General features: G+C 55.2%; 2 protein-coding genes across 10 annotated transcripts; one reads left to right on the top strand and one right to left on the bottom strand.

Moving 5' to 3' along the window:
• The first annotated feature begins 749 nt into the window (after nt 1-749).
• On the top strand, nt 750-81,324 carry Pald1 (phosphatase domain containing paladin 1). Of its 7 annotated transcripts, none has more exons than XM_071611193.1 (20): nt 750-867; nt 44,457-44,670; nt 46,961-47,063; nt 48,066-48,245; nt 49,617-49,781; nt 50,610-50,770; nt 50,898-50,973; nt 51,727-51,878; nt 52,215-52,314; nt 52,450-52,548; nt 54,298-54,393; nt 54,684-54,812; nt 55,382-55,498; nt 55,581-55,736; nt 56,038-56,220; nt 57,174-57,314; nt 57,502-57,573; nt 60,537-60,677; nt 77,933-78,088; nt 79,636-81,324. In XM_071611193.1, the coding sequence occupies exons 2-20, from the start codon at nt 44,486-44,488 to the stop codon at nt 79,786-79,788; spliced, it is 2,565 nt and encodes an 854-aa protein (XP_071467294.1). In that variant the 5' UTR covers nt 750-867; nt 44,457-44,485; the 3' UTR covers nt 79,789-81,324. The 7 variants fall into 7 exon arrangements, with proteins under 7 accessions (XP_071467294.1, XP_071467293.1, XP_071467299.1 ...); XM_071611192.1 differs by lacking the exon at nt 750-867 and adding an exon at nt 874-1,007; XM_071611195.1 differs by lacking the exon at nt 750-867 and adding an exon at nt 16,588-16,733.
• Nucleotides 81,325-98,003: 16,679 nt separating this feature from the next.
• Nucleotides 98,004-103,490, bottom strand: Prf1 (perforin 1). 3 transcript variants are annotated; one of them, XM_027931374.2, is made up of 4 exons: nt 103,400-103,490; nt 102,020-102,250; nt 101,257-101,802; nt 98,004-100,108 (listed from the first exon to the last, which is right to left on the bottom strand). In XM_027931374.2, the coding sequence occupies exons 3-4, from the start codon at nt 101,796-101,798 to the stop codon at nt 98,980-98,982; spliced, it is 1,671 nt and encodes a 556-aa protein (XP_027787175.2). In that variant the 5' UTR covers nt 101,799-101,802; nt 102,020-102,250; nt 103,400-103,490; the 3' UTR covers nt 98,004-98,979. The 3 variants fall into 3 exon arrangements, with proteins under 3 accessions (XP_027787175.2, XP_027787176.2, XP_027787177.2); XM_027931375.2 differs by having other exon boundaries at nt 102,136-102,250; XM_027931376.2 differs by lacking the exon at nt 102,020-102,250 and having other exon boundaries at nt 103,400-103,466.
• Between the last annotated feature and the right edge of the window lie 6,157 nt (nt 103,491-109,647).

Here is a 109,647-nt window from a genome sequence, read left to right as displayed (position 1 = left end):
TGTCACTAAATGGCTGAGTCCGGCCTTGAATTTGCAGTCCTCCTGCTTCAGCTCCCAAATTGCTGGGATTACAGGCATGTGACACCATGCCTGGTGACTTTGTTGAGTCTGTTTCCACATCTGGCATGATTCCAACTCTGTCCCTGTACTTGTCGGTCCTGTATAGTGATTTTCTGAATACAAAATTAATGCATTAATACACAGTAGGAAATGTGCAGACTATAAAACAGTACATAGAGAAAGAGAAAAATGCCTTGTAGCCTCATGATCTAGCTGTGACCATGGTCAACATTTTGGGGTATATCCTGTTTCCCAGCCTTAGGCATTCTTGTTCACATGTATCTTTTCATTTAGAAGACTCACACTGTTCTGCAAACTGCTTCCTTCATGGAACCAGAACGTATTTCCAGGCTAATTAGCTTTTTTTTCCACCACCATCTACAAATAAATAATGCTATTCTTCAGGACGCCTCCTTCAGGAAGCCAGCCAGCCCATTCAGCCATCTCTCTCCCTTTACACCAAACACCTCCCCCGCTAGCCTAGCACCTCTTACACTGTAAGCTTCCAAGCACAGACAACGCCTAGGGATCCCAGCCCTCCGTGCCCTATGTATACAATAGGTGCTCAATCAATAAGGGATGGGGGGAGGTGGCCGAGGCAAAGCAAAGGAGGATGGACTTGGAGTCGTGTCCCTCAGCTTGCATGCCCGCCCATGGCTTTGCTTCTTGTTGGCAGCCAAAGGCTTAAAGGTATGAGCGGGCGGTGCCCCGAGCTGCCAGCTGTGCTCTGGCGGGACGCCTGGCACTGTAGGCCGAGGTGCCAGAGGAGGCTGAAGCCCTGGCAAGACCTACGACGCAGCTGGGGAGGTGAGCACGTCCGGCCTCCCCACGGGGTTGCGGGAGGCTCTGGCGCCCGGGCGGTGGGAGAGCGCGCCCAGGACGCACGGACCAGTCTGCAGCTAGCAGAGCGGCTGCGGAGCTAGAGGCCCTGGCCACGGGGGCGGCCGGTGAGTGTCCTCTACAGAGCACCGCGCAGATGTGAGGAGAGGCGGCTGGGGTGGGTCCCTGGCTTGCGCTCGCTGTGGGTCCTGCTCACGGTGGCGGCTCCCCCGTCCTCCGGGCCCGCCGAGGGCTCCTGAGAAGCTGGGCTACTGTGTATTGAGCTTCCCTCTGGGCCAGTCCCGCGGGTGAAGGTTACCCCTGGGTTTGCCATCAGCGGAAAGTGTCCCATCCCATCCTTCCAGTGGCCTCATTTTGCTGCTGGTGCGGAGGGGTGGGATGTGCCTGCTTGGGAAATTGTGAAGCGTCATCACGTATGGGGGTCTGGGGAAGAAGAGACTGTTCAGGACCTTCCCAGGGACCCGGCTTGGCTGTTCGTGTGACTCTCAGCTCCAGCGGTGGGCTCAGGGAGAGGCAGAAGCGCCTCTGGGCACTGCCACAGCCCCCAGGAGCCCGATTTATCATAGTCACTGCACACAGGCACCCGGACTCCTGATACAGACATTTTGGACTGTGACCTCATTTGATGCTCAAATGACTCCACTTTGCTCTGATTACTGCTGCCCCTTCATGGAGGAGAAACTTGGGCTCAGAAAGGTGATGTCCTTTGCTGGAGGTCATAATGGTCCCAGGCACAGTTACCCTGAGGCTAATGAAGCCCTACCCTCCACTTGGAGTTGAAGCCAGGGTTCTTGACCATCCACTTACATCCTCAGACCTTTTGATCTCTCTCTCTCTCTCTCTCTCTTGTTGTTGTTGGTGGTGCTGGGGATTGAACTCAGGGGCACCTGCCCACTGAACCACATCCCCAGCCCTATTTTTTGTATTTTATTTAGAGACGGGGTCTCACTGAGTAACTTAGGGCCTCACTAAAAATTGCTGAGGCTGGCTTTGAACTCATGATCCTCCTGTCTCAGCCTCCCAAGCAGCTGGGATTACAGAACCTGTGCCACCTGCTTAAATTTCTCATTTTGAGAGGAGGTCTTGCTAAACTGCTGAGGATGACCTTGAACTGGCAATCCTCCTCTCTCACCCTCCCTAGTAGTTGGAATTAGAGGTGTGTGCCATGGAAGCCAGGCTGAAACATGACCGAATTTTGTCTTTGTGTTTTGTGTTCTTTTTCTTTAAAAGCCCCTTCTCCAACTGTATGAGACTCCAGCTTCATCAAAAGTGATCTCTTTGGCAGTACAGTGGTCCTCCCCTTTTCTGTGGAGGATACATTGCAAGACCCCCAAGTATCAGATGCCTGGAACTGAGGATAGTACCAACCCTGTATATATTGTGTTTTTTCCTATAAATATATACCTATGATAAAATCTATGAAATAGCCACAGTAAGAGATTAATAACAATGACTACTAATAAGAGAACAATTGCCATGTTAAGTAAAACTAGGGCTACTTGAACACAAGAACTGTGGTACCATGGTACCACCAGAGTTGATCTCATGATCTAGACAGTCACTGAGTAACGAAGGGGAGGGTAGTATAGACAGTGTGGACATGCTGGACAGAAGGTTGACCCCACGTCCTGTCCTGAGCAGAGAAGGATGGCTGGAGATCTCATCACATTACACAGAATGGCATGTGATTTAAAACTGAGAAATCGATCATTTCTGGAATTTCCTTTCTTTTTTTTATAAGTATTTTATTTTTCATACTTTAATTTTGTTTATTTGTTTTTATGTGGTGCTGAGGCTCGAACCCAGGGCCTCACACATGCTAGACGAGCGATCTTCCACTGAGCCACAATCCCAGCCCCCAGGAATTTTCTATTTAATATTTTTGGACCACAGTTGACCATGGAAAGCAACACCTCAGATCAGGGGTCTACTATACCTAGTCTGTCTGCTGTCCTCTGGACATTTCTGGGGCTGGCCTGTGCAGGCCTGGCAGGGAGAGAAGGTCATCCAGACCCTGTCAATGTGCTCACAAGACCTTGGCAAGATTCTTGGCTTCCAATGAGTCCAAATAGGTCAGACTTCTAATGTCCTGCTGTGCCAAGAGCAAACTCAAGCAGAGCCTCTGTGACCTTGGGCCTGTCTCTGGGGCTCAGTGTCCCTTATTGAGGAAAGGGTAGTGATTATAGGAGTGACTTCAGGAACCAGGGTGAAAGTTGAAGGAACAGAAGAAAGAGGCATTGGAAAGCTGTGGCAATTCTGCCCAAGTCCCCTGTTCCCCTCCCTTGAGCCCCCACCCCAAGAGCTGTTTCCATCCATGCACCCCACCAAGCCCTGGCGCCCCTCTTTACAGCCAGCTCTTCTCTTCTCTGTGGTCTTCTCTTCCACGGCCAAGCTGTCCACGGCCAGGCCCCACACTCCCCGCCCCTCCCCCACCCCCGTGGTCACTCCTCACCCCGTTCCTTTCTGTGTACTCCTGGCCCCGCCCACCATGGGCCCCGCTCGGACTTGGGCCGTGGGAGACTCTGCGTTGCCAGCCTGATTCCAGCTCTGCTGGGCCTCGCAGCCGCCTTGGCACAGCTGAGATCTCCCCTCCCCTTGGCTTTTGTGCCAGGCTCTTCTTTCATCGTCCGACTGCGCCAGCTCCCGTCCCCTCCCCTCTGCGCTCTGCTCTGGCTCCTCCCGCCCCTCCCACTACTTGTTTCCCCTGGGTCTCCGCCACCCTAAGGCTCCCCCACCCCCAGCCTGATGCCTGTGGCGCCCTCCCTTTCTCCGCCTCAGGCCACCCCTCGGCCCTCTGGACCCAGCTACCTGCCTCCCTGCGCACCTTCTTGGGCTTTCTCGAAGGTGTGTCAACTGCGCTCATCCAAGTACTCTCCTCCTCCCCTGCGCCTGCTCCCTCAGCCAGACCCTCTGGGTCCTGCCTCCCCAGCCCCACACCCGCGCATCCCGCACCAGCCCTGTGGACACTGATCTCCAGAATCCATCCACTCCTCTTTGTCTTCCTCCACCCTGCTGCCAGCCACACTGTCCCTCTCCTGGACAACTGTAGTGACCTCTCTGCTTGCCCCCTGCCTCCCGGAAGGTTCTGAGGCACTGGAACAGGGTTGCTTTACTCCCTTTCATGTGCTTCCATACCTCCTGTACCTCCAGGGTAACACAGAACCCTGGCCGCCTGTCTCTCCCACCCCAGCTCCCTGCTCTCCAGTTGTTGCAGACTTCTCTCAGTCCCTGGACCCCCACATGTTGTTTCCACCTCAGGGCCTTTGCCTTGGCCGTTCCCTCTGCCTGGAAGCCCCCTTTCGCCCACCCTGCTTGGCAAGTCTTAGTTTAAATCTGACTTCCTGGGAGAGTCCTTCCCTTGCTAGGCTGTCTGAAGAAGACCCACCTCACACTCCCTAACTGCACCCTGTATTTTCTGTTCTGGGCCTTTATTGATAGATGTAGCTGAGGCTTCATTTGGGGGGCTGTTGATTACTCTTTGCTTCCCTGCAGATGGAAAGCCCCCTGAGGGGACCGAGGTTGCTCTGCATCCCTGTTCCAGGCCCAGGGTGCGCACCCAGGAACACCTGTCGTGAGGGAGAGGATGAGAGAGGCTGTGCTTGGTCTCACTGCCATCTGTCCAGCAGGTGGCCTCCGAGGCCTGGGCTTCTTTTACAAGTCAGTCCTCAGACTGGAGAGCAGCTCCTAGGGTCCCTGCTGAAGTCTAAATGGCAGGTGCTGGCGACAGGCTGCCTTTTTGCCTTCCTGCCTCAGAGAGCCCTCTGCACTTCCCTGGCTTCTGTGAGACTTGGCATCATGGTTGTGGACCTGCCTCTCCTGTAGGGCCTGGGGGGACTTGACGCTGAAGGTCTGATGCAAACTGCTTGTTCCTCGGCTGGGCAGAGCTCAGACGGTAGCGTGGGAGGAAGTTGCCTTGGCCCAGGGAGAGACCACTCCTCCAGGCTGCCCTCAAGTCTTTGGAACCGATCTCTTGGTTCTAATCCTGGTTCAAAGGCTGGCTAGTTGTTAGACTTCATGCAAGTTTTTTAGCCAGTCTGTGCTTTAGGTTCCACCTCTTTGAGAATAGCTCCTGCCTCTGTTGGGAGGCCAGAGTGAGGAAAAACATCAAAAGTATTCAGCAGCCCGGCGCAGTGGCACACACCTCTAATCCTAGTAGCTGTGCAGGCTGAGGCGGGAGGATCTCAAGTTCAAAGGCCCTGAGCAACTCAGCAAGACCTTTTCTCTAAATAAAATATGAAAAAGGGAGGGGGAATGTGGCTCAGTGGTTAAGTGTCCTTGGTTCAATCCCTGGTACAAAAAAAAAGGATTTAGAATGGTGTTTTGCATGTAATAAATGCTCAGGAAATGACAGCTTTTATTATTGAACAATTCTTTCCCTCCTGTTGGAATCCCCTATCCCAGCTGGATGAGAGGCTGCCCGCTGTGGCACGGGGCTCTTGCACACACATACACATGTGGAAAAAAAAGTCCAAGAATAACTCGCAAACTGCACCTTGACCCAGCTAGAATGCCTCCCCCCAGGACAGGAGGGCCTGGCCGATGCGCTGTCGCCCCCCTGGCCTTGTGCCTGCTGCATCCAGCACTGTTGGCTTGGCAGGACAGTTGTTATGGTAACAGATGACCAGGCTTACAAGTGGGCCAGCGGCTGGCCTTGGTGGAGCTCTCTGGCTTTTTAGGAGGGGGTGGCTTCCTGCCAAAGCACAGGCCCTCCTGCTGCTCAGCTGCAGCTGCCACCACACCCTGGCTCCTGGGCCTGGGAACTCACAAACCGAGCCAACCCTGAGTCTGCCTCTCACTTCTGGGTGTCCCCGGAGCCCTGGGCACGTGCCCTCTTGCCTGTTTCTCACACTCCACTTAGAACGGTCCCATGTGGGCCTTTCTCCTCGGCACCACCACGATGCCCAGAGAGTTCAAATTGCACCTGGCACCTAGTAGGCCTCTCTCAGATGATTGTGGGGTGAACCAAAAAAGCAGAAAATGAATCCCCTCTCACCAGCTTAAGGGGAGTGCAGTCCTGAGACATGGCCTCACCTGCTGCAGTGACGGGCCCCTTTGTCCCACAAACATGTCTTTAGCACCTACTGTGCGCCAGGAACAGCTGCACCTGGAAACAAGATGAACCCAGGCGAACATGTCCTGGTGGAGGAGATGACAAGAAGCAAGAAGCAAACCAGCAAGGAAAACAGCCAGTAATGAGTGGCCATGCTGGGGACCCAGGGGCCCCGTAGGTGGGGACAGGGAACCCTCTCCAAGGAAGCAGCCTTTCCCGCCTGGAAAGAAGGAAGGCCTGGAGGAGGGGCTTCCAGGAAGAGGGACCAGCAAGTTCAAAGGCCATGAGAAGGACCACACTTGTAGAATTTTAATTAATTTGTGTATGTGGGGGCAGGTGTGCTGGGGATTGAACCCAGGGACCCTCTGCACTGAGCGACATCCAGCTCTTTTATTTTAATTGGAGAGTTTCTCTAAATTGCTGAGGCTGGCCTTGAACTTGTGATCCTCCTGCCTCTGCCTCCCAAGTCGATTCCCAGTGACAGGCGTGGGCTACTGTCTACAGCTGAATCTTATATGACCCTTGAATCTGGCTTCTTTCACTCATCATTAATTCTGTGACTTTGACCGATGATGTTTTGCTGATATTGGCAGTTCATTCATTATAATTGCTAGGTAGTGTTCCATGATAAGACACCATCACAATTTATTTATCCATTCTTTTCCCTTTGTCTCTCTTTTATCTTTTTATCTTTTTGATACTGGGGCTTGAACTTAGGGGCACTTAACCACTGAGTCACATCCCCAGCCCTTTTTTGTATTTTATTTAGAGACAGGGTCTCACTGAGTTGATGAGGCTGGCTTTGAACTCACAATCTTCCTGCCTCAGCCTCTGAGCACTAAGATTACAGGCATGCGCCACCATGCCCAGCTTCCATTCTTTTCTAGATGAACATCTGCTTCCAAGTTTCTGTCTGCTCTGAACAAAGCCATGGGAGGCATTCTTATGCCAATCAGGCCCTACAAAGTATGCATTGAGTTTTAATAGATTATAAGTGCCAGTGGAGGAGCCTCTCGTTCTACTCTTTCATTTTATAGGTGGGGAAACTGAGGCTCAGAGAAGGAATGAATTTAACTCAGTTACCTGGGAATGGCTGAGGGGGCACTGCTGACTCTATTTTAGGCAGAAGGTCCTGGGTCCGAGGGAGGGAAGAGAGAGAGTATTTATTAAGCACCTACTATGTGGCAGGTCCTCCATAGGTATTATGCCATTTGCTGCAATCCTGAAGATAACGCACAATTCCACCTCCTTGTACCCATCTTACAGAGGAGGGGCCTGAGTCTGAGGAACATACTTACGAGGTGCAGCCAGGACACACACAAGCCTGTCTGACTCTGAAGCTTGACCCCCTCCATGATATCATGCTGCAGTCTGGGGAGTGGGGAAGGCTTGATGGCCAGGCTGCAAAGGTGCAATGAAGGACTTCAGGGGACCTCCGAGGCTTGAGGTGCGGAAGGAGGAGCCCTACAGCCTTCCTTTCCCCCCAGGGTGGCTCAGAGCTGGATCAACTCAGGCTTCAGCCCAGCTCTGTGACCTCCTTTCTATGTGTCCTGGGGCCAGCCAGCTCTGCCCTGGTGGCACCCTGGAGCTGAGGCTGGGGGTCTCTTGACTTCCCTTGGCCTGGCCATGCCCCTTTCCCCGGGCTGTCTCAGTTCCAGGCTCCCCTGTGCACGCCTTGTGGGGTCCCCATCTCAGCACACTGATCTTCCAGAATCAGGCCTGACTTCAGGACCCCTGGGGACTCTTCTTCTTGGGGAGGTCTTTTTGGTTTTGTCTTGTTTTGTTTCTCATTCCGGGGACTTTTTTTTTTTTTTAAATTGTGGTAAAACATACAGAACATAAAATTTACCACTTGAACCACTTTTAATGGTTCAATGCTACAGTGGCTTTAAGTACATTCAGATTGGGCAACCGTCACCACCATCAGTTTCCAGAACTTTTTCAGTCCCCAAACTGAAACTTCATACCCATCATACACGAATTATTATTATTTTACATTAATTACTTAATAGTGGATTTTTACCCCTGGGGGATGGTGGTGGAGATCTTGTAAGAGGAAGTGAGAGAACCTGGACTAATTTGAAGAGAAAAGACAGGAATTTGAGAGAAGACACCCAGGGCTCCATCTCCCAGCCAGACCCGTGGGGCTTTCCTGCCCCCCTTCCTTCCCGCCTGGCTCTGGCTGCCCACCCCCGCCCTGGCGGCCTCCCCTCCCCACACAGCAGCAAGCAGTCCAGCCATTTCACTGCCTCCTTCCCCCTCTTCAAAGATGTGGAGTGCAGAGTGACAGGGGGCAGGCTGGGAGGGGAGGGGGGTCTCTCAGTGTAAAGTGCCACTAGGTGTGAAGTCAGAGCCGGACAAGCTTCTGGGCAGTATCAGAGTGGCTGGGTCGTGAGACAAAGAAGCGCTTCATTCTTCTGCTGACCCCCATGGAAGAGACCCCCCTCAGGGGCACCTGGGGGTAGAAGGACCATTGCGGCTCTTTTGGTCCTGCAGGTTCCCACCCGTCCTGGAGAGCCCCGGGGTGTTGAGCTGCAGGTCTGGGCCCATCAGGAGATGGCATTTCTCAAATATTTGAGAGGCAAACCCCTGGGAGGAGGTATGTGTGTTCTGGTGGTCCCAGTGTGTGTGTGTGTGTGTGTGTGTGTGTGTGTGTGAAGTGACTGGGAAGTGGGTGTCAAATTCATGTGAGAAGAAGGATGTAGGCTGTCCTAACTCCCCTCCCCGCTGCAGGATTCTGCAGAAAGCAGGCTGCCTCCAAGGGGATGAGCTGCGGCCAGAGGGCGATGCAAGTCCGTCAGCAGGCTGGTGGCGGGACATAAGGGCTCTGGGCTTCGGGACGGTTGGGCAGATTCCTCAAGTGCTCTGGGCCTCAGTTTCTTCGTTTATAAATTGAGAATAGTAATGGAAAATGCTTTGGGGTTTGGGGAGGAATGAGATGGTGACTATGAAGTCCAACATGGTACCCAGCACTTGGGAAGCACCCAGGAAAGGCTAGGAGCCCAGTGGGGGGACTGTGGAGTGAAGTGGTGTTATTAGTCAGCTTTTGGCTGCTAACAAAATACCCGACAAAGTCAATTTAAAGGAGCAAAGATTCGTTTTGGCTCCTGGTTTCAGTCCATGGTCGGCTGGCTCCGTTGCTCTGGGCTGTGGTGAGGCAGAGCATCATGGCAGAAGGTCACGGTGGAACAGAGCCAAGATATGTCAGGCAGCAGGCTAGTGGTGGGACATTGGCTTGCCCCAGTGACCTACCCCCCAGTAAGGCTCCTCCTCCTACAGTTTCCTCCAACTCCCATGAGTCCATTCCATCATGACTCCGTCTCTGGATTAATCCATCAAAGAAATCAGAGCCCTCGAGATCCAAGATCCAATCACTTCCCAAAGCCCAACTCGTGGACACTGCTGCACCCGGAGCCCCAGGGGACATTCCCGATCCAACCATAACAGGTGGGGAGTTAGCTTAAATCCTCACAAGAGCCCCGAGGCCCTGACCTAAGGCACTCCTTCCAACAGTGTCTCCATGTTGTCTGAAGTTTGTCACCTTCCATCAGGTGGACAGTTTGTCTACCCACCTGCTACAGATAGGTTTTGAAAAGAGTATCTTGTGTTTATGTGCAAGGTAGATGACAGATGAGGAGACTGAGGCCCAGGGAGGTCCCTGGACTTGCCTGGTACAGGCATGGGGAGACAGGAATTAGGTTTGGATTCGGGTCTCTAGAAGCCTGGTCAGGGACCCTATCTGGTCACAGCGCTATCAGGTCTGCCCCTATTTCCCTCTTGGTGAGAGGGGTTGCCTGGCCCCAGAAGAGGGCAGGGATGGGCATCAGGATGGCTTGGAAGGAAGCTGTGTTTCTTTAGAGACCCTCCCCTGCCTGGCTCCGAGAGCAGCCCTGCCCACGCTTTCTCGTGGACATCATATAGAGACAGAGCACAGTGGACTGGTGTGAGGAGAGCCAGGGAAGGAGGCAGCCAGGGGCGAGGGAGAGACCCTGAGAGCTCACTCTGCCGTGGTTTACACCCAGTGAGGCAGGACTGGGCACCACCCTCTAGAGGATGAGGAAACGGGCTCAGGGCTTGGTGGGGCGTATCTGCCACACTCAGCGCACACCTGGTGCACACCCAGCAGCTGGAGAGGCTGAGGCCCGAGGACCACAAGTTCAAAGCCAGCCTCAGCAACTTAGTGAGACCTTTGTCAAAATAAAAAATAAGGGGCTGGGGTTGTGCCTCAGTGGTGGAGCGCTTGCCTAGCATACGTGAGGCACTGGATTCAAACCTCAGCACCACATAAAAATGAAATAAAGATATTATGTCCACCTACAACTAAAAAATAAATATTTATAAAAATAAAAATTAAAAAGGGCTCAGGGAGACTCACTTGCCACAGGGCACGTGGTTGGGAGGGTCAGAGCTGGCATTCAGGCCTGGCTACCTGACTGCAGAGCCCACCTTGAAGGTGAGCTTTGAATCACTGCCTCCAGCCCTGGAGAGCCCCCTGGGGTTGGCTGGCTGTGTGTGCTCCTGCTGAACCTCAGCCAGACATCCTTTAGTTAAGAGGAGTTGGCATCGCCCAGGCCCCTGCCGGTGTATTGGGAATATTTTAGCCTGGGACAGACGGCTAAGGGTCTGTTATCCTGGTGCAGCCAGAAGACGCCTCGGAGCTGAACATCAGACACTTGCTACTCAGGCCCACCCAGGGCTCAGGTGTGACTCACATGCACTGCCCTGTCCTGGCTCAAGGTTTATTCCTAACTGCAGGACAGTGAATGCTCATCTCTGTTGGCCTGGGGGTGCCTGGAGGGGACTTCCAGCAGAGCTTTGGTGACCCTTTAAATTACATTCCCAGCCCCATTAATTTTCAAGACAGCATCTCTTTAAGTTGCTGAGGCTGACCTTGAACTTGTGATCCTCCTGCATGCGGCATAGGGCACAGCCTGTTTGTTCTCAAGATGAACAGAGATGAACTGGGCCATTCCCTGTGACCTCCAGTAGCCCTTGTCTCTGCTGGGTGCCTGCAGAGGAAGGTAGGATAGTATAGGTCCCCTCTGAGAAGACTAGCTCTCAGTCCTGAGGACAAAGAAAGAGACTGGGCTGGGTAATGAATTTTTTGTCACTGGGAACAGTCAAGCAGAGGCAGGTGACCACTAGCCTTAGGGGACTTAGTCCAGGGATTCCTCCAGGTGGGGCAGGGTACACTGGCTGGCCTCTGAGGCTTTGTTTCTGTGCACTGCGTTCATCAGGTCCCACATTCTGACACAGGGAGGGGTGACATGCCGTGAGATCTGGTTGCTTTAGAAGAAAACCAATGAAGGAAAGGGCAGGGGAGTCCCAGGGGCAAATCTTGACAGCGACATATCTGGACGATGGGTTCACAGAATTGATTATGCTATTCTCCACATTACTGCATACACAAAAGTGCTCCAAATCTAAATTAAAAATGGCTTAATAATTAGAATATATCATAAACGCATGAGATAAAAAATTCCATCTGTACAAAAGGATAGTAGAAGGGAAGTCACCTTCTTGTTCCCAGGCCCAGATTCTCCTTCTAGGGATAAGTCCTCTTGGGAACCTTCCAGAGGTTGATCCGGAATATAACTTCATGAGCCTATGAATATAAATATGATTTAATTTTTTATTATTTAAAAATAGAGTCAAGCCTGGTGGACCACGCCTGTAATCCCAGCAACTCTGGAGGCTGAGGCAAGAGGATCACAAGTTCAAGTCCAGCCTCAGTAATTTAGTGAAGCCTTAAGCAACTTAGTGAAACTCTGTCTCAAAATAAAAATTAAAAAGGGCTGATGGGGCTGGGGAAATAGCTCAGTTGGTAGAGTGCTTGCCTGGCATGCACCAGGCCCTGGGTTCCATCCCCAGCAGCACACACACACACACACACACACACACACACCAAAAAAAAAAGCAATTGTGAAGCCAGTTGTGGTGGTGGCTGCCTGTCATCCCAGTGGCTCCGAAGGCTGAGGCAGGAGGATTCAAGTTCAAAGCCAGCCTTAGAAACTTAGCAAGGCCCTAAGCAATTCAGTGAGGCGCTGTCTCTAAATACAATACAAACTAGGGCTGGGGATGGGGCTCAGTGGTAAAGAGTTCAATCCCCAGTACCAAAAAAAAAAAAAAAAAAAAAGTGACGGTGGCATTCTGCCCGTAGCGGCGAGGCTGACCTGCTGCAGGTGCTGCTCTTCTCCCCGGGGTGTTTCCACGGCGGCTCCACCTTCTGTGTGTGCGCCTGGCTGGGTGGTTAGGCCTGTCATCCACTCTCCTCGACACAGGCACCTTGGTGGCCTCCAGCACTCCACTATCCTGGACACCACCACCCTGACCGTCCCCCCATGACCACCTCCAGACCCTGACACCATGCTAGAGATAGCTTTCCCCAGCCCACATACATCTGCCTTCTGTTTTAAAATAGCCATGTGGTATTTCTAGTTTCTGGGGGCTCCATACTATGGCCAGTCCTCTCTCCATGGACAGACCTTTCGGTTTTCCAATCGCTCACCACAGAAAACACGGAAGAGCCTTGTCCGGCTGTCATTTTGCACACATGCGTGTGCCTCCCCAGGCTCCTCCTCCTCCTCCTCCTCCTCTTCTTCCTCTATAATGATACTGGGTACTTAACCCCGGAGCTACACCCCCAGCCCTTTTTATTTTTTATTTTGAGACAGGGCCTTGCTAAGTTGCTCATGGTCTCACTAAGTTGCTGAACTTAGTCTTGAACTTGCGAGCCTCCTGTTTCAGCCTCCTGAGTTGCTGAGACTACAGGCCCAGGCCGCAAGGCCCAGCCAGGCTCCACCTCTTAAAATGGACACATGCTACCAAAAAGGGGTGGGGGTGTTTCCTTCTCACCCTCCTCAAAGCCATCTTCTAGCACTAAGGTTTTTTGAGGCTCAGAGAGGGAGGTGGCCTGGCTGGGATAACACAGCCAGCGAGACCGGGCCCAGGCCAGTGACCTTCCCAAGGCACTGTGTGGGCTCCTGTGTGTCTCAAGTCTCACAGTCCAAGATCTTCCCTGTAAGTTTGGGGGGCCTAACCCCCCTGGAATCTTCTTGGCAAGCAAACACTCACCCCTGCCCATGGCTCAGGGGGGTGTCATCCCAGGAGCTCCGTTTCTGGGGACTGGAAGCTTGTCACATGAAGGCCCCTTGGAGGCTCCCTCGACCCCCTCCCCGCCCCACCTCCCTGCAGCATCTTCATAAATGGCACTGGCAGAGCGAGGCGTCCTTGGGAGCTGCGGTGGGGTTGCCTGGAGACAACTGGGCAACAGATCTGGGTTATTTAAAGGAGAGGAAGGGTGGGAGGGCTGCAGCCTGTTCACTCGGGGATGGATGGGCCCCCCTGCAGGGTTTGGCAGCCCCCTCCCACCTCCTCATTATCCTCAGTGTCCAGGGCCTGGGATTCCCAGGGAGACCATGCAGAAGGCCACTGGGAGCTCCTTCCTGACAGCAATGGGGGTGGGACATTGTCTGCATGTTCCCAGGGGGCACCGAGCAAGGGCTGGCTAGGGAGGGAGGAAGTAAGGGGGATGAATGGCACCTCAGAGAGGAGTCTTCCCGTGCTCATAATAAGCACGGATACTGCTCTGCATTGCTTCCTTGAAGGCAGCTGTTTGTAAAGGGCTTTGCATTTGTTAGTTCATTTAATCTCCAAATCCAGTCAAGATAGGTATAACCATCCCCATTTTGTAGATGTAAAAACTGAGACTCAGAGAGGTTGAATGACTTGCCTGAGGTCACACAGCTAAATGGCAGAAACTGAACTGAAACTCAAGTCTGCTGGATGCGGAAACCTGAACAAACCCCCTCATGTTGTGGAGTTGGCAGGGCCCTTGCGTGGCACCTACTCCATCTCTCGAGCTGACCTGCTTCATCTCAGGCCTCCCAGGGGTCCTCATATAACAAACTCCCAGGCCCCAGGAGCTCTCCTCCCTGAATCCTAGGAATGGGTAAGCGCTTGCTTGCCAGGGAGATTCTGCTCTGAAGTGGTCCATTTACTTGTCTTTGAGCACCTCCAGGGCTGGCCTGGCCTGGGCTGAGCAGGGCAGGGCAGGGCAGGGCAGGGCCCGGCTCCCTCTGTGACCCCCATCCAGGATCAGGCACAGGTCCTTAAAGAACAGTGTTCCATGGGGCTTGGATGCTGCTGTCCCTCAGACAGGGCAGTGGGCTGACCACGGCCCTCACCCTCGGCCAACAGTCCTGTGGGGAGGGAAGAAATGACCCTTCTTCTGTCCTCTCTCCTCCACCCAAGGAAAACGGAAACTTCAAGCCAGGTGCAGTGACGCACACCTGAAATCCCAGCTACTCAATGCCCAGAACTGCCAAAAGTGGAAAAAAAAAAATTGGGGGCGGGGAGAGTTTGAACCTTATGGGTGAATTTGGTAGGTGGGAGATGTGATCCCACCTCCCCAAATTCTGAAGGAGGGAATGGACAGGCACTTACTGATCCTGCTGATAACGGTGATGCCGGTCATCCACACATCCTGCGCTGGGCAGGGGCATTCAGGTTCTAGGGCCTGTCCGGGAAGGGAGGGGAGGAGATCTGAGCCCAATATCAAGTAACCCCTCTGGGAGCCGGGCGCAGTGGCACACGCCTGTTATCCCAGTCATTTGGGAGGCTGAGGCAGGAGGATCTCAAGTTCCAGGCCAGCCTGGGTAAATCAGGGAGACGCTCTCTCAAAATAAAACCCCCAAATGGCTGGGGAGTACCCCTGGGTTCAACCCCCAATACCAAAAAGAGGAGGGGGAGCGGGGGGGGGAGGAGGAGGGGGAAGGGGAGGAGAAGAAGAGGAGGAGGGGGAAGAAGAAACCCCTTTGCCCTGCCAGGTCTGGGGCTGGGCTGGTGAGCTCTGGAAATAATAGCAATAATAACAGCTGGTACCAGTAAGCACTGGCAGAGTGCCAGGCACCCCCGCATCCTATAGACATTCCCAGGAAGCAAGATCTGGGCACAGTGGCGCACGCCTGTAATCCCAGCAACTCTGGAGGCTGAGGCAGGAGGATGGTAAGTTTCGATGTCAGCCTCAGCAACTTAGTGAGGCTGTAAGCAACTTAGTGAGAGCCTGTCTCTAAATAAAAAAAAATTTAAAAAGGGGCTGGGGGGCTGGGGGGGCTGGGGTTGTGGCTCAGCGGTAGAGCGTTTGCCTAGCACGTGCGAGGTCCTGGGTTCGATCCTCAGCACCCCATAAAAATAAATAAAATAAGGGTATTGTGTTCAACTACAACTAACACACACACACACACACACGTGTGTGTGTGTGTGTGTGTGTATATATATATATATATATATATATATTTTTTTTTTTTTTAAAGGACTGGGGATGTGGCTTGTGGTTGAGTTCCCCTGGGCTCAATCTTAGTATCAGAAAACAAATAAGTAAATAAATAAAAAGGTGCCCACCTGGAGGGCCCATGTGGTCTCGGTCCTTGGCAGTACTGTATCTCAGGGAGCAAGGTGCGGCCAGCTCTGGCCCTGCGTCCCCCAGCTTTGGCAGGTGTGGCGAGGAGCAGGAGCAGGGGCTGAGCAGAGCGGAGGGCCTGTCCCTGGTCTTTCCCAGGTCCCTTCTCTGCTGGTTGGAGCCCAGCTCCTGCCTTCCTGCGCATCGTCTGCACCGGTCAGGAGACAGCTCTCAGCTTGAGAGTTCCCACGAGGGGATCTGCAGTTCCATGCTCGTGTTTCTGCCAAAGGACCAAACTGGAGAGCTCTCCCCAAGAGCACCAGCACCTTGCTTGGGCTGAGGGGACTCCTGGAAGCCGGAGGATTAGAATCGCCCATCTTTCCCCCTTGCCGGAGCCCAGGCCTGGTGCATGCCGGGCAGTGCTCTGTCACTGTGGTGATGAGGTGCCCTATCACCTCATTCTTGGCAGCCGCAGTTGGACTGGGTTTGGACTGTGGGCTACTTTGTGTGTGCTACACACACACACACACACACACACACACGCCTGCTCCATATCCACACCACTCTCACTGAATCCTTGCACAAACGTGCAGTCCCTATTCACATCCCTGCACCGAGTCTGCACATGAGCCCAAGCACAGGCGTGTTCAACACAGCACAGCACTGCACAGAGCTACCCATGGTCCGCGGCCTTCTGTAGGTGGTAAGGGAGGTCTCAGTGCTGTGCTTGGGGGCTGGGGGTACTGGTCAGGTGAGTGGGTCCTGAGCCCTCTGCTTTCTGTGTCCTGTTCTGGAACCCCCAGCCCTTTCTTGGGATTTGGGGCTTTGTTCTGAGCTCTTCTCAGGGGTGGTGGCTACAGTTTGAGAGGCTCCAGTTGGCTTGACTTATCTCCCCTTTGGCCTGGTACCAGGAGAAAGGACAGAGTTCATATTATCTCAACAACCTGCCCCAGTTCCTAGGACTCTCCCGTCCCGGGCAGCTCTGTGTGCTTCTCTCCCCGATATTCAGGCCCGGGTGGGAATCTGGTCCCCAAGGCTTTCTTGCCCTTCTGCCCCACTCTGCTCCAGCCCCACAGCCAGGGCTGCGGAACTTTCTGCTCTGAGTAGTGACTTGGCAGACTCTGGGGACCTGGGGGTGGAGGTGCTGGGAAGGCTGGGCAGTGTGGTTTGGATGCAATCTGTGACCTGTCCCTGCTCCCGGTCCTATCAGCCGAGCCCTGAGGCTTCTGTTGGAACCAGAAGGCCTGAGGTTGCTGGCTTTCCTGAGGAGATCTCTGCCCTCCACCTTTCTGCTGGGTGAAACAAGAAGGTCTATTGTGTGCATGCTGAATACAAACGAATGAATGAAAATGTGCCAGTCACGCCCAGGGGACCAAAGGACAGGTCAGATGTGCTTTTATCCTACAGGAGCTCAGTCTAGAGAGACAAACAGCCACAGGCCCCCCCAACATCTACTGGACTGGGGTACCTGTTTGCCTATGCACATTTGTGTATGTGCATGTGTGTGCTGTCTGTGTGTATATGTATATATGTTGTATGAGAGAGTGTGGGTGTGTGTGTGTGTGTGTGTGAATGTGTGTGTTTGTGTGTACGAATGCTCCTATCTTAGTCCTGGCCATGAGGGGCACATTATCCTGGAATGCATCCACAAGATGGCAGGGGCATCAGTTGGGGCATCTGAGATGGGATATGGAACTTCTTTCCAAAAGGAAGGAAGGGAACTGTGTCCAAAGATGGAGCGCTAGCCCGCACTACATACTGCACCTGGACAGCAGGTGCGCAGCTCACCAGCTCCTCAAACACCTCTCTGAAGGAGGATGGAGCCATCTCGTGGGTGAAGAACTTGGAGGTCAGAGAGTTTGTTTACTTTCCCCAGACCAGACAGTCGATGAACTGTGAGCCAACTTGAGCCCAGCTCTGTTGGACCGTGAAGGTCAGGTCTGCTTCTCAAGGCCAGTCTTGCGCTTTCTCTGCCCCTCGGCCACCTCTCATGCTGGAGAAGGCCTGAGCTGAGGTCAGATCTTCTCAGGTCCATTCCCTCATCCATTAAAACAGGGATAAGGGCTGGGGTTGTGGCTCAGTGGTAGAGTGCTTGCCTAGCATGTGTGAGGCACTGGGTTCGATTCTCAGCACCACCTACAAATAAATAAAATCAAGGTCCATCAACAACCAAAAAATATATATATAAAAAAATAAAAACAAAAACAAGGATAATAGCCATGCATGGTGGCACACACCTGTAATCCCAGCAGCTTGGGAGGCTGAGGCAGGAGGATCATGAGTTCAAAGCCAGCTTCAGCAACTTGGCTAGGCCCTAAAACTGAGTGAGACCCTGTTCTAATAAAATATAAAAAAGGCTGGGGATGTGGCTCAGAGGTTAAGTGCCCCTGGGTTCAATCCCTGGTACCAAAAATCAAAATACAAAAACAAAAGACAGGGATAATAAAATATTTAGCTCTTTATGTGGGCCAGGGAAGCACTGAGCCCTAGGTGCTAGAAGTCTGGTAAGACCCAAGGCTGTGTGTCCCCCACCCCTGAACTCCAGGGCTTGCACTATCTTCTTCGTCTTGGGCTCTGATTGGGGTAAGACAGGTAGTGACAGGTGAGGAAGGAGGATTTCCCCAGAGTGCAGGAGAGATTGGGAGGAAGTGACTCAACAAATACAACAAAGCCCAGACTCCCGGAGAGGAAGCCGTGGTGAGAGAGAACGCACGTGGGTGCCCGCGGAGGCTGGAGAGCTTAGCGCCAGCCTGGGTCCAGGGGTCATGCAGGTGGGCCCAGCGGCGCGGCAGGTGGAGCCGGGGTCCTGGGCACCTCAGCGTTTGGAGCCACCGAGTGGGGGTGGAGGGTTCCTTCCCTCCCCAAATTCCTGCTTCTCTTTCGCCTCTAGGGGTTGGGGGGCGTCTTTCCTCGGGAGTCCAGTGCTTAGGAGAAAACCACGATTGGGCCGAAGGTGTGCTCTTTATGTGTTCATCCTTAGAAACCTAGAGAGGCTGAAGCACAGAGAAGGCAAGCACCCAGCTCAGGTCGCACAGCATAGCCCAGATGTTCGTCTCGGTTCCGCCGAGGCTCGGCCAGCCTTTAAAAAGCAGAGAGGGGCGACAGAAGCCCGGGTCCGCCGGTCTGCCGGGGAGCTGTGGTTTTCGAGGGGGTGTGGCGCCCATAGCATTTGCTTTTCTCCCAGAGCCAGGGAGGCTGTAGGTCGGGGTTGCGTATCTTCCAGAAGGAATCGAGCTAAACAGGAGGGAAGAGGAACTGGCTTCCCGGGCCGACTCCCCCGCCCCAAACTTTTCCTCCCGCCGAGGGTGGGCGGGCGGAGGGAGGAAGCGGGCCAGGGAAGGTGGGGCCGCGGTTCCTCGCCCGCCCGGGAGTCGCGCCTCGGGGCTGCCGACCGCGACCTGCTCGGGTGAGTGTGTCTTTAAATCTGAGCCCCCCGCCCCTCCGCGGAGGGGCCGGGGCTCCCGCCGGCCGGGCGGCTGCGGGGCGGTGATTGGCGGCCGGCGGGGTCCGCCCCTCGGCGTGGGGGACGCGGGCGCGGGGAGCCGCGCGGCGCGCTGGCTGCGCTCTCCGCTGGCCGTCGGACTCGGCTCTCCCGGCGTCGCCTGCTCGGCCCGGCGCGGCCTGCCCTCGGGAGCCTCCTGGGCCCGCGGATGGGCCGGGGAAGTCGGGGGCCGCGAGCCGGAGCCCGCGCCGGGCGCGCCCCGCCGCTGCCTGCCCCGGCGCCCCCAGTCCGGGCGCAGCGAGCCGGCCGCAGGAGCGCGGATGCCCCCTGGAGCCGCGGGCTGGCAGGTAGCGACGCAGCTGGCCGGGGGTGGCGACGGGAGGGCGGCCCCGGGTCCCCCGTGCCCCAGCCCAGCCCGCGGCTGCTCCGACCCCCCCCCATGCAGGAGAGGAGGGGTCCTGGGCCCCCACCCCGCCCCGCGGATTGATGCCTCCCAGGCCGACGGGGGCTGGTGGTGACCGGTCGTTTTGTACGTCTGGTCACTGGGCCAGTCCCTTAGTCCTGAGATTTCCCTCGGATTGGAGTCGCAGTAGGCTGGCGACATCTCCGCTTTTCATTGCTGGGCCTGCGAGCTGAGCGACCTGAGATGTTGAAGGCACAGAAGCCCCTCACACCCCGAGATGGGGTCCCCGACTCATCTTTAGGGGCTTTGAGGTCCACACACAGGGGAAGAGTCCGCAGGCCGCTGTGAGCACAGGCTTTGATTCTTGGCTCCATCTGGCCCGCTTCCTCTGTGGGCCTGAGTCTCCTAGGAGGGTCCATTTTCAACTTCAGAGACTTTTCCTGAAGTGGCAGTGACCTTTCAGAAGGAGCCCGGTGGATGGGCTTCTTAAAGTGGCCACCATGGTTGGTGCCCCTTCAGTGGCCAGCATGGTTGTCTTGGGGGAGTCAGAGATAAAGGAAATGCCTCCTGGCCTCGAGAAGCTTCTGAACATCTCTGTTCTCCCAACCTGAGGTCCAGGCACCATCTCCTGGGCTCTCTGCAGAACAACCGGAACCCCATGACCCAGCACCTGTTAGGTGCCAGGCTCTGGGCTATGCTGGGGAGGCTGTGGGTGGTGGGAGGGTCTGGGTAGTCTAGTCACAGTACACAGAAGGTTCTCTGACACAGTTCCGATACCTGTCCTGGACCAGTAACAGTGGAAATGCCCAGAAGCCCCACACTGGTAATAGCTACGGGAGTGATTTCAGGCTACAGGGTCACTAGGGTGATGGCTCTTCTCATGCAGCCAATGCAGATGTGCTTTGGAGTTCCCGGGACAGACTCCCCTCCTTATTACCTACTGGTGATCAGGACTCTTGCCTGGACAGGGAGCAGTGGGAGGGTCCGGGAGATCCTTCTGTCTGTGTATGCCCCACCCTCATTCCCAGATTTTGTTTTGGGGTCTAGAAACCCATTTGGTTTCTCTGGTCAGGCTGGGCACAGGTCTCAGCTGCCCTGGGGCTCCTGAGGTTTGGGGTTAGAGCCAGCCCTGGGAGAGGTTCAGAGGTACATGGGAGGAAGCCCTCACTTCCTTTCTGAAAAGCCTCCTTTGCTGGGGGCTGGGGAGATTGGGAGGCTGGGAGGCTCTGGGCCAGACTGGGTTTCCGGTGAGTGCAGACAGGCCCCGGGAGGTCACGGTGTGTCTGTGGTGATCTCCTTCCCTGGTGTTGGCATGGCTGGGGGGGGGGTGCTGGGACAACTCTGCCCTCCCCCTTGTGAGGTTCTGCTGTCTCTAGGGTTCTGCACCCCCTCATCATCCCTGGCAGGTATCTACTTTTCTGGAACACTGCCGAGGTGGTAGTGTGTGTGCCCAGCCTTGGGTGCTGTTCTGGGAACGGGGATTGCTGAGCTCACCCTACGCCTTTGGCCAGCACTGTGGTAACTTAGTGAACATACCCACCCACCTCCAACAGGTGGCATACACAGACCTGGGTCTCCCAGGCATAGTTGGGGACGCCTGTGTGGGCATGGGACGTGTATGCATGCCCAGGTTCAGAAACAGGAAGTGGACACGTATACAGGAGAACAGGCCAGGACAACTGTGGGATGAGCAAGCGACCCAGGGACACAGATGCTGCATGTCCATCTTTGCTGGGATTTGAACCTACCTGTACGGGAAGCAGATAAGTAGGTGGGCCTAGCAGACCACGTGGATGTGAGCTGACATTTGCAGATACAGGACCCAGGAGCACATACACAGGGCTTGAGTACCTTGGCTGATGTAGAGTCAGCTGTGGGCCTTCAGGGGTGGCACTTGACAGCGCAGACCAAGGTCAGCGGCGCTCTGTGGTGTGGTTTCCTTTCTAAGTTCCCACTTTGGGGTTTAGGACCCTAAAAGCTCCGTTTCCTATTTTACTGTGATCCACAGTTGACCTCCCACTCCCTAAAGGCAGGGTCTGTGCCAGGGGCACCTGCAGCACCTCCTTGAACTTTTATTTATTTATTAAAAAAATATTTTTAGTTGCAGATGGACAGAATGCCTTTATTTTATTTATTTGTTTTTAGTTGTTGATAGACCTTTATTTATTTCTATGTGGTGCTGAGGCTCGAACCCAGTGCCTCACGCGGGCTAGGCAAGCACTCTACCACTGAGCCACACCCCAGCCCTGAACCGTTATTTATTTATTTTTTTGTACTAGGTATTGGACCCAGGGGCACTCAACTCTGGAGCCACATCCCCAGCCCTCTTTATGTTCTATTTGGAGACAGGGTCTCACTAAATTACGTAGGGTCTTGCTAAGTTGTGAGGCTGGCTTTGAACTTGAGGTCCTCCTGCTTCAGCCTCCGGAGTTGCTAGGATTCCAGGATGTACCACTGTGCCCGCCTCCTTGAGCCTTTGGTTCCCGTCTTCCCTGGGCCTCTGGGAGCTTCCTGAGTGTGGCTGCCTGGCCTGGGTGAGCTGCTTCAACGGTTCTTTGCTCCCCCAGGATAAGGAGGAACCTGACTGTGGGGTTCTCCTCCTGAAACCAAGCCTGCAGGTCAGTGATGAGGGCCACTGCCTGCCCCCGCCTCGCATGGGCTCCTCCCCCAACCCTGGGGGAGGACAGACCCCTACCCCTGGCTGGTCTAACCTCTAGACTGTCTCCTCGGTCTAACCTGGCAGCTGAGTGTCTTTGTCCACCCTGGGCGCTTGCTGGGTTTGAGATTAACTCCGTGTGTGACCTTCGTCAAGTCACTGAAGGCCTTAGTTGCCTGTCTTTACACGGGACCAGTAACCCCCCAGGGGTGGGGGGATGTTGGAGGGTGGAAAGCCCGCGGTGCCCAGTCATCACGGGGTGGGGTGTTGAATGCAATCTCCCCTGGGCTTCCTTGGTAGCCAGATGCATGGCCCAGGGGACTTGGCCCAGGCCTGGGGCAGGCTGGCAGCTGTGTGGACTTCTCATTTGAAAGCTGGTGTGCTTTGTCCTCTCTCTGGGCCCACCAACCCCTCCTTGGCCCAGGGGGACCTCCACATAGGGTCAGGAAATGGCAGGCCGGGCGTGGGGAAGCTTGGGCCTGCCGCCTGCTGGGCCTCTGGGAGGGGAGCCAGTGGTGCGCTAAGAATAGCCCCAAATCATGCCTCTGAGCTCCCAGCGGGCAGCTGTGCCTCTCCTGTGCCTCTCCTGCCTCTCCCGGTCCAGGCCAGGGGGCTTCAGACTGGCTTTCTAGGCCTCCTCAAGCTGGCACTTGGCACACGGCACAGGCGTGGGCCTGGGAGCTACAGACAGCCCGGGAAAGGGCTGTTTCCCTCCCTAGGCCTGAGGCTGTGGGGATGTAGTCCAAGGAAGCACTCGGAACTTGTGACAGCTGCATCCCCTCACCATCTTCTACCCCCGAGAGACCTGTAGTGACCTAAGAGCATTGGCTGACCACCAGGGTCTGGAGTCCTTCTCCTTCCCTCACTAGCTGTGTGGCCCCGGGTGGCAAACAATCTCTCTGTGCCTCATGAGAATTCCCTTAGAGGAATGTGGCAAGGGTGAAAGGAGGTAGTGCGCAGAGAGGCCTGGGTTACGGTGGCGCAGGGTGTGCTCATTAGACGTTAGGCGTGACAGTGGGTGCTGTTGTTATTGGTAGTATTGGGTGGTACTGGGAGTTGAACTCCGGGCCTGACGCGCGCATGCTTGGCAAGAGCTCTACTACTGAGCGACATCCCCAGCCCTAGGTGCTGCCGTTATTGGCATGAGGAATGTTTTCTCAGCAGAGGAGAGACCTGTGATACCCGAGGGACAAGGACTCCTTGTTTGGTGCCATGTGGGGGAAGGGGACCGGTTGGTATCTAGATTTGGGGTCCCTGACCCTGGGTTCAGTATGAGGTGCAGGGGACCCAGGGGTGAATTAGACTCAGCCCCTCACAGAGGTGAGCGCCCCGCATGCGAACCTTATGTCACACCCTGCTGCTGCCCTGTGTGCTGGTGTCCCTGCTGCCTGTGCCTGTGTTGGCCTGGGGGGTGATGTCTCATGGAGGTTTGGAACAGGGGCCTACAGTTTGCACGTGGACTGGCCATAACCTGAAGTTCCAGGACCTGCGCATGCAGTGAACCCAGATGCCCTGTGACTGTCGTCAGAGTGCCCCGGCCCAGGCTGGGCACCCTCGGAGCTGAGCTGCAGCCGTTCCTATACCAGTTGTAGGAAATCCATGAGCGGCCTGGGTTGTCCCGCTCTGCCCCACGAGCTCTCTGCAGGGAGGTCCCCCCTCACCTTTGCAGACTCCTGGGACTTCGGGAACAGGGTGTGTTACTGCAGAAGTCCCTGGACTCCTGGGAACTGGGCTTTCAGGAGGAGGGAGGAGGGAGGAGGGAGCTGCATTGCTGGGAGGGCTGTGGGAGGGCCGTGGGTCCCCCTGGAAATGGCCTTGAGGCCAAGAGACTGCAAGGCCGGGGCCCTGCTGGGAGAGAGGGGTTGGTGTCCTCAGGTAACCTGGGACCCTGCCAGCCTCTGCATCCTGCTGAGCCGCAGGCCCTGTCCACCTGAAGGCTGTGTGTCCCGCTGCCTTGTCCCAGAGTGGAGGACCCTTGAGCATTCTGGAAGATTCTGTTTGGAAAACATGGAGGGAAACTTATCTTCCCCCTTTTCTTTTCGCGGAACTGGAGAACCTTGTGAAGGAAGTAACTCCTCTCCTTCTGTCCCAAAGAGATAATGGATATATCCTGACGGCCACCCTGTGGTGACGTCACCCTTTATCCTAGGACCCCAGAGGTTGGTATTGACCCTATCCCGGGTGGCCCTCCATTGGAGCCCCAGGACTCTGATTGGCAGGTCTGGGAGACCCTGAGGGTGGTGGTATCCCTGTCTTTGTGGGGCTCCCTCCTCATGGCAGAGTCTACTGCAGGAGCTCATGGACTTTGGAGCCCCTACAGGTGGGGGCTGGTGAATGGGTGGCAAGGGGTCTGTTTGTATATCCACTGTCCCCCAGCCAGCAGCCAGCTGCAGGGGCTTCCTCTTCCTGTCTCTGTGAAGTGACACAGGAATTAGGCCCCAGGAGAGGGCGATTTGTTAGGTCTACCCAAGAGTCTTGGGACTGACCTGTGCAAGGGCAAAAGAGTAACGTGCTGAATGCCCTCTGAAGCCTGGAGAATACCTGCATAGCCAGTCCCTTACTGGTGGTGCTGCAGGCCTCCTGGAGAGTCCTGCCTGGCCTGTGGACGGCGGAGGGCTGGCCTGTCTGGGGCTTTTGGAGGAAGGGACCTGGCTGTGCTGAGATTTTTTTGTTTGTTTTTAAAACACTTTTTTTTTTGGTACCCGGGATTGAACCCAGGGGCACTTAATCACTGAGCCACATCCCCTGACCTTTTTTATATTTTATTTAGAGATAGGGTCTCACTGAGTTGCATAGGGCCTTGCTAAGTGGCTGAGGCTTGCTTTGAACTCTCGAGCCTCCTGCCTCAGCCTCCAGGGCTGCTGGGGTTACAGGCGTGCACCACCGTGTTAGATTTTTATGCTCCTGATTCTGCTGTGACCCCAGCCAGTCAGGGCCAGACGCTCTGAATCGACATTGTCATGCATATTCTCTTGACATTTCATGGTGTATAAGCGAAACCCATTTCCTGCCACTCCTGACATTGCTTGTTTTCATGGTTTTTCCAAATGTAATAATTCAAAGTAGTGTCTCTTAGTACTGTTGTATGAACGGAGTCCAGGACATGGGAATCCTGTGTTGGGACGTTCCAGGGCAGTCCCCTGCTCACCCAGGGTGGGGTCGTCTTGTAACTTAGGGTCTCACCTTGGGCTCAGGTACCTCATAGGAGGAGGTGGAAGAGGGAGAAAGCTTCTTGGTAGAAAAGCTCCCCCCAGCCCACCAGTCTGCTTTCTGTCTTTATAGGTTTGCACAGTTTGGATATTTTATATAAATGCAGCGTGTGTGTGTGTGTGTGTGTGTGTGTGTGTGTGTATTTTTGTGGATCCCCTTTTAAAGGGGGGGACCCTAACTCATTGATTTACATTATTTGTATTGGAATATAAGTTAAATATGTAGAAGACTAGTGCAGATGCCTTAGACTTACAGTTTTTGTGTAACTGTAATACCCGAGGGGGCTGGGAGCGAGCTCAGCAGCAGAGCGCTTGCCTAGCATACAGGGGCCTGGGGCCTACCCGCCACCTTGCAAAAACCAGCAAAATCAAAACATGATGATATACTAGAAAGTCAACCGACCTCCAGTGAACAGTGCTGATGTCATTGGAAGGACCATGCCTGAGCTGACTGGCCGTGTTGGGCTGGTATCAGAGGACCCGACCTCTGGGCCTCTCCTGCCCCTGGGCCTCTCCTGCCCCTGGGCCTCTCCTGTCCCTGGGCCTCTCCTGCCCCGCCTCTGCTTCCTGTGCCCACTGCACAGGAGTTTTGACCCTGTTGGGCTGACTGGGTGACCTGGGGTCATTGGATCTCATGGTTGAGCCCAGGCTGCCTGTGAGGAGTCCCAGGTGTCTGTCTAATGGGCTTCACTGGGTACCTGGAAGGCTGTGTGGCTGGTTTGCAGATACGGGCAGCACAATGGCACTGTTGAAATCCGGGAAGTTCTTAAACCCACTTCTTGTGGGAGTCAGGAGTTTGGCACAGAGGTGGACCCTGCCCAGTTCTCAACACGAACGCGGCCCTGACTGCCGGGAGGCTGCCCTTTGAATTGGCCACATCCAGGCTCCTTGGGGATGAAGTGGCCCGATTTCCCTCCCCACCCGCTCTTTTCAAATTTGAACCACAAACTGTCTTTGTACTGGATGCGATGGTGTCATGTGACCTTCATGGAGAAGGAGCTGGACGGTAAACACAGGAGCAGACTCAGCCCCTCACGGCACAGCAGTGCAGGTGCGTGAGGTGGCCATTGTAGTGGCCAAGGAATGTCTCATTACCTTTTGTTTTTGGAAACTCATACAAGGTACAGTGAAGCATTTTTATTTTATTTTCTTCTTCTTATTGGTACCAGGGATTGAATTCAGGGTGCTTAGCCCCTGAGCCACATCCCCAGCCCTTTTTCATATTTTATTTAGATACAGGGTCTTCCTAAGTTTCTTACGGCCTTGCTAAGTTGCTGAGGCTGGCCTCAAACTTGAGATCCTTCTGCCTCACCCTCCCAAGCTGCTGGGATTATAGATATGCGCCACTGTGGCTGCCTCTTATGTGGCTCTTTTCACTTAGCATAGCGTTTTCAAGGTCCAGCCACATGGTAGTAGCATGTACCAGTACCTGGCTCCTTTTGGTGGACTTAACTGCCCGTTGTGTGGATAGATCCCAGTTTGTTCATTCTTTGATCAGTTGCTGGATATTGGCGTATTTCTACTTTTTGGCTGTTCAAAGTAGGCATTTGGCTGCTATGACATCACATGGTAGTATTTGGGTGCTTATGATTATGATTATGATTATGATTATTATTGTGGTGCTGGGGATTGAACCCAGGGCCTTGTGCATGCGAGCGCTCTACCAACTGAGCTACACCCCCAGCCCGACTCGACTGGGGGCTTATTTTCTTTTTCTTTTTTTTAACATTTATTTATTTTTTAGGTGTAGATGGACACAACACAATGCTTTTATTTTTATGTGGTGCTGAGGATCGGACCCAGGTCCTGCCCGTGCTAGGCGAGCGCTCTACCGCTGAGCCACAACCCCAGCCCTGGGTGCTTATTTTCAGTGCTCTTGGACATCTCAGGGTGAATTTGCTGGGTCGTATGTTCTGTGTTTTACTTTTTGAGTTTGATGTTCTGAGATTAGATGGTGGTGAGGGTGCATGACTCTGTGAACATACTAAAGCCCGTTGGGTTGTGTGTTTTAAAGGTGAGTTTTATGATATGTGAATTTCAGCTCACTTGAAAAAGACCAGATGCTTCTCTAAGCAGACATCCGTGGCGTCTGGGTTGAGTCATGCTCTCACCTCTAGAAACCCAGAGTTCTGTGTCACCCTTTGGGGATCCTGGGGACTCCCAGGCTGGGTGGGGACCCTGAGCCCATAGACCATGTTCGGGGTGACAGGTGGGAGCCCTAGGCCGGGCTGGGTCATGGCTCCCTGCCCCCTCCCGGGCCCAGTTGGCCTTCCTGGCTCTAAACGAGGTGCTCCCCCTGAACTCAGTTCTCCGTCTGGGAAGGGGCCTGTGAGCATTGGCCTGGGCTCCGTGGGCGGTGAGGCCTGCAGAGTGTCCGCCCTCCTCTCTGGGCCCACTGTCCCCTCTGTATTTGGCGTTGATTTCCAGAGCGACCCCCGCGAACCTCAAGCCGGGTTCCTCTTTCTCTGCGGGGACCGTAGGGCCTGCCGCTTCCTTCTGTGATTGCAGCCGGGTAGAGACCGCAGCCTTCCGTCTGTCTGTCCAGCCCTGCCCACACTTCCTCCTCCCTCCGCCTGTCCCGCCAGGGCTGATGGCAGCCCCCCCTTCTGTTGTTCAGACCGAGCTCTCCCCCGTGCCCCTGGCTGCCCTGTTTCTTGACTGCAGCACTGAGGGGTCAGGAGGTCCCCTTGGTCTCACCTCCCAGTGGACCTAGCACGAGCCCCTTCCCCTTCCGTGGCCCAGGTGCTGACCCCAGCACCCAGCGCCACCTATATTTATTGCACTAGGTGCTGAAAAGTTCTGGGGGCTTCTGTCCTTGTCCCCGCCACCTCTTCTCACCAGCGGCTGGGGTGATCTTGTTCGAGCCAGAGGGTCAGATCAGGGCACTTCTCTGTCCCAGGATGCCTGGTGGCTCCCTGTTTATTTGCTGTGTAAGCCATTGTCCTCCAGAACATCCCCACCCGACACCCAGACTCACGCTCCTACCCGCTGCTCAGTGCGCCAGGAGCACCCCAGGACCTGGGCCTCGACTGTCCCTTTCACCTGGGACGCCCCATAGCGTGCCACGTCGCTTTCTTCAGATCTTTGCTCAAATGCGAGACCTCCCTGGGTACCGAGAGACCCTAAGACCCCACTTTTTCCATGTGTATATATTTGGTACCAGGGATTGAACCCAGGGGCGCTTAACCCCTGAGCCCCGCCCCAGCCCTGTTTCACATTTTATTTAGAGACAGGGCCTCGCTGAGCTGCTGCGCGTCCTCCGGCCCCGACACAGGTGTGCACTACACGCCTGGCCTGCCTTTTAGTTAGGAAAGGTGCAGAAGGAGCCTAAGAGTGGGTGGAGGGTGACGGGAAGGGTGCAGACCTTTATACATCTGTGACTTGTGACAGTAAGGACAGATTATTTTTGTAATTCAAAAAGTCTGGTCAACAACAACAGCAAAACCAAAAAAGGGAAGAAATCCCGTGTCTAGGCAGAAGGAGCTTCAGATGTGAGCCCTGGTCCTTCTGATCCCCAGCCCTGTTCGTAGCCGCCACCTGACCTTGCCACATGCAGCCTCACAGAGTCACCTCGCTGCCATCCTCAGAGAAGGGGAGTAGGGGTTTTTAGCTATTTCTATTTTATTTTGTTAACTGAGGTATGATTTCAGGTTGTAAATCAGGTCGAAGCTTGATGAACGGTTACAGGTGTGTCTCTGAAACCCTCATCCAGGTCAAGTTGTAGAGCATTTCCGGTAGCACAGAGGCTCCCTGGTGCCCCTCCCCACTCTGTTCCCCAACTGTTCACCCATAAGTGGCCTCTCAGACCTCCTTCTAAGGACCACACCTGCTTGTCCTTGGATTTGGTATAAATGCACCTGTGTGGGTCCGAGCGGGGCTGCTCTCTGTGTCCCTGGTGGGCGCAGGCGCAGGTGCAGGTGGCTGCCTTGGACCCGGGCACGCCTTGGCTGGTGCCCGCTTGGTCCAGGGCCTCTCCTCACGAAGCCCTCAAGGCAGCTCTGGATCTCCAGCCGCCCCAGCCCCTGCCCCAACAGTGCCGTTAGCCCTCGCCACCTCTGCCTGGCCTCAGCCCTGGACTCTCCAAGGGTGGACACAGGCATGAGCATGGGCATCACGAAAAGTCCTCAAATGACATCTTAATTTTTTATTATGTATAAAACACGTAAAATTCACACTGAATCTGTGCGTCCAGTATATTTATTTACATTAGCGTGCCAGCCATCACCATGGCGACACCTCCAGAACTTCTTCATCTTTCCAAACTGAAATTCCAGACCCGTCAGAGCTGGCCGGCCTTCCTCCTCCCACAGACTGCCCTCCTGATTCAGTCCGGGTGGAGTGACTACTCTGGGGGCCTTGTCTCACTGTCCCCACTCACCTCTTTTCTACTCTTGTGTCTGACTTATTGGAACACTGGGCATCATGTCCTCCAGACCCTCCCCTGTTACAGCACGTGTCAGAATTTCCTTCCTTTTGAGGGATGTAATTGTTCTTCTGACATCTCACATTTCAGGATTGAGAGAGGGGGTCGGCTTGATGGTGGGAGGGGAATAAATAAGATTTCCTGATGTTTACTAAGTACTGGCCCTTTCCCTACATTGTCTCCTGTCATCCTCGCCATGTCCCTAGGATGTAGAAGTCAACATTACCCTCAGTTTACAGATAAAGGAACCAGGCTCAGAGATGTTCATAACTTGGCCAAGGTCACACAGCAGGTCAGTGGTGAGCCAGACTTGGATGCCAGGTCTGCCTGCCTGCATGGCCTTGGCTCTGTGTTCCTGACCCCAGCACAGGATTGGCTGGCCCTTCCCTGAGCCTCCAGCTTGGAGACATCTTCTGGGATCCTGCTTATCACGTCTCCTCAGCCAGAGAGTGGAGCTGATGGGTGCTGAGGCAGTAGCAGAGGCCCATCTTCCTGGGTCAGGTGCCCTGCCCGGGCCAGCTTCTGTGGAGAGCCCCAGCGCCAGCCTCCCGGGCTGCCTGGACCGGGATCTGCAGGGGTCTGGGCCTCTGCACAGGGCTGGCAGGGCAGCTGGGCCCAGGGTGGGCGAGGCAGGATGCCACTCTCGGCAGGACTTTCCCTGGACAGAGCATTGGGAGCTTCAGGATTGCCGGGAGAGGTAACAGGAAGAGGGGGAGCCCTTCCGGAGCCTGCGCTGCCCCGCTGCTCTGTCGGGGCCCCGCCTGGGAGGCTGCCGTCTCAGGGCCGGGCTTGTGTTGCCTGGCGGGTGGGGGGGCCTGGCATCTGGGCTCACCTGAATTTTCCTGGTGCCATGATTTCTTTGCCACGTGGTCTTGGCCTCCTCTCTCAGCCTCCCTGAGGGTCAGCTGGGCCGCTACATGGTCCTCCGAACCTGGCTGTGCTCTGGGATGGGGCCGCCCAGCCTGCGTGGCCGGAGGATGCTCAAGCACAGAAAGGCCCAGCGTTTCCTTCAGGGTCGCAGAGCTGCTGGCGCTGCAGCCCAGGTTGGAACCGGGCAGCCTGGCGCTCGGTGCCTGGCCACGTGATTGACAGCCCACACAGACTTCTTTTTTTACAGAGAAAGCAAGTTTCCGTGGGCCTGGTGGGGGTCGTGGGCCTGGTGGGGGTCAGGTGAGGCCTCGAGCCCTGGGCCCCAGAGGAATCTCCCAGCAGCTTTCTACCTGCTGCCTCCTCTACGCCATCCTGGTTGACACTGGCCGTGGTCATGACCGCCTCATTGCCGTAGCCAGGGTGGCACGTCACCCCCTGCAGAGCAGCCCTAACCTACAGCGTGGTCTCCCAGGCGCTCAGGTTCGGCCCAGCCTACCCCTTCCTCACGTCTGGCCTCACAAATCCCTTCTTGCATCCGAGGCGCCTCTGCACAGTGTGCAGCATTTCTCTCTCCATGCTGTTCCCTGTGGGCAGAATGCTGTTCCTCTCTCTTCCTGTCTGCCAAGCGTTGCTCATCCTTCCTGGCCCCGCATGGTTGCCTCTGATCCCAGGAAGCCCTCCCCGCATTCCTGGTGGCAGGTCAACCTCTCCCTCCCTGTGCAGCTCCGTCTAGTGGGGAGGCTTCCGTCACTGTCTGGTGCAGCCTGGGGGGCTCAGTTCCCTCCTCTGTGAATTGGGGAGAACAGCAGTGGCAGAGGAGGAAGCCTGGGTCCCCTCTCCCTGGCTTCCTGGAGCATCCAGGCCAGAGCCTGGGGGAATGCGGCCCCCTCAGGGTTAAGTCCCTCCAGTGCCAGGGACGGAAGTGCAGAGGACAGAGTGTGAAATGAAGTCACTTCCCTGCCCGGGGGTCTGCCGTGTGCCTGGCCTTCCGCAGCAGATCCTGTTTCCTCCTTGGCCTCTGTGCCCACTCAGTCCTGGCTCCCAGGACCCCGCAGGTCACCAGCAGGTGGGGGCTCCGGGTGGAATGTGCCTGTCATTCATCCGGCAAGGCCACTTCCTGTCTGCATAAGCCAACCACTTTCCTGCCTCAGGTCTGGGGCAGTTGGTGGGGCTGATGGGCGTGGCTTGGAGGGAGGCTACCTGAGGTCAAGTGCAAGGGCCAGCCTGCTCCTTTCACTCCAGGCACCGAGGCCCAGGAAGGGGATGACACTTTCCAGGGTCAGACCAGGGCCCAGATCTCTGGTCACACTCCAATTATGTGGAGGGCTCTGTGTGCTAGGTCTCTCCTGGGGTCACTTGGGGGGACCAGTCGGGTGAAAGGTGAGGAAGTGGCCTGACCTCCCTGGGCTCCATTTCTTTTGGGGACATGGGACTATCTGCATGTGACAGAGAACCGACCTGGCCAGGCTGGGCCAGCACGGCCTCCTTTGGTCCTCACTGTCCTGCAGGAAACCAGGCTCAGAAAGGCCAAGGCCAGGCCTCTGGGGCAGGGCTGCGCGGTGACCTGTCCCCTGCCCTCTGCCTGGAACGTCTGGTTTTCCCACGGAGGGTGGTTTAGCATTCCGTCCCTGAAACCTGGGAGCACCCCCGCGGGGCCGTGTCTCTGGCTGTGAGTTGGTGCTGACCGCGGTGGCTGGTTTCGCTGGCCGTGCTGGTGAGTTCAGTAAACAGGCTCGTTCTAGGAAGGGACGGGTGTAGCTCAGGGGTGGAGCGCTTCCCTCGCACGGGCGGCCGGTTCTGTCCCCAGCTCCACAACAGAACAGAGCAAAGCAGAACAAGGTCAGGGAAATGAAGACAGTCAGGGAAATGAGAACAGTCCTGATCTGCCTGCTCAGAGATGACCCCGTTCCCTGGGAGTCGTCCTTCCAGATGTTTCCCACTGTCTGTACTCACTTGTACCCAAGACACCTCCCCCACCCTTTCTAATGGGACAAAACTCTAAAGTGCTTTGGTGTGGGTTTTTTTTTTTTTTTTTTTTTGAGTACAGGATTGAACTCAGGGCACTCGACCACTGAGCCACGTCCTAGACCTATTTTGTATTTTATCAGAGACAGGGTCTCACTGAGTTGCTTAGCGCCTCGCTAAGGCTGGCTTTGAACCTGCGATCCTCCTGCCTCCGCCTCCTGAGCTGCTGGGATTACAGGCCTGCCACCTCTCCTGACATTTTTTTTTTTAATTAAACTAAATATACATACATGAAATGTGCTGGTAAATAAACTGTGGGCTTGTTTTTTTGAAACTTTGAAGTTCCAGGGGCTGGGGACACAGTGCAGTTGGTGTAGGTTGCCTTGCATGCACGTGGCCCTGGGTTCAATTCCCAGCACCACACACACACACACACACACACACACACACATACACACACAGAAATTGAAGTTCCACATCTATAGGAAGGTACACACTGCACAGGTGTGCGGCTTGCTGACTGTGCAAAGTATACATGGTTGGTGTGGGGGGCTCACCCCTCAGAAGAGTCCCATCAGTGCCCCAGGTCCTGTCGCCAGTGTCCCCTCCTTTCTGCTGCACACCTGACTGCTTCCCCAACTCTCAGCATCACAGATAAGCTTTGCCTGCCTGTCTCTAAGTTCTGGGTAGATGGGCTCCTGGCCATCTTTTGTTCTAGGTTCTGTCAGGGACCTGCATCTGCAGCTCCATCAGATGGCTACGTAACGATGCCTGCAGTGTGTCCATAAAAGATGTTTCCAGTGTTTGACTAAATACAAACCAAACTGTACTGGACATAGGTGTGGCCATATCTTTGATGATTTCCTGTGAGTAAATTGACTGAGGTCTGGCGTGGTGGTGCACAACTGCAATCCCAGCTACTGAGGAGCCTGAGGCAGGAGGATCACAAGTAGTTTTTTTCCTTCAGAACTGGGGGTGAAATAAATCCTTTGGCACTCTACCACTGAGCTACATCCTCAGCCCTTTTTGTTTTGAGATAGGATCTTGCTAAATTGCTGAGGCTGACCTCCAACTTGTGATCCTCTTACCTCAGCCTCCAGCATCACTTGGATTATAGGCATGTACCAAGCCTGATTAGAGGATTGCAAGTTTGAGGCCAGCCTGAGCAATTTCAAGAGATCCTATTTCAAATTAAAATAAAAAAGGGCTGCGAATATAGCTCCGTGTTAGAGCGCCCCTGGGTTCCATCTCCGGTACCACCCCCACCAAATAAATTAATTGAAAAATGACTAGGTCAGAGTGTCATACAATCTTAACGTAGTGGGTTTAACTGTGTGGGTTTATGCCCCACTGGATGTTTGGGAGTGCCCTGCCCAACACCAGGCAGACACGGGCATTTCTGCCTTAGTTTACCTCTAATATGATGATAGGAGACACATGGCATCTCCCTGCAGTTGACAAACTGCACGTGACAAATTGTTTTCACATTCGTTGTCATTTCTTCTTTCTCTCTCCCTCTTTTTTTTTTTTTCATTTAGTTTTTAAAAATTGTGTGTTGATTTGTGGTTCTGGGGATTGGACCCAGCTCTCAAGCCTGCTGAGCACACTACACTCCTGGACCTCACCCCACCCTGTCTTTATTTTGTTGTTGGTCAGATTTTCTGATCCATTTTACTGTGAAGATGCACAGTCAGCCTCCGTGTCCAGGGTTCCACATTCATGGATTCACACAACCATGGGAAAACCAGGAAAAACTGGATCTAGACAGGATTCAAGGTCTGGGCTTGAACCCAGGGCCTCGTGCATGCGAGGCAAGACTCTGCCACTTTGCGAGGGTCCCACCATCCGTGGATCTTAGCCCCAAGGAGGGTGGTGTCCTAGGGCTCATTCGCTAGAGAGTCCAAGGGACAGCTGAACTCTTTCCCATTCACTTGAAAAAACTATCTATTGAATATGATACATAATATAAATATGTTAAAATATGTTTGTGTAGTTTGTTATTTGCCTTTTAACTTTGTGATCTTTCTGTATTGGTCACAATCTCAGCCTTTTTTTTTTTTTTAAGGGTGCTGAGGATTGAACCCTGGACCTCCCACATGGTGCGCAAGTGCTTTCTCACTGAGCTAAACCACCCGGACCAGGACCCTTTTTTTATGTAGTCTGTCTTTTGATATTTAAGTTGCAGCATTTTCAGTAGAAAGTTTTTTTTTCTGGCTTGAGATTATACAAATATTTACTTACATTCTCTTCCTTCAGTTCCCTGGTTTCCATTATAATATCATCTTTCATTTTTCTATATTTTCTTTGGGAACAAATGCCAGACAAAGGCAGCCCGAGGTCAAGAGCACGCGTTCAGGGCTGGGGATGTAGCTCAGAGGTAGAGTAGCCTAGCACACAAGAGCTCCTGGGATAGAGCCGCAGCACAGAGGGGAGGTTAAAACTGAATGCACATGAGAACACTTACTTCTAAGGCCATTTTATTATTTATTTATTTATTTAGGGTACCAGGAATTGACCTCACGGGCACTCGGCCACTGAGCACATCCCCAGCCCTATTCTGTATTTTGTTTAGAGACAGGGTCTTCCTGAGTTGCTTAGTGCCTGGCCTTTGCTGAGGCTGGTTTTGAACTCTTGATCCTCCTGCCTCAGCCTCCTGAGCCGCTGGGATCACAGGCGTGCACCACTGCACCTGGCTTATAAAGTCATTTTAAAAATAGTAATTCTAGAAGGCAGGTGGCATCACTCAGTGATAGAGCACTGCCCTGCACGTGAAAGGCCCTGGCTTTGATCTCCGGCGTGGCAGAACACATTAAAGCTAAACACATATGTTGACATTTTTTGAAAAATAACTATTTTCCAGAGGGTGAAGAGTGGCCTTGTTTTACATTTTTGCAAGTCCTTCTAATGTCTGGCCCAATACCAGCTGGATGCTCACATCTGCTCTGCATTGGGTGGTCAGGATGTTGTGATGTGCTATTTTTTTTAATTAAAAATTTTTTTGTAGTTGTAGATGGACAGAATGCCTTTATTTTGTTTATTTTTATGTGGTGCTAAGGATCGAACCCATCACACATGTTGAGCAAATGCCATAATTTCATTCTTCTTTAGGGCTGAATAATATTCCATTGTGTATATGTACCACCTTTCTTTATCCATTCGTCTGTTGGCGGTAACCTAGGTGGGTTCCATAGCTTAGCTATTGTGAATCGAGCTGCTGTAGACATGGATGTGGCTGCGTCACTGTAGTCTGCTGATTTTAAGTTGAACTGTCTCTTTTAGATGGTTTTATAATATAGGACATCCATTGTCGGGAATACACTGGCTCACGGGGTTTTGCAGATTTTCCGCGTGTGGACACACGCCATGCCGCCGTTTCCAGCAGTCGCACCACTGATTACTGCTAGCACCGGCACCCTTGTCACTGGAAACCCCTGTCCTGGGGTGCCGTCACGCTCGCAGCGGCTGCCCAGGTTTTCTAGAATTCTGGCTTCCCACGGAAAGCTCTCACCCGTCCCCGGCAGCAGGCGCCCTCGGCTGTCAACCTTGAGGGACAGGCTCACTGCGGCCCTTTGGAGAAGGCATCTCAAGGGGAGCCGGGGAGCCGTGCCCAGTGGTGCTTCCCTCCCGCTTGGCACCCTCCGTCACCCCAGAGTGCTCTCCTGCACCTCCCGGTCCATCGCCAGGAATCCCAAACAGACGTGGGCTGGGGCTGAGGTTCCATGACACGGATCGTTTTTACTGCCTTGCAAGGTCACCCTCGCATGACGTTTTCCACGGCACGTGCGCAAGTGCACGTCTGTGCAGCCCCCTGGTGTCGCCGGCCCTGCCGTGTGTCCAGCAGGGTCTCTCGCAGAGACTCTCGTGCCATCAAGTGGGATCCCACTGGGAAGGTGGTGTCTTGGCCTCCTGCACCCCTGGTGGGAGGGTGCTGGGGACCCCTGGGGTGCGCGGATCCGGAGTTAGACCATGCTTGGCCCCAGCGGGTGCCTGTCCTCTCTGGGCCCTGTGCACATCACCTGCTGCCACTGTTGTCCTCCACTGTAACAAACCCCGGAGAGCACCATGTGGAGTGGAGACGAGAGCCATTTAGGGTTAAGAACTCATCATCTGGGCCGGGCATGTAGCACACTTCTGTAATCCAGGGGCTGCGGAGGCTGAGGCAGGAGGATCACGAGCTCAAAGCTCTTCAAGGCCCTCAGTAACTCAGTGAGCCTGTGTCTAATAAAATGTAAAGCAGGGCTGGGGATGTGGCTGGTGGTTGAGTGGCCCTGGGTTTAATCCCCGGTGCTCAAAAACAAGAACCACCCATCCTTTGTGGTTTGAAAGCCTGTTCAGAGTGCCATGGTTAGTCCTCAGTAGTGGGCCAGGGGCAGGGGACCTTGGAGGTGCCTTTTTTGGGCCCCTCTGAGAGACAGGGTGTGACTCAGTGGAAGAGACCGGAGGGTCCGCGCCAGGCGACCGTCTCCCCAGGTGGGATCTGCTCTGGGGAGACTCCAGAGTTGCTCCCCCGTCTCTAGCGCTCACAGCCTCTGGCCTCTGTTCTCCTCATTGACCTTCCCACCTGCCCAGAGGTGTGGGACTTGGGTCAGCGTCCCCATCCAGCGTTTTCTACAAGGTGGTCCCCGCACAGTTGCCATTGATCAGAAGGTGCTGCCATCTAGGCCCTGGGCTGCACAGTTCCACCCGTGTGGTCTCACTTATTTTCAGAACACATACATCCATAAGGTGGCTCTGTTTTTCATCTGTTCTTTAACCTTCCCAGTTTGGGTTGGGTATGGTGCTACGTGACTGTAATCTCGGCGATTTAGGAGGCTGAGGCAGGAGGATTGCAAGTTGGAGGCCAGCCTCAGATACTTGGTGAGACCCTGTCTCAAACTAAAAAGTCAGAAGGACTGGGAAGGTAGCCCCGGGAGCGTGCCTTTGGGGCAGTCCTCAGTGCCAAAGAGGGAACAACAGAAACGGCTTCCAGGTTTTTTTAATTCAAGTGGCTACTTTGTGCCAAGCACTGGCCCGGCTACGGGATGCCATTGAAGACCAGCTTCAGCCTTTACCTGGAGAGCCTTGGGGACACCCATGGCCGGGAGCCAGGAGGGGAGGGTGGGACTGGGCTGGGTGGAGAGGAGGAGCAAGGAGGAAGGGCCAGGCGGGAAGATTTGAGTGTGAGGCCCGTGTCAGCCTCAGGTTCATCTGCCACCTGGCAGCAAAAGTGACCGCGCATCTGTTCCATCTGGAAGAAAACTGGCCAGGCTGGCCCCGCGGGAGGCTGCCCAGCTTGTTCTTTGTGGACCATTCCAGAGATCTTCAAGGCAAAGGGCTGCCTTATACAGACACTTCCACTGGCCCAGTAAGATACACTTCTGCTTTATTATTTGAAAACATTTTTTATTTTTACTTCTTCTGCTACTGGGGATTGAGCCCCGGAACATTCTACCACTGAGCCACATCCCCAGCCCTTTTTATTTTGTATTTTGAGACAGAGTCTCACCAAGTTGTTGAGGCTGGCCTAGAATTTGTGATCCTCCTGCCTCAGCCTCCAGGGTTGCTGGGATTCCAGGTGTGCACCCTGAGCCCAGTATTATTTTTAATTATTTGCAAAGGTCTGTTGATGTTGCCAGGAGCGGTAAGAAGTTCACTCCAACTCCGTGCTAGGGTTTTACACAGAGTGGGAGGAGGGGACCCACAGGCTCAGAACGGGCCGCCCCCTGCGGAGGAAGCTGTAGCCCTTCATGCTGAACCTGTGTCCTCTGCTTGGTGAGCTTTGTCCTTGGAGCAGGAGAGCCTGATCCTTCCTGGACCCTGGAGGCCGCACCTGTTGAAGTGCAGGGGACCCAGCAGGTAGGGGACGCCTGGTCCTGACCCCTCCGTTGTGACTGTGGGCTGCTCTCTGGTGACTTCTGGACCTCATTTTCCTCCTCTGTAGAATGTGAGGAACAGGACAGATAAGAGTCTCAGCAGTTGTCTCCGGCCGGCTCCAAGGTGCCCCAGGGGGTCAGGAACCTGCACTGGGGGTGGGGGGGGACAGAAAGGATGTTTTGAGTTGGGGGACGAGACCCAGGGCAGTGAGGCTCAGCCAAGCCCCTGCCCTGGTGTAGACCTGAAGGGTCTCCGTGCCTCCGCCCCAGCCCAGGCCCAGTGAGGACCCCTGCGGCAGGGTGACTTCCTCTGAGTGTGCTCTGGAGCTGAGGCAGATGTTTCCTGCAGCTGGCCACTCAGTCCTCCCCCACTGTCCCCGAGATAGGCCTATTTTTAGCTCCATTGTTACCCACCCTGTTCATCTGGATGTCAGGGGCGTGTGGGGGGCTGTGGCCCTGGAAGGGGCACTCCCCGGCCTGGCCCGCCGTCCGCCTTCTGCAAGCCCACTGTTCTAGGCTTCGCGGTGTCTGTCTATCTGTCAATCTGGGGAGGCTCCCAGGGAGAGGTGGGGCTGAGGGCTGATGCAGTGGGAGAGCCCCGGGCGTCGCCGCGTTAGGAGGTGAACTCTCTGAGCCTCAGTTTTCCCACCTGCTAAATGGGGAAACAGCTGGTCTCCTGCCTTCTCAGGGTTGTTCTGGAGACGGTGACTGAGATTAATTCAGTAAGGACACTTGGAGTGGCAGCATCTGGAGTGGGGGAGCGAGGCGGGCACTAACTGAACACAGGCTGCAGGTCCTCAGTGGGTTCAAGTGTAAGTTCCCGTCGGCCCCCGAGGACCCAGACCTGGACGCTGCCTGGAGAGAGTTGGCGGGATGCTCTCCAGCCCCTTCCCCAGGAATTGGTCCCCAGGTCCCTGCTGCCTGCCTGGGGACCGAAGCTCAGGAGAGAGCTCCTTCCCCAGAACTGGCTGCCTCCTCCCCGGGGGTCCCACCTCGCCTGCTCTGTCCTGGGAGAGTCCCACCCGGATGGCACCTGCGTGCTCTCCAGGACCTCCCTTGGCTTTGGAGGGTCCCTAGAGGGGAAGGAGAGGCTCTGTCCTAGGTGGGGAGACCCTGGGGGCCTTTCTCTGCCTTGTGGAGTGGTTGGGGCCATGTCTGTCTCTAGCGTTGAACAAATGTTCTGCTCCGTGGAACTTTCTAGATCTCTGGGGCATCCACATCTAGAAGGGGATGGTGCCCTCGTGGCCTCGCAGCTGCGCCTCCTCAGCTGCCCACCAGGCCCTGGCGTCCAGGGTTGTCTGCTCTGTGGCCTCCTCACAGTTGGCTCCTGGATCCTGGAGACTCTCTGCCCACGCGTGGCCCGCAGCCCTCAGCACGGCCTGTCCACTGGCAGGGAAACTCGACGTTCTGCATGAGGGGAAAGGAGTAAGCCCTGTCCTGTGGCCATGCGGCATGTGGTCATTGAGGGTCAAACCTAAAAATAACAGGGTGCGTTAGTCAGGATTAGATTTGGCTGCAAGTAATAGGAAAAGCCAAGTAGCAACAGTTTACACAAGATGGAAGTTTATTTCTCTGTCCTGTCCGAGCCCAGAGCTTTGCAGGCCTGGTGTGATGGCTCTGCTCCACGGTTTCCTTGGGGAACTTGATCTCCCCCATTCCTGGGGTGTGGATTCATGGGCTCATGGTTCAAGATGGCTGCAAACCTTCCATCATCACATCTGGGTTCCAGGCAACAGGATGGAAGAAGGGAGGAAAAGATCTCATGAGGAAGGATTCTGGAGTTTGGCATGTGACACTGCTCATATGTCCTGTTAGCTAGGATTCATCACGTGGCCCCAAGTGTCTGCAGGGAGTGGGGAAGGTAGTGTTAGCTCTGGTGGCCATGTGCTCAGTCTCTGTCCCTCCTGGGGGATGAAGGCATCGAGGATGGTCCTGCCTGGGAAGCTGGGCCGGATCAGGGCCTGCAGCGTCTCACAGGGACCTTCCCCAGGGGGACATCCTGCCTTCGGGCCAGAGAGCCACAAGCCCAGGCTGGAAAGGCTGGGCTGAGCCTGCGGAGAAGGGCCTAGGGAGGAGGAGCCCGCTCAGGGGCAGTGCTGGGACAGGGAGGCAGGTCACCTCTTCTCTTTGGTCACAACATGCCAAGAAAGTGTGGCCCGTGTCTGGGGAAGGACAGGCCCGCTCCCAGGAGAGTGGCCAGAGGCTGGGGGCTCAGAGGCCTCAGGAAAATGAAGCGCTGCGGGCGCCAGGGCACCTGTGACGGGGAGCAGGGTCTGCCCCAGGACCAGGGCGTTCTGCCTGGGGACTCGGGCCAGGGAGGGCCCAGGGCTTGCCAGGTGGGCTGCGGGTCCCTGGAGGCCCCGGCCCCGTGGCTGCCCCTCCTGGGCTCCTCCAGGAGAAGCCGGGAGCCGAGGGTTTATTGAGGCCCTTGGTTCTTAAGCCCAGGTGGCCGCAGCGTGGACATCACCAACTAGAGGTCAGGCTCCTGGCTCCCGGGCGCCTCCTGGGGGCCCGCAGCTTCCTTCTCCAACGTGAACGCCTCTCAGGCCGCCAGGCAGAGCCAGGAAGCGTGGTCTTTATATGGCAGCTTAACCAAATCGGTTTTTAAAATTTTAGTTCTGAAAACCACTTTTGACCCCAATATTTTTATTTTGAAGAATCTTGAACGAGCAGTGAGCACCTGAGCCCTGATGGTCGACGTCGGCTCTCTGGCTTCTCTCCGGCTCCACGAGCCCCTCGAGACAGACAGGAACCCAGGGCCACCCCCAGGGCCACCCCACAGCCGCAGCCCCTGCTGAACATTCAACAATCTCTGCAGACACTCTCCATCCTGTTTTTACTTTTTAAACTCTCCTTCTCAGTTGGAAGGAATAGATGACGCCCACCTCTAACAGGTTGTGATCAGCAGCACGTGCCCACGACCTGCAGCTGCCCCGGGCTGCCCTCCGGCCACGGGACTCAAGCACTGTCCAGTAGAAAGGGAACGTGGGCCGCATGGGCCATTTTGAATAGCCACGCTAAAAGGGCAGAAAGGAGTGGATGGAGTTGATTTTAAGAACACACATTATTTGACCTTTTATTTTTTTAAAGAGAGAGTGAGAGAGGGGAGAGAGAGAGAGAGAATTCTTTTAATATCCATTTTTTAGTTATCGGCAGACACAACATCTTTGTTTGTATGTGGTGCTGAGGATCGAACCCGGGCCGCACGCATGCCAGGCGAGCGCGCTACCACTTGAGTCACATCCCCAGCCCTATTTGACCTTTTATTCTATCTTATTTTTTGGTGCTGGGGTTTAAACCCAGGGGCACTCGACCACTGAGCCCCCTCCCCAGCTCTTTTTTATATTTTATCTAGAGACAGGGTCTCGCTGAGTTGCTTAGGGCCTTGCTCAGTGGCTGAGGCTGGCTTTGAACTCATGGTCCTCCTGAATTGCTGGGATTATAGGTGACCCCTGCTCCTGGTGCTCAATGTCCTTTCATGTGCTTGTTTGGCATCCAGATGAGTTTTCAAGTCTTGTCCATCTTTAAATTGTATTTTGTGTGAACTTGGTATTGAGTTGTAAGAGTCGGTGTCTTGTGGGGCACAGTCAGGATTAGATGGGATAATCCATGACAAAAGCCTGGCAGTCAAGAGACCCTCCTGTTGGCACTCTTTCACTGCGGGCTCTTGCTGTGACATTCTGCCTCACCACAGTCCTCAAAAGAGTAGGACCAACCAACCATGGGCTGAAACTCCAAATCTGGGAACCCAAATAAACCTTTCCTCTTTTTAAGGTGATTATTTCAGGTAGTTTGTTATAGTGATACAAGATGACTGGCAGACAATACTGTCCAAACCGTGCAGGATGTGGCCCCTCCTCTTACATCTCTCCTCATTCCAGCCACCCCAGTATCCCCTCAAGGGATTGGGCACTAGGGTGCCCACCCACACCCCTGAGCTTACTGACCACTGTCCCTGGCAGTGGACAACAGTGGTACGGCCACTAGGACCATCAGTTTCAGGAACCAAACACACCTACAGCTGGGAGAGGCCTTCAGACCACTCCGTCCCTCACTGTCCACTCGTGGCTGGAACACTGAGGCCCAGAGAGAGGGAAGGGATTGCCCAGTCCCCGCAGCATGTGACCGGCAGGCAGGGCTCCGCTGGTGAGGCTCACTCTGGCTGGCCGAGACACCGGGGCTGTGCCCTCCTCCCGACATTTTGGAGGTGGGTCAGTTTTCAGGGGACACGGGCCTGCCCCGCCCCCTGCAGCACAGCTGGGCACATCTGTGTTGTCTCCTGGCTGCCCCTCCAGGCACAGCCGGGGCCTGTCACTGCCTGTGAGCCTGGGGGCAAGGGAGGCCCCGTGGCCAGCGGGGAGTGGAGGTGTCGCGCCCCGCCCTATGGGAATGGTGACAGCTGTGGCCAGCTGTGCTCCTGCAGGCCCTTCCTGCGTCCACCCTTGGCCCTCTCCCTGTGCCCGTTCCCATGCATGTCCCCTTGGCCCAGGACACTGGGAGGGGTCTGGGAGGTTCCGTGAGCGCTTGGGGCCCTGCAGCCCCAGAGCCGCCATGAGGAAACGTCCGGCTCTGCCGACAGCCAGCTGGGGCCACCCTGGGCCCCTCCTCCTCTCTGACCATGTGTCTTGGTGTGGGGACGTGGGGGCTCATTCTTACCATCTTTGAGGGAAAATAAAGGCAGGGGAGAACTGGGGGTGAAGGGGGGACGGCTCCTGGGGACCGGGGACCAGGGTGTGCTCTCCACAGAGCTGTCCTGGGGCTTCAGGGGTGAGTGGAGACGGGGAGGGCTTTCCAGGGAGAGGAGCTGGCCTGGCTCAGGCTCCGGGAGGGCCCGTGAGCCTGGTGGTCAGTGTCCTGTCTGGAGACCCCAGGGTAAGGGGTGGCTCTGGGGCGGGGGTTGGCAGGAACTCTGCTGTGGCTGGCCTTGTGCGGGTCCGTGACCCACCCCCGGAGACTGGAGGTGCTGCTGGGGCGCAGAGCCCCCCCCTGGTGACGCGTGCCTTGGGCCCCACTGAAAGCAGCCGGAGAGTCCTCGTGCTGTAAGGCTGCAGAGTGAGGCTGTCCCCGGGTGCAGGGGCTTGGGGCTCCCCTCCTCCTGGACATCAGTGCTCCCTGGTGCCCGCGGCTGCTGAGCCCTCTGTGAGGTTCCCAGCACCTCCTTCCTAGGGCCTGGCTCTCCGTCTGCGAGTCCTTTCCCCGGCTCCAGAAGGCTGTCCCTGTCCTCTTGCTCTAGATGCCAGCCCTGCCCCGTGATCAGAGGAGACAGGAGCACAAGGGGGAAGGAAGCGCCTCCTCTGGGAGCACCGGGCACCCAGGGGTTAAGGGTGGCAGGCCTTTCCAGCATTTTGTTCTCAGCGCCCAGCGGCCCCTGGGGCACTCAGGCCCAGGTCTCTCCTGTGGACAGAGCGCCCCATGCGTGCCGGCCTTGGCTTCTGCCGTGGCCGTGTTGACCTGGGTGCTGCTGCGAGCTCGGGGCTGTGCTCCTTGGAGGCTTGACCTGCTGAGCTCTGCTGGTCTGGGTGCCGCTGGCCTCTCTTTGTGACGTTCACGATGTAGAGAGCTGGGCCGTGGCGCACACCTGGGATCCCATTCAGGAGGCTGAGGCAGGAGGATCTCAAGTTTGAGGTCAGCCTCGGCAGTGTAGCAAGAGCCTGTCTCAAAATAAAAAAATAACAGGGGTTGGGGACGTGTGGGTCAGTGGTAGGGCACCTGCCTAGTGTGTGCCAGCCAGGCCCGGGTTCAACCCCTCGGCTGGGAAGATGAAATGCAATCTTAAAATGAAATGAAATGAAGTCATGGACTAAAGCAGGTGTGTCTGGGTGTCTCCCTGCGCACTCGCTTGGAGGAATGATACGGAGGGGGTGACATGGCCTCTGTCTCTGTGCAAGGAGGACCTGTGGATTCGTGCTGCGACCCCACCCCCTAAGGAGACTGTCCTCCTGCGCCCTGTCCCCCAGACCCTTCATTTGCAGTGGCACCCCCTCGTCACACCTCTGCCCTGTTCTTTCCACTCAGCCGCTGACCCCCAGTTAATCCCTCCCAACTGTCTTATTTTTGCCAGGGGAGTGTGAACTCCAAGGTGACGGTCCTCCTGTCCGTCTGTAACTCCCTGAAGTACCAGCAGGCCCGCTGACGGCTGGGGTTAGTGAGCCTGTGACTCCCAGGCCCCATGGGGGCCGCCATCCGGCTGCGCTCCTGCTCCCTGGAGGTGGCAGGGCACGGGCGGCCGCGTCCCCTCCTGCCAGTCCTCAGGCCCCTCCCACCCCGCACACCCTCTCGCCCGCAGGTCTGGGGTCCTGAGGCTGCCAGCGGACTATGGGTACGACGGCCAGCACAGCCCAGCAGACGGTCCCGGCAGGTGCCCCCTTCGAAGGCCTCCAGGGCGGCAGCGCCGTGGACGGGCGGCCCTCGCTCAGCGTCCATTCCTTCCAGACCATGAGCGTGCACAACAGCAAGGCCAAGTCCATCATCCCCAACAAGGTGGCCCCGGTCGTGATCACGTGAGTAGCGGGTGGGCGTGGCCATGATCCTGGAGGACCCGCCCCCGGGAACCCCTGGAGGTGCAGTGGGTGGCGCGCACCTCCTGCTAACAGACGGCTTTCATAGGCGAACACAGGCCCAGAGAGGGTAAGCCGTCTTTCTGGAGACGCCCAGCCAGCAGGCAGCAGATCTGGGTTTCTGCTGTGACTCCCTGAGCCCGTGTTACCACTTCCTCCGCGTCAGAGAGTGTGGAGAAAGGGGAGGGGCGGGAGGGGACATCCTTTGAAAATAACTTTTGACTAAACATTTTCAAAGGAAGTGTATATATTTAGATACATGGAATATAGATGTTTTCTTTCAAAGTCAGTAATTATGGCTCCAAAGGGCGGTAAAGGATGGATCAACTCGGGGCCTTGGGTGGCAGTGGGTGGCGGTGCGGACCTGTGTTCCCAGCAGCTCTGGCGGTGGAGGCGGGGTCGAGGCCAGCCTCAGCAACTCAGGGGAGATCCCCTCTCCAAATAAGAAAGGAAAAGAGCTGGGGTTGTGGCTCAGCGGTAGAGCGCTCCCCTCGCGTATGGGAGGCCCTGGGTTCCATCCTCAGCACCTCATAAAAGAAAATAAAGATATTGTGTCCAACTAAAAGGTAAAGTATATTAAAGAAAAGGAACAGAAAGGCCTGTGCAAGGGCTGTGCTGGGCACCCGTGCTGTCCCCAAGGGTGGCTTGGACAAGGGGTCAGGTGCCCTCGCCACGCCTGTCCACCCTGCTCCTCTGCCGCTGGGCCTCCCAGGCGGTGGGGAAGGGGACCCCATGAGCAGAGCATTAAATACACTCTACACGTAGAATTTTGGTGGAGACTCTATGGGGGTTGAAACCCGCCTGGGGCCCAGGGCCTGGCAGGAGGGTGTCATCATAACACATTACCGTGCTGGGGATAAAGGGAGGATGCAGACAGGGATGCAGGGAGTCTCTGTTCTGACAGGAGCCTCAGCAACTTAGCGAGATCCTGTGCTCTGTGACCTAGGGCCAGCCTCTCGCCCTCTCTGGGCCTCAGTTTTCTTATCAGTGTAATCAGAGATAATATTAAATATTTTACCAAGTGCTGGGCCCTGAATGGCTGCTGGCCAGCTGTAAAGACCCAGCTCAAGGCACCGTGTGTGGCCTGGGGCTCTCTGAGTGCTGCCCTCCTTGGCCAGCAGAGTGCTGGAGGCCAAAGGACCCTTGGGGGTCATGCGGTGGAGGAACGGCACCCTCACCCTGTAGGCTGACTCTGTCCGTCACCTCTTCATTATTGTTACTGGACACTGTTCCTCCTCGTCACTTCAGTGGCAGCTTGAGCGCTTGTCCCCGAGGCCATGTTCCCACAGCCTGATGTGCTCACTGTCCATCCTCTGGAGAGAAGCTCTGCAGAACCCGATGGGACGCCTCCCAGAGCAGAGCCAAAACCCATCTGGACGTGACTGGGCTCGCGAGGTGGCGAGGTGGCGAGGTGGCCGAAGGTGGCCTGCACCCCCCGCCAGGTGGCTCCAAGGCAGAGCAGCAGGGGCTGGTTCCCCAGACTGCTGCCCGCCGCCTGCCCTGCCCAGCCTTTCCTGAAGGCCGGCCTCTGGTAGGGGGCCCCCAGCACCAGGCCAAGACTCTGGGAGGCCCGTGCTGCGTGCTGTCACATGCTGCATGCTGTCACCGTCAGTGCTGTAGCTTTGTGTTCCGAATGCTCGGTGGCCTTAACCGAGGGTCTCTGCGTCTGCCGAAGGCGTGGTTCCGCCAGGGAGTGTGGAGGAGCCGCTGGTCTTGGGGTGATGCTGACCAGCCCCTGTGGGGGTAAGGCCACTGTACCGAGGTGACCCCCAGGGGGACGCCTGCATCAGACAGAAGCGTCTCGATGGGCCCCCTGGGCTGGTGTGGCTGCCCGGCCCATCCAGGCTCCCTCTGCGCCAGTGTCCTGGCTGTGCCTTCTGTCCTGTGGCCCGAGATGCTGGTTCTGCTTCTGCTGTTGCCTCCGGGTCAGAAGGCCCTCCCTTTGGGGGTGGCCCCGGACTTGCCCGTACCCCACTCCCCGCACCTCCCTGGCCAGGGCCAATCCCGTGACCAGAGCCAGCTGCCCGGGGGCTGGACGTTAGTCCTCAGTGGGGCGGCCCAGTCCCGCCACAATTCTGGGCTCTGTGTCTGAGGAAGAAGGGGACAGTGGCCGCTGGGGTAGGATGGGCAGTCTGTGCCCCAGAGGGGAAGCTGCGGGCCCGGGATGGGTGGCCTCCTGTGGCTCTGGAGTGGACGGACGTCTGACCTGGCTGCACCCCCCACCCCCTGGCAGGTACAATTGCAGGGAGGAGTTCCAGATCCACGACGAGCCGCTCAAGGCCCACTACACGCTGGGCCGCCTCTCGGACGCCACCCCCGAGCACTACCTGGTGCAGGTGAGGCCAGCCCTGTCCCCGCCTCGGGGTCCCTCCCCCATCTTCCTCTGCCCTCCTCCCCGTCCCCCTCTGCCTCCCTCAGGGCCTCACCCCTTCCCAGAGGCCAGCAGCTTGGCCTCCCTCTGCGCCCCGTGGTTCCCCTGCCCCCGGGCCCTGCTCTGCGTTTCCCAGGCCCCCTTCCTCCCTCCTCAGGTGCTGGGCAGTGGAGATGGGACTAGTGGCCGCAGGCTGTCTGGGCTGAGAACCTCCCTCTGTTCTTTTCAAAGTTCTGGACTTCTCTGACTTGCTCTTTCCCCTCCTAGAGGGGCCCAGAGAGCCAGGCCACGGGCAGACGTCTTGGTCCCCCGTTGGCTGGGCAGAGGGGGTGGACGTGGCGGGTGTTTAGCCACCGGAATGGGGACAGGCTGCACTTGCCCACAGAGGCGCCAGGACGTTCTGGCTTGTCCGGGGTGCTGGCTCCCCTTCCCATCTGTCCTGGGCCGGGGCCTGCTGGGGGCCCGGGAGGCATGAGAAGGTCCAGGGCTCCTTCTGCTCCTTCTGCTTCTCGCCCGGCGGGCTGGGCCCGGTTTCCTCCCTCCTCTGCTGGCTGCTCCTGTCGGTCCCTGGAGCTGGCTGGGCCGGGCAGGGGCTGAGCTCTGGCTCATCCGGTGCCGCAGATGTGACCCCCTCCTGGAGTCCCTTCTCCACGTGTGCCCCCGAGAGGCGGGGACATTTGCCCTCTTCTGGGGGAGCCCCTTCAAGCCGCCCCTCTCCCTGTCTTTCCTCCCAGCCTGGCCCCGGGCCCTCCTGATGCTCCCTCAGGAGGGTGGTCTCTCCCTCTCCCCCGCCCCGTGACACCTGCCCAACACAGATGTCTTTTGGGAGCCTACAGTGGAACACAGGGCAGAGCATGTCCCTTCCCCCACTTCCCTGCTCCGTGTCCCCTGGAGTCCAGGACAGAGCCCTGCCTGTGGAAGATTCCCCGGGTCTCTGAGTGACTCTGCTGTGGCTGTCCCCTGCCAGGGCCGATACTTCCTGGTGCGGGATGTTCCTGAGAAGGTGGACGTGCTGGGCACCTCAGAGAGCTGCGGGGCCCCCAACTTCCGGCAAGGGCGCGGCGGGTTCGCCGTGTTTGGCATGGGGCAGCCCAGCCTCCTGGGATTCAGGCGCATCCTCCAGAAACTTCAGAAGGACGGACACAAGGTAACGCAGCTGCTTCCAGTCCAGCCCCGACCTAGGAGGGCTCCAGGGAGGGGCAGCTTCGAGGCTCTGGAGGGGCCTGGCCACAGGCCTGGGAGGGCGCAGGGCCTGCGTCAGGCCTCGACTGCCATGGTGGTCCTTGTGGTGGGCTGGGAATTCCGCCAGATGTTCATTGTGTGTCCTGTGTGGATGTGGGAACTCCGAGCCGTTCTGAGCGCCTAGGAGGAAGTGAGGGGGTGACAGGGTGACATGGGCCCCCTCATAACACAAGAGATGCCAGATGATCGCAGCTGACATGAATCGTGCCGTCAACCCTAAGGGAGGAGCTGCCAGGCCCATTTTGCAGAGGAGGAAACTAAGGCCTGGAGAGAGTAGTGACTTGCTCAAGGTCACACAGCTTTGCCCCAAGACCCAAACCCAGGCAGCTAGACCCCAAGTGCCTGTTTCCTTCCCTCCTTCCCGCCCTCCTTCCTTCCTTTTTACAGGGGGACTGAGCCTATGTGCTTTACCACTAAGCCACGCCCCCAGCCATTGTTTTTTTTTTTAATATTTATTTTTTAGTTTTAGGTTGACACGATATCTTCATTTTATATTTATGTGGTGCTGAGGATCGAACCCAGGGCCTCATGCGTGTTAGGCGAGCACGCTACCACTGAGCCACAACCCCAGCCCCAAGCCCTTTTTATATTTTATTCTGAGACAGGGTGTCATTAAGTTGCTGAGGCTGGGTTTGAACTCTTGATCCTCCTGCCTCAGTTGCTGGGGTTACAGGCGTGAGCCACTGCGCCCAGCTCAAGTGCTCATTTTCAGCGACTCCCCTTGCTTACCTGAGGGAGGTGGGGTTTGCCTCTCCAGGACAGAGCTGGCAGGGCACCGCTCTGGCTGCAGGGACAGAGAGGACAGGGAGCGTCTGAGTGGCTCTGTAGGTGGGGAGGCCCCTGTGAACCAGGGCCAGGTGGGGCTCCCTGTAGCTTCCCGTGGCTCCCCTCCCAACTTGACTTAAGTTCCACCCTCTCTGCCTGTGGGTGCTCGATGGCTGATGGCTCAGGGGTGGGGACAGCCATTTCTTCAGCTGATGTCATCAATCCCCTGATTTATCTGGGGTCCTGCCCAGGAACTGTGGGCTCTCCATGTTGAAACATAGCAGGCCTCCTCACTGGAGAGCCCAAGAGCTGGATAAAGGCCGCTGGCCTGTGGGGGGGGCTCCTGCTGACTGGGTGGTCGAGCAGGTGACTGGACTGAGCTGAATCCTCAGGGAGGATTCAGGTTGCAGGGTCCAGGGTGGGTGCTGGGCCTCGGAGGAGAGAGGAGCGGCCGGGCAGAGGCTGGGCAGGGCGAGGTCCCCACCTGGTAACGGTGGCCGTCTCGCGGCAGGAGTGCGTCATCTTCTGCGTGCGCGAGGAGCCTGTGCTGTTCTTGCGTGCTGGCGAGGACCTCGTGTCCTACACACCTCGCGACAAGCAGAACCTTCACGAGAACCTCCAGGGCCTGGGTCCGGGGAGCCAGGCGGAGAGGTTGGAGCTGACCATCCAGAAGGAGGTGAGGCGGGAGAGGAGGTGGGGGCTCCCCCCAGGCCTCCTGCCCTGAGCTACGGCCCGGCTCGGCACTCTCTGGGGCGGCCCACCTGGCTCTCCCGGCCCCCACGCCCTTGCTTCTGTGCCCTTGTTTCTGTGCTCTGCAAGGCTGGTGGCCAGAGGCAGGTCTTCCTCTTCTGGCCTCTCTGTGGCTGTCCCTTTGCAGCCTGTTTCTCTCCCCTGTGCTCAGCGTCCTTGTTTAGAAAAGGGTCTGTGGGGTCTAAAGAGCCCTGGACTAGAGAGCCCACCAGCAGAGTTGGTCTCCTCCTGTGCTGTTGGGCCCAGCGGGCGCTGTCCCTCTGGGCCTCTGTTGGCCCATCTCTGAGACCCCTGTGTCTTCCTCCTGCCCTCCACAGCACAGAGACTTGGCAGGTCTCTAAGGCAGCTGGCCCACCACAGGAGAGTGCAGGGGGAAGGTGGGGTCACGTGCCTGCTAGGCTCCAGAGGGCAGGAGGCGAGGCCCAACTGGTGACATCGCCTTCCGCCTCCCCTGCCGGCCTCCCGCCTCCCCGTGCCTTAGCCACCCGCCCAGCTGAGCAAACCTGTCCTGGCAGCTTGGTGCGCTCCTGCTGCCCCTGGGGCAGGGCGGGCATCCCCGCGTGGTGAGCCCATGCACAGCTGGCTGCCCCCGATCCCTTCAGGCTCCCAGGCAGGGTACAGAGGGCGTCTCTGGCCATGGGGTTCCCTCCTGGATGAAGAGAAGCCTACGCAGCTGGTCACTCTAGAGGTCAGCTGGGACATCCAGGAGGGGCTGAAGGTCAGGTTGTCCCTGTGACCTCACACCGCCCTCCAGATCCACGACTTTGCCCGGCTGAGCGGGAACACTTACCACGTGTACCACAGCACGGGGGACCTGCAGGGGGAGCCCCACGCCGTGACCGTCCGGGCTGAGGATGACGTGCAGGTGACCAAGGAGGTGTACCAGCGGCCCCTCTTCCTGCAGCCCACCTACAGGTACCAGGGCGCCAGTCCTCCAGCTGTGGCCTCAGTTTCGCCATCTGCAGGTCGGGCATGGGGATGAGGGTCGGGGTGCCCAGGGCGGGTGGGTGACCTGCCTGATGAGGCCCTCCTCACCTGGCAGGTACCAGCGCCTGCCCCTGCCTGAGCAAGGTGCCCCCCTGGAAGCCCAGCTCGACGCCTTCGTCAGTGTCATCAGGGTAAATGGGGGCAGAGGCAGTGCTGGGGACATGTGGGGACAGGGGCCTTGAGGGCTGGAGGTCTGAGGTCGCAGGATCTCTGGCTTTTCCTGGGGGGCTTCGCCCTGAGCTGTGTGGGGGACCCAGTGAGTTGGGTTGCATGGGGCAGCACCCTGTGTGTGTCTGTCCCTTTGGGGTGAGTGTGTACACTCTCTAGGTCTCTGCTTGTGTGTGCACCTGTGTGTGGGTGTGTATTTGCACACACTCTAATGACAGAGTCCGGGGGGCCCTGGAGGACTGGTCCCAGGGGGCTCGGCTGCTGACGTGCTGTGTGGCCTTGGAGAGCCCCCCCAGCCTCTCTAGCCCTCAGGTCCCTCATGGCCTTGGGGGACATAGCCGTTCCTGCTGCTTCGCCTCTTAGCTGGGGTTTCATGGGCTCCGAGGCCTCTGGTCAGCCCTTCAGACGCTGCCTTATTTAACTCGCAGGGCACAGCGGGTGCCACAGAGGCCTGATGCCCTCTGAGTAGCTCTCGCTTCCAGTCCCTGCACCTGCTCCCTGTGCCCTGCTCACAGAGTCCCTCTAAGGGGTCAGCCTCCTGGGACAGGTGGGCAGGTCGGGTTGTGGATCTGCACAGGAGGCTGGGCCTCCGGTCCACCCCGCTGGCTGTAGACGGCGGGGCAGGGCTGGCTGGTGTACGAGCCCTTCCTCGCCTTGGCCCCAGCCTCAGGGTCTCCAGGTCATGCTGTTGCCTATTGTCCACGGTCTGTTCCCAGGAGACCCCCAGCCTATTGCGGCTCCGTGACGCCCATGGGCCTCCACCGGCCCTCCTCTTCAGCTGCCAGTCAGGCGTGGGCAGGACCAACCTGGGCATGGTGCTGGGCACGCTCGTGCTGTTTCACCACAGTGGGACGATCTCACAGCCAGAGTGAGTGGCCTGGGACCCGGAGTCCCAAAAGGCTGTGGGAATGAGCAGGGGAGAGGAGGGGGCAGGGCTACCCAGGATGATGAGGGCACATCCAGGAACCTGGAGGCACAGCTTGGGCTCCTTTCCTGGCTGGTCACAGATTTGCTGCGTGACCTGGGGAGAGGAACTTGACCTCTCTGGGCTCAGTTCCCTAGTGGGAGAAATGCCTTTTGGGATCCAGGAGGAGCCTACAGTCCCCTGCTTCCCAGTGGCAGTGGGAGGGGAGACAGTGGGCAGCACAGCTGTCCCAGAAGCCTTAGGGAGCCCTGAGTAGTGGCTAACCTCCCGCCTTGTCAGGGCCGTCCCTCCGCAGACCCGGCCGCTGCCCATGGAGCAGTTCCAGGTGGTCCAGAGCTTCCTCTGCACCGCGCCCCAGGGGAGGAAGGTGGTAGAGGAGGTGAGTGAGGGGCGGGCAGGGCAGGGCAGCGGGGACGGCAAGGGGGCCTCCCCTCCTCACGCCTTCTCCCTGCCCACGGTCTTCTGTTGACGCTGTCCTCTCTCCCTCCTCCTCACTGCCCGTCCCTGACTCCAGGTAGACAGGGCCATCGCCACCTGCGCGGAGCTGCATGATCTGAAGGAGGAGGTCCTGGAGGGCCAGCGGCATCTGGGAGCCACCCAGAGCAGGGCGCAGGTGAGGCCCAGGGAGGCGGCTCGGGCCCCGGCCTCCTGGGAGGCCACAGCCAGGTTTGGTTAGCACCGTGACCCGCTTCTTTGAGATCGACCTCTCTGGCTGCTTCTCCCACAAGAAAAGGAGTTTCCAGAGGAAGGGGAGGTGGGGTGCTGGCCTGCAGGAAGGCCGAGGAAGAGGGGAAGTTTACTTTCCCTGACCGGGTCCCTGAGCTGCGAGGATAAACAGGATGGAGGGAGGCTGCCGGGGGCTGGGGCCTGAGCTGGGACACTTCCCAGATCCCTCAAGTTCCTGCATTGGCCTCGCGTTACTATGATGAAATACCTGAGACGATCAGCTTATAAAGAGAAAATGTTTACTTTGGATCATCATTTGGGAAGTTTCAGTCCATGATGGAAGGGCCCTGTTCCTTTTAGATCTGTGGCGAGTCAGGAGGAATGTGTGGTGGAGCAAAACCGCTTATGACAGCCAACAATAAAAAATTTAAAAAAAAAAAAAAACCGCTTATGTCATGGCCAGGGAGCAAAGGGAGAGGTGGGGGGGGTCCCATGGTCCCACCCTCGTGACCTAAAGACCTCCCACTAATAATAGCCCTCCCTACCCCCTCACTACCCGCCCTGTGCTGGGCATGGGACCCAGGGCAGCTTACCGCTGAGCCATGGCCCCAGCCCTTTTTAATTATTTATTTTGAGACAGGGTCTCACTGTGGTTGAGGCTGGCCTCAACCTTGCGCTCCTCCTGCCTCAGCCCCGAGTCAGTGGGGTTACGGACAAGGCTCCCCACACCTGGCCTGGCCCACTTCTTAAACATGGAGGAGACCGAGCCTATAGCACAGGGCCTGTGGCGGGCTTTGGACATCCAGAATTCGGCAGCGCCCCTCACGAATGAAGCTCCAGGGGTCTCTTTGTCGAGACCAGGATGTGGTCCTGTCTGCAGCTTCTGGAAGATGCTGGGCCCTGGGCTCTCTCTGACAGAATTGAGAAATTAGGAAGAGGTCACCACCATTCAGCACAGCTCTGGGAGCAGGTGTCTAGGTTCTCTGGCCTAAGTTGCCAACACACAGTTTACCTTCTGCTTGTTGTAACTTTACAGCATTAGCTGGTCCCTGTGTGGCTACCTGGTCTTTGTCTTGAGATTTATTTATTTGTTTTCGGTACCAGGGATTGAACCCAGGGACACTTAACCACTGAGCCCCCTCCCCAGCCCTATTTTGTGTTTCATTTAGAGACAGGGTCTCACTGAGTTGCTTAGCACCTCATTTTTGCTGAGGCTGGCTTTGAACTCACGATCCTCCTGCCTTAGCCTCCCGAGCCACTGGGATTACGGGTCACACTGCACCCAGCTCGGGTCCCTGGTTCTTAAAGAAGGCCCTCTCTGAAGAAAGGAAAGGGTTTGAACACTTGACCCTGCAGCACAGAGGACGCGGAACAGGATGGACAAGATGGGGGTGGCCTCAGAGGAGAGCTCGGTAGCCCCCACGCTCTCCCAGGCTGAGAGGCAGGTCAGCACCAGAGCGGCGGGGCCTGGTGTGGTTGCCAGCCCCTCTCCTGGCCCCACCGGTAACCATAGCAAATGAGATAGAGTTAGACATACAGGAGAACTTCCAACCTGGCAGAACTGTGGTATGAAGCAGGGAGACTGTCTTCTGGGGTTTCCCAGGCTTAACTCCTCCTATCCTTCCAGGCATGGAGAGTGGGTCGCCTGAGAAACCCCATTTTTAGCACCTGCCCTCCCTTGCTGGCCCTTTTTTAGGGAAGCGGTGGCCAGCATGACGTCCAGCAGAGGGCGCTGCAGAGCCTGGAGCGATACTTCTACCTGATCCTGTTTAACTACTATCTCCACGAGCAGGTGGGGCTGGGGGCTCCTCCAGATGTCCCCCCCTCAGAGTGACGGGTGTCAGGGACCCCACGGAGCTGGGTGGGGGCACGGTTGCTGTGTTGGTCCCCAGGAAGGCGGAAGCGTGGGACCCGTGGGAGAGTGGTTCCTGGGCCTGACCCCTCTGGCCTCTGCCGTGGTGGCAGCGCCATCCGGCCTCCTTCGCTGCGCTCTGGTCCCCGTGCTGGCCTTCTCCTGGGGCGGGCAGGAGAGCTGGGCCGGCGCTGCGCCCTGAGTGCCCGTCTCTCTGCCTCGGGCCGCAGTACCCCCTGGCCCTTGCCCTCAGTTTCAGCCGCTGGCTCTGTGCCCACCCTGAGCTCTACCGCCTGCCTGTGACACTGAGCCCCGCGGGGCCCGCGGCCCCCAGGGACCTCATCGCCAAGGGCTCCCTGGTGAGTGGCTGGCTGAAGGGAGTGGGAGTGGGCCTGGCTGGGGGACCCTGCGGGCTTGGGGCAAGCGTGGCCCATGGGGTGGCAGGATCCTCTTGTGAGCAGTTGCCTCCTCAGGCCCCAGGATCGGGCCACTCTTCCTTTTTTATTTATTTTATTTTTCAGTTGTCAGTGGACCTTTATTTAATTAATTTATTTACATGCGGTGCTGAGAGTCGAACCCAGGGCCTCCCACTCGCCAGGCGAGCGCTCTACCTCTGAGCCATGACTGCAGCCCCTCGGGCCACTGTTCTGGTCCCTTTTCTTAGTTTCAGACCTGCGTACTTTGGAGGGAGGCAGGGTGCTGGGCCACGGTCCCTTGGTCCCAGCTCTCCTCTCTGAGCTCAGCCTCCTCCTCTAGGGAGTGGCTGCCCTGGCTCCTGTCCCCGCTGGGGCGCTGGGGAAGCTCTGGGTGTGCAGATGGGCTCTGTCAGCGGGGGAGGTGGAGCCTCCCTCTGGACCACAGGCGGGTTCTGATCCTCGGTGGCTGCGGTTGGCTGCGGTAGGTCCCAAACTCGGTGCCCTCCCCACAGGAGGCCGATGACCTTGTCTCTCCGGATGCTCTCAGCACCATCAGGGAGATGGACGTGGCCAACTTCCGGCGAGTGCCCCGCATGCCCATCTATGGCACAGCCCAACCCAGCGCCAAGGTGATGCTCCTGGGGTTTGGGCCCCACATGGGGGGCGGGCAGGGTGTGGCTGGGCCCTTTCACTGATGGCCTCTGCCCCCAGGCCCTGGGCAGCATCCTGGCCTACCTGACTGATGCCAAGAGGAAGCTGCGGCAGGTGGTCTGGGTCAACCTGCGGCAGGAGGCCGTGCTACAGTGTGATGGCCACACCCACAGTCTGCTGTTGCCCGGGCCAGCGCTGCTCCCCGACCAGCTGGAGGTGAGTTTCCTGCTCCTGCTCTGATTCCCCTGCCTTGGAGCCTTCTGGAACGTGGCTTAGGAGGGTCTTCAGGAGCCCCCTGTTCCTGCTACAGATGGAGAAACCGAGGCCTTGGGGGCGTCTCAGGAGCAGCTGGTTTAGGACTCCTGCTCCAGGGCCCTGGCCGCCTTCCTGGCCCCAGGGCTCCCGGGGGTCAGGGAAGCCCCTGGCAGCCAGCCTGGTCACCGTGGCAGCAGGCTGTGGCCCTTCAAGGTCGCTGCAGGCTGCCTCAGCAGCCTCTCCCTCTGTCTGTCTGTGCCAGGCCCTGGAGACCCAGCTGAAGGCCCACCTGAGTTCGACGTCCCCCGACACGAAGGGCCCACCGAGCCCCCGGTTCCAGACGTGCCTCACCATGCGGGAGGTCTTCAGCCAGCACCACGGAGCCTGCCCGGGCCTCACCTACCACCGCATCCCCGTGCCCGACTTCTGTGCCCCCCGTGAGGAGGTGAGGGGCCGGGCAGGCCAAGGCCGCTGGGGGCACACCAGGTGACCCCTACCTCCACGCCTGGGCTCAGGGTGGGGAGACCAGCCCAACTCAGCACTGGGCCTCACATTGTCTCCTGAGGCCTTGAGATTTAGCCCAAGAGGCTCATTCACACCGTTTTCTAGGGGTGTGTGTGTGTGTGAGTGTGGACACATACATACTGATCACATGTTGCAGTGTGTACTGCGTGTTACAGGATGTGCAGGTGTCTGATGGGGCCCCTGTGGAGGGTACCTACGTGTGCCTTGCAGGTTCTGTGGAATCTGGGAGGCAGAGGTTGGGTTTAGGGGAGCTGCGTGGGGTTCGTGTAGGAGAACATCGTGACGGGCTAGTGTGACTGAAGCAGTGTTGTGTGGCCGCTGTGGCTTCGTGACAGATGTGTGTTCCTAGGAGGTGTAGGCTGTGTGTAAGGCACGTGGGCGTGTTCATGGTATGTGCCTGACGTGTGTTGTGTAGGGGTCACAGTGCGCCTCTGGACACGCTTCGATGCTACCCAGGCTCACATGTCCCTGTTGAGGGCTCCTGCCTGTGGTGTGTGGCCCCCTGGTGGCTGAGGGCAGCAGCAGTCTGAGCTCAGGACCTTGCCCTTGCATGGGGACCTGGCCTCGTCCAGCTGGGTTGGCAGGGGTGCAGGACACGGGGTTGGCATGACCTGCTGGGTAGGGGTGGGCAACTGGAGCCCCCAGTGTGCTGTGTCTGCTCACACATCCGGTCCCTGGGGTGGGGACGGTATGACTGCACCAGGGTGCAGCGGTTCACACACACGCGGTCTCGGGTGCCAAGTGAGCCGCGTGTGCGCATGTGCAAAGTTGTGGGCCGGGCCGTTCCTGGGGTTGCCGTCTGAGGGGGTGCCATGCCGGGAGTCTGAGCAGCCAGGAGGCCCCACCCTCAGCTGTGCCCTCCCACCCACCCAGGACTTCGACTGCCTGCTGGAGGCCTTGCGGGCTGCTCTTGCCAAGGACCCAGGCTCCGGCTTCGTGTTCAGCTGCCTCAGTGGCCAGGGCCGGACCACGACGGCCATGGTGGTGGCCGTGCTGGCCTTCTGGAGCATCCAAGTACGTGTGGCCTCTTGCATGAGGACGGGTCTGCCTGGCAGTGGTGGGCATTGGAGTCCCGAGGACGCTGCCCGTGGCAGGAAGCCACAGGGAGCAGACAGTGCCTTGGCCCTGGCAGACCCCCGCAGGGCCTTGGCGTGGGGGAGGGAGGCTGGGGTGCTCCAGGTCAGCTGCTGTGCTCCCTCAGGGCTGCCCGGAGGTGGGCGAGGAGGAGCTGGTGAGTGTGCCAGACGCCAAGTTCACCAAGGGAGAGTTTCAGGTGAGTGTGCCCCGCGGGGTCCTGGGGGCACCTGGGGAGGGGAGAGGAGTCCTGTGGTGGGTCTGGGGGTGTTCCTCAGAGCTCTCCCCATTGCTGTCTCCTCTTCGGCTCTGGGGCCCTGTGGCGGGTCACTGGACATGTCCTCGTCTGGGTGAGGTTGAAGACCGCCATCAGGCGCCTGGGACCCAGCTTGGGCCCCACTGCCCTGGTCCTTCTCCTGCTTCAGGTCAGGGTGCTGAATGGACAGCCCCGACACTTCAGGTTCTGTCATCAGGTATCGGCTGTCACCCTGCAGCGAGTCATCTAGATACCACCAGGAGGTGGCGCCTCCCTGAGGAGCTAATGTCCCTGTCTGCTCCTGCTCCCTGGCCAGCTTGCCCTGCGCCCCTGGCTGCAGCCCACACCTGGGCCTCCACAGGGCCCTCACCTGTCTGGGAAGGGGAGAGGAGTCCTGCGGTGGGTCTGGGGGTGCTCCGTGGGGCTCTGGGCCTTTGCGGAGCTCCTCCTCCTCCCTGGGCCTCTCCTTTCTCTTTTTCTGTCTGGTTTTCTGATTCTTTTCTTATTGTGGTAAAATATACGTAATAGAACGTTTATGTCAGGCGCGGTGGTACATGTCTGTAATCCCCGGGGCTTTGGAGGTGAGGCAGGAGGATGCAGGTTCAAAGCCAGCCTCAGCAACTTAGCAAGGCCCCAAGCAACTCAGCCAGCCCGTGTCTTAAAATAAAAAATCAAAAAATAAAAAATAAAATAGGGGGTGGGGATGTGACTCAGTATCCCTGGTTCAACCCCTAGTAACAAAAAAAAAAGAAAGAAAATTGACTATTTTAAGGGTACAGTTCGATGTCATTAAATATACGTTCATTGTTGTATAGCCATCACCACTGTCCATCTAACTCTTTCATGTTGTAAAACAGAGACTTTGCTGTATAAAACTGTAACTCCCTGTCGCCCCCTCTCCTAGCCCTCTGTTAACCACCCCCAACCACTTCCTTCCACTGGGGATTGAACCCAGAGGCGATAAACCACTGAGTTATTCCCCAGCCCTTTTTTGTATTTTATTTAGAGATAGGGTCTTGCTGAGTTGCTAAGGGCCTCACTAAGTTGCTGAGGCTGGCTTTGAACTCGTGATCCTCCTGCCTCAGCCTTCTCTTGGGGTATTGATTTGCACTATCCTAATGATTAATGTTGGGCAGCTTTTTGGGGCTTGTTGGCCACTTGTGTGTCTTCTTGGGAGAGGTGTCTGTTCATTTCTTTGTGTTTGAATTGGTTGTCTTGTTGAGTTTTCAGAGTTCTTTACATATTGATCCCGTATCAGATTTGTGTTTACTCTCTTGGTAGTGTCCCTTGATGTATAAGTTCTTAATTTTTTTAAAAAAAATTTTATTTTATATGGTGCTGAGGATTGAACCCAGTGCCTCACACATGCTAGGCAAGCACCCTACCTCTGAGCCACAACCCCAGTCCCACAAGTTCTTAATTTTAATGAAGTCTGATTTGTCTGTTTTTGCTTTTGTTGGGCTGGCTTTTGGTTTTATATCCAAGAAATCAAAGCTAATCGAATGTCATGAAGCTCCTGTGTGTTTTATGCTAAGACTTATGGTTTTAGCCCTCACACATAGGTGTTTGATCCACCAAGGTGATTGGCGTATGTGGTATGAGGTAGGCCCAGCTTTATTCTTTTGCATGTGGAAAACTGGACATTGAGTCTCGCTGAGGGACTGGCCTTTCTGCCCTGGCGCTGTTGTTGGAAACCTCTTGACCCCATGGATGAGGTTTATGTACCAGCTGAATGCCTAGTTGTCATGCCAGTCCTGCAGACTGCCCAGCCCTGGGCCAGCTTCCTGAGACATTTGGGAGCAGGGGGGCCTGCCCTGGGATGGGGCCATGCATGTCCCTCCCTGGCTTGCTGGTGGTGCGCACCAAGCAGGTGCTGCAGACTGCCCCAGCTTTGTGGGGCCAAGACGTGAACGTGAACACTGGAGTGGGCCTCGGGGGGGGAGGGGCTAGGCAGGGTGGGGCCTTTGTGTGCTGAGTGCATGGAGCCCCCAGGAGACCAAGGAGACCAAGACCCTGGGTGACATCTGACTTTCATATAAATGTGAGAGTGTCATATTTGGTCTAGGGAGCAGGAGGGCAGGGCTGAGGCAGGGACACCAGCCAGGGACTGAAGAGGCGAAGGTGTTAGAGGTCTGGAGGAGCAGGCTGGAGGGGTGTGATGAGGGCAGATTTGGAAGGGGGTTTGTTGGGAGGAGAAGAGCCCTGCCCCGTGGAGTGACCTTCACAGCCTCAGTTTTCCTGGGAGTCAAGGGGTACTCTCTGGTACTTTCCTGTGGGGCAGGAAAAGGGCCCGAAGGGCTCCAACATTGCTGTTTCCCACATCTCCTTGTCTTCCCAGCCCAGCGTGAGACAGTTGTCCCCTATATAGATTAGAGTTCTGGAGTGTGCGTGCGTGCGTGTCACGTACACGATGCGGAATTGTGAGCTGAGATCGCGCAGTGGCTCACCACCTGCCCCTTCCCCATGGGAGGGCTTAGCATTTGCTGACCTCGTAAGAGAAAGTGTCTCCAGACTGTAAGCTGGAAGGCCACTGGCATAGCCGAAACAGGATCACAGTACGTGGCCTTTTAGAGTCTCGGTACCCATGTTAAGAACTGTGCAGAAATTGCAACGTGAACTGCGTGCATTGCAGCCTAGTGGTGGAGCGCTTGACCGGCAGGTCCGAGGCCCTGGGCACAGCCCCTAAGCAGAAACCAGAGGTCAAAATACAACACTTTGGGAGCCTGGCCTGAGAGGCACAGGACCCCACCTTGTCAGTCCCTGCCTGAGAGAGGGCCAGCAGGGCTCTGCAGCCAGGGCCTGGCCTCAGGCTGGGGTGGCTGTTCAGAGGGGGCTGAGCCAGCTGCCTAGTCTGGGGGCCCCCACCACACTGTCTCTCCTGTGCTCCTCCCACTCCTCGGGCCCAGGTGGTGATGGACGTGGTGCAGCTGCTGCCTGATGGGCACCACGTGAAGAAGGAGGTGGATGCAGCGCTGGACACAGTCAGTGAGACCATGACACCCATGCACTATCACCTGCGGGAAATCATCATCTGCACCTACCGCCAGGTGAGCCTCACCCGCCCAGGTGTGCTTCCAGATGTGCCCAGCCCCCATGGTGGCTGATGGGGTGTGAGGTGGCTGGCGGTATCGCAGGCTCACCCTCTGCTCTTGGTCACGTTTCCATCTTCCAGAAGCAGAGGTGATCCCTGAAAGGGAAACCCCAACCCCGAGCTGATCCTGTCCCTGGGGTGTGTGCAGGGGTGATACGAAAAAGACCTGACCGCTTCGCCCCGGGGCCCATCGAGAATGAGGCCAGGCAGAGCACCTACCCGGGCCCGGCGTTGACTCTCTATTCTGTGGATATGGGGACCCGGTGTGCCTGGGTCAGAGTCGGGTAGATGGCAGAGTCTTCAGGGCCTGGGAGTGGTTGCCGGGCCCATCAGGTCAGCATTTACCCGCCAGTGCCCCCAGGACACAGTCTGGGCTGCCCTGGAACTGGGCCTGGCCCCCATTGGCCCCTTTCTTTGGTCTGCTCAGTTAAAAATGAATTTTTCATTAGAGCATTAGAGTTACACAGAGTAGTTGGGTTCATTTTGACAAAGTCACACAGGCATGGAATTTGATTTGACTCCATTTCAGGCCCTTCCCTCCCCACAAATTAATTTTGAACAACTCACTAAATTATAAAAATGAAGTTTCTATAACAGTTTGGATTTCATGTAAAAATATGGATTTTCATCCTATCTAAGTGTGCCCTTGTGTCCAGCCCTCTGGACCCCATGCTCCCAGCTCGGTCACACTTGGCTCACCCACCTGCCATCACAGGACCAGGGGTCACTTGGGCATTGCAGCCTCAGGCCTCAGGGGGTGCACTGACCTGCCCATTTCTGTGCTTCCCCCGGCCTGGAATTGGATTGGCTGCTGAGACAGTGGGGTGCTCGGGTGGGAGGGGCCACCAGGGATGGGGTGAGAGCTCCCGTGGTGCCAGCTTGTGTTCTGTGCTGCTGGTCTGTGATTCTCAGGGACAGCTTCCACCCATAGCCTCAAGCCAGCCCCGTGCCTCAGCCTGCAGGTGGGACAGATGAGCAGTGATCCAGACTTTGCTCAGGGTCATGGGGCAGGCACAGCATTGGGAGTCGGATAAGATCAGAGGTCAGCTGGGAGAGGGTTTTGCAGACTTAAGGGGCTGCCAGTGTGGGAAGGGGAAGGTGGATAAGGAACTTCTGAAATGGACTTGGTGTACTTTGGTAAGACACGTGTTTTCTCCAGAACCTGTGGTTAAATTGTACCCTGGGGCTTCTGTTGGGTTACTTTTGGGTCCCACTAGCCCTGGTCTCTCGTGCTGCCACCGAGTCAAGAGGCTGAGCTCCTTCACTTTAAGAACTCACTGGCAGAGGGTAAAGGTCTCAGGCTTCCAGATGTTTCTGCAGCTAGAGGCCCAGGGAGTCCAAAGGGGGTGGCTAAAACTGGGCACAGCGGTGGATGCCTGTATTGTAATTTTGAGACCCTGTCTCAAAATAAAATAGAAATGCAGCTCAGGGGTAGAGTGCTTGCCTAGCATGTCCTAGGCCCTGGGTTCAATCCCTAGTACTAGAGAAAAGTGGGGAGGGTTGGGGGTAATACCTAGACCTGCTTCAAAATACCACAGACACCGCCCCATGCTGGCTGAGCTCTGCCAAGAGTCTCCTTCTCTGTATCCCTGACTCTAAAACTCATAGGCCTCTGAGCCCTGCAACCCAGGATGTCCACTGTGAGACACACACAGGGTGGAGCAGGGAGTGTTGTGGGTCCTTCCCACCAGGCCACCCATCCCATTCCCAGTGCCAGAGTGGTGCTGACCTCTGCAGTGGGAGGATGGGGATCCCCAGCCTCATCCCAGGGCCCCTGAAGGGGTCAGAGGCCAAGGGTAGAGTCATTCTCTGGTGTAACCACCAGGTGGTGTCAGCGAGCTAAATTTTGGTCGATTCTTCAAGGTGCTGAAGCGAGCGAGGCGGGCCTGAGACATGCCCCAGTGCAGGGCCCTTGCCTGCCTGCGCAGGAGGTTAACCTGGGAGCTTTAAAACATACCCTGGCCTGGGATCCATCCCAGGAGAGTTCAGTTTGGTTGGTCTGCTGTGAGGCCAGCATGGGTCTTGTTTTTCAAATTCCCCAGCTGTAACTAAGGCTGAGAACCACATCCCATATGCAGGGTCTCCACCTTCAGTGACCCTCAGAGGCCCCTGGGCCCCTTGCTAAGCTGGGCCCACTCCAGGGTCTCTGATTCCAGGTCTGGATGTCTGACAGCTCCCAGAGGCTGGGACCTCACTGGGGACCAGCTGCCCTAGTCTCTTGCTCTTTCTCTTTGTTATAACAGCTTTATTGAGGTACGGTTCACTCACCATGCGATGCACATATTTATAGTCTACCATTTTATGGTTTTTAGTACATTCACAGAATTGTGCAGCCATCACTATCAAGTTTAGAACATTTTCAGAACCCCAGAAAGAAACCTCCTACCTGCTGGCAGTCTCTTCTCCCCCAGCCCCACATCTCCAGTCTACTTTGAGCCTATGTGGATTTGCCTACTCTAGTTAGGTTTATGGGTTTTTTTGGTACTGGGGATTACACCCAGCTGTGCATAACCACTGAGAAACACCCCCAGCCCTTTTTAAAATTTTTAAATTTTGAGTCAGGTCTCTCAAGTTGCTGAGGCTAGCTTCGAACTTATCATCCTCCTGCCTCAGCCTCCTGAGTTGCTGGGATCAGAGGCGTGTGCCACTCACTGTATCTGGCTACTTCATTTCTTTTTAGTGCAGAATAATATTTCATTGTGTGGAAGGTTCATGTTTTGGCTATCTACTCATTAGCTGACAGGCATTTGGGTTGTTTCCACTTTTTCACTGTTTTGAGTCGTGGGCTGTGAACATTTGTGTGAAAGTATTTGTGTGGGCATGTTTTCATTTATCTTGGAGATATGCCTGTGTGTGGGAAAAATTAAAAAGCTCAGTTTTCCCCTCTGTTCTCACCGCGACACTCAGTGCAGATGGCACCAGCCAGGCATCTTCTGATCTACCTGGAGATACCAGATCTCACGGGTTAAGGGCTCAGCTCCAAGACTGTCCCCTCCCCTTCCTGCCATTCATGAGCCCCAGGGGTTCAATTGAGCTTTTGATGGACAGGATATAAACGCCACAACCTCCTCCTTGGGCTTAATGAATGGCTTGAGCAGCTCCCGGGCCCAGAGAGACACGGGCTGAGGTTTGGGAGAAAGGACATGCAGCTTCCGGGTCCTCCGTGGGCATCACCTTCCAGGAGTGTCCATGTGCTCAGTGGCCTGTCCTTGGGGTTTTCCGGAGACCTTAGTGCACGGGCAGCATTGCTGTAGGCTGGGTGGGGACCCCAGCACTGTGTGTTCTGCTCTCCTGTTGATGTCTCTGGGATGCACTCCTCCAGATACCCTCTGGAACGAGAAGGCTCTTGTGTTCTGCTACCTATCAAGGGTAAGTTAGGATTTCTATATAGTTTCTATGACTTGCCTTGGGGAAGAAATTCTAGTTTCTGTAGCCCACTTTGGAGTGCAAATTATGATCCAGTAACTGTATATGGAAAGCAAAAACTATGAATCACAATAATATAACCTCAGAGTAGATTGGTTGGATCCTGTGGTCATTCTAAGTTCAACCTTCGGAGGAACTTTGAAACTGTCTTCCACAGGGGCTCCACCATTTCCCATCCCCACCAGCCCTGTGTGAAGGTTCTGACGTCTCCCTGTCCTTGTCCTTGCCAACACACTAGTCATTGTGGTTTTTTTTCTTTTTTCTTTTTTCGCGGTGCTGGGGATGGTACCCAGGACCTTGTGCATGCTGGGTGAGCGCTCCACCACGGAACCACACCCCAGCCCCTTGTCTTTCTTTTTGATTCTTGCCATTCTCCTGGGTGTGAAGTGTAAACTGGTCATGGTTTTGGTTTCCTTTCCCCCTTGACCACTGGGGTTGAGCATTTTTTCATGAGCTGATTGATCATTCGTATAGCTTCCTTGGTGAGTTGTTTGTTCAGGTCCTTTGCTCATTTTTAATTGAGTAGGCCTTGTTCATTAGTCTAGACATTCTTACATCTTCTTGACATCAATCTGTTATCAGAGATATCATTTGCAAAAATTTCCTGCTATTCTGTGAGTTGTCTTCACTCTCTTGATAAGATCCTTTAGTGCACAGCAGATTCTGATTTTGACCAAGTTCAATATCTGTTTTTTTCTTGTGTTGCTTGTGCTTTGATGTCATACCTACTCTAAGGTCATGAAGATTTATGCCTATGTTTTTGTGATGCTCAATTTTATATATCAGAATTTTAGGTATTGCCATGATATCCAGATATTTAGTCAATACTATTCTAGATGGTTCTGTGAAAATATTTTTTTAGGTGATATTAGCACTTAAGTTAGCAGAAATTGAGTAAAGCATATTACCCTCCATGATGTGGGGGGGGGCCATGTATAATTTTGTCATTTATTCTGTTGATACACAGCTTGTTGTGTTCATTGATTTTCAGGGGTTAAACCAGTCTTATATTCCTGGGATAAGTGCTTGTAGTCGTGGCGTTGTGACTGGACACATATGTGCAGGATTCAGTTTGCTAGCATTTGGCTGAGGATTTTTGTATGTATATTCATAAGCATTATTGGTCTGTATTTTCCTTTCTTGTGAAGCCTTTGCTTAATTTTGATATCAGGGTAACACAGTTCTCTTTCTGGCATCCTCTCTCCATGTCGACAAGATATTTCAATTCTGGGAGTTTCCTAACCTTCTCTGGGATCACATGGAGAGAGAGGAGGCTCGGCAATTGGAGTATCTGGGTTTGAGTCTCTTCTGGAAACACTCATGGCCCAGGTTCTTTGGCCCCGAGGTGGGACCATCATGGCACCTGATGAACAGGGGCGTGGTGAGGATGGGTGAGGAGTGTGAATGCCTCGCACCACTCGGGCACGATTCCTGCTGGCCACAGTGGCCGCTGTTGTGTTGTTGCCCTTCCCGTCACAGCTGGGAGCCGTGGTGAAGAGGTGCTGGAGTCCAGCTCTCTGTCCCGCCCTGGGAATGGTCCGTGTGCCCAGAACATGGCGCCGTGTCCTCTGCACTCCTCCGGGATGCTGTCAGCTGGGGCTCCGCAAGAAAGACGTGACTAACTTTCCAGCCAGACTAGAGCTCTGGGTTCCAGTAGTCACAGCTGGTAGTATCTCAAAACCCTTGACAGGCCACTGCAGGCAGCAGGCCCTAAGGTCTAGCCGGGGTTTTGTTCCTGTAGTTCCAGGTTTAAGTCTCTGCCAAGGCTGTGTCAGGCTTCCCCTGGGGGTCAGGCAAGGCCCTCTGGAGCGCAGTCCTGGTTTCCTCCCCTGACAGGCCCCTGCTGATGTCCCTGGGCCTGTGGAGGGCTCAGCCCCCAAGCCTCGCCCTTCTGTGCCGGGGTCCACTAGCACAGGGACGCAGGAGGTTTTTCTCCTCACTAGCGCCCTCTAGGCCTGGGCTTGGGGAGGGCAGGAGACCTGGCTTGGGGCCAGACAAATAAGGCCACTTTGTTGAGGCTGTCACTAATTCATTGCCAACACTTGACAAGGGGACAGGAATTCCATATGGTTCTGATCCAAGGAGTTTTAGCAGGGAGATCTTTGCAGTCACCCAGTCGCAGATTCTGGAAGTGCTGCTAGAGAACAAGGCAGGACCTGGAAGGGCTTGGACCTCACAGACCAGCTTACTTTTTTTTTTTTTCCCTTTCTTCTGGTAGTGAGCCAGGCAGATGCTCTACCACTGAGCCATGCCTGATTATCACATGCCATTTTTTTTTTTAAAGAAAGGACTTCCTTAGGATTGCTAGTGTCTAATTTTTTTTAATACATCCTTTTAAAGAAAAGGAGGATACAAACATTTTCTTTGGGTACTCCCCAGGGATATTATACCACTAAGCTACACCCCCAGCCCTTTTTATTTTGAAACAGAACCTCACTAAGTTGCCAAGGCTGGCCTTGAACTTATAATCCTCCTGTCTCAGCCTCTTGAGTCACTGGGATTCCTAGAGGAAACAACCATTTAAAACCCCAGTTAGCATCTGATAGAGTTGGTGTTTCATAGAAGAAAGGATATTTTGCCTGGCACTTGTAATCCCAGTGGCTCAGGAGGCTGAGGCAGGAGGATCATGAGTTCATAGCCAGCCTCAGCAATGGCAAGACACTAAGCAACTCAATGAGACCCTATCTCTAAATAAAATACAAAGTAGGACTGGGGATGTGGCTCAGTGATCAAGTGCCCCTGAGTTCAATCCCCTGTACCCTCCCTGCCACCAAAAGAGAAAAAGGATATTTTAGTAACAAAAAAGTTAGAAGGATGTCATGTCAGAATAGAAGCCTTGAAAATGTTTATATTTCTAATTTCTGGTGGCGCCAAGAAAACCGGTCCAGGGCCTGGGCTTGGGGATTGCTGTTCCGGCCACCAGGCTTCTGTCTCCTTTATAAGGCCAGAAAGGCCGAATGCCTCCTCCAAGGTGACCTGCATGTCCCAGCTTGGACCTAGGTCCTGCCTGAGGTCAGGGTGATGACCTGCGTGGTCCCAGCTGCCTCCAGGTTAGAAGGGGCCTCAGGCCAGCTCTGTACATGAGAGGGGAGACTCTCTGACCGCCTGTGTTCCCACCTGCTGGGCGATACTGCTCTTCCCATGGGGTGGCATGAGGAAGTCCTTGGGGACCAGAAGAGCAGGACTTGCCTCATGCCTGGTAGGTGCTAAGCACAGAGGGCTCTGAGGGTGCCCCAGGGGGCCCCTCCTGGTTTCACAATGCCCCCACTGACCCTCAGCATCCAGTGCTGAAAGGCTGTGGAGAGACCTGGCGTCTGTTTAAAGATGAGGCTGGGGGGCCTGGAGTGGGCGGGCAGAGTGCCCAAGGTCCCCTGCGAGTTGGTGGTAGAGCAGGATGAGAGGCCCAGGTCCTCACCCCTGAACTGTCTCCTGTCCACTTTGCTCTTGACCCTGGGGTCTCCTCCGCGTTGCTCTCGTGGGTGGCAAGGGTTTGCTGAGGCTCTAGTGGGGCTGCAGCTCGGCTGCCCTCCAGGGAACCGCTCCTCCGGAAGTGGGCAGCCGTGGGTCTCCCCAGGTGTCTGGCTATTCATTCAAACCTCTGCCTTCTGGTTTCAAACCAGAGGTCCCTAGGTGACCTCCAGTGGGTCTGCAGTTCTCTGGACACAGTGGCCGGGGTGCTGGTCAGCCCTCTGGGGTTCCCTGCAGCCTCGGGATGGATGTGGCCCTGAGCCCAGGCCTGGTGTCACCTCCGTCAGCTCCACTGCCTGGGAACTGTCCACCTGAAGTGTCCTCCCCAGAGATCACAGCCTTGGGACTCTGAGCCCCTAACTGCAGGCAGCTCCTGGCTGCCTGGCCCTCCGCCCCTCAGCGCCCCTGAGCGGCAGCGTCTTGGCCAAGAGCGGGCGAGCACAGCCCCTGGCCTTTGGCCTTTGTCTGCTTCCAGCAGTGAAGGCCCTGCAGGGCTGGGCGGGCAGTGGAGGTGCGGCCACTGCTCCCACATGGGAGAGGGGAGCCCCACTCCAGGGCGGGCTTGCAAGGCGAGCAGGAGGCCTGCGGGTGGCGGCTGGCGTAGAGCTGTGGGGAGCGCAGCGTTGCTAGAGCCCGTGGAAAGCGTGGCGAGGCCCCGGGGCCTGTGGGCATCCAATTTTTGCCTTTTTGTCTGGTCTTTGTGCGTTTGCGCCTACCTTCTCTGGTGGGCGGGATTATGATGGCCCCCGGGATTCCGCACCTTGGTGGTGTCCCTCAACAGGGCTCCCCAGCGTGGCCACCCCCTGCCCGCCTGCCCTGGGCCTGCGAGGAAGGCCAGCCGAGCCTGCCTTCTGGGGGCCGGGAGGGGGCGCGCACGAATGGTCTCTCCCTGCATGGTCTTCGTGTCATACTAACATCCACGTAACCTGCAGCCCTGTGGGAATGTCCTATGTCCCCTGCGGTTCCTCTGTGGATGGCCTTTCCAGGTGTTTCCTGGGGTGGGGTGTCCAAGTACATGCTGCTCCTTTACCCGTGGCGATCACTTCCTTCCTTCTTATATAAATTTACTTATTCATTTTTGTTTTAGTTGTAGTTGGACACAATACCTTTATTTCATTCATTTGTTTTTATGTGGTGCTGAGGATCGAAACCAGGGTCTCGCATGTGCTAGGCAAGGGCTCTACCTCTGAGCCCCAGCCCCAGCCCCACGGGGATTATTTCTGAAGGCTGATCCTTAAAAGTAGCATTATTGACTACCTTGAAAGGTAGGAACTTATTTTATTTTTAAAAAGTTATTTTGGAAATTTTCAAACAGAAAACTTCAAAGTGGAAAGCCCCAGGGGCCCTGGTATGCCACCTCCTGGCTGTGGGAGGTCCCCATCACCTCCTCTTCAGCATGGGTCACTATGAAGCAAGTGCCTGCCTGCATAGCATTTCCTCTGTAAATATTTCAGCACGTGCCCCTAAAGAGGTGATCTTGCTGGGTGTGGTGGCACATGTCTGTAATCCTAGTGGCTCCGGAGGCTAAGGCAGGAGGACCCAGAGTTCAAAGCCAGCCTCAGTATGGAAAACCAGCCTCTGCACGTGATTGAGTTAACTCCCCTGCTGGGCGATGTGGCGTCAGGCATCCATGCTGCTAGACTGTCCCGCTCTTCTAGGGTTCGAGTGACTGTCTTCCTACAGTCCCATGGGTGAAGCTGTGCTCACCTGTTCCTTTGTAATATAACCCCTTGCCCTGTTTAGGATAGAATCTTCCATGGAAGTGCCTTGTGTGTGTCCCCTTCTTTTACTGTGGCCTACCCAGGTGTCAGTCAACCTGCTGACAGTGGACATCATGAAGATAGACTCAGCCCCCTGAAACCTGACCCCGTGCCTCATTTGAATGGCTTCTCCTCAATAAAAGGGGTCAGCACATGCTCTCCCTCTCTTTCTTCCTGCGGACCCTTAAGGTCAGAGGAGCCGTCACAGCTACCCCAGAGAAAAAGGTACTTGTGTCTCTTATGTGGTCATTTTGCGCAGCCCAGTTAGCCCAGTTTACCTGGAGTGACCCCTGAGCCTTTTGGTCTCGAGAACAGAAACCCGGCACTCAGCAACTTAGCAAGGCCTTAAGCAACTTAGTGAGACCCTGTATCTAAATAAAATATAAAGAGGGGCTAGGGAATGGGAGTGTATCTCAGTGGTTAAGTGCCCCTGGGTTCAATGCCTGGTACCAAAAAAGAAAAAAAAATAAAGAGAGAGAGAAGGTGATCTTTTGAAAAAGGATAATCAGGACACCAGTGTCTCCCCTAAAACAATTAGCAGTTTCTTATCATCAGATGTTGAGTCAGTGTTGAGATTTGCTCACTGGTCTCATTGAGTCTGTCCTGGGAGCAGGTCCACACGAGAGCCACCTGTTATATATGGTCGGTTGGCCCTTAAGGCTCGTGGATTTGCCTACTTATTAGGGGGTGGGAGGGAACCCGGGGCTTCTAAATAGGGGAAGGACTCTACCACTCAGCCCCTCCCCCGCCCAAGGCCCTTTTCATCTCAAAAGCTCTTCTCTTCCCTCTCTCCGTGGATCACATTTGTTGGGAGCAGCTGGTCATCCCACCAGGCTTCCCAAGGCTGACCTTGCCAGTGGCATCCTGGGTTTAGCTCAGCCCCTCTCTCCTGTAGACTTCTGGAGTCACAGGCTTGTACCAGTTCCTGCTCCATCTTTGTCTGGAATAGTTGGAAGAGTTACAGGTGGCGCCAGGGCCTGGAGGCCCTGCCCTTGCTCTTGTTGTGACTGGTGTTCTCGGTGTATGTCACTTGAATTTCTTCTTTCATTTGGAATTTGCAGGACCCGGTGTGGTGGTGCAGCCTATGATCCCAGTGGCTTGGGAGGCTGAGGCAGGAGGATCTCAGTTTGAGGTCAGCCTGGGCAACTTAACGGGACCAGAAAAGGGCTGGGATTGCAGTTCAGTGGTAAAGTCTCCTTAGGTTCAATTTCTAGTACTGCTTTAAAAAAAGTGGGGGGATGGCCATTCAGAATTTGCAGAATGGTGATCTGCTCATTCCTCGTTTCTTCTTTAATTAACTGTGGCAATTAACTGACAGTTCCTGAGAGACCACCCTTTCTGGGTCAGAAAGGCAGGTGGTTGCTTTTCCCCTGGATTTCCCCGTCTTCAGAGGACAGGTCAGTTTGGGAGGCACTTGCCTAACTAAAACAGGGAAAGACGTTGGATGGTGAGGGAAGGGGGAGCCAGGGGCGGCTGCAGACCAGTGCTGGAGGCCAGGGGCCCGACGTCTCCCAGCAGCTCAGCACCAGCCCCAGGTGCTCACAGCCGGGTCCTCACTCTGCACTGGTGTCTGACGACAGGCAGGCTCCCACTTAGCTCTGGTCTTGCATTTATGGGGGAGAGAGGTCTCCGTCCTTAGGCCAAGTGTGCCCAGGAACACAGCTGGGGGTGGCAGGGAGAAGGTGAGACCCAGACCCAGTTCCCGGATGCAGCCCTCTCTGTGCCACCCTGCCCCCGGGAAGCCAGCTTCACCTCTTCCTACCCTCCCCTAGCTTGTCAGGGGGGGACGCCATGGTCCTGGCTCTTCTCAGGCTGCAGAGCAGAGGCTGCAGGACAGGGCTGGCATGGAGGTGGTAGGCTGTACCCGCAGACAGTCTTCACTGGGATGGAGCCGCCCTGGGATGACAGTCTCCATCCCTCTTTTAGCCTGACTCAGGCTTGCGTGGCTTTGGGGGCTGCAGCCAACAGTGATGCCCTCTTCACTGTTCATGGCGATGGCCAAGCCTGGTCACCCTAGCTGTGTGAGGGGCCAGAATGTTCAGGGAATGTGTGTGTGTGTGTGTGTGTGTGTGTGTGTGTGTGTGTGGCAGCCCTGGGGATGGAACCCAGGGCCACTCTACCACCGAGCCCTTTTTATTATTATTTTTCCTTTTGAGATAGGGCCTCTCTAAGGTGCTCAGGCTGGCCTCAAACTTGTGGTCCTCCTGCCTCAGCCTCCCGAGTTGCCAGGCTTACAAGCACATGCCATTGCGCTGTTCTCAGGGAATTTTAAGAACTGCCTCAAATGGAAAAAAGAGAGAAAGAAAACCCTTTGGACTAAGCCATTTGGTGAGATAGGGACGGAGGGCCCAGGCTGAGGGGATGCCAAGACGGCCACAGGCCCACAGGGTGACACAGTCTGGTGGATCAGTCGTTTCCTGTTGGACCTGGAAAGGGGAGACATTTGTGACATAAACCAAGGTCACGGCCCTTGGAGGAAGCCCTGCTGGGATCAGTGATGCCCGCCTCACTTTCCTTGTGTGGGCCGGGGCGTGAACTCTTGGTGTTCTGTGTTTGAAGCAGCTTTCTGAGTCCCCTGTTTCCTCCAGAGGAGTTTGAGGAAGAGCTGAGGTGAAGGCAGCCACGGAGGACGAGCCACGGAGGGGGCGTGGCACGTCCTTTGGTCTCAGATGTAGGTTCTGGGGGGGGGAGTTGTTTTTGCAGGGCAGGGGTGGAAGGTCCCTGGCCCTTGCGCCTGCCCGGTGAGCCCCCTGCCTCAGAACCCGCCCCTCAGCCCGAGAGGCAGTCTGTGAAGCTGTCCTGTGTGACTGGGAGCAGTTTTCTGAGGCCCACCTTTTGTTCCTGCTGGGCCTCAGGCTGCTGGTGAGATGGGGTGGGTTCATTAGGCCAGTTCACTGGGGCAGAAATGGAGGGCTGAGCACATTTTGGGACTGGCTGGCGGCAGGACCGGAGCCCCTCTGCCAACACTTTGGCCTGTCCTTTCTCTGCACTGCTGTAGCCAGGGGCCATTCTGTGGTAGCATAAAGAGGAAGGGTTAGCGGGGAAGCCCCCGGCTGCTCCCGGTGCGCCACAGGGTTGGTGTGGGGTCTGCACGCGGAGGAGCTGCTGGGGGTCAGTGAGTCGGCCCAGTGCCACAGGACTAAGGTCTGGAAGGAGATGAGCAAGCCGGGCGCCGGGGTGCACTCTGTGATCCAGCTGCTCAGGAGGCGGAGGCAGGACGATTGCGAGGTCAAAGCCAGCCTCAGCAATGGCAAGGCACTAAGCAGCTCAGTGAGACCCTGTGTCTAAATAAAATGCAAAATAGGGCTGGGGATGTGGCTCAGTGGTCGAGTGCCTCCGAGTTCAATCCCTGGCATCTCCCCCACCCCCCAAAAATAAGCAAGATGGGCTCTGTGTGGAGGTCTTTGTCAGCCTCTCTAAGACCTTGGAGTTATAAAGAAATAAAATAAAAGTCTATCAACAACAACAACAAAAGACCCTGGAGTGGCCAAAGTTGTTCCCCGGAGACACCTTTCCAAAAGGTAACGTCTCCAGGGCCCGTCCTGGGCAACTAGAGGAGCCCTGGAGTGCTGTGAGGGTCCCACCAAACGTGACAGAAGAAAGGCTGCTTCCTGGGCTTGCCCACTCGGCCCAGGACAGAGCCAGTGGGTCAGGGCAGCCGCTGGAACAGAATCTGTGGGCGCGCTCGTGTGTGTGTGTGTGTGTGTGCGCGCGCGGGTGTGTACGCACGTGTGTGCTCCTGCACGCGTGTGCAGGGCGTGGGCTGCGAGCCCTCTGGCTTCCCTGCCTTCCCTGCCTTCCCGTCTTGGGCTGAGCGGGAGCGTCCCTTCCTGCTGGGGATTGGAGGGGTCTAGAGTCCACTCCAGCATCCCCTGGGGCCCCGGGTCCAAACCCCACCCAGGAAGACCCTTCTCTGCACTTGCTGTCCCTTCTGCTGCAGAGGCAGCCTCCCCTAGCCTGGTTCCAGGACCATCCTGGCGCCAGCCGGGGCTCCAGAGGTATCTGCAGGGAGCGGGTGGAAGGAGACCTGGGCTGCCTGGTGCCTTCTTGGTCCCTGCTGTTGGTCGTCCAAGACGGGGTTCTTCTCCAGGGATGAGAAGTGCCCTGGGGGTGGTTGGAAACCTGGGTTCCGGGCCCAGCTCTGCCGGTGACTCCCTGAGTAGCCTTGGCATGTTGCTTTGGCCTCTGGTCCTGGTTTCCCCTCTGTCACCTGGGGTCGTTAGCCCTGCTCTTTCACCGTGAAGAGCGGTGGCGAGGACCAGCCCTGACGCTGTGTGAAGTGGGAGTGGGTAAGGGCGTGTGGGCAGGGTGCCCGACCCCAGGCTCACTGGGGGGTCATGCACGGGGAGGGGGTGTCACTTGTTGGGTGGAGCCCTGTGCCTGGCCGGGGGTGCTCTGGGGACAGCAGGCGGAGAGGCCTGGCACCAGATCGGTGACTTCACTGTCCGTAAGAAATAGAATATGGTGTCTTTGGAAAACCATGCCCACATGGGCTGAGGCCACGTTCTCCCCCCAGGGCCCGGGTACAGAAAGCTCCTGTGCTTCAGGCCCCGGTGCCAGAGGAAGCCCCAGAGACTGGGCTGATGGAGTGGGGGGGCTCGCCCGCCGAGGAGAGGCTGGCCTTGTCCTGGGGGATGGGTGGGGACCTGCCCTGCAGCCCTGGCCATTTCTGAGGGCTGGGAGCAGAGGCCACCAGCTCATGTGTCCTCCCACTCAGGAGGTGAAGTGGGGGACGGGGGAGCTCCGGGGTGGGGAAGGGAGAATCTGGCTGTCGACACGGACCTGGGCCTGGCCTCGCTGGCTGGCCTTCCTGCTTCCTCGAGCCTGAGCTTGGCCCGCCTCTGGCCAGGCCAGCGTGGGCAGGAGGCTGTGGCTCCTGCGTGGGCTCTGCTGCCGGCTCTCCAGGTGGCCATGGCAGGGCTGCACCCCCTGACCTCCGCCTGTTCTGGAAAGCAGAGGGGTGGTGTGGGCCGTGCTGAGCACCCTGCGAGGCTGGGATTCTCGGAGACACGAGACCCAGCCCTAGTTGGCCATCGACTGAGCATTTAGCACATACCTTCCAAGTGTCAGTACTGCTGGGTGCTGGAATGCCACACAGTCAGAAGACAGTCTCTCCCTTGGGGAGTCTGTGCTCCAAGGAGGGAGACTTGTGGCATGGTGGACAGCGGGAGCTGAAGCAGTGAGGAGAGGGGGAGGGGTGGGATAAGGGGATTGCAGTTTTGTGTAGGGTGGGCAGACAGGGCTCAACCACAGTGGCATTTGGACAGACTGGGAGGAGGTGAGGGTGCAGCCATGCCACCATCTGAGGGAAGAGCATTCCAGGGAGAGGATAGAGCATGTGCAGAGGACCTGAGGCAGGAGCAGCCTGGTGATTTTAAGGGGCAGAGCGAGGGAGCCGGAGGGCAGGGGAGGAGGTCAGAGGGTTCAGGGCCAGAAGGCAGACCTTGTGTGGGCTTCCAGCTTCCAGCACAGGGGGAACCAGAGGAGAGCCTTTGTGGGGTTTGGAGCAGAGATGCTCGCTCAGCGTGTTGAGAATAGACAACGGAGTAGAGTCGGTACAGGGTGGCCAGGCGGGGGCCGACATGGACCAGGACAGCGAGAGGCAGGCTGCCTTGGGAACTTCTCAAAGTGGAGCCGGTGGGCTTCCCTGACTGTGGATGTGGGGCTGGGGGAGATGGGAAGGAGGGGTCTCGACTCAACCCCAGCTGCTGAGAGGTCATCGTTGCCACTAAGATGGGCAAATTGTGGATGTGGCAGATCTGGGGAGTGCGTGGGGGTCTCTTGGGGCCTGACCGATATCCACAGAGGTGCTTCCCAGGTGGCTGCGTGGAGCTGTAACTGGGGGTCCCAGCATCTGCCTAGGATCCCAATTCTGGGTGCTACTGGGTGCTGTGGATAGGAGATGACCTCGGGAGGGGTGTCACTGACCACCTGAGCGCCTGCTGCAGATTGGCCCTGGAGGGGGCAGTGGTTATAATCCAGCGCCTGTCCGCTGGGTTTGTGGTTGGGGAGGCAGAGCCTGCCTTGGTACGCGGTCCTCACTGTGGAATGAAAGTGAAAAGGTTCAGGCTGAGAGCGAGGGGCCGTGGAGGGTCAGGGTGGAGGACTCAGAACAGGCTTCAGGGGCCCTGCCCCAGGCCCGGAGGGACAAGCTGCACATGGCAGGGCCAGGCAGAGGAAGGACATTCCAGGGAGGAGGAACAGAGTGGGAGAAGGCCCAGAGGGTGTAGGCAAGAGGGGCTGGCTTGGCCCTGGTAAAGAGGCCAGAGGAAGAACTTGGGTGTTGTTCATGCCCTGCAGCGCAGAACTCTGGGACTTTGGGCAGTTTCTTAACTTTGCTGAGCCCCAGCTGCAAAACGGGAAGGCCCACCTCCTGCATGGGATTGCTCTGAGAGAATGTCAGGGTCCGATCGTTCAATTTGGGTGTGACACGCTCAGCCTGTCAACCTGGGGGCTCTCAGCCCTGCCCAGTGGGCCTCTTCCTGGTGGCCCAGCAAAGAGCAGAGCGTCAAGAGGGCCACCTTGGCAGTGCTGGGCTGCCTCAGGCCAGGCAGACCCGAGGGGTGAGGGGCTTCAAGTGCTCAGAGTCCTGGCTGCCCCTGGTGACCCTGTTCTATTTTAGGCTCCGTCTCAGCAGACGAGGAAGCTTGTCCCGCTGCAGTGCAGCTAATGACAGCCTGGAAAACTGGAAAACTCTTAAAACAGCCGTGCTATTTTGATCCCCAGGAGGTGGTCGCCACTTCTGCCCAGGCAGCATGAGCGTGGGTGGTTCTAAGGAGACCAAGGCTCTGATAGGAAGACGGTCACAGTCCAAATCACAGCCCTGTGACTGCACAGGATGCGCCCACAGCACTCCCTCACTCCCTGGGTGTCCGGCACCCTCTCTGCGCAGAGCTCTGGATTTAGGATAATTCTACCCTTGCCGTAGGACCCGGAAGGAGCCCCTGTCGCCTCCACCCGAATCCTCCTCAGGCCCAGTCCTGGCACAGGCAGGCCTCTGTCCCCGTGGGAGCAGGCCACAGAGGGCGCAGGCTGTGTCCACCGCCAGCCGAGACCTAGAGCTTTTTGTGCCCACAGGACATTTCTTCTGGGCTTTTTAATCAAAAATGGTTTGAAGTGGCTCTTGCCCAGTGGAGCTGTGGGTGGCTTCCTCCCCTTTCTAAGAAAGGGCTTCTAGGTGGGCCCCAGGCCTGGGGTGGCGTCTGGGGAAGGGTAGAGGCAGCCCGAGGTGGGGTGTGCTCACCTCTTCACTGTGCTGTGACGTAGCCGCGTTGGAGGGGGGCGGTGGTCCTGTGGTGGCTGTGGTTTGCGTTTAGGGAAAACAACATTGTTTTTTTCCTTTTTTGGTCTATTGCCTGATTTCTATGCAAAATGGACTCTCGAGCACAGGCTCAGTCCATCCTTAGAACAGCAGGCACGTGTCCCTTCTGCTGCGGCCACTGTCCTTCAGGGAGCCTTGGGGTCGTTCCCAACCCCGGAGTCACCTCCGGCCCACCTGAGGTTGAACCCAGGTGCGCTCAGCAGCGGAGCCACATCCCCAGCCCTTTTTCATATTTGATTTAAAGACAGGGTCTCGCAGAGTTGCTTCGGGCCTCGCTGTTGCTGAGGCTGGCTCTGAACTCTCGATCCTCCTGCCTCAGCCTCCTGAGCTGCTGGGATGACAGGCGTGCCACTTCTCCTGACTCAGCTCCAGCCCCCTGTGTGCTGGGTCCAGTCTTGGATTGGCTCCCTCACTCCTGTCTGGGCCTTGCCCTCCCCATCCCACCTCTCCCCCACCACTCCTCCTCTGTCCACCCTGTGGGTACACATTCTGGGTCCTCTTCCTGCCTCCATGTGCCCGCTGTCCTTCCTGACCCACCTGGGTGCCACCTCCCCTTCGACACCCTTTGTCCCGTAGTTCAGGGGCTGTGGTTGCTCTGCCATCATCTCCCACCTCCTCCACCAGACCAGGAGCCTCTGGGGGAGGGCAGGGCCTGCTGCCTGTCCTGCGTCCCCAGGGGAGGGGTCCGGGTGGCTCTCTGTGGGCTACAGGTGCTTTGTCGCTCCTCCCCTTACTGAGAAACCCTCCCCTGGAATCTCAGGAGCTGAGGCCTAAATGGCAGGACTGGGGCCAGAGCCCAGTTTGTGGCCCTGTCCCCTCGCTCCTCCTGGCATACCCTGCCCTCCCCCATGCCTCCATCCCCAGGGTCCCTGAGCGCCTCCTGTGGGGTCAGGAGCCAGCTTGGCCACTCCCTCTGCCTCACAGGACCCTGGGAGCTTTGGGCTGGTCCCCAGGCCCTGGGCAGGCCCACTCCAGCTCTGATTCTAGTGGAAGCACTTCCAGCTGTGGCCCAGCTGTTGGGAGACCCCACCCCTCTGGCCCCTGAGGCTTATGTAGAGGGACAACTGCTGTGCCACATCCTCTCCCGGATCAGAGACCTGTGGCAGGCCTGGTGGAGCCTGTGGGGGGTGAGAGGGCTGGGTGCAAGGCCAGCTGCCCGGGCCTCAGGGCATGGGGCGTGCGTGTTTGTGGGGGGCAGTGGGGCCCATGCTGATTCCGGCCTGCCCTCTCCTCCAGGCAAAGGCCGCCAAGGAGGAGCAGGAGGCGCGGAGGCTGCGGCTGCGCAGTGCGCAGTACCTGGAGCGCTACGTCTACCTGATCCTCTTCAACGCCTACCTCCACCTGGAGAAGGCTGGCTCCTGGCAGAGGCCCTTCAGCACGTGGATGCGGGAGGTGAGAGGCTGGTCCTCCTGTTCCTGTGTGCTGCCGGTGGGGACCTGGTGGCAGGCTACCCCGGGGAGAGGGCACTGTGTCATCTGTCCTACCCTGGGTCTTCTGCACTTGCGGGGTGAGTTAGGTCCCATGGGAGGCAGCGGTGGCCGCCTGCTGGGCTGGGAGCCTGCTCCGGGTGGCCCGTGGCTGGCTGGCTCAGGGCCTTGGGCACATCATTATTGCCCATCATCATTTCAGCCCTCGCTTGGTCCCTGCAGGGTGAAGGGTGGGGCTGTGGTGTCCCTGCCCCCACCTCCTTCCTGCTGTGACCTTGGACAAATTGGTCCCTTCTCCAAGCCTGCCATCCCAACACTAAAGTGGGAATAACCTTAGTGGTTGGCATCCACTCAGAAGGTGGCGTTGGGTACACTGAGTGCCATCCGCCAGACCCAAGCCCACCACGTGTGCTCAGGAGGAGACGGAGCACAGAGGAGTTTTGTTTAGGGTCATCGTTAGGACGATGTTCACGCCTTGGCACCCCCAGGTCAGGAGATGGACTCCTTCCCCCTCAGCAGAGCAGCCTACATTTACCCTCTGCTAGGAAGCCAGGCCACCAGACCTCACCAGAGAGGCCTGGTGACTCTAATTTGGACTCAGGACTGGAGTTGCTGGCCATCCAGCCAGAGTGGGTAGGAAGGTGTGGGGGTTCAGGCAGGGGTGCTGGTAGGTTCAGAGCTGTGGGGGAGCAGAGGCAGGGAGACCCTGCAGCCTCATATGGCAGTCAGGGGGACTGCTGAGGACAGGCCTTTGGGTGGTCCTTGGGACATGGCGGTGGGGAAGCACAGGAAATGAGCCCTCCTGCCCTTGGGTGGGTGTTGGGTCAGCAAGAGCTGGGGGGACACCAGGGCCACCCTGTGGACGTGCCTGGGCCCAGCTTCCTCTTGCAGCCCCTGAGGTGGGTGGAAGCGTGGGGGTGGGGACAAGGAGGTTTCTGTCTTGGGCTTTGCTTGGGAGAAGGTATCGGGACTCAGGAGCTGGGAGGAAGCTCGAGCCCCTCCCAGCTGAGCCTGGGTGTGGGGGAGGGGATGCTGAGGAGGGAGAGCTGCTGGTCTGGGCAGGACCGAGGCTCCAGCCCCAGGACCCCTCAGCCCCTCTCTCCTGGGAGGGTGCCTGGGGGTGAGCATTGCCCAGGGAGAGGAAAGAAGGACGCATTCCACTTACTCTAAGTCCCCAGGGTGGTGGGAGAGAGGAGGGGAAGGCTGTTGGGTGCTGGTGTTGGGTAGTGGGGCCGCATGCTGAGTGTCCAGGGAGCTGTGGGTGCAGAGGCCTGGAGCCCGACATGCAGCCCCGGGGTTCCTCTGCCTTCTCCAGCCTCTCCCTGGGCCCAACTGGGGTGCCCAGAGGTCCACCCGGGCAGCTCTCTGCCCTCCCGTGCCCTCCCGAGTAGAGGCCACTGACCTGATTGGAGGAAGCCAAGGCTCAGGGAAGTGAGCAGAGGGGTGCACAGACCCGCGGGGCCCAGTGAGGGGAGGAGGGCGTGACACACTGCCCTACTCGCCCCTCCCCAGGTGGCATCGAAGGCCGGCGTCTATGAGATCCTGGACCGGCTGGGCTTCCCTGAGCTGGAGAGCCTGGAGGACCAGCCCTTCTCAAGGCTGCGACACCGGTGGCAGGAGCAGAACCTCGGTCCTGAGCCCTCTGCTGCTGGGGACTTCCTGTAGGGGCTTCCCTGCCTCTCCTGCAGGGCTGGGGGGACCCTGTGTCTCTGGCCAGGACTGGCCCTGGGGCTGCCTGGAGAGCCCGGGCGGGAGCCTTTTGGGAGAGAGCTTCGTGTGGGACATGCAGACGGCACAGCCGCTCCTGGTAACCGAGAGCACGTGGAGGAGCCTCCAGGGAACTACAGGGTGGACACCTTGCAGGCTGGCTGGCACTCGGCTTCCGAGGAGCGCCCCCCTCTGGTGCCCACAGCTAACCGCCACCTTCCGTCCTCTCCAGTCCCTCTCAGTGGCTCTGAGCCCTGCGGGGCTGGTTCCTTCCTTTCTTGCTCCCTTCACCCTCCCCTTTGCCGCCTGAGCCCTGGCTGTGGGTCCCTGGCTGCCCGAGGTGAGGGGACAGTGCTCTGGGTGATTGATCAGTTTTCTTGTGTCTCCTGCCTGTCCCCAGCCTGGGCACTGGGAGGACAACGGCATGGCGCTGGGCTGCCGGGGCCTTTCCCTCCTTCCCACTCCCCTGGGGCTGGCAGGATGGCAGAGGTCCCCAACCAGCTTGAAATCCCTCTTAGGAGAGGAAGAAGTCTCCAGCACAGCCGGAAGTTCTGCTCCGTTTGCCCAGCAGCCTGGGCTGCAGGTGCGGAAGAGCCAGAGCCTGGGGCTGTGGCCCCTCTGCTCCTCCTTCCTGTCCCACCCATGCAAGATGGCCCCACCTGCTGCTGGGAGCCCCAAGGACTTCAGATCCACAACAGGCTCCGGGGTGGCCCTTGTGAACCGTGGAATGTGGGACTGGGCCAAGGATGCAGGAGGGTCACCTGATTCCAGCCCGTCCTCACAGAGGATCCTTGAGCTGTCTTCCCAGCCGCAGGAAGGGCCAGACACCGCTGAGGCAGGTCACTGGAGCTACCTCGCCCAGTTGAAGGCGGCACGGAGAAGTGACAGAAAGGGCCGTGTGGGTTGAGATTGCCTCTCCTCTGTTTGGAGGCTGGTGTTTGCTGAAACCCAGGCCCTGGGCAGTGAGTAGCCTGTCCTCCCGCCTGGCCATGGGGCCAGGGAGGCCTCTCTGGGGAGCTCATGCCCATCTGCAGAAAATTAGGAGGTGCCCTTCTCGTTGGCTGCCATATCTGAAAGGGAGAGAGGAGGCCAAAGCTGTCTACTTGTGCCCAGTGTTGGGAAGTAGGGACCCTCTTAGCTGAATTATTTTTGCAAAACTACTGTATGTCTGCTCACTACCTTTTCAGATTGTTTTATAATTTTGCATGTACTCAAAAATTTTAATTTCTTTGCAGACAAGGTCTAGCTGAGGAGTCAGAGACTGGGGCTACACTGGGAGGGATCTCTGTGTTCTCATGGTTGACCCTGACTTTCAGCTGTGCTGGGACCACTGGCCGATCACTTCACCTCTCTGCCTCAGTTTCCCCATCTGTAAAATGGGAGAATAATACTTGCCTACCTACCTCACAGGGGTGTTGTGAGGAATCATTTGTGATTTTATTTTATTTTTTTTTGTACAGAGCTTTTTGGCATTAAAAACAGCTTAAATGTGAAGTGGGCCCAGCTGCTGGTTTATCTTTAGTGTGAAACAGATATTGTAGAGGAGACACAAGTTGGGGACCTGCCTCTTCAGAGGGAGGCTGGCTGCACAGAGTTGAGTGCAGAGACTGCCATTAGCACTCCTGATCTTAGAGAAGGTGGCTTTTAAGGTATCCTTCTCCCTCCTTCCAATCCCTCATCATTCCTTCCCATCTCACACTGGACACCTCAGGCTGTCACGCTTCCATAAAGTGACATGACAAGCTAATTCTCACTAAAGTGTGAAGAACTACCATATCTAGGGAGTACGTATGCAACAAAGTTTACTTTAAGGCCTTTAAAGGAAGGTGGGGGCTGGGGCTGGGGCTCACTGGTAGAGTGCTTGCCTAGTATATGTGAGGCACTGGGTTCGATCCTCAGCACCACATATGAATAAATAAAAAATAAAATCAAAGTCTATCAACAACTAAAAAATAGATAAATATAAAAAAAGGAAGATGGACTTTAGCCTCCACTTCCTCTTCATTCTCTGTTGCCATTCCTATGCCCTACTCTCTGGTTTTATTTATTTATTTTTTGGTACTAGGGATTGAAAACGGGCATTTTACCACTGAGATACATACCCAGCCCTTTTATTTTATTTTTTATTCATTTTTTAGTTGTAGTTGGTACAGTATCTTTATTTATTTGTTTTTCTGTGGTGCTGAGGATCGAACCCAGTGCCTCACACCTGCAAGGCAAGTGCTCTACCACTGAGCCCCAGCCCCAGCCCTTTTATTTTTCATTTTGAGACAGGATCTCACTGAATTTCTGATGCTGGCCTCCAACTTGAGATTCTCCGTCCTCAGCCCCCTGAGCCACTGGGATTAGAGGCATGTGCCCAATTGCCTTTGAAACATTTTCGTGGTTACATAACATTTGATTGTGTGGATAATTAATAACTTTGATAAATTAATCCCTTTATTCTAGGGCATTTCATTTACTTTGTGGTCATTTAGACTTTTTACTTCTGAGATAAAATGTAGCTACCAACAATGCACAAATCTTTTTTTTTTTTGGTACCAGGGATTGAACTTGGGGGGCAGGCAACTGCTGAGCCCCATCTCCGGCCCTATTTTGTATTTTATTTAGAGACAGGGTCTCAATGAATTGCTTAGGGCCTCACTAAGTTGCCCAGGCTGGCTTTGAACTTGCGATTCTCCTGCCTCAGCCTCCCCAGCTGCTGGGATGGCAGGCGTGCGCCACTGCGCTGGGCTGAATTGGTATTTTTGTAACGGATGCTGTGGTGAGGTCCACAGTTGTTTTATGTTTATTAGTCATTTATATTTTCTCTTTCTTGAGTCATCTGCATCCTTTGCTATTTTTTCCCTTTATCTTATTGATTTGTTAGGATGGCGACACTTTATTCTGTTTGTTGTATTTGTTTTTAGCTTTAAAACATCACCAGGGTCTTGAGGCTGTGGCTCAGTGTTAGAGCACTCGCCTCACATGTGTGAGGCCCTGGGTTTGATCCTCAGCACCACATACAAAATAAATAAAGGTATTGATTGTGTTCATTTGCAACTAAACAGACAAACACCATCAGACACACGTGCTCCCTTCCAGCCCACCCTCTCCATTCCCGTGGCCTCAGTCCACCCTGGAGCTGACCCATTTCTGGATCAACAATTGGCTTATTTCGTGAAGTTCTTTGTTAAGCACGCGTGTGTCCAGCTCTATATTGGACTTCTTTCCCAGTCCTCCTCTTGTTCAATCTGCGATGAGACCCGAGTAACTCATCCCGTTGTGCAGCTAGAGTTCTGGTTCCCAGCCCTTGCTCAAGTCAGGGGCGGCTGCTGGAGCCAACTGCGGGTGTGGGGAGCCTCTCTGCCATTTCCAGTGATGGGGGAGAGACTGTCAAACCCTCTAGGAAATGCAGGAGCTGGGGTAATTGGGGGAGAGGCCCAAGAGGAAACATTTTGGGGATAGTCTGGCAAGTTCTGGCGGTTCTCAGACACAGTGCTCTTCAACCCCTGTGTGCCTTCAAGAGGTTCCCTCCCACCCCACATGCCTGTTTCCCATGAGTCACACTGATAGAGTGTCTGTGACGTGCCTTGGCACCTCCTCTCATTGGTTCTTTGTCCCACATGCCCACGTTTCCAAGGAGGGGTCCAGGGCCGTGTGTGCTCTCGAAGCCACGAGCTCGCTTCCTTTAACTCAGCGTGGTGTCGGCCAAGTTAGAGACCAGCAGCTCATGAAACCCCCCTTCCCTATTCCCAGCTCCTCTGAGGTCACTTGTTATTGTTTGGAGGTGAGGTGTCCCCCAAAAGCTCAAGTATGAGACAATGCAAGAAGGTTCAGAGGAGGAATGTCTGGGTGGTGAGAGTCTTGACCCAGTCAGTGAATTAATCCCTGATGGGGATTGACTGAGGGGTCATTGAAGGCAGGGGGTGTGGCTGGGGGAGGTGGGCATGGGGCGTGGCTTTGGGGGATATATTTGTCTCTGGAGAGTGGATACAAATATATCCACTAGTATCTCCCTCCCTCTCCTTCCCTTCTTCCCTTTCTCCCTCCCTCTCTCCTCCTCCCTCCCTCTCTCTTTCCTCTCCCTCCTCCCTTTCTCCCTCCCTCTCTCTCTGCCCTCTGATCGCCATGTGAGCTGCTTCCCTCTGCCACACTCTTCCACCATGATGATCAGCCTCACTTCCAGCCCCGAGGAAAGGACCCGGCTGTCTAGGGACTGAGACCTCTGAAATTGTGAACCCCTAAATAAACTTTTCCTCCTTTAAAATTGTTCTGCTCAGGTCCTTTTAGTCACAGCAGCAAAAAATCCTGACTAAAACACTAGTCTTCTAAATTTTTGCCAGTCTGATAAGGAAAAAAAAAATTTTTATTTTTATCTAAGTATGACTTTCCCAGATTACTAAGAGCTTGGACTATTTTCTTATGTATTTATCAGCCATTTGAATGTGATTCTTATGGATTTTCCCATTCCCACTGAGTTTTTACAATATAATGGCTATACATTTTTTAAGTATTTTTAGGACACTGTGTTATATATAGTGGTGGGTGGGGTTCATTCTGGCATATTCATGAATGCATAGAAAGTAGTTTTTGCATTCCCGTCCCCAGTACTGTCCCTTCTCTCACCTCCTCCCTCCAGCAGTCCCTGTACCCTATTTATTTGCCTTCTATCTATTTATTTTTTATTAGTGCATTACAGTAATTTATAAAACTAGAGTGAATTGTGATATGTTCAGACATAATTTGTTCAACTTTATTCCCCGATTCTCCCTTTGATAAGGCTTCTTCCTTTTTTTTTTGGTACTAGAGATTGAACCCAGGGTGATTTACCACTGAGCCACATCCCCAGTGAGACAGAGTTTCACCAAGTTACAAGACCCTAATTGCCAAGGCTGGCCTTGAACTTGCAATTCTCCTGCCTCGAGCCTCCTGAATCCCTGGGATTATAGGTGAGCATCACTGTGTCCACCTAGGCATTAATTTTTAGTGTGGTCTGTTTCATAGATCAGTACGTAGATAGCGTAGTAGGTAGGTAGCAAGCTTTCCCCTCCAGTTCACCTCTTGTCTTGCAACTTTTAAAATCTGTTGTTGTGGGTTGTAGGTTATGACAAAGTCAAATTCATACATTTTGTATTTCATGTCAATGTAAGCAGGTCTTCCTGCCCAAGGTGTCTTATCCATATTCTGTGTTTTCTTTGAATGTTTTCATAGTATGTGTTATAGATTCCTGTGAATGACATGAAATAGAAAATATAATTTTTTTTCCAAGTGGATCTGCAATTAGCCCACGTTATTAATTGAGTAACCACCACCTTGTGCTACTTGAACTACAGCCTTTGTCCTGTGTCGGGGTCCCCCAGGTCCATGGGTTCGTGGTGTGGATGGATGCCTGGTTGTCACTGCCCCTGGCATTCATCATTCTTGCAGTAACCTTGTGACCCTCTGTGCTCTGGAGGGGCAGGACCCAGGCTGAGCCAGCCTGCGCACCCCATCCTTCTGCGGGCTGCCCCCCAGGGCTGGGCACGAGACTCAGCCGACTGTGAGGCCCCGGCAGAGCTCATGCTGGGTGTTTCAGTGAGTGACCAGGAGAGTCCTAATTATTAGGGAACTTAAGGGAGAGGCTAGAAACGGCTGCAGCTGTCACACAGCCGTGGGGTGAGAACAAACCCGAGAAGGGAACAACCAGCTGAGGGACAATGACATTGTACGCCTGTGTCCACCACAGCTGAGCGGGAGCCCCTGAGCCCCAGGAACCTTTAGCAGGCCGCCCTCTTAGTGTGCAAGGGAGCTGCCCGGGGTCTGTGAGGCCAGGAGCCGTGCCCACCCTGCGCTGGTCATCAGCGTCCTCAGGTTCATGGCCTCCTCCCCACCCACCTTCCTGTCACTCCTCCCTTCCTTCTGTGTTTCTGGGCTGTTCTCAGGTACTGTCATTTCCAAATCGATTTTAGAATAAACAACTGACTTCTGTTTTAAAATCCCCTTGGTATGTTAATTAGTATCATTAAATAGTTCAATATTTATTGGCTCAGCGAGGGAAATGGACACAATATCGTGTCTCCCAGGAAGGTGGCCATTCCCACCTGTGCTTATTAAAGTTTCTTTTGTGTCTTTTAGTGAAAGTTAACACCCTTCTTATAGAAGTCATGCCTATTTCTCATGGAGTTTTTTATGGTTTTAAAATTGAATTTTTGTGATTATAATTCTTCTATTACAGTTTCTAACTCATTATTGTTGAGATAGATAATTTAAAAATTCATTTTAAATTTGGCCATATTCCTAAGCTTAATAACTTTAACAGGTTTTTTTAAAAAAATCTTTCTTGAAATTTGGAACTAGATATTTGTACTATTTGGAAATAATAATTATTTTATTTCTTTTTCTTTTTGTTTTAGTGGTACTAGGGATTGGGTGCAGAAGCACTCTACTACTGAACAACAGCCCCAGGCCCTTTTATTTTTTTATTTTTAATTTCTTTGTAGTGCTGGGAATTGAACCCAGAGCCTCATGCATGCGAGGCAAGCATAGCGATCTACCAGCAGAGCTACATCCCAGCCCCTGTTTTTTATTTTGAAACAGGGTCTCACTAAATTGCTGAGGCTGGCCTCCAACTTATCCTCCTGCCTCAGTCTCTCTACAGGCTGGGATTCCAGGCATGTGCCACCATGCTCAGCTGTTTAATTTTTTTCTGCTATTTATATTTAGTATTTTTCTTATTATGTAGGCTAGTTCTTCCTGCACAATATGAAATAATGATCGTTCTTACTCCTAAGTCTAATGATAAGAATATTTTTAATGCTCCATCACTAACTCTAATTCTTGATCTAGACTTAGTTTAGATGCCCTTATGATAAAGAAATCTCCTCTAATTCCTGGTTTGTAGCCTCTTCCGTACTTAGAATCCTCCTCATACCTGTCATCGCGTCCCCGCCGCCTGTGGCTGTTCCCTGGGTTGGTGAGATGGGAGTGGACTCGAGGGGCTTCGTGTTGCACACAGGGAGGTTGCGTCGTTGTTCTTTGAGCTCAAGTTCTTTGCAAGAATTTTGGAAAGACTCTGAAGAATGTGGGCCACCTCCAGCCCCTCGGAAGGGAAGCCTGGGGTGTGGGGGGTCCTGGGAGCCCTGGGTGAGGACAGCTGTGAAGCCTGGACAGGGGACTGTAGTCACAGGAGATGACTCTGCCTGCTGCACGGAGAACAGGTCCTTGTCCCTGGTCCTTGGGTGCCCATCAGTGCCGGCCCAGTTAGGCCTACGTCTCCTTGCCTGAGACACGTAGGGTTGCTCACCCTGAAGAGCTTTCCAGGAAGGTTTGCTGAGAAGGGGAGCCGGTCCCAGCGGGAGTGGGTCTTTGGCGGGGTGGCAGGTGCAGCAGAGTACTAATGGTGTACGTCTTTGTGTCCCCACACACCCCACACGGTAGGGTCCCCAGTGTTTCCTGGGTGAACAGAGCCTTACTGGATACCTTCTCCACCCCTCCCCGTCTGCTCCTTCAGCTCTAACATGGAGTGGATACTGCCTCCTCCTGCTGCTTCCTCTGAGCAGGGCAGGATTTCTCAGCTCTCAGTGACAGGCCATTTCCTGGGTATTGCCTCCAATCAGGCCTCCTCCCCACGAGTGCTTCTGTGCCCCTCACCTGTTTTGCTGTCCCTGTGGCCAAGCTGTGCATGAGGAACCAGAGACTCAAAGAGGAAGCCCCTTGCCTCAGGGCGCCCAGCAAGCACCGCCCAGCACACACCTGGCCTGCGAAGGCCGGTCTTCCCAATGGATCTTTTTGCCCAATGTTGGTACAACAAAGACAAAGAGCAGGCAAATGCTTTTAGGGTTAGTTGGGAGACATGACTAGGGAAGAAATGCAGGAAAAATCTAAGGCACTAAGTTTGTGCAAGCAGCTGGGCGGGGTGGGGCATGCCTGTAATCCCAGTGCTCGGGAGGCTGAGGCGGGAGGTTCACGAGTTCAAAGCCAGCCTCGGCAACTCAGCAAGGCCCTAAGCAACTCAGTGAGACCCTGTCTTTAACTAAAATACAAAAAAAGGCCGGGGATGTGGCTCAGTGGTTAAGCGCCCCTGGTTTCAGTCCCCAGTGCCAAGGGGAAAAAATTAAATCTGTCCAAGTCAAGTCCTGACGTTATGTTCAGATACTTGACACAGGATGATGGGGATCGGCTACTGTCTCGCAGTCGGCTCCCTGCAGCACCTACCTAGAGCTCAGATAAGGAGCCCCATGATGACTCCTGGCCTACGAACCAACCCATTTGCATGGTTTGTTTAATAAACAAATTTGCATGGTCAAAATGGTCTGCAAGGGGCTTGGAAGCCTCTTGGGTTCTTAAGAGAGCTGAGTGGTTCCTGGCCGTCTCGTCTGCACTGGTGGTTGGTTCTGCAAACCTTGGTTTGGTTTTCCAAATCATAAGCAGATGTGCGTGCCGGCGGCCGGCCTGGCTTACACACAGGCCCGTCTCTCCTCTGTGCAGCTTGTTCTGTCAGCAGTGGGAAGGGGCACCCAGCCCGCTGGACACCTTCCGCAGGGGCCTCTAACCGCTGGCTGCTCTTAGCAGCCAGGTTGGGGCAGGGGAGGCTGAGGGAAAGGAAGGGAGGGGCCTCTGGTCCAGTCTGCATGGCCGGAGCGAGATGCCCTCCTGAATGGGATCCTAGTTGGAGTGAGCTCTACTCCGAGCCTGTGTAATATGTCCAGGCAACTCTACTGCCCTGGGCATCTAAAAAGAACCACAACAAGAACACTCTCCTGTCACCGAGCAGTCAGAGTGACAGAGAAGGAGGGCCAGCCTGCCAAGAATGGTGGTGACGTGGGGCTCGGTAAGTGTTCCCTGCCTTCCTTTAGGCTCTCTGGAATTCCCAGGTCCACCTGGCCACCTCCTGTGGCCCAGAAGAGGGCACGGGAACTGGGGCTGCTCACAGGGTGCCCCAGCTCTGGCCCCGGGAGAGCTGTGTGCTGCCCAGGGTGGGGAGGGTCACTTCCCAACGCTTGAAGCAGGGGGGCCAGGAACCTCCCAGTGCAAGACGGACCCAGGCGGAGGGAAGGGCGGAGGGAAGGGAGGAACAGCCCCCTGCCCTGGCTACGGGGAGGAGAGTCATTTAGGATCCCTCAGTCCCTTCCCTGCTAAGGGAAGACTGAAGGGCACTGTGGACTGGGGCAGGCTGCAGACCTACCTACTCAGTGCCACTGGCCACAAGACACCACTGCTTCACATAGCACTTCTCTCAGCAACTAAATAGCTGAGGGACTTTGGGCAAGTGATCAGACCTGAGCCTCGGTTTCCTCATCTGTAAAATGGGGCTCTTGGGAAACTCAGATGAGATAATGCATATTGACTCAGGTCCAGTCCCACGGCCGGCACTTAAGCAATGGGAGATAAAGGTAAAAACAAACAGAACATCACCGGAAGCCCCTTCCCCACCTTGATGACGCGGAGGATGAGTCTTGGGGGCAGGGACCTCAGAGCAAGTCCTGCTTCCCAAAACACCAGCTCCCTAAGCTGTGGGACAGTTTCCAGGTACAGGGGGGAAGAGTTGGCCTTTCTGGGTGGCGGAGGGCAGCTGCTCATCTGCAAAGGGAAGCCCCCTAAGGTGAGGAGGCTGGAGCCCAGAGCGTTCCCTCAGCCCAGGGCAGCTCTTCTTGGCTTCCTGTACCAGGAGCAGGGCTCCGGTGTCCCTCGGTCCCCGCCCCTGTCCTCCTCCCCTCCCTCTGCTGTCCCTTCCCCTCGCACTTTCCTCAGCACCTGCACCTCCCCCGACCCTGGTCACTCTCTCCTCCGCTGTCAGTCACCTTAATTCACTTTGGATTTCCCTTTCACACCAGCTTTGTGGGAACACTGAGGTGAACAGGCCATGGTCCCTGCCCTCCGTGAGCTCACGGTCCTGTGCAGAGTGGGGGTGGAAATACCTGTCAACATTCACTCGTTCATTTAGCAACATTTATTGAGAACCTACTATGTGAATCCTGAGGCCTCAGCTTTCCATCCTCCCTCCTGCAGGGCGGGGTGTAAGGGAGGGGTGGGGTGTGGCTGGGAAGGCTAGAGTCGCCGTAGCCCTGGCAGGAGTGCCAGAGGACTGCACCTGTGTTCAAGTCCCGATCTGACAGGGCGATGGCGGGCACAGACAGACATGGAGAGCTTAGCTCAAAAGGTAGTGGCAGGGAACAATTTGGTGGCCTCTCAAAATTCTAAATACAGAACTGCCATATGGCCTAGCAATTTCACCCCTAGAGACATGTGTAAAAGAATTGAATGCAGGGATTGAAACAGATACTGGCCCAACAATGTTCATGACAGCATTATCCACCATAGCTCAGGGGGAAACGAGCCCAGTGTCCACCATGGGTGAATGGATGGACAAAATGTGGGGTAGACACACAGTGGAATATTACTCAGCCAAAACACATGAAATTTTGATGCACTCAGAGGGATCTTGGAAACATTATGCTAAGTGAAATAAGCCAGGCATGGAAGATAAATACTGCATTATATGGTGTATCCAGGGTTGGCAATTCACAGAGATGGAAAATAGAATAGATCACCAGGGGCTGGAGGGAAGTTTAAGGGTACACATTTTTTGTTTTGAGGATGATGAAAAATTTGGGGTCTAGATAGAGGTGAGGGCTACAGCATTGTGATTCCATTTAAGGCTCTGAATTGCACACTTGGGGTAAATGTTATGCGTACTTGATATTTTTTTTTCCTTTGGTGCTGGGGATTGAACCCAGGTCCTTACACATGCAAGACAAACACTCTACCAACTGAGCTATATCCTCATTTTTTTAAGCTTCTTTTAAAAAATATTTATTTATTTATTTTAGTTGTAGTTGGGCACGATACCTTTATTTTGTTTATTTATTTTTATGTGGTGCTGGGGATCGAACCCAGGGCCTCTCATGTGCTAGGCGAGCGCTTTACCGCTGAGCCACAACCCCAGCCCTATATTTTACATTTTGAGAGAAGCAAGTGGCAGGTGGCATGGGGACCTTGCTCCCCGAGAGGTGGCTCCTCTGCAGTCACCATGCAGCATCGTTTGAAAAAGGTCATGGAACCTACAAAGGAGAGCCCTAGGGGAGGCAGTGCAAAATGTGGTAAGGAAACTTCTGGATTCCCCCCGGGACTGGTGGGAAGGTTCACCACCAAGATGTGAGGGGAAGCTTCAGAATCCTGGGCGACTTCCTTTCTAGGAAGGAGGGATATGTACCTGCCGCAGAGCCCTGCTGGGAAGACCAGAGGAGGTAAGACCTAAATGGTGCTTAAAACCCTCTGACGACGCTCAAGAGACGCTGCTGGTTTGTCTCTTCTGCCGTTTGTGAGAAACAACAGGAAATGGAGGGGCCGGGGAGGAGCCAGGGCGCCCACAATTCCTGCAAATTGGAAAAATGCTTCACAAAATGAAAACACATGGAGCCCCGAACTCCCATCTCCTGGTGGAGCGTGGACACGGGCTGCCAGGATGTCCTCACTGAATTTCTGTCTCCTGCTGGTGGCAGGACCTCGGGCAGAGATCCCAGTGCCCCGTGGTGCCGATTCCTTCGAGGAGCAAGGAGAAGGAGACAAGGTGCCTCCCCGGGTCGACCTCGTTCCACGACTGTTGAGTCTCACAAGTAGGTTGGGTTTCCCAGGGGAAAATCCAGTGTCCTGCCAGCGAGATGACGTCACTGTCCTTTTAAGACGAAACAAGGAACCGGCTGTGGTGGAGATGAACTGTGAGTCCAGATGTGCTGTGGAGGCTCCACGGCAAACAAGTCTGATTCTAGCTTACAAAACCACCATGGTGGTCCTGGTCCTGGCTGGCTGGGGTCCAGTGTGTGGCCTTTGGGAAAAGAAAGGCCAAAGGACCTGGGGCCTTCGCAGCACAGGAGGGTGGCCTGGTGCCCACCATGCCAGAGTGAAAATGGTGCAGATGCTGTCACTGGCCCTGCTCCTGAGTATCGGGATGTGACAGCTAAAGAACAGGGGCTGAGGCCCTCCCACTAGAAAGCCACATGGAAACCATTCTTCCAACCCCCTCAACTTAGAGCCGGGCCCTGGGGTCTGGAGCAGCGGCTTGATGGGTTGCCAGCAGTTCAAGAGAGTCGCTAGAGGTCTCTATACCGCTAACCCTAACCCCAACCAGCCAGGAGAATCCTGCCTGCGACCTTGGTCTCAACCACACCAGACCCTCCCTCTCCTTGCCTACCGTCCTGGGCAGTGCCGTGGCCAGCTGGGCCATGGAAGGACCTCATCAGTCAGTGCAGGAGAGAGGGGAGAGCCCACCAACAGCTAGGGGTGGATCTTGCCCCCCGGGGTCAGAACCTGCGAGGCCAAGTGGACATCAGCTCTGCCCAGAGAAAGAGGTAGCCCAGCTGGATCTGACTCCCGTCCATGACAGATTCTATTGAGAAAAAGTCAGGAGCCACAAAGGGAAGCCATCTCCTTCCATGAGAAGTTCTCATTTCTACTGTGATGGGGAAGGGGGTGGGGGCCCCACCAGCCATGTGGTGTGCACCCCTCTGGGGCTCCTTCACAGGAGGAAAGCCAGCAGAGACCACTGCGTGGACTGAACTCAGCCTGCTGCTCCTTCCGCCCCACCCTCCTGGAGACAGGGGCAGCAGAACCCTGGAGCACCTCCAGGGCTGGAGATGTCTTGGGGCCAGAACCTTCCAAATGCAAACCTGCTACCTTAGGAGGCAATGAGCTCTCTCTAGGAGGGTCCAAGCAGAGGCTGGAAGATTCCGTGGTGGGGTTGTTCATCCACTCATTTGTTATCCACCCAATATTTTTCATTCGTCAAATTTATGCCAATCAGATGGGTGCGGTGGTGCACGCCTGTAATCCCAGCGGCTTGGGAGGCTGAGGCAGGAGGATGACGAGTTCAAAGCCAGCCTCTGCGATGACAAGGCTCTAAGCAACTCAGTGAGACCCTGTCTCTAATTAAAATACAGAATGGGGCTGGGGATGTGGCTCAGTGGCCAAGTGTACCTAAGTTCAATCCCCGGTACCAAAAAAAAAAAAAATTATGCCAATCAATTATGCTGGACTAAGTGATTCAACCACACATAAGACAGAAATGGTGCTGAGAGGGAAAATGCTAGGGCCTGCGGAAGCAGGGGAAGGGGGCTGTGATCTAGACCTGGCAGTTGGGGAAGGCTTCCTGGAGGAAGACATCATCAAAGGGTCAGAGTGTGAAGGGTGTGACCAAAGGAGGATACAACAAGTCCAGTGAGGCTGGGCTCAGTGAGGTGGAGGCGGGGTTGAGAGCCTGCGGCTCACATGAGGGGTTTATCCCAAGAGCCACAAGGAATCAGGAGTTTTCAGCAAAGCAATGCCGTGGTCAATGTGGGCCACCGCTGGTTTCCCCAGGGCCAGGCCCGGGTCAGGGATTCCAGGGCAAGTAGTTTCTGCAGGAGGCTATTCCAGAAAATGCCAGTAGAGGAGTGCGGAAGCTGGACAGGGATGGGCAGGGGCCAGCAACGCACCTGTGGTCCAGCAGATCACCGCTGGGGCAACTGGAGTGGAGGGCTCTGGGAGCCAGGGTGGGATCTGCCCTGGAGTTAGCTCCTGGACGGGGTGGGAGCTGCATGTTGCTATGCCAACTCTCATCAGTGGTCAGTTGGAGGTTTGGGGGGCCTAATGGGGCAAGCAGGCTATCCCAGCACATCCAGCCGGGGGCAGGCAGACCAAGCCCCAGGGGGCAGTCTCCAGGCAGCGATGGAGTTGGATGGGCCCCGAGGGGAGATGAGCAAGTGCAGGCATCCCTGGGTGGGGTGGAGGGCGGGGGCAGACAGGAGCCTGGAGATCAGGGAGCAGGCCCCAGGCAGATGAGTCCAAGCAAGAGATGTTAGTGACCTGGGCTGGAAAAGCCATGGTTATGAGGACAAGGGGACAAACTAGAATATAGAAGTGACAGATGTGGGGGAATGAAGAACACTACAGACAGAGTAATAGGAAGGCAAGAGAAGCCCCTGCCTTTCAGAGCTGCAGGAGCCCCTCCATCCCCAGGTTCCCCCAACCTAGACTGGCTCTGTCCACCTGTCAGGGGCGCGGGCTCACTGTCCCAGCTTGTCAACTGCTCGTCAGACACTGACACAGCCCCCAGAGACCATGAAGGTGTGTGAGGGAGAAAAAGGTACCCTGCAACCATTTAAAAAGCAAATGCTGAACCACAATTATCTTATATTAGACAAAGGTGCCGAGAACATGCACTGGAGAAAAGATAGCCTCTTCAACAAATGGTGCTGGGAAAACTGGAAATTCATATGAAACAAAATGAAATTAAACCCCTATCTCTCACCATGCACAAAACTCAACTCAAAGTGCATGAAGGACCTAGGAATTAAACCAGAGACACCGTGCTTAATAGAAGAAAAAGTAGGCCCTAATCTCCATCATGTGGGATTAGGCCTCAATTTCCTTAATAACACTCCTGTGGCACAAGAATTAAAATCAAGAATCAATAAATGGGATGGATTCAAATTAAAAAGAATTTTTTAAAAATTCAAATTAAAAAGAAAAAAATTTTTCTTCTCAGCAAAAGAAACAATCTGTGAGGCAAATAGAGAGCCTACATCTTGGGAGCAAATCTTTACCCCTCACACATCAGATAGAGCACTAATCTCTAGGGTATATAAAGAACTCAAAAAACAAACCCAAATAACCAATCAATAAATGGTCAAGGACCTGAACAGACACTTCTCAGATGAGGACATACAATCAATCAACAAATATATGAAAAAATGCTCATCATCTCTAGCAATTAGAGAAATGCAAATCAAAACTACTCTAAGATTTCATCTCACTCCAGTCAGAATGGCAGCTATTATGAAGACAAACAACAATAAGTGTTGGCGAGGATGTGGGGAAAAGGCACACTCATACATTACTGGTGGGACTGCAAATTGGTGCAGCCAATACAGAAAGCAGTATGGAGATTTCTTGGAAAATTGGGAATGGAACCACCATTTGACCCAGCTATCCCTCTCCTAGGTCTATACCCAAAAGACTTAAAAACAGCATACTACAGGGACACAGCCACATCAATGTTTATAGCAGCACAATTCACAACAGCTAAACTGTGGAGCCAACCTAGATGCCCTTCAAAAGATGAATGGATAAAGAAAAGTGTGGCATAGATGGAGTTGGAGGAGATAATGCTAAGTGAAGTTAACCAATCCCAAACAACCAAATGCCGAATGTTTTCTCTGATATGAGAAGGCTGATTCATACTAGAGTAGGGAGAGGGAGCATGGGAGGCATAGATGAACTCTAGATAGGGCAGAGGGTTTGGAGGGGAAGGGAGGGGGCATGGGATTAGAAATGATGGTGGAATGTGAGGGACATTATTATCCAAAGTACATCTATGAAGACACTAGTTGGTGAGAATATACTTTGTACACAACCAGAGATATGAAAAATCGTGCTCTATATGTGTAAAAAAATAAAAAACAAGCACTGAGCGGTCATCTAATGCCAGCCCCAAGTCTAGGAGACGTCGCTGACCTGTGTGCGAGTGCGTGTGTGAGATTGAAAAGAGGAAAGCGACTCAGCCCGAGCTCCCTCCCAGGATGTCACCTTGACTCTAGTATCTTCCTGCATGTCCTCATCCATTCCCCCATCAGACGTGGGGCTCAAGGGCGCATGCTCTGCATGGTGTGCTGGTCACTGGGGACCTAGGAACTGGCTCATCGGAGGCTCTCAGTGGCCATCTGTTGAATGATGGGACCTGGCAATGGTTCCCTCCCTTCTGTGCTCATGCCCTGGGGAGGAAGGTGCTTGGGGACAGGTAAGTGCTAGTTCTAAGGACATGGGCCCACCATGGTGGCAGGAGGACCAGTGTAAAGGGATGGGGGTGTTGAAGCAGCAAGGAATTTAGTTGCTGGCAATAGAAGTCAAGTTTAAATGAAGTAAGTCAATAAATAATAGAAAAGTCAAGTTTAAATGACAAATAGTCAGTCACCAAGAATACGGACTGAGCACTCCGTCACCAGGGTGCCTGCACAGCCCGAGCCTCCAGGAACAGTGTCACCAAATCCTGCCTCAGGGCTGCTCTGGTGGGGACACTGCTGAGGAGCTCTGAGCGTTGTCACCAGCGGCCCCGAAGCCCCTGGCCCAGGAACTCCTCCTGCCACACTCCAGCTCTGGATTCCGGGGGCTCCGCGTCAGCCTGCCTTCATGGCCGTTAGCAAGACCAGCACATCTCCCTGACTCACACCCTCAGCGGGGCTGAGGGCTTTCTCTGGCTGCTGGACCCTGCTCTACTGCTCCTTTGGTGGACTGGGAGTCTGTGGGAATGAATGCCTCCCCCAGAACCCCCTCACCAAGGACTGAGGGCAAGGGGTGTGTCAGTACCCCAGCTCCCCGCCCTCGTGGGGCACTCTGGGGTACGTGTTCTCCATCAGCGCCTGGAATTCCCCAGGCCCGCTCCAGTGGCCCCCCTTGCTGAGTGGCGGGATAACGTGCCTTTGATCCGCCACCCTCCTGGTACACTTCCGCTGTCCCTCACTGTGTCTCTGCACAGAATCCTGGGTTTCAGCACCTGCTTCTGAGCACATCCCACACCTGCAGCAGAGCCTCAGACTGGTGGCCCAGCCCTGGGTCACTCCCCACTTACAGTGGAGCTCGGGTGCAGGGGGGCAAGACTTGGGCCTTGTCAGCCTCTGTGGGAGGTGGGCTCATGGAGTGGACTGTCACTCAGGGTGCCTGTGGGCGACCAGTGGCAGACTCCACTACAGTAATTTGCACAGGGTTTAGTTACAGAGATAGCAGTGACAGGAGTCGGGGACAGTGGGAGCAGAGAGGTAGTGGTGCAGCCACTCGGGGTTTGCAGCTGCAGAGCTTCGGTCACCCCTGGTGTGACAGGGCATTCTGAGGGCAAGTTCCTAGAATCAGGAAAGACACAGCGGCCTCCCAGACTCCAGTAGGAGGCCCAAGTCCACCTGCAGAGGACACAGGGAAACAGAGACCCTGATCTCTCCCCTCCCCTGTGTCTCCTGCCCAGGGAGGGGGCTCAGACAGGCCTGCCCCTTGGGTCGCTGCAGGGTGGGGACCCGCAGCCCAGTTCTCTTTGGCTTGTCCCGTGTTTTCTGCATAGGTTTATTTTCACCAAGTGAATTCACGGGGGCCGAATGGAAGGTAAATCTGACTTTTCAAACGAACCCGGGCTCCAGGTGTGACCAAGCAGCCCCACACCCTTGTGGGACGGAGCTGGAAATGTCCTGCTGGTCTTGAGTTGGGGCTGAGGGCTCCATCGTAGCTGTGCCCCCACGACAGCAGCTCCTTGGCCTCCTCGGCCCCTTTCCCTAACCACCCTCCTTCCCGGCCCCATTGTCCTTTCTGAAGCTGTGCTTAGAGGGACGTGCCCAGGACTCAAAGGCACCTGGTTCTTTCTGCTACTAACTTCCGCCTTGACCACCAGGCAACCCCTTCTTGCTTCTGGGCTGTGGTTTCCTGACCTGGGAGACTGAAGGGCCAGCCAGTCCACCGCTCAGGACCCCTTCCCCAGCCCTGGGGAGGCCCAGCCCCTGCAGAGCAGGCCTGAGAGGAGGGAAGGGAAGAGGGTCCTCGTGGAGACCCTGAGGCCCAGGGAGCCGGGCTGGCCCAGCAGGCCCCACCCCGATTTGCGGCTCTACCTTCCCCAAGGGGTGGGGTCGACACTTCTGTTTCAGTCACAGCCTGAGTGACACTTCGCGGTCCCTCCTGTGTTCTTGTTTGTGTGTGTGGCTGTGAATGGAAACGTGGAAGGACAGTGGTTTCTACCAGGCTTCTAAGCCTTGCTCCTTCCTCCTGCCCAACCTGGGGGTTTGGGGTCACTACTTGGCTTTTGAGCTTATGGGTGCTCCACAAACCTCAGGGGGTGATTTGTCAGGAGTATCAAATAGCGTGGGGAGCTGTGGCCGTTCCTGAGTCCCCCTGACCCTGTTCTGCCACGTCCTACCATAGTTACAGAGCTGCCCTGAATCTTGCCCCCCAACTCCATGGGCCTGTGTACCGAGGCCTATACCCCCAAAAGGACTACTTCGTTTAACATCAGACCCTGAAATCAGGTTTACTGCACACCAAGGCCCGGAAGCCCTCAGAGACCACCCTGTTGGAGTGACTGCACTGCCCGCCTGCGTTGTGAGATTTTTCAGCCTACGCGAACGGGCTCTGTGGGAAGCAGAGTTTTCTGAATGAACATCCCCGGCTCAGTGATGGCCTGAAAATATGGTCTCTTTGACCTGTACCACATTTGCCCACAGAGGTTTATTTTTACAAAGCGTACAAAGTGAGATGAATTGCCACAGTTAGCAATCAAATTGGAGTTTACGATTGCTTTAAAAAATGAGAAGACCTGGAAGTTTTGGGCTCACATTTCCACCTGGAAGGTTTGGCTGGAGGAGAGCTGCAGCACGGCCCCGCCCCCACCCCACTAATAAATAAGACCCACACTTGCTAATTCACCACTGTCCTCACCCGTCCCTGTTTTCTTCCAGTTGGGAACTGAATGTCTGTGGCCACTTATCACTAAGTTCATGCTGCTTTTTCCTCAAGCCAGAGGGTTACAAGGAAAGTAAAATATTTCGAGTCTCCACATTTCCAGCAAAAGCAGAAAAGCAGTTTACATGACCTGCCTGCCCATTCCGTATGGGTTGCTGATGTAGAATTTTGGCTCTAGAGGTGGTTTTGTCCCCATTGTCTCCTCTGCCACAACACCACCACCACGGTCACCGTCATATATATCCTATCTATTGGCCTCACGTGTGCAGTGAGCTAGGTCGTGGCTGTCCTTGCTTTGTCTTAGAGATAAAGCAGGGAGACAAAGAGCAAAGGTGTGGTGGTGCACGCTTGTAATCCCAGTGACTTGGGAGGCTGAGGCAGGAGGATCACAAGTTTGAGGCTAGCCTTGGCAACTTAGCAAGACCCTGAGCAAGTTTGCAAGACCCTGTCTCAAAATAAAAAAGGACTCGGGATGCAGCTCAGCAGCAAAGTGCCCCTGAGTTCAATCACCAGTACCAAAAAGTAAAAAATAAATGGCTGCAAGGAGGGTTTTGAAAGATGAGCTCTAAGCAGCCCGTGGGACAGTCTGCTGACCCCTGCAGGAGCTATAGTCTGTGCAGCAGTGACTGCCAGGCTTGGAATGTCGAAGGGCTGGGACATTTGGGCCAGGGGCCTCAGGGTTGACCTGTAAACTCAGCCACCTCAATGATAAAGCCTGAGCCCTCACCACACGGCCCCGCTGCGGTTCCCTGGAGGCTCTCCCAGAAGCCCCTGGGGGGCATAATCCAGGCAGGTTCCCCCAGCCAGGTGGGGCAAGCACCTGGCTTGGTAAAGGAATTGCAGGTGACCGTGATTCATGTGGCACTGCCCCTCGTGGGAGCCAGACTTTAGAGACCGGTCACAGGAGCCAAGGAGGTCATCATCCCAGCCGTTGTCTGCATCCCAAACCTGCACCCTCAGGGGACCCCCTGTGGTCAGAAGCACATCCCCAAAGTCCAGCCGAGTCATCCATCTGGGGTTGTTATTGTTCCATATAGTGCCGGTCCTCAGCTCCTGGCCACCAAAGAAGACCTTCACATAGGCGTCTGTAGCACTACCATAGTCTCCCCACAGATTCCACGCTTGGACGATGGTCACCTCCAGCCGTGCCAGGCCCCTCTGGCGTGGACAGCAGTCTTGGTTGGTGACTGCTGAGCCGTGGCACACGCACTGGCACGGGTCATGGGGACTTTTCTGTTGCCCAGGCGAGCAGGGCCGGCTGCAGTCCCTCCAGCGTGCCTTGCCCATCAGGTACTTGCTCACGGCCTGCCTCAGCGCCTCCCGCCGCGGGTCCTGGCCGTCCACCAGGAAGTGCAGGGGCTCCAGGCTGTAGTCCACCAGGCCGGGGCTGCTGATCAGCGAAGCCACCCAGGCTGAGTACTGCTCGGGCCCAGCCTGGTTCCCGAATAGCAGGTCTCGCAAGGAGGCGTGGCGGCCGCCGACCACCTCGGAGTGGCGCTCGTGGTAGGTCTGGTGGAAGGAGGTTATCATCTTGTGCCGCTGCTTCTTCTCCTCGCAGGCCTTGAACTCGGATGAGGACTCGGCATGGCCACCGATGCTCACCTGGGCCTCCACAGCCAGGCAGTCCCCCACCTCGTCGGCCGTGAGCCCATCCAAGGCCAGTGCACAGGTGCGCAGGGCCGTGAGGGCTGAGACGCGGCCACCCAGCTCCACGGACCGGATGAAGTGGGTGCCGTAGTTGTGGATGAGCCTGAGGTAGTCAGGCTCGGTGGAGGTGTTGAGGTGGGGGGGCAGGTCCCCAAGTGCCCTCTTGAAATCAGGGTGCAGTGGGGGTTTGTGCACCACATGGAAACTGTGGGGAGAGAGAAACATCAGGTGAGCGCGAGGGTGGGTAGTGTTTTCCCCACTCAATAACTCCTTCAAGACTTCCCAAGTTCAAGTGTGAGTGGGAACAACCAAGACTTGAACCCAGTGCCCTTGGCTCCGATGCCAAAGCTTGGGCACTATCGCTCCTTGGTGATGAGCTACGTGACATAGGTCTTGCCTCATTAAATGAAGCATTGTATTTTCTGGTTATAAAAGCATGGATGGTATCTACCTCGCTTTTTTATTGTTGTTTTTGGTACCGGGGATTAAACTCAGGGCCACTCGACCACTGAGTCACCTCCCCAGCCCTAATATGTATTTTATTTAGAGACAGGGTCTCACTAAGTTGCTTAGCACTGCGCTGTTGCTGAGGCTGGCTTTGAACTCACAGTCCTCCTGCCTCAGCCTCCCAAGCTGCTGGGATCACAGGTGTGCACCACCGCGCCCGGCTCCCATCTTGCTTTTGAACCTTCACTCATCCGTTCCTCTGGCTCAGGCTCATGTTCCTGGGCTCCCAACTGCTCTGGCCATGCAGGCAGGAGGTGCCCTGCCTCCCTGTGGAGGACTCATGGCCCGGGAAATCAGAGGAGTGACTCGGGTGGCCATTGCTTGGTGTGGGACTTGTGTCCCAGGCTCCCTGTTCTATGGGGGCTGGAGTATTGACAGCTGTTGCCTAGTAGGGTCACCCTGACACATGAGCCAGGTGTGAATATTGGTTAAATGGATAAATGAGGCCCAGATCAGATGCCCAAGATCACACAGCAATAGGGAGGGAGGACCCAGCCAGGTCTCTGGTCTCTGTCCCTATCCAGGTAGGACCCCATGGGAGGCTGACAGTGCCCAGGAAGGAGGTGGGTGGGCTCTCAGCACACCTCCCTGGTACCACGTTAGGGCATCAGGCACAGTCTTGCTCACTTTCCCTCTGCCTGGGCTCTCAGTGGCCCTCCTAGATTTGGGCCCTCCTGGATGGGAAGAGTCCCAGGGACTGTCACCTGAAGCCTGAGAACCAGGTCTCTGGTTTCCTCCTGGTGGGAGCAGCCTCCGAGTCCCCATCCTGCAATTCCAGAGCTCCTAGATGGAACTCAGGGTTTCCCCGTCCTCGTCCACATCACCTGCACCACCCCCGGCCCTCACCTGTAGAGGCGACACTCCACCGTGTCTGTGCTGAAGCTGTAGTGGTCCTGGTGGGTCTTTTGGGCTGCGAAGTCCGCTGCCTTGGAGTGCGAGCCAGCCACAGACATGTGCACCTTGCTGCTGGGCTTGGGGGGAGTCACGTCCAGCCCCACCCGCCAGTCATTGTTGATGCTGGAGGCCGCCTCCCGGGCCACCTCCTCGGTGGAGCTGATTTTGGCCTTGGCTACTTGGCGCCTGCAGCTGGAGCCCTGCCCACGCCAGTGGGTGAGCGCCAGGGGCAGACGCTGCAGGGCGCCCTTCTGCAGGGGGTTTTTACAGAGGGTGCAGGTGCCGTCGGGCCGCAGGAACCTGTGTGTGTCCACGGGGAAGGAGCCGGAGCGGCGGAGGCTGGTCACGTCCACACCTTCCCCAGCCAGCAACGCGCCAGGCACGGGGTCATGGTTTTGCTTGCACTCTGATCGCGCAGCTGTGTAGCAGGAGGCTGGGGCAGGTCGGGGCAGCAACAGGAGGAGAATGCCTCGGAAGAGAAGTTGGGTGCCCATGGAGCTGTGGGAACAGGGAGCTTTGAGCTCTGGGACCCCGGGCAGAGGGAGGGAGGGTGGCTGTGTTCTCTGCCCACCACTGGGGATTACTGGAAGGGCAGGGATTCTCCTAAATGACTGAATGCCGGAGCTGTGTCAGTTCTACGGCTCGGTGCAGACAGGCCCAGGGAGTGTGTCTGCCTAGCCCGGCATCCAGCAGGGCTCCTTTGCTAGGAACTTACTAAGGCCTCCCTAACGGGAATCTGGATGGATGTCTTTGTCCCCAGGACACAACTGCTGCTGGTGAGGACGGGGCTCTGGTCTCAGAAGAGGGAACAGTAGCTGGAAGCCTGAGGACCTGCCAAGTCTGGATTCCGGAGGAGATTCCTTTTAGGCTCTGGAACCGCTGGCCCTCTTCCACCCGATTCTCACTCTGCGTCTCCAACTCTCATTCCTGTCTCTCCCACCGAGTCCTTAACAGAACCGGGAAAGAAATGAGGCCATGCATGCCCTTGTGCTCCCCATTTTCCCTTCGGGGTCTCCCTCCGAGGGAGATGTGCCATGCTGTGGGCGGGGGGGGGGGTAGACGGGGGAATGGATGGGAGCTGCGTGTGCCCATGCCCTTGGCTCTGATGGGGGAGGGGCCTTGGGTTTGCTATGCACACCCTTCCTGGTGCCCGGGTCTCCCCTCCGGCGTTCCCCACCAAGCTCCTGGGCGTCTGGCAGAGACCTACCTGTTGCCTACATTGGCTGGAAGTTTCTCCCTCCTTCTGAGATGGCTTGGTGCCTACCTATGATTGGGAATCTCCTTTCTCTCTCTCTCTCTCTCTCTCTCTCTCTCTCTCTCTCTCTCTCTCTCTCCCCCTGTACTGGGGATTGAACCCAGGGCACTTAACCACTGAGCCACATCCCCAGCCCTTTTTTATATTTTATATAGTGACAGGGCCTCTCTGAGTTGCTTAGGGCCTCGCTAAGTTGGGGAGGCTGGCTTTGAACACACGATCCTCCTGCCTCAGCCTCCTGAGCTGCTGGGATGACAGGCATGTGTCACCGCACCTGGCTGGAATCTCCTCTCTATCCCCCTGTGACCTGAGCTCCTCGGGGCCTTTTCCCTCTGGTGCCTGCAGGGACATCAGTTTCTGAGAAAAGGGGGTCATGGAGGACAGGAATGTCCCTGACATGGAACCTTCCATGCCCAACCCAAAGAGGTGACTTGAAGGTGGAATTCCAGGACCATGCAGGGCACAGAGGGTGCAGAGGGGAGGGAAGCTTCCCAAGTCCCCCCAGGCACCCCGCTCAGGGGACCAGCAGGCTTTTGCCGTGACCCTAACCCAGATCTCGGTCCCCACCCGGGCACTTGTCCTCTTGGCCATTTTTTTTCAGAAGCTCTAGTTGTTGCTTGAGGGGCTCTTGGAGACCATGAGTGCGACTCCATAATGAGGAAACTGAGGCCAGAGTGGGTCCAAGGCTGCCCAGGGAGGCAGTGAGGGGAGGCCGGGCCCTCTGAGGCCCAGAGCTCGTATCTCACGGGTTAGGGCACTTCCTGCTCCCCAGGCTTCCCTGAGAGCAGCAGCCAACCCTCCCACCCAGGACCCCGGCCCTTACCCCCGCCTCCGCCCTACCTGGAGTCCTGCGAGAAACTGCCGCGGGGCCGCCGTGCTCCCCGCGGGAGTCTCCTGAAATAGTGGCGTCAGCCCCCCAGGCAGGCTTGCCCCAGCCACGTCACATCACTTCAGCTTCCTGTCCCACCTCCAGCTGTGGCCACAGGTCCCCCAGCACCCACCCTGTCATCACCTCCTCATCCGGCCCTGCTGACAGCCCGCAGGAAGCAGGCTGAGAGGCCAGAGGCTCATCTGCCACAAAAGCCTGGGCTGTGGGACCCAGGGAGGTACCACAGGGCTTTGTGCTCAACTCTAAGAGAGCCCTGCCCCTTCTGACCTGCACGTGACAGATGTGCCTCGGGCCGGCTGGCCTCGGGCCTTCGCGAAGAAGAGGCGAGTCAATCCGTGTCAAGTGCTTAGAACTATGCCTGGCCCTCAGAAGGTGTCCGTATATGTGACTGTCCCCTCTTCCTGGAGCAGTGAGGAGAAAAGACGTCCAGAGCTGGTGTCCACTTCCTGCCCACCCCTTCATGCCAGCCCTGTCCTGGGCCCAGCAGGCACTGCTGAGAGATCCCAGGGGGAAGGCTGGGGCCTGTTCTCCTCCACTCTGTGCCCTGCCTGAGGTCAGGGAGGGGGAGGTTTCCATGGGGCAAGTGACTCACAGGTCACCTTCTGGGGGGCCAAAGCACACTGATTCTGAGGTGGGACAAAGGGGTGAGTGTGGGGGGGTCAGTTCTCAGTACTTCCAATTGTGTATGTGACAGGAAAAAATAGCCACAAGCCTCAGACCACGTGTGACACCGTGTGTCATGGGTCACGTCTTAGGGTTCATCCCTTGAGTCTCTGTCCCCCCTGCATCCCCGCTCTGACGGGAACAGGGGCTCACACTGCCTTCTCGGAACTGGCCCCATCCTCTCCCCTTATTCTCCCAGAGATTGCGGCTTCCTGAGCCCCTCCAGCTCCGGCCTGTGGCCTGGCTCAGACACCAGGGCTGGGAGGAGTTTCATTTCCGACATCTGAGGAGGGCCGAGGGAACGGACATGAAAACCCTGCAAAAATCTATAGGAAACGAAAGCGAGGCTCTAAACAGGCTCTAGTCCAGCTTCACGGGCAACTTGCTGTGGGACTCTTGGCAAGACACTTTAAGCCCTTGCTGAGCCTGGGTCTCCTCACTATCAAATCAAAGGGAGAATGTTGGGATCCCCAGGAATCCTTCCAACGCATGACGAGACGTGCATTTAGCAGGTGTCCAGTGGCTGGTGTCTATGATGGTGTGGATGCTGCCCATTGAAGAGCCCCATTGACATCCAGGATTACAAGTGGACTTGGCTTCTGGTGACGGCTGTCCTGCCAGGTCAACCTTGTGCTTGAAATGTGCATTAAGCACAGTCACCCTCAGAGACACAAGTTTCAACAAGGGCACACTTTGTCCCTTGCTGACGCCATCCACCTGTCCTTTAAAACAACTGTACTGAGATATGATTCACAAACCGTATATTCACCCGTTTAAAGTCCCCGACTCAATGCATTGTTTTTAGCCTGTTCCTGGATCTGTCCACCCATGGCCACAATCAATTTTAGAACATTTTCATCACTTCTGAAAGGATTCCCCTGTTCCTGTTGGAATTCAGTTCTCATTTCCCCCCAACACGTCCATGGGTTCTCCTAGTTTGGACATTTCATCTAAATGGAATCATATGACATGTGACCTTTCGTGTCTGGCTATTTCATTTAACATTCAAGCTTCATCCGTGCAGTCGCTCTGTCAGTACTTCATTGCTTTTCACAGTTGACTGACTGTTCCAATGGACCACGTTTTGTTCATTCACACATCAGTTGATGGGCTTTGGGTTTTTTCCACTCTTTGGCTATTATGCATAATGAATCATGCTGCTATGAACATTGATGTTCAAGTTTTTTCGTGAGCCTACGTTTTCTTTTTTTTTTTTTTTCTTCCTTTTTTTAGTACCAGGGATTGAACCCAGGGGTGCTTAACCACAGAGCCACATCCCCACCCTTTTTTAATATTTTAATTAGAGACAGGGTTTAGCAACAATTAAATTGCTTGGGGCCTTGCTAAATTGCGGAGGCTGGCTTTGAACTCAAGATCCTCCTGCCTCAGATTCCCAAGCTGCTGGGATTAAGGCAGGTGCCCCCGTGCCCAGCTGAACGAACATGTTTCATTGCTCTTGAGCTTGTACCTTGAGTGGAATTGCTGGGTCCTGTGGAAACCCTGGGTTTTTACGGTTTTAGAAACTATTTTCCATACATTCCTAACAGCAGCATGTGAGGATTCCAATTTCTCCACCTCCTTTCCTACCCTTATTTGTCATTTTTATTACAGCCATCCGAGTAGGTATAAAGTGGTATCTCCTTGTGGTTTTGATTTGAATTTTCTAATAGTTAGTGGCACATGGTTTTCCATGTGCTTGTGAACTTTTTGTTTATTTTCTTTGAAGAAATGTCTCCTGAAGTGCATTTTTTAAATGAGTTGTCTTTTTATTGTTGAGCTCTCATAGTTCTTTTTATGTTTTGGATTCTAGAACCTTATCAGATATACGATTTGCAAATATTTTCTTCTATTCTGAGTGGCATTCTCATTTTTTTAGATGGTGTCCTTTTGAAGCACAAACATATTTCATTTTGATGAAGTCCAATGCATCTATTTTCTCTTTTTGCTTGTAGTTCTTATGTCATATCTAAGAAGGTTCGGTCTAACCTAAGGCTACGGAGATTTACTCTGAAGTTCTCTACTAACCGTTTTGCAGTTTTAGATCTATGGTCCATTTGGAGTTCATTTTTGTGTATGGAAAAGCATCCAATTTCATTATTTTCCATGTGGTTTTCCAAATGGTTCTGATCCAATTTGTGTGTGTGTGTGTGTGTGTGTGTGTGGTGCATATTGCTGGGGAAAACGGAACCCAGGGCCTTGAGCACACTAGGCAAGTTCTAATACTGAGCCACATCACTAGCCCTCAGAATTTCAATTAAAAAAAATAATTGTTTTTTATTGTAGATGGACACAATACATGTATCTATTTATTTATTTTTATGTGGTGCTGAGGATCGAACCCAGTGCCTCACATGTGCTAGGCAAGCGCTCTACCACTGAGCCCCAGCCCCAGCCCCAACATTTCTATCTTGATAGAAAATCTCCTCAGATATTGGCTATGGCTTTGACATCTTCCAAAATTCATATTAAAACCTAATCCTCAATGCAATAATAATAAGTGGGGAGACTTTAGGAGATAAATCTGAGATAAAAGGGGCTCGAAGCAATCTGTTAGTTGCTTTTTGTTCTTCTGCTTTGGGCCACGTGAGGACATGGCCACAAGGTGACATTGGTGGAGCAGAGTGAGCCCTCCCTGGGTGCTGAACCTGCTGGTGCCTTGGTCTGGGCTTCCCAGCCTCCAGAACTGTGAGAAATAAACTTCTGTTCTTATAAATCACCTACTTACTAGGCTTTAAATGTTTGTTCTCCCAAATTCATGTGCTGGGGAGCAAACATTCAAACCATTGCAATTCATTTAATTCTCATATGTCACTGGTACTTGGAGGTGGGGCCTTTGAGAGGTAAGGAGAATTAGATAAGGTCCTCATAGTGGGCCCCCATGATGACTTTAGTGGTTTTTTTAAGAACAGGAGGAGAGACCCAAGTTAATGCCCTCGCTCTGCCTTGCCACGTGGTGCCCTCTGCCGTGTTATGCTGGAGCAAAAGAGGCCCTCACCGGACGCTGAGTGGATGACAGCATCAGGCACTTGGACGTCCCAGCCTCCACGTCAGTGAGCCAAACTTCTGTTCTATCTAAATTACTTGGTCTCACGTATTTTGTGATAGCAACAGAAAATGGTCAAAAACACCAGTCCGAGGTATTTTGTTACAATAGCAACAACAGAATAAGACAATCCATAGAACGCTTGAGGGAGGTACTGATCTGGATCGCATCTCTTTGTGTGGACTCTGCTTACTACGTAAACCTCATCTGTGAACTGTCACCAAGGGGTCCTTTAGCAAACAAAGTGTTTAGATGGTAACTACACATCCAAAGGACCCCAAATGTGGTGAAGATGCTGTTTTCTTCACCCCAGATAACTCTTTGGTCCCTTTTCTTGACAGGTTTCTGAAGCTTAGATGTTCTTCTTCCCCACTCTTAGGTGTTACCCACATTCTGCCCATTTCCCCCCCTCGTCTCAGAAGAAGTTGAAGAATCTTCTTTCCATTCCATGGAAGGTTTTATAGAAGGTGGCATTCTGCTTTGTAGTGGGTAGATTTTGAGTCCATGTCTTCAATGGTTATAATTCTATTAAGGTTTCCCCCGCGCCCCCCCTCTCTCTGTCTCTTTCTGTTATTAGTTTTGGCAAGTTATGGTTTTCTAGAAAATTTTCTGGTCTGTCTATGGGCTTAAAGTTGTTTATGATGGTTTTTCTCTGTCTTAAAAAAACCCCTCTGAATCAGTAGTGGTGCTTGCTCCTTCTTTTGTACCGGGGATTGAACCCAGGGGTGCTTAACCACGGAGCCACATCCCCAGCCCATTTTATTTATTTATTTATTTTTAATTTTGAGACAGGATCTTGCTAAGTTACTGAGCCTGGAACAGGTGATCCTCCTACCTCAGCCTCCAGAGCTGCAGGTGTGTATCCAAGCTGCTGGGATTACAGGTGTGCATCACCGTGCCCAGCACGTGCTCCCTTTTTGATCCCAGATATATTTTTAATGATGTTTCTTTTTGTTTCTAGAATAATCTTGCCAAAGATTTTCATACATTGTATTAGTTTTATCAAAGAGCCTATTCTTGCCTTCACTGATCCCTTCTATTCTTCATTATTTCCCATTTAACTAATTTCTTTTTCTTTCTTTCTTTTTTCTGGTATTCTTGAGGAACTTCTGTTATCCTAGGGATTGAACCCAGGGACTGGCACATGCTAGGTAAGCACTCTACCTTGGAGCTCCATTCCCATTCCTTTATATTTTTTATTTTGAAACAGAGACTTATCAGGTTGCCTAGGCTGGCCTCGAACCTGTGATGCTCCTGCCTTAGCCTCCCCAGTGACTGCCAAACACATGGAATTTTAAGCACTACCTCTTGGCTGTGAATTTCTAACAGTTAACACTACTCAGAGCAGGTGGTCTCTCTGACCCCCCCTTCTTTGATATTTGTAGAAATTTTCTCTGTAATCAACGGAGTGTTCAGTTTTTTTTTTAAGTGCTCCTTGAGAGGAATATATATTTGCTAGTTTTTAGATGGAGGGTTCTAAGTTCAAATCTAAACACTCTTAATAGGTTAATTACCCAGAGAGTCATGTTCAGTTCTCCATGATGAAGGGAGAGCGTCTGGTTTCTCCTACAACTGTAGTTCTGTCAATTTTTGCTTTATGAATTATGAGGCTGCTTTACTAAGTAAGTTTAGTGTTGTTTGGGCTTCCTGGTAAGTTGAACTTTTTATCATTACGAGTGGCCCTTTTTATCTCAAATAATGCTTTTTGCTAAAATTTCTATTTTGACTGATGTTATTAACACAATCCCAACTTTTTTTTTCTACTATTACTTTTCATTGTGATAAAGTATAGCTGGGCATGGTAGCAGAGGCCTGTAATTCCAGCAACTCAGGAGGCTGAGGCAGGAGGATCTCAAGTTGGAAGCCAGCTTAGCAATTTAGCAGGACCCTGTCTTAAAATAAACAATAGAAACAGCTGGTGAAACCCTCCTGGGTTCAATCCTTAGTGCCACAAATAAATAAAGTATACAACATAAAATTTGCACCTTAACCATTTTTAAGTGTACCAACCTTCTTTTGATTAGTCCTCACCATGGAGATATTTCTCTTACTGCCAAACTCCCTGTGTTCTTCAGTTTTAGCTGGGTCTCTGTTAAACTTAGTAGGATTTTGTTTTGTCCTCTGTCTGGAGTGGCCAAATGAACTGTGCATTAAGTCCATCTAACTTTACGGTGCTTATTATTCTCTCAGAATTTGTTTTTTACCATCATATATTTTTTTCTCATTTTCTTTCTTTTTCTGTGTCCTCCTTCCTTCCCTGCCTTCTGTTTGACTGAACTTTAAAAAAATTTTTGAAATTTTTTTGGTAGAGATTGAACCCAGGGTGCTTATCCACCGAGCCACGTCCCCAGCCACTTAAAAAAACAAACAAAAACAACTTTTATTTAAAGACAGGGTCTCACTGAGTTGGTTAGGGCCTCACTAAGTTGCTGAGGCTGGCGCTGAACTTGTGACCCTCCTGCCTCAGCCTCTCCAGCTGTTAGGATTACAGGC

This window comes from Marmota flaviventris, chromosome 4 (assembly GCF_047511675.1).
Source record: "Marmota flaviventris isolate mMarFla1 chromosome 4, mMarFla1.hap1, whole genome shotgun sequence".
In the NCBI taxonomy this organism is placed as follows: domain Eukaryota; kingdom Metazoa; phylum Chordata; class Mammalia; order Rodentia; family Sciuridae; genus Marmota; species Marmota flaviventris.
This window is presented reverse-complemented; position numbering and strand designations above follow the sequence as displayed.

Coding starts and splice junctions, on each gene's coding strand:
- Pald1 (XM_071611193.1), top strand. CDS start 44,486: ATGGGTACGACGGCCAGCACAGCCCAGCAGACGGTCCCGGCAGGTGCC. Junction 52,549..54,297: donor CCACCCAGAGCAGGGCGCAG/GTGAGGCCCAGG, acceptor GCCCTTTTTTAG/GGAAGCGGTGGCCAGCATGA. Junction 54,813..55,381: donor TCATCGCCAAGGGCTCCCTG/GTGAGTGGCTGG, acceptor CCCTCCCCACAG/GAGGCCGATGACCTTGTCTC.
- Prf1 (XM_027931374.2), bottom strand. CDS start 101,798: ATGGGCACCCAACTTCTCTTCCGAGGCATTCTCCTCCTGTTGCTGCCC. Junction 100,109..101,256: donor GTGGAGTGTCGCCTCTACAG/GTGAGGGCCGGG, acceptor CTCTCCCCACAG/TTTCCATGTGGTGCACAAAC.